This window comes from Peromyscus californicus, unplaced genomic scaffold, assembly GCF_007827085.1.
Source record: "Peromyscus californicus insignis strain IS unplaced genomic scaffold, ASM782708v3 Scaffold_6__1_contigs__length_162567912, whole genome shotgun sequence".
In the NCBI taxonomy this organism is placed as follows: domain Eukaryota; kingdom Metazoa; phylum Chordata; class Mammalia; order Rodentia; family Cricetidae; genus Peromyscus; species Peromyscus californicus.
This window is the reverse complement of record NW_026294584.1, coordinates 104,672,946-104,794,841: the sequence shown is the minus strand read 5'-3', so window position 1 is coordinate 104,794,841 and position 121,896 is coordinate 104,672,946. Positions and strand designations below refer to the sequence as shown.

The following is a 121,896-nucleotide window of genomic DNA, read 5'->3' as shown; positions in this document are numbered from 1 at the left end:
TTGGTGCCCAGCCTGGGGTGACTTGAAAGGTTGTCCATGAAGGGCTGGGCAAGGCCCATGGAGACTGCCTGGCAGCCCTGCTTCTCCCTCTGCCTCTACTGTCTGCCCTTTGCTGGCACAAGGTTTCTCTGACAAACATCCTGCAGACTCCTCCTTGCCTCCACATCACTGCACAGGGGACAAGTGTCCCAGCATAATCATTGTGTCCTGGGTACTATCAAGGCAGGGTCACACCCTGTCCATTTTCTCCTGTGGTCAGAGGCCAGCACGAAAGATGGGTGGGTGTCCAGGGTCGGGTTATGGCAAGTCTGTCAATGGGAGGCCTTGAGAGCTCAAAGCCTGGGTGCTCCAGCTCCAAGATCAAAAACTTGGGACTAGAAAGGGAATAGGAATGTTGAGGTCAGGGCTGAACCAGGGCTGACTCAGTGAAGTAAGTGACTGGCAAAGGTCTGCATGCCTGTGGGTGGGAAACATGAGGCAGTGGGATCAACCCATAGGCAGAGCCTCATCCACCAAGAGAGTGAGGTACAGAGATGAATGTGAGCCTCTTGGAATCAGTTAATTAATTAATTAAAAATAATTTACCAGGACACAAAGATGTGTGCACATCTAGAAAGACCAGAGGTTTACAGAGCATGCTATTGTTCTTTCTTAGGAGATAGGGCGATGGCTGTGTGTGTAATTAACAATGTTTTCTAATGTTCTAAACTGGCCTCACCTATTTTATTTATTTATTTTGAGATAAGAGTCTCACATATCCCAGGCTGTCCCCAAACTCAACTCTGTATCCAGGGGTGACCTTGAATTCTTGATCCCCCTGCTTCCCAAGTACTGAGATCACAGGCCTGCACTACCACACCCAGTGTATTTAATGCTTTGGGATCAAGCCCAGACCTCCTACATGCTAGGCAGGCCTCTACCAACTGAGCTCTCCTCCAGCCCCAGCAATGGGCAATGGGGGTGGGGGGTGGCCCCTGACAACCTGAGGTCATGAGGCAGGCAGCCTCTTCTCCCCTGTGTATCTGGGCCCTTGGCTCCTGTTAACCAAGGCCAGCTTTGTTCGGATCCTAGACAGTTTGAGCCTCCTTGAACAGCAAAGTCCTTCTGCCTTCTAAGAGAGGCCAGCAGAGAAGCAGGGTCTGGGACTAGTAGATCCCTGAGAGAGGATCAGGCAGGTCTTTCTGCACCTACCAGACACCTATAGAGACCACCTTGCTGTGCATCACAGTCATGGTCAGGCACTTGCTGAAGACAGCACAGAGTAAAACCAGGGGAGGCTGCCCTTGAGTATGGAGACCAGTGGGAAGGCAGGTAATAGGAGGAAACTATAGTGGGGTCAGGAGTGCCCAAGGTGGACTCTGGTTCTCTGCCTTTCCCCTCTTCGCTGGGTTCCCACGGCAGACCCAGGCCAGTCTGGCATCACCCTAGGTCTGGGACCATGAGGACCAAAGCAGTTCACTCTGAAGGAAGCACATTCCCACTTCACGTGAAAACCTGCCTCATTAAATTTAATGTGCTGGTTATTCCTGTTAAATAAACATCAACTAATTATGAAAAACATATTTGCTAAAGTTTGACTATGGAACGTATGAGCCAATTACATGGTTATTCAGCCTCAAAACACACTTGGTAATGAGTTGAGTTATAGACCAGCAGCAGGTAGGGGTGGCTGAGTCTGGATCCAGGGAGCTCCTTTCCTGCTTCCTGCCGAGAGTACAGGCGCCCTGAAGAATGTCTATGTCCTGGAGAGTCAGGGTCTGGGCATACTGGGATCATATGTCAATCAGACTCCTTCAGCATGAGCCACAAACCCTGACCTCCAGCCAACTTAAACAAAAACTCTCATCGGCTTGAGTGATTGAGATGTTAAGAAGGAAGCCTCAGGCATGGCTGGATCTAGGGGCTGAACCCCAGTTACTGGGAACTGGTCCCCTCTGACTCAGCTGTCTTTCTGTGTTGCCATTATTCTTGGACCCCATGAGGTGCCCCAGTGAGTCTCACTTTATCTATAAACCTATAAAGTTTCTCTCCCCTGGACTTGCAGTTTGGGATTAAAGATCATTTTTTAAGACCACCTTACAGCTATATAGCTGACGTCAGGAAACTCTCAAGAGTTTCATAAACATGCAAGAGTAGGCATGGGTGCAGCTTAGGGGAGCACCTGCCTCACACATAGCGTATGAGGCTCTAGGTTCCACCCCCTGTTCTGAGAAGTTGAGGAAAAGATCAAGTCATGATGTCTTACTGAGGAAATGCAAAATAAAACCACCAAAAAGTCCTATATACCAGCCAGGGCAGCCCCACAGGGGCTCCTGTTGCTATTGCTGGGGGTAAGTGGTGTGGAGGGCTTTGGAAAACGGCTTGATGGTTTGTTGTTGTTTTGTTTGTTTGTTTGTTTGTGGAGGAGTTGTTTTATTTTTGCTTTTGTGTGTGTGTGTGTGTGTGTGTGTGTGTGTAGGTATTTTGCCTGCATGTATGTCTGTGCACCACATGTGTGCAGTGCCCACAGAGATCAGATGAGGGCATAGGGTCACCTGGGACTGGAGCTACAGAAGATTGTGAGCCACCATGTAGATGCTGGGAACTGAACCGCAGTCCTCTAGAAGAACAGCCAGTGCTCTTAACCAGCCGGTGGTTTCTTAAGGAGCTGGAATGCTGTGTTTGACTCCTGGGTTGACACTCAAGAGAATGACCTTTTTGTCCTTTCTGCCCATACAGGATGTATTCATGGAAGCCAAGGACTTAGGGCAGCCCCACTCTACTTATGTTCCTAGGAAGTCACACTGAACAGTGAGCAGCTAGAATACCCAGTCCTGCTGCACAGAACCACTACTGTTTGCTTTCTTTCTAGATAGTGTTCATATATGCATGCATGTACATGCATGTAGATTCCCACATAGGCCAAAGGTGTTGGATCCCTCTGGAGCTGGAGTTATGGGAAGTTATAAGCCACCTGGCATGGATGCTGGGACCAAATTTCGGTCCTCTGGAAGAGTAGCATGTGATCTTAACAACTGAACCATCTCTCCCATGCATTTGCTTGCTTTTCTTCTCCCCAACAGGACCACAAACCTGGGCTGGCCCAGCACACATCTCATCAATCTGGGTTAGTTCTGGGCCCAGCCAGCTGGGTCATCAGTCACTCAGGCTGCAGTGCAGGTATGTCCAGGCTGTTCCTCAGAAGCAAGACTTCCCTGTGTGCACCTGACTGCCACCAGCATCCATTCCCTTGCAGCTGTCTTTTTGCTGATGTTGGGCCCAGCTCCTGGAGACCACCAGCTGTCCCATGGCCCTCAGTTTTATAAGGCTGTCCCTTACCTTGCATGGCATATGTGCGGAGCATCCCTGCCCTTTTACCCTGTCTATCCATTAGAAGCTAGTCACATACCTAAGAAGAGGCAAAGATGTGACATAGTACTGATGGTCACAGATGCAAGAGTGCAGAACTCATGCAGACATGCACACAGAGGGGTGGTGGGGACAACAGAACTACCTGGAAAAGTCTCCTGGACACCTTCATTTCCCTTGTCATCTGTTCCCACCCTAGATACGGAGCAAGTGAACGGTGCCATGATGACATAGAATGGTGTGGTACTGTGTGTTTAAGCCTGTGCACTTTATGTAAATGAAAGGGAGGAGGGGAAAGTGGAGAGGAGGAGGGGGAGAGGAAATGGGGGAAAGGAAGGGAGGTCTCCATCTCCAGGCACTCCTGAGGAATGATCACTCAACTTTTTGGTAAGAGGAAAGACGGAAAAAACACACATCGAAGTTTCTGAGCAGCAGATTGTATCTGCTCAGGACTGAAGATGTTCCAGGCTGGCTATGTGAGCCCAGGCTGCCCAGAGTTTTCACCTGCCGTCCTGAGTGCGGCTTGAAGACAGACTTCTCATTGTGTTTCACTTTATGTACTACTTGAGTAAAAAGAAAAGAGCACCTATTTTAACCGTTAAAGCATTGGTTGTTTTAACCAAAGGTGACTGCATGGAAGTCCTGGGTTCTGGAGATGTCACCATGCTGCCTCACACAACAGTGCAGTTGAGAGGTACATGCACAGTTTTTATTTCCTGAATGGTGGCAGCAATGAAGGTGTGATTCTCTTGCATCAGAACCGTGTGAGAAAGACATTCTGAGAAGACTTGGGAATAATGGTAAGGTAAAGCCAAAATTGGATCCAGCCATGCCTGAAGCTCAATGTCCTTGGGCCATTCCAAGTGAGTCTGCAGTTATCTATGGGAACAAGTAAAGCCAGGTTTCCACAAGGATGGATGTCTGCCAGCCCAACCTGTTAGATATTGCCCATTGCTGATATCTGGTGTCTATTCTGGCTAGCTATTAAATATTTGGAATGTCATTTTAGAGTTTGGTCGAGTCAGAAGATGTTGCTACTCAGGAAGGGTTTTCCAGGGCATGGAGTGTGGGTCCATGGAGTGTGTGCTGGACTTGGAGCTCTTCTGGACCAGAGCCCTGACACCTGGTGTAGCTGGTGCCTAAGAAGGGCAGGCTGAGGAGCTGCATATGAGTCAATGACTCTGGTGCCCTCACACATTCCCTGTGGATCTTAGCCCATGCTGGGGAATGCCAGGGCCCATGACAGATGCCTCTGCTTTTGAGCTAGTGCTGGTACAAGCCAAAAAGCACAAGGTGCTGGTATTCAGTCCAGGCCTTTCTGGCCCAAGCAGAGGCCTGGGGAGTCTGAAGCCACAGCTAAGTTCAGCAATTTGACCTCATGGGAGGAAATCCTTCCAGAATGGAGTGCCTTCAGAGCACAGCACATGGTGTCAGGGAAATCCTGAAAGGAGACAGAGCAGGGACAGAGCAATGATTCGGGATAGAGCCAGCTGCAGAGAGAAGGGACCTCTCTCCCACAGCCTGCTCTGTCACTGGTTCTTGGGGTTTGGTGCCTGGCTGTCCCGTGCAGCTTGCTCTCTGTCCTGGAGCATGCCACTCTGCTTCATGATGGTTCATACACAGTCCTCTCCCTTCTCCCTGTTGGTCACAAAGCCTGAGAGTCTTTAACTTTTACCCTGGTCTTCAGACACCCATTGCCCGTGAGCCTCCAAAAGACCCTGAGGTGTCTGCCTATGCTTCTGCTTGCAGATCAGTGCTATTTCCGAGGGAAACCATGACTTCCCTGGGCCATTCCTGGAGTGGGAGCTTCCTTGGAGAGGAGATGCACGGAGAACAGGAAGTGACAGGACTACCTGGAGAAGCCGCCCTGGACACCTTCCTTTCCTTTGTCATCTCTGCTCCCACCCTAGATGCGAAGCAAATGAACAGTGACAGGAGCCACAGCTGAGTGGCATAGGTGTAGGCCCCAGATCCGGGATCTGAGGACTGAGGCACTCTGAGTCCCTACAGTAGCTTCTGAGGGTGGACCCTGGAGACCCTGTGGCAGCCCTGTCCAAGAGGCAACACTTACACCAAGCTGGGAAAGGGTCAAAGCAACAACCAAGGAATTTTCTAAAACTTATTTTGAAATCATAACAATTGTAGGCTTAAAGGAAGTTGGAAAGAGCAGAAGGACTCTTGTTCAGGTCACTTAGTATGACACCACCGTGAGCCGAGGACATTGGTCTTGGTGTCACGTTCTTTGTCATTTTGTCATGTGGACTCATGTCACCATCACAACATCAAGTTATACAACCACTCCCTCAACTTGGAAATTGTAGCTCACTCATATAACCCCAGGGCTCAGAGGACTGAGGCAGGAGGATTGCTGCAAGTTTGAGGCCAGCCTAGGCTACACAGTGAGTACTAGGCTCGCCAATGCTACATGGTAAGACCCTGTTTCAGAGGGGACAGGAGGGGAGAGGAGGAAGGAAGAGTAGAGAACTTTGTCTTGGCTTGAAGTTCTGAAGGTCCGTGATCAAGGGTCATCTGGTGATGGCCTCTTGCTGTAGAGTCCTGTTGCTCGGACACCATGTCGAGAGAGACAGGAAGCATGCATGTGTGTGCATCTTCTGGCTCTGTCTCCCTTTTCTTTTAAAGCCACCAGGATTCAAAGGAGCTCTACAATTGACATCCTCAACAGACCCTGGCCCTCAACACCACAGGAGAGTTTCTACTCCTTAAAATTCCACAGGGGGATTAAACTTGAATACACAAACCTCAGGGGCTCTACTTTAACCAGAGCATCTTGGTAACCTCCAGTTTGTCCCTCCATCTCTGTAATTTTGTCATCCCCAAAATATTATACAAATGGAAGCATGCCATTTGTTTTCTGTAACTACTAATAATATGGCTATCTGCCATTTTAATTTTTGCTTTGCTTCCAGTTTGTTGTTTTTGTTTCCTTTTTCCTGTTTAGTATTTACTTTTGGCTTCTCTGCCTTGTTTTTAGTATATGTACAGGTTTCTGTGGCTAGTATTATATCATTTATTGGAACATCAGGCATGTCTAAATTTAGATACTCTACAGATGTCTATTGCATTTACCTATTCTTCTTTCATCCAAGATTCATTCGTTTATCATTTTCTTTCTGCTATATCATGATTTTCTTTAGCCACAAGGAGTATGCATATATATGAACTGAATAGTCTGCTGGTGAACACCTCTTATCTCCATTTATGTCCCTGAAGGATAGTTTCATTGGGTATAAAAAAAATCATGATTACCCTGTTTTTCTCTCAGCCTTTAATAATGTTCTGCATCTTTCTGGACACCATAATTTCTAATGAAAAATCTGTGTTATTTGAATTGCTTTCCACCCTAGTGAAAGTGGTATTTCTCTGTAGCTGCTTTCAATATTTTTTTTTTAAGTTTTTGCAAGTGTGATGTATCTTAGTGTGGATTTCTTTAGGTTATGCTATTTGGGGTTCATTCAGCTTCTTGAATCGTTAAGGCTACTGCTTTTGCCAGAGTTTAGAATTTCCAGTCATTATTCCTTTGGATATTTTCCCAGCTTCCCCACTTTTTCCTCTCCTGGCACTTGGATGACATGAATGTTACATGTTGTTTTATCCCAGGAGGCTTGAGCTGTTCCCTCCCCATATAAACTATTTTCCCTCTGCTTTTTAGACTAGATAGTTTCTACTGGTCTGTCTTCAGGCTCAGTAGATTGTTCCTCTGTCCCCTTGCTTTTGTTTTTGTCTTTATATGATATAGTTATTTCCTTAGTGAGACTCCATATTTTCCTTGTTCCATTCATGGTCCTAATTGCTCACTGAGGCACCTTTTATGATGGCTGCTTTAAAGCCACCAGCTCGTGCCAATGCTGACGTCATCCCTGATGATGACACCTTTCATACAATTTGAGATGGTCCTTGCTGTGACAGGTGATTTTTAAAAATCTTTTCACTGAAATAGAATTATATCATGTCTCCCTCCCTTTCCTCCCTCCAGCCCCTCCCAGCAACTCTCCTTGAGCCCTCTCAGTGTCTCCCTCCGACTTTCAAGTTGACCTTCTTTCTCTTTATTATTGTTACATACAGACAGACATGTGTATGTAAGTGTATGCACAAATATATATAAACAGAACCTACTGAGTTTATTTTTGTTGTTTGTATGTATATGGTTTCAAGGCTGACCTCTATGCACTAGACAACCAGTAGAGGGGCTCATCCCTGGGAGAAGCCAAGTCTCCTTCTTCTAGCAGTCATTAGTTGCCTGTAGTTCTTTGTCTATGGGTCAGACCCCTTTCCATGTTAACACATCCATAGACATCACCATTGTTCCAGAAACCTCCTTTCAAATGGTTGGTCAGGGTAGTCAAAGTAACTCCCAAAGTTGCCTCTTGGTTCTTCGTTTTGTTTTGTTTGTTTGTTTTTATCAGCCCTTAAACATTTGGGGTTTGTCAGGTTGAGACTCTGAATCCTGTTTCCTTCTTCTGTATCATAGCTGTCCTCTTTGGGCCAGTACCTGTGGGCAGAGTGGCACTGCCCATCACTATCAAGAGGGGAGAAAAGAAGTCTAGCCTCTATACTTCTGCCTAGCTATTTATACCACAGTGGGAAAAAAACAATCTCCAGCAAAGCTAGGAGGCTCATGCCTTGCTTCTCTGATACTTGGCGAAGGGCTCCCAAGTCTTAGTGGAGGTTTCTGGGGTGGCTAGAGAGGTTTCCATCCTTGAGGACATCATCAGAGCCACTGACTTGGAGGGAGTACCAAAGCCCCCTGGACACAGGAGATCCTGCATGCCTGCCTTCCAGTTCTTTGAGCAGCAACACCCCAGTGATCCCAGGCCCTGGGGAGCTGCTGTCACCTGCATCTATCTGTCAGATGTGGGGAGGGCAGAACAGGTGGACAGGCTGGGAGAGTGCTTGGGGCCAAGCAAGCCCTCTGTCTGCAGTACCACCTCCTAGCCTAGGTGCTTCTCCTCCTCCTCTTCCTCCTCCTCCTCCTCCTCCTCCTCCTCCTCCTCCTTCTAGAGGATGGACAAGAGCCAAGACCAAGGATGGAGGCTGTGAACACTTTCCACTGACATCCTCCTGTCCCTGACCCAGAACAACTGCCCGCATTTGCATTGACTTTCTTGTCCAGGGAGCAGAGTGGGTTTCCCAGAGTGCAAGGGACTGCACCAGCCTGTCTGCTCATCAGGCTTCCCAGGGCCTGAGGCTGGGGAGCTCCAGAAGACCATGCACAGGCTGGGGACAACTGGATGTACAAAGCTCTGCCAGGAACAGTAGAGGGGTGTTGTTAGAGCCTGACGTGGGGTCATGGTCTCCTTTTGGGGGCACAGAAATCACACATGGGTTGGGAGGGCATTCGGTGAGCCAGAGGGGTAAGCAGGCCAGCAGGTGGATATATGTATGAGTCCTCTGTGCTGGGGTGTACAAGTGCATGTTTTTAAATATGTTTCTATGTACACAAGTGTTTCACATGTATGTGCATGTCTCTGTGAGCTCATATTTGTACATGGCTGCATATGTGGGTGCAAGCAATACATGTGCACATGAAGAGTATATATATATATGCATATGTATGTGAGCGAATGTGTGTATGTATGTGAGTACTTGTGTGTGTACATTTGTATGTATGCCTGAATGTAAGTACATGTATGTATGCATTTATGTATGCCTAAGCATGAGTGCCATGTATTTGCCTGTGAGTACATGTGTGTATGTATGTCTGAGTGTATGCATATATACCTATACATATTTATTGCCTGTGTGATGTGTGTACATGTGCATGCCTGTGTGTGTGTGTGTGTGTATGTATGTATGTGTATTTATGACATACATGTATGTGTGGAGGGTTCTGAACAGGAGGATCTCCAGCAACTCTACTTTGGCCCTCCTTGGATCATAGGTAGAAAGCTAGCAGCAGACAGTGGGGTGGAAGCCGGAGACAGGAAGGGCCCACATCCTCCAGCCAGGAGGTGGCAGCAGGGAGAGGGGGAAATGGGCAGAGAGGCACTGGTGTGGGGACAGGGGCAGACTGGAATGGCCTCGGCTTTAACCTGGGCCTGGGAGAAGTGGGCTCTCCCTATGCTGTCCTCCTGACCTCTTACCCCTAACATGGGGCTGTCTGTAGGAAGGAAGAACCAATTGAGTCATTTCTGTAGGAGGGCCTGTCACGTGAAGAAGTGGCCTTGAAATTGTTGGGGACTAGAGCATGTGAAGGGGCTTTGCTCCTGGGAGCCCTCCTCTCCAGTTCCTGCCCTCTGTTCTGCATCAGGCAGAGAAGTGACCCCCGAGGGGAAACCCAGAGGGAGAAGCCCTGGCAGCCACAGTCAGAGCAGCTGCGCTGACTCACTTCCCCTCCCTGAAATGTGGTCAGGAGCAGTAAAGCTGCAGACCCAGGTTCAATCCCAGCTTTTCTGTGGTCATGGCCTCTTCCACTTCTGCTTCTCGGGGACTCGGTAAGGTCCCACAAAAATGAGCTGAGACATCAACTGAGGGGCAGTGCAATTGACAGGCTGAGGGATCTGAGGAAGCCATCCAGAGAGGGGCTGGATGGTCATCTATCCCCCTCCCATATATGGGGAGGTAGCCACCTTTTTGTTGATGCTCGGGGTTCTTCATATATTCTGGATACATATCCACTGTCATTTTTGTATGGTACTGTAAGAGATTTTTGAAATCCTGGCTTGTGCCTGTATTGCTTCCTTTAGAACCTTCAATGAACAGAAAATATTAATGCTAATATAGCCAAATCTAGCCACACTTTCTTTCTTTGTTTTTAGACTCCTGTTTAAGAAAGCTTTCTTGGTGGGAGCTGCCCAACTTGGGTGCTGGGATCTGAACTCAGACCTCATGATTGAACAGCCACCCTTCTTAACACTCAGTCTTCTCTCTCCGGCCCCCACCAGCACATCCCAAACCCTGCCCCTCACAGCCTTCTCTATCACCTCACCAGGTGACTGTTACATGACATTTGACATGAGATAGGGACTCCTGAAGGTACCAACAGGGTGACACAGTTGAGGCACTGACTTCCAAAGCTCTTGCTGTTCATTAGTAAGTAGACAGATGCTGCAGAGCAGTGATGGGAAAAACACATGGGAGACAAAGGATTTGAGAGCAGCCCGAGTTAGTTTCTGGAAGAATTCTCAGCGTTGGGAAATGCAGAGGGATAGAGGGACTGGTCAATGACACTAGAGTTTACAATTGGACAACTTACAGGGATGTGTTGTACTTTGGGGAGACAGGTACAGGTGGGATTCCAAGGTAACCCTGAGCTGAGTTCTGACCACACCCAGCCCCAGCTTTCTCAGAGAAGCTGGACATGAGGACCTACCTCAAAGCAGAAGCCAGTGTTTTCTTGGACATTGCTGATCCCAAAAGGGGAAGAGCCTTGAGTGCCTGCCAAGTGGTACTTCGGAAGACAGGTCTGCAAAGGAGACCAGGCAAGTGTGGGCAGAGGCAGCCAGCCTCTGGAGCCAAGGAGCAGAGGCAACTCAGGGAACAGCTGGATGAGCACATCCTCGGACTGGCAGTGGCCTTCACATTGTTACCTCCCCAAAGTGTTGCAAGTAGACTACTGAGTCTGTGTAAGGCTGTGGAGTGGACAGCACAGCCAAACACGTGACACAGCCATGTCAGCTCCTTACCAGGTGTGCAACTGGGAAGCCCACAGTTTGAGCTGTACTTCTGGGCTAGGCTCCAGGTTCCGCCACCAACCAGCTAGGGAGCTTGGGCAGGTCATATGGCCTATGCAGTCTCAGTCTACCCCATCCGTACAGCACAGCAGAGATTTGTACAGGACGCCAAGTGTAACTGAGAGAAGAGCCTCACCTCCATTCCCGGGCATGGAGAGCCAGCTCCTACCCTCAGCCTGGCAAAATCAAAGCACAACCTTTTTCACTGTTGCTGACACTTCTCCACCATGCGGAGGGGTGGGACTTCACTGGGAAAAACCAGTTTGCAGAATCTGCTGAAGCTAAATACACACCTACCACGGCCCTGCACTCCAAGGTCTAGAGTGGGGAATCCTAGTGCATCAGCGGGGAGGGGGGGGACGGGGGGGGGGACACTTAACTATCCAGAGTGGTTCACACCACACAGTGAGAGAAAAGACTGTCCAAGAGCCCCTGCACTCCTCTCAGAGAAGATAGTGGGACCCCATTTCTATAGCATTCCCAAATAAGCCACACAAAAGAATATGTCATCCGGGGAGACAAAATATAAATGGTCACACCCAGAGAAAAAAACAGGCAAGGATGAGCACAGGGAAAGAGGGTGATGGCTGCCTGGGAGGAATAAGTAGGGACAATGGTCCTTACCGGGTGAACTGCACTGGGTCCCCCAGGCTGTACCCAGCCAGCACTCGCCCCTCCCATGACCACCTTTTGTGGTTGCTCTGTTCCGTTCTGCGCGCGGCTGCCTGCCTCGCTTTGGTCTGGCTACCTTGCACCAGGTTCTCTTTGCGCCCCAGACCGGGCGCACCCAGCTCTGCAGGCCAGTCCCGTGCCCACGGTCCGCCTGGCACTGTCTCTATCCTGCTGGGGTGGTCTTAACACGCCCCGCTGCAGGACAGCGTACCGGACGGGTCAGCCGTCCCTGAGTTTGGGCATTTCGGCACGCGCCACCGCCTGGGGCCTGCGAGGTGCAGTGCCCGTCCCACCTTAGAGATTGGGAGCGCAGGCCAAGATGAGCAATAAGACCAGGGCAAGTGCTTCCTCCAGCCTCAGTTTACCCTTCTGTGGACGAAAGCTCGGCTTCCAGCCCGTGCTCCTTATACAGTGCACCGACTCCTGGGACCACCCCGACCACCTCACCCACCCCTACACCAGCCCAGAGTTTTAAGGCTGAGGTGGCATCGCCCTTTGAAGGCAAGCGGTGGGGCCCGGCGCGCGCGTTCTCGGCGCGGGGCCGAGCGCCCCCTGCAGGCCATCGCGGGTCCCGCCCCGCCTCCCGGCCCCGCCCCCCGGCTTCGGCCGGCGCATGCGCGCGGCACAGCGCTCCGCGGGGCGGCGAGAGCGAGGCCGGTCCGCAGCCGCGCGGCGCTCAGCGCCCCATTCATGCTGGGCAGCGGCGACGCAGCCACGCAGCGGAGCGGAGCCCGGGCGCGGCGGCCTCGGCCTGGGCGGCCTGCGCGGCGTGGGCGGCCCCGCGGAGGGGCAAGCGGCAGGGCGCGGCGATGGCCGGCGGCGGGGCGCGCCCGGGGTTGTCGGGTGAGTCGGGGCGCAACTTTCCCCGCGGGCGGCGGGAGGCTCATCGCGGCCCGGGGTCCCGAGTGGCCGGGGGGGCGCTGGCGGTGGCCAGGGGGTGTGCGCGGGGACTGCGGCGCGCGTGTCCGCGATTGGCGTGTCCTGCGGCTCCGGCCGGGCGCCCGCGTGTGTCCGGGCGCGGTCTCTGCGAAAGGCTGCTGCGTCCCGGCGGGTCGCAGCGCGTCCGGGGGCCCTGCGATCCGGGCGGCGCAATGTCTGTGGTCGCAGTAGCGGCCCCCTCCTCCAGGCAGAAGAGAAAGTTTGCAGTGGCCCCGCGGGGAGGGCCCTGCGGGCACCCATGTTGGCCCGTGTCGCGCCGGGTCGGACCGGGCCGCGGGCGGGGACGTGGGCCGCAGGCGAGCGCCGCGCTGGGCAGGCCCGGGCAGGGCCGCGGGATTTGGGGAGGTCCCGTGCTGCTCCTTGGGCCGGCCTCGGGCCATGGGGGTGGAAGTTGCAAGGCTTCGTGGGGACCCCCGCCCCCTCCGGCCCCAGCGCGCGAGGGAGCTCCGCGGCTAGCCCCGGCCCGCAGGCCCTCCACCCGGCGGCTGCAAGGGGCGGTGCGGTGCCACCGGAGAGGCCGCCGGCTCGGGCCTCCTCGGCCTCCCCCTGCGCAGGGCCTCCACGGGGTCATTCCTTCCCTGGAGGCTTCCCCCCTTGCTTCCTGGACGGTCCCAGGCCTGGGGTGCGGCGAGGACCGTGGCGGTGGTGGGCTTACTCTGGCTGCTGCGGGGAAGGGCGAGCGTAGACTCCAGGGAGGCCCCTCTGCCTGCAGAGACCCCAGGTGCAGCCCTGGAAGGGGATGAGAAGGCTTCTGAGGGGTTACTTGGTGCCAGGAGCTGTCTCAGGCTCATCTGTGGGGTGCTGGGGCCACGCCCCTTGAAAGAAAGGGGTGTGTTGGGGGGGATGGGAAGGAACTGAGCCTCTGCCCCTCAGCCAGGCTCCTACCTCCGGCCCTCTGTCCCCTGGTGTTGCCTACCCCCTCCAGCAGGTGCTGCCGGTCTTCAGTCCTGTGGGGGTGGTGCTATCCTGTGTGTCTCCAGCCCTCCGGGAGCACCCCTAATTTTCTCAAGTCCCTTGCTTTTGGGGGGTGAGCAGGAGGGTGGGGAGTTGCTGCATTAGACTGGCCAAGAGTCTGCTGGGTCTGGGAAGCACTCAGCCAGTGCCCTAGGCAGAGGCGCAAAGCAGGGATTCTGCTTCAGGGCTAAGCTGTCAGGCAGTGGGGAGGTGGCAGCTTGGAGCCCACCAAAGGTGTCTTCAGACACAGAGGACAGCATGGGTGCACGCTGGGGGTCTGTATACAAGGTTGGCTGAGATATGTGTTCTTGGGTTTGGGGCCAGACAAGATGTCGTGGACAAAGCCACATCCCACGGAGCATCTGGCCAGGAGTATGGGACCCTAGGGAAGGCCAGAAGCTGGCACCTTTCTGGAGAGCAGGACTCCAAGGCCCCCAGGTAGAGAGTAGGCCACTGGAGACCATCTCCTGTGACCTCCCACAGGGTGGGGCAGGGTGACAAGGCAATCCTCTGGCTGCTGAGGGGGAACCACTAGGTGAGATGACAAGACCAGCCTGTCCACACCCATTAGGCTCCAGAGCAACAGGACACAGGGAGCGAGCTTTCCCCCTGTGAGGGCTCTGAGGTCTTTGTTTCTGAGAAAGAACCATGGTGTCATCCAGGGTTAGGAGACGGCAGGGTACCGGCTCTATGCGCTCCACTGGAGGCCTGTTCCAGAGTGGCCCCTGGCTGAGGACCCCACCTACGAGCCTGGCCTGTCTCTCTGGGTCCCTACTGCACACACCCAGCATCACCATGGTCCTCCTGTTCAGCTTCTCACTTGTCCATGTTTGGGAGTGCTGGCCATTCGTGCTGCCCCATCTGCATTTCTAGCAGGGGTGTTCTCCATGCCATCCTCCTAGAATACCTCCACCCCACCAGTATCCACTGGACCTGGTTCTTCTAGAGCAGGTGGAAAGGCCCCTCTGGGAGCTTCTGTAGGCTGGCCAGGAAGCTCACAGAACCCAGAGCCGTCTGTTCCCCTCCCCCAGCCTGGCCCAGCACCCAGTATCAGACCCTCCTTTTCACACACACAATGTTTTCTGAGTAGAACCTGGCTGCTTTCCTGCCTGGGGTCTCTACAGGAACTCTGGCTTTAGTCCCTTTCTATCAGGGCTGGCTGTGTGACCTTGGATCTGTCTGAGCCCTGAGTCTCGTCTCTCCAAACTAGAGAAAGTAGCCCAGGCATCCTTACTAGTCTTTGTACGTAGTAGGTGTGGGCTTGGGATCCCCTCCTTTCTGGCCGGCAGCCCTGTGCCCCCCAGGCCAATCCCTTCCCAGCAGCTTCTGTTAGGAGGCGGGGGAGTGGGCCCAGGGCCAGGCTGGAGTTTGGATGGTGGCTTCTTCAGCCAGGGCCCTCCTGTTTAATATAAAAAGTAGAGCCCGTAATTGCATTAAGACGTGTATAATTATCCCGGAGGAGGGGAGAACCCAGCCCCTGGTAATTGCAGGCCTGCTTTGAACTGATAAACGGTGAGTGATTCATGTTTTCTTTGGAGTTCACATGGACTCAGTGCTCAGCCCAGGCCCGTTTTGTCTGCAAGCAACCTGCTCTCTAGTCTGCTTTGGTTTTGGGGGTAGGTGGTGTTCTCCCCTCTGGCTGCCTGTGGAGACCCCTGGTGGCTGCTCTTCTTGGGGCACAAGGCGGCTGACAGCCTGCCGGGAGGTTTCCTGCAAAAGTGTACCACCCTGCATCTGCTCTGGGATTTAAGTCAACACTTGCTACCCTGAGCCTCAGTTTCCCCATCTGGATTCATGTTGAGGACAGCTTTGTCCAGGCCTGACTGGCCACTCCTAGTACCTTGACTCACTTGTTCATTCAGTCACAAGTGTTTGCTGAATCGGCTTGGGCCCAGTGGCTCTGGAGAGAAAGTGTGACCTATTTGCACCCAGCTTATGTCCTTTGGGGAGAACATTTGAGCAATAAGTGGCCAGAGCCACTAAACAGGCCTGTGCCACAGATGAAGGCAGACAACTGAATGCTAGCAGCTACTGCCCGCATGAGCAGGTCAGAAGAGGCATCTCAGGCTTACCTGAGCAGCTGTGGGGGCAGGCAGAACAAACAAGGTGCCTTGTGCGCTACAGTAAGACATGGGAGATGAAGGGCTCAGCACCTGTAACTTGCTCCCTGCCTCTGGCTAGCTCCACACCTAGACTTGGAGAGGGTGCCATCTCTAAGTCTCAGTGTCCCCAGCTATGAATGGGGCTGTGGGTGAGGGCAGTGTGTGGGAGTATAGAGAAGCTGTGTGTACTGGCTGACTGCCCACTCGCCACACTAAACATTTCCATGGTCAGACATCAGCCAAGGAGTGGGATAAGAGGACCCCCACCCCAAGCCCACAGGGCAGGCTCTGTGACCCTGCTGTCCTCAAGAGTATGGCACCCGTCAATCAGGAAATGGACTTCAAGCTGTTTCAGCCACCAGGACAGAAATGTCACTATCCCTTTGGTGGCTAGGGAAACTGAGGAAAAGGGATTGTCTCCATTGGGGCCATTACATTTGACCAACACTACTCAATCCTGGAAGGTGGCACTTTCCAGGAGCAGTGGGTACACAGCTGGATTTGAGGTGGCTTGCCAGGGTTTGGGAGGCAGTGCAGGTCCAAAAAGTGGCCCAGACTGCCTCATGGGGTCCTGGCTGTGGGTAGACAATGGTGGAGGGGCCAGGAGTGGGCAGAGGACACTGTTGAGGGCTGGGATTTAGGGAGCCCTCCCTCTCTCTGGAAGTCGTCTTTGCTTAGAGTGCGGTATGAGACAGGAGTCCTGGAAGGGGCCACTGTGGGCAGTGCCCTCTGCCTGGGGGGTGGCATTTCTAGTGGGAGGTACTGCTTCTAGATCCTTCTCAGAGTACCGACCTTGAAGTTGGTAACATGCTGGGCCAAGGTCAACCAGGGAGGAATGCCAGAGTCAAGATCCCATAGAAAGTTGGGCGCACTAGTCTAACCCAAGCTCGGGACTACTGCCATGGGACTGTAGAGCTGTGGGGGAGGGGCTCTTTCTGGTGGTCCTTGTGGGTATGGATGCTGTGCTGGGGGTTGTTTCAGAGTCTCAGGGGAGCAGTCCACACATCAGAGAGTGTCTAATAGTGTGGGGCATGGCTGCTCTGAGCCAAATGGTACTGGGAATCACCAAGGCAGCTGACACTGTGTGGAGGAGGGTGTGTGTACTACAGCCTATCTCTGCTCAGCTTTGGTAGGGGGACATTGATGCAGGGAACATGTCACTCACTGAGACTGAGGATCCTGAGAGATCTTGATCCTTGGGGCATGGGCAGGCTCTGGGTCAGGGTCATGTGGACCCCAGACCCTTGAAAGATGTCCTGTGTTCCTGGACCCATTCTTATCTTGTCAGGAGTGGCAGGGCACAGGCTGTAGTGGAGCGCCCTGCTGCCAGACCGCTATCCTGTTTTGCTGCTGCTAGCTACAGTGTGTTCCCTGTGACACTTGGCTCACCCTTGCTGCCTGCATGCCTCAGGACACGGAAGTGCCTTCTTTGCTCTCTTCTGTCTGGGTAGTGGTAGAGGGTCTTTTTGGAGGTATCTACATAGCTTACGCGCGCGCGCACACACACACACACACACACACACACACACACACACACACACACACGGAGAACTCATAGAATGAGGAGGCCATGCGTGAATGCCCTGTGCGTAAGTGGGCAACACCACACTCACACCCTCTCTTGCCTGTTTTTTCCAGGGCCAAGAAACCCAGTCCCATGATGCTCACCCCTACAGGACCTGAATACCTTGACTTGAGGCCCCAGCCCACCATGCCACTGCCAACCCTGAGCCCTCGGACACTGCTGTTGCTGCTGCTGCTGCTGCTGAGGGGTGTGTGGATGGCCATCAGCTCACCCCCAGCTGGTGTGGGTCCACAACCCGCCTTCCGCACCTTTGTGGCCAATGACTGGGGCCTCACCCACCTGGTGGTTCACGAGCAGACGGGAGAGGTATATGTTGGCGCAGTGAACCGCATCTACAAGCTGTCGGGGAACCTGACCCTGCTTCGGGCCCATGTGACGGGCCCTGTAGAAGACAACGAGAAATGCTATCCGCCCCCCAGTGTACAGTCATGCCCGCATGGCCTGGGCAGCACAGACAACGTCAACAAGCTTCTGCTGCTGGACTATGCTGCCAACCGCCTGTTGGCCTGTGGCAGTGCCTCACAGGGCATCTGCCAGTTCCTGAGGTTGGACGATCTCTTCAAGCTGGGCGAGCCACACCACCGCAAGGAGCACTACCTGTCCAGTGTCCGAGAAGCCAGCAGCATGGCAGGAGTACTCATTGCCGGACCACCTGGCCAGGGCCAGGCCAAGCTCTTTGTAGGCACGCCCATCGATGGCAAATCGGAGTACTTCCCCACGTTGTCCAGTCGCCGGCTCATGGCTAACGAGGAAGATGCTGACATGTTTGGCTTTGTGTACCAGGACGAGTTTGTGTCATCTCAGCTCAAGATCCCATCAGACACGTTGTCCAAGTTCCCAGCCTTTGACATCTACTATGTGTACAGTTTCCGCAGCGAGCAGTTCGTATACTACCTCACCCTGCAGCTGGACACGCAGCTTACCTCGCCTGATGCCGCTGGTGAGCACTTCTTCACCTCCAAGATTGTGCGGTTGTGTGTGAATGACCCCAAGTTCTACTCTTACGTGGAATTCCCCATTGGCTGTGAGCAGGCTGGAGTCGAGTACCGCCTGGTGCAGGATGCCTACCTGAGCCGGCCAGGCAAGGCCCTGGCCAAGCAGCTGGGCCTTGCTGAGGATGAGGACGTGTTGTTCACCGTGTTCGCACAGGGCCAGAAGAACCGTGTGAAGCCACCCAAGGAGTCAGCGCTGTGCCTGTTCACACTGCGGGCCATCAAGGAGAAAATCAAAGAGCGCATCCAGTCATGCTACCGTGGCGAGGGCAAGCTCTCGCTGCCTTGGCTGCTCAACAAGGAGCTGGGCTGCATCAACTCGGTGAGTGGGGTAGGGGAGTATGGGTAGGGGCTCCTGCCACCCTTCCTGGGGTCACATCTTATCTATACCTTGGTGTCCCTGCTCTATGCTGGGCATGTTTTCTGCTTTCTCGCCAGCCTGGTCCCCAGCCCTGTGAGGCAAGACCTGAACCCAGCATACCAGCCTCAAAGTCTGCTCCTAGCCATGACATCACCGTGTGCCTTAGGAAGTGGGTGATAGCACCTGTCCACACAGCTCCAAAGCCCTCAGGGACATTGGATGGTGATGACCATTTTTAGATTGCTCCCCTTTTACAGATGAGGTTATGGAGACCAAGAGGTAGATTGACTTACCCAGGGTCATACAGCCAGTACAAGGACTCCAGATACTGCTTCTATGGAGCTTATCTCCCCCATATCCTCCTGGCAAGCTGCCTGCTTCCTGGAACCCCACGATGCCCAATGCTGGGTGCTGAATGCACCCTGGGATATACTCCGAGAGAGGCCCTGACATAGGGGCCGCCCAGCTACCCTGTGCTAGATGCTCTACAGCCACTGTTCTCTGCTCCCAAAGCCAGCTATTCCTCCAGCATGTTTCCCATCTCAGACTGGAGCCACAGGCTACTCCTTGGAGTAGAGTGGAGCAATGAGAGTCCCTGCCTCCTCCAGGGGTGCCATAGACGTGGCTGGGCTCTGAATGCCGCAGGAGATGAAGCCACCGTCTTTCTCTTGGCTTCTCAGGAAAGGCATTGTGTTCCCACATGTACTCTGGACGCCCTGCTCCTGGTCTCAGACCTGCTCATTACTCCTGACCATTTCCTAGGGATTCCCAGCCTGGCTGGCCTCCCTCTGCATCCATATCAGTGGCCTCTACCCCAACAAACCTCAGACCCCAGAGAAGAGCCAGCTGTCCTCTTCCTTCTCCCCAAACTCCTGTCCTGTCTACCCCCCTCCCCCGCGTGCCTCCACTCACCCGTCTCCGGAACCTGGAGGTATTGATTGCTTCCTGCCGGCACAGCAGGTCCCTCTCCGTGCCTTCTGGGTGTGCCCACTCCCTCCTGCCGTTTACATCGTCTTTGTCTACATGCAAGGTGCACGTGTAAGATTTGCAGCAGGAATACTTCTATTGGCTGTCCCCCAATTCTAGGCCATTACTTCCTTTGTCCATCATTCCTATTACTGGAGTGGCTGGCCTGGTTCCATGTTGGGACCCTACAGCTCACCCACCCTTCCTTCACACATCACATTCACTAGACCTGGGCTGCTTCACAGGCCCTGTTTCTCCCCCAGAATTTTACAGGCCTTGTTTAGGTCTGGGTAGCTATATGGCACCCCCCCTCTCCCTCCCTGGGCCTTTCTTCCCCAACCTCGTCCCCTGCTGTACTCAAGGTGAAGGTCTAAATGTTTACCTTGCCACTTCTTACAGCCCCTGCAGATCGATGACGACTTCTGTGGGCAGGACTTCAACCAGCCACTGGGGGGCACGGTCACCATCGAGGGCACACCCCTTTTTGTGGACAAGGATGATGGCCTGACTGCTGTAGCTGCCTATGACTACCAGGGCCGCACCGTGGTTTTTGCTGGCACTCGCAGTGGCCGCATCCGCAAGGTCAGGCCTGTGTGGGCTTGGAGGGGCCACCCCTGGGTAGTGGGTTTGTGTGTGTGTACAGGTCCCATCCAAGGGACAGAAGCCAGATTTTCTCTGACAGGGAGACTGGGTGGGTGCATGCCTCTGTGCCAGGCCCAGTGACCTTGAAGGGCTCAGATCTCGCGAGTGCCTCTGAAGGGCCTCCTTCTTTCTGGGCTTCCCATGGGAAGTTTTCCTCTGTCCTGTTGTGTATCTGGGGGCCCAAGGGGTTCGTGATAGGGCTTGTGATTGGCTTTGTTCTGCTGAACAAGACTTTCAGGGTCATTGTACAGAAGCCAGGGTCCTAGAGGACGGCTTGGGTGTCTAGAGGCTGGAGGGGAAGCTTGTGTAGATGTTGGGCAGAGCAGGACTGTGCAGGCCCCCTCCCCATTGGGCCCTCCTTTCAGCCCTGGGAGATCTGGTGTCTGCTGAAGCAGCACTCTGTGTCAGCCAGCTCCATTCCCACCCACCATGCAGCAAAGCAATGCCAAGGCCAAGGGCAGGGCAAGGGGAGTGCCCCGCCCCCATCACACCATAGCCTGGTGCCCAGGGAGCGGGTGACTTGAGTGATGGGGGCCCAGTTCAGGCCTTGGGGTGAGGCTGGGTCTGTGTACTGGCTTGTTTGATTTCTAGACTTTCTTCCTCTCCAGGACTGGTTGGACAAGGAGGGCTTCCAGAGGCTGTGGGTCTGCCTGTCACTGGGTGGGCAGTGGGCGGGGTCCACCTGGGTGGAAGAAGGCTCTAGTAACACTGAAAGGTGGAGTTGCCTGGGTACCGAGAGGACCATCAAGCAGGACCAGGAGATGAAATAACAGCTGAGAGCTCTTGCTGACACAGCCCCCCTCCCTCTGGCCCGCCTGCTCGCGTGCCCGTGGGTGAGCCTGGGCCCAGGGCCAGCAAGGCCTGGCTGCTCTCAGCCCCTTAGCCTTGCGTGTGGAAACCACGTCCCAGCCTTGCCTGTTCTGTGATCTCTGGGAAGTCCTCATTCTCAGTGTCACTATCCTGGGGTGCTGCTGGTGGTCTTGAGGCCTTGGGACCTGAGCTGGTAATTGAGGGGCCTCTGGGGTAAGCAAGGAATCCCATGGATTCTTTACTATAGAGTCCCAGCCCCTGGCCATGGAGGTAGGTGGTTGACCGGCTCAGACTAGGCCCCTGCTGCCCTGAGCCCCGTCCTGTTGGTTGTGACTCCTAGGTGGTGTAGGTGTGTCCTGGAGCTCCTTTTCTGTAACCTAAGAGTGTCTCAGGAGGCACATGGGACTGGGAGCCACTGAGAGAGGTGGGTGGATGTGTGTTGAGAAGGGTCGTGGAAGCTGGGTGCGGTAAACCTAGAGACCCTCATGCCTACCTCCCAGCTGGAGATGGGCTTCTGTGGTTGGGAGTGTCCCTTTTGATGTCCTGTGGACTGAGGGGGTGGCAGACAGGCCCAAGTGAGCTGGGAGAACAGGTCCCTCCAGTCCTGTCTCCTCATTGCCTCCTGGGCCCCAGGGCCCCTTGGGTTACTGACTTTGACTTGTGAGCTCAGAGCATACCTGTCCCCCTGAGTCTTGGTTGGCAGTGTTCCCACAGAGAGGAAACTGAGTCCTGGAGTATGGAACCTTGGAGGCTGTCCATGAGCAGAGGCTGCATTGTGAGCTCTATCTGTGGCAGAGGTTGAATTCCCAGCCCTACCCCATTCCTCTCCCCTGCCTCCCCTTTCCCCCATGCCCAAGAGGGCAGGTGGGTGGGCAGGGAGGAGTGGAGGCCCCTCTGCTACCTAGACCAGGTTACCCCCTTGAGATTATGTTTGGACAGCCACTAGACAGTCCAGGCGAGGAGCTGGTTCTTTACCCCCAGCCAGTGTCCTCATCAGGCCAAGGGCCTCTGTTCCTGCCCACCAGAGCCTTGCCTGTGACTTAGGCTCCTGGCATCCCTGGGTGCAGATGGCTAAGTGCAGCTCTTGAGTGGATGGGGCCTTTCTAGGGTGTATGGGATCAGCTGCAGGAGGGGGTGTGCAAACGACATTTCTTTTAGATGTCTGTGGTTGAACTGGGTCCATGCTGTGCCACTCAGGACATGGGTATCATTATGTCATGGGACCCTGCTGTCCGACCCTTTTCACCCAGTCCACCTATCCCAGTCGTGGGATTTCATGAAATAGTTCAACAGGTGTTCTTGTCTTAGCAATCATCTTTTGTTGCCAGTGTTGTGCAAATGAGGCGTTTCTGAAGTTTTGTCAGCTCTCCTCTGCCTGTGTGAGCCTTTCTAAGCCCTCTTCTACTCCAGAGCCTAACAAGCTCCCTCCTGTGAGCATGCGCTGAGTACTCAGGTGACTGACTCACCCAAAGCCTCCCAACCATCCCAGCATCTGTTTCACAGATTGGGAAACTGAGGTACAAAGCGGTCATGTCACATGAGTCCAGGGCCCTCGCTCCCTCCCTCCCCTCTTCAATGGGTCCTTGGAGGATGACTGGAACCCAGCAGGGCTCTGAGACAGACTCTGCCTCAGTGACTCTGAGGAGCCCCTTCTCCTGCTGTCCTTTTCTCAGTCACTGGTCCCCAGGACTGCATCCAGGGCTGCTTTGGTGGCCTTTGAGATTAGGGTGGCCTCCATGCAGTACCTTTAGGTTGTCCCTGGGGGTAGGGTGGAGTCCCCTCTACCTGTCGTGGCTTGGAAATGCCTGTAGCTCCCACTGCTGGTCCTGGGGCTGGTCCACCTCCAGGCAACAAGACTCTCACAGGCTGTACCTCCCCAGATCATGGCCCTGACAGATGGCAACTTTCTGTGCTCCCCTGTTCAAGCCAGTGCTAGCCCTCCTACATCTGGGCTTTGGAGTAGCCTCCTGAGCCCTCGTTTTTTGTCCATGCTCCTCCCACCCCTGAGGCTTCTGGGCCTGGCTCTGCTGACTGACGACTGTGGACTGTGCGCAGGGGTGCCCATGGCCCCACCTCTTCCCCACTCTCAGCACTGTGTGTTGGAGCCTGGACCCTAGGGACCCCAGGCCATTGCCTGACCTAGGGCAGGCAGGCTGGGCTGGCCCCTCCCATCTTTCCCAGGCCTGGGACTTCCAGGGCTTTAAAAAGCATCTAGGGAGCTCCAGAGACTTGGCTGGCCCTAGGCCAGGCCCTGCCAAACGTGTTGTTGTGTAAAATTGTAGCGATTAATTTAAGACCTGCCAACTTCAGCTGCTCAAGGCTGGCTGGGGTGCCCCTACCTCCCCCTTCTTCCCCAGAGCCCTGCCTGCCAACATGACCCTCCCCCCAATAGAGGCCATCTCTCAGAAATGTCCCTCCCAGCATCCTCCTGGGCCCCAGAAACCCAGCCCTGTGAATAGCTCCCCCTAGAGCCTCCAAAGAGCCTTTTCTGGCCAGAGTTCCCAGTTGCAGCCCTTGTTTGGTCCTGCAGGATGACCCAGGTACCTCTGCAAAGATGGGCTCTGGACTCCTGCCAAGTACTTGCTCCAGGCTACTGCAGAGATGGGAAGGAAGGGGTACCCCAGGCCAGTCACCCTGTCCGTTTATACTTCAGAACCAAGGGACTGTACACTCTGAGGTCCAGCCAGGTCCTCTGGTAAGCGTACCAGGTATTGCCCCTTCTGCCAGGGTACCCCCACCCCCCAAGAGAATCTGGATGTCTGTATTTTTTCATGTGAGAGTTTGTTCAATGTTGGTAATTAACCCACGTTTTTCAGAAAGTTCTGTGAGCCACCTAGTGTACCTTTGGACCACTGGTTTGTGGCCAGAGACCCACGCTGTGGAATTATACAGCTGAGGAAAGGCATCACAGGCCAGTGGGGGTACCAAAGCTGAAGGAAAGGCCTGAGGGAGAACTCATCTTCTTGGGCCAGTTTAGGACCCAGCCATTGAGGAGGTCTACCCCCCCCCCCTTTCCTTTCCTGGACTTGGATGAGCCTAAGCCTCCCTGTGAGCTGTCCATAGGCTTGGAGAGGGTGGAAGACAGGACTGGGGTGTGGGTAAGAGCAGGGCTGGTAGTATTCATTACAATCCAAGACCACCATACCCTCTTGCCTTCTTGCTGCTGTGAGCCTCTGGAACAGAGGTGTGGCTAAGGTACCCAGTGCCCTGGCAGACCCATGCTCACAGGCCTTGAAGGCCTCACCCTTCAGCCTGTGCTGCCCATCTGTGCAGGCATAGACGTCTGGCTCTTCCAAGGGTGATAATCAGTGTCTTTGAGGATGTTCTGAGAGGTGGGCACAGCTCTGCTCAGCACAGCTGAAGCCTGGAGCAGAAGTGAAACCTCCAGCCGCTTGCTGTGCACTTCAAGTGTGCCCGTGGCCTTCTTCATTTACAGCTGTTTCTGCTGCTAGCGGAGTCTGTGCTGCTGCAGCCTGGCTGCCTGGGGACAAACAGCCCCGCCTGCCACCACAGGCCCTTGACCTTGGATGCCTCCAGCTTGCCCTCTTTGCCTCTGCACCCAGCCCTGCTAGAGACCCTGTGTCCTCAGGGGCACCCATAATGGTGCCCACAGCGAAGGCTCACTGGGGGACACATCACCTTCCCCAGATCCCCTCCCAGGCTCTGCCCATTCCGGGGATGCCCTGGCTGACCTCTTGCGGCTGTCGTGCTGGGAATGGGCTGAGTCATGTGCATTTCCTTTGTGTCCTTTGCTCAGCTGCTGTGTGTGAGGCCAAGCTGTGGCCTGCTCTGGATCCATGAGCTACATAGTGTGTGGACCACATGCAGGTCGAGCATGCAACATTGGCATGCAGTGTTTCATGCAACACTGCTCCAAGGACCCAGCCTTTGGCGGACAGCTTCTGTGTTGGGAGGAGCTGCTAGGCTCCCTTGATCTTTTCTTCCAACCTCTGATGTCTTGTTCTGAGCACTAGGTGGGAGACCCATGGCTCTGCTTGGCAGGAACTGTTTCTGCTTTCTCCCTCAGCTGGTTGTGAGTAGGGAATGGAGGGGCTCAGGCTGCCTGCCTTCTGTGGAGTAGATTTACCCCTGTGGAATCCATGGCGCTGAGCAGACATGTGTGTCCCCTGGGAGCACTACACCCTCTTGCTAGCTCTTAAGGAGACGTGCAACCAGGGGCTGAGTCAAGACAGACTCGATCAGTGCTAGCTAGCTCCTAGCCCCAGGTGGTAGCACCTGAGCTCCTAGTGGCCAACAGGTCACCCAGATGCACACGGAAGTCACCCTTAGATCAACCAGCTGACATTGTGCCCTGCTCTGAGTACTCCCCCGGGCAGCCCTTCTCCTGGTAGCAGTCAGGGTTCATGGCAGGGGAGGCCAGAATAGCCCCAGCCCAGGTCTTTCCTAGGAAAAGTGTTTCATGAGTAGAGAGCAGTGGGATCGAGCTCAAAGTCTTCCGGCAATCTCCAGTAAGATGCTCTCTCCTATAGAACTGTGAGCCCCTGAATTCTCACAGTCCTAAGAAGTGAGTCTTGGCTAGAGTGACCCACTGTGTGGAAGAGGTCAGTGCAGGAGCAGGCTGCAAGTAGTCCTCACAGCCATGGCTGTTCTCTGCTGGAGCTCTAGCCTCCATGCCCCCTACTTTTATGTGTGGTGGAGGTAGAGGCTTGAGAGATGTGACTCCTGGAACCCCCACCTACAATTACAGCTAGTAGGCACCTTCAAACCATGTTTTGTCATCCAGTTATGGGCAACAGAAGTGTCAGCTACACTTACACTCTCAGACTGCCTGGCCTTCGAGAGTGGTGGGAATCCAGGAAGGGGCTGGAGGAAAGGCCTTGATGGGAATGGAGGCTGCCTTATGTAGCCCCTCCTGTGACAACCTCCCATGGCAGACAGGCTTGGCCGTTGTGTCTGCAGAAGCTAATATGCTCACGGGCTGCTGCCCCTGGTCTGTTCTCTCCCTGTCCTAGAGAGAGAGATCGGCTCACCCAGTATACCAAAACAAGCAGGGAGGTCAGGGCTGGGTAGTTTGTGGGGTCAGCCCAGGCAGCTATCTTGGGGTGAGCAGAGCAAGGGACCTCTCCTCTCTTGGGTTAGGCAAAACTGGGCAGCCCCCTGCCTCCGGGCAGCTAGGGCGCGTGCCGGCCTTGGCATACAGCCTGGATGGCCCAGACATCCTCTTCAGCAACCCCGCCTGCCCTCAGTCTGGATAATGGCCCTATTGTTGGCTCTGGACTGGACGGACAGCTGACCTGGCCAGGCTGTCAGCTGCCTGCCCACCCGCCTGCAGCAGTTGGCCAGGGTCTTAGAGGTGATTGGAGCCCAGCAGACAGGCTGGCCAGCCTGGGACTCTGGCCTTCCCCACTAGTGGCAGCCTCCTCTCCAGTCTGACAAGGCTCTCTGGCCTCCCCTGAGGTGTCCTGGGAGCCATGGGTAGGGTCCTCCCTGGCCTGCTGGATCGTGGTTGGTGCTCTGTCCATTGGGGACATCAGAGTCTGACCTGGCTTCTCTCCTTAGTCAGCTCAGATTCCAGGTCCACCCCCAACAGAGAGGACAGAGACCTCAGGCTTGAGAGGCACAGGCACGGGGTGGGGGAAGCCTGTGCTACCATGCTGGGGTGAATAGATGCTGGAGCAGCTTGGGACTATGTCCAATTAGGCTAGGTTGGCTCCACCACAGCCTCTGGGGACAATGGGCAGTTGAGGACAGTTATGGAAGATTCTAGTGTCTGGAGAAAAATGTGAGTAGCAAGAAAGCAACAGCTGGAGGTGGTAAGGATGCCTGGGATGCCCCAGCCTATGCCTTCCCATGCTCTGCCAGCTGCCCAGTTGGTTTTCAAGGGGCTGCTGGACCAGCTGTCTCAAGGTGGGTGGCCGTGCAGTGGACAGCTGAGGCATCGGCGCGTGGGCTCTGCTGGCCCTGTGCACACTCCACCTTCTGAAGCTCTTGCTTTTGCCCTCCTGGGATGCCCTCCTGGCTGACTCCCCAGGACTTGAGGGTAGACTATGTCCCCAGTTGCAGTTGGAGGTCTAAGGCTTGGTTCCTCTCACAGGTTCTGTGTGAGTCTCAGTTTACCTCCTCTCTGTGTGGTCTGATGAAGCTGGATATACCGTAGTGACTGCAGCATAGTGGGGTACAGCATGACCTGGGGATCGTCATTCCAGTCAGATGTTCCCCTAATGTTTGCACACACGGGCCTCATTGTACATGTGTAAATGTGCACACGGGGACTCCATCAATGCATATATACGTACACAGGGACCCCCATTATATAGGTGTGTGTGTATATATATATATATATATATATATATATATATATATATATATATATATATATATATATATATATATATATATATATATATATATGGGAGCCCCTCACATTTATGTATATATAGGGACCCCATTACACATGCATACACATGGGGGCTCCATCACACACATGTATAGACAGGATCCCCATTACACACATGTATACCGGGGATTCCATCATCTGCAGATGCATATGGGGACTTCATCAAATGTGTATATACAGGAACTTCATCATATGTGTGTATATGGGAGTCCCACTATATGTGTACACAAAGGTCCTATCAAACACATATACACAGGGACCTCATCATAGATGTGTGCACATGGACCACATCCTACATGTACACCATTTTTCCATCACACATATACACCCTTAAGGATTCTGTTATATATAGATCCAGGGACTACATATACATGTACACAGGGACCTTTCACATACATATCCATTGAGACCCCATCACATGTGTGTACACAGGCCTTTTACACATGTATACAGGGCTCCCCTCCATGTGCTCACATAGGGATCCATCTTATACAAAGGGACATCACACATACTTATATTCAGAGACTAGAATGTGCCTGTGCACACAAATACCCCATTATACCTGTGTATACAGAGGTCACACATGTGTACACAGGGTCCCTATCACATGTATACACTGAGACCCTCTTCACACATATGCACAATGAGGCCCTATCACACATGTGCACACAGGAATCCCATCATCACATGTGGCCATAACCCTTGTCCCATGTGTGTACACAGGGACCCCATCAACTGGTATGTACACAAGGACCTGTCATAGATACACCCATTGCACATATGATCACAGGGACACCATATGTGTACATATAGGAACCTGTTCTGTGTGTATACACAGGGACCCCATAATGTGTATGCAAAGGGACCCCATCATCCACATGTGCACAGAGACTCCATTATGCATGTACTTAGGGAACTATATCACACACTAAACACACAGACCCCATCATACACATGTTCTCACAGGACCTTGTATTTTCTTTTCTGATTCTGATAAAATACCCTGACAAAAAAAACAAGGGAGAGTTTGTTTTAGCTCACTGTCCTGGAGGGCTAGAGTCCATCATAGCAGAGGAGGAAGGATATGGCTGTGGGCAGGCACATGGGGCCAGACTATAACCTCAAGGCCACCCCAGTAATGCACTTCTTTTATTAAGACACCCACCTCCAACGGGTCTTATAACCTCCCCACACAGTGCCACCAGCTGGGAATTAAACACATGCGCCTTTGGGGGACATTTCATATTCCAAACATAAGCCCCATTATCACACATGCACTCAGGGACACTGTAGCACATGCATATATAGGGCCCCATCACACTGGTATGCACAGAGGTCCTGTCACAACCATAACCTCCCTGATGCCTCCACTTCCTCTAGCCTAGGAATGGTTTCCATACTCTTCCAGTGGTCTCTCCCCAGATTAGCCTCTACTGGGGCCCTATCCCTGGGAGCTGGTTGTGGATGTGGCCCATTACTGGGCAGGTGGATGGACAGCTGGACTAACATGCCCCCAACTGCAGCTGTCTGTGGAGACCACCTGTTCCTGTCAATTAAGCCAGCAGGCTGGGGGCAGGGCCTCCTGAGCCTGGGTGGCCTGCAGTCCTTGCCTTACTGACTGCTCAGAAGGCCTGCCCTTCCCTGCATGCCTGGAGCTGGTGTGTCTACCCAGGCTGGGAAGAGTGGTGGCAGGTGGTGGCAGGCAGGATAGGGCTGGGGTCATGTCCCCAGCCTCACCTTGCCAATGGTGGTCAGGGTGGCAGGAGGAAACTCCCTGGGTCCCTGTCCAGATCACCCTACATGCTGGGTTCAGAGCTGTCAACTGGGAGTGAAGAGGATGGGATCTTCCTGGGATGTTGAGGTGGTTGAAGCCCAGAGTGTGGGAGAAGTAGAGTCCTGGTCTTAGAGGCTTGGAGGACATTGGTCTGGAGCTCTCAGTCCCCTGCATACTGGACAGGCTGTTTCCTGGTACCCGTCTCAGGTTAGCCTTCCTGTCTCTGTCAGGGTGGTGGTGCTGGTGTTTCCCATTTCATGGATAGAGAAACTGTGGTGGAGAGCTTCAGCACCCCACATGGGTCCTTTCAGCCGAAAGACATCCAAGCCAAGTTTGGGCCTACGCAGTGTGAGTCCAGCCTTGTCCGTGACTGCTGTGCTCCCCACTCAGTGTAGCAGTGTGAGCAGCCCTGGCACAGTCATCAAGGGCCTGGCCCCTCCCCTGCTCTGACATAGCTGGGCAGTATAGGTTTAGGGTAGGGTTAGTGTCCTTGCCAGCTCCAGGGGCGCTGGGCTGCCGTGGCCCCTTACCACCTTAGCTAGCGGCTCTTGTTTGTCCGTCCATCCAGAGGCCTAGGAAGAAAGTTTGGGCAACTATAGGCCCGGCCCCAGCAGGCCTCCTAGGATCTCCTCCCTTACCCTGCTCTTCCAGGCCTGGTTTGACTTAAGCCTGTCTTGGTGGAGAGGCAGCTGAGCGGATGTGGGGGGTGGCCCAGGCTCTCAGGAATGTGACCCTCCCCCTCTCTCTCAGCCAGCAGCCTCTTGGCCCAGAGACACAAGGCCCCACCCTGGCTGGCCCCTCGCCCAGCTCCTGACAGAGCTGGCCTCCACAGGGTGCTGCTTTTGCCTGACCCTGCTGCCCCCAGGTCTGCCCTGTCCCCTCACTGTGGGGTACAGAGAAGACCAAGCTCACTCCAGCCCCCTACCCTGAGGTAGAAAAGGATAGACATGGGTGTTAGGCATCCTTCGCTGCACAGTGGGCAGAAGCAAGCTGCAGGTCCTGTGCCCAGGAGACTGTGCCTAGGCCCAGCTGAGCTGGGCAGACGCGCCCCATGAGTCCCATCCTGAAAGCCCCCATGGGTCTCTCTGTTAATTAAATACATTTGTTTGGTGAAAGCAACTAAAAATACTTGCAGCACCAAGGCTGCAGGAGAGGAGCCGGCTAATTAGCGCCTGGCTTGCTTGGGATCTGAACTATATTTCCATGCCGATGAGACACCCTTCTCCCTAACACCTTCTTGCTGGGGTGTTCCTCACCCCAAGACACCCCCTAAGACACCCAGGGACAGCCTTGGCCTCCCTATGTGTGAGCCCCTGGTCTTGTTCCTCAGCTACAGTGATCACCAGGTCTCTGTGTGCCCCTTCACCTCAAACCTGCTTTCCTTCACAGGCCTCAGTTGACCCATGAAAGAATCCAGAGTCCCTGCAACTTGGTGGTAGGCACTATAGCCCATGTGTACCCTACCACTGAGTTTTGGTGTCTGGACTGGTAGAGGAACCAAGACACACCCACCTGCCCTGTGTGTCTTGTCCTATCTCCCTGTCCTTGGGCTGAGCTGGATCAGGGACAGTGAGCTGGATCTGCCTTGGCTCCGTCTGAAACAACCCTGGTTCTTGCAGGGCTTTGGTGGGAATGTGCTTGTTAGCAGGTGAGGTGGGTCTAGAATAGAGTATTATTGGCCTGCCTCACTGAGCACTCTTGCTACAACAGATTCTGGTGGACCTCACAAACCCCAGCGGCAGGCCAGCCTTGGCTTATGAGAGTGTGGTGGCTCAGGAGGGCAGCCCTATCCTGCGTGACCTCGTCCTCAGCCCCAACCGCCAGTACCTCTACGCTATGACGGAAAAGCAGGTGGGTGCCGCTGGCTGCTCAGCCATGGACTATCAGGGTGGCTGGGATGGGATCCCCAGCCAGAGAACCCCATCATAAGGAAACTGAGGAATAGCTTGCCTGGAGTCATGAGGCTGCTTCTCCCCCTGGAGGTGCTCTATTGGCTATAAAACCTGACATGTCACTCAACAGACAGATGAGCAGTGGACCTGTTCTAGGAGGTGTGTATATAAGGGCTTTGTGCCATCCATGTAGCCTCAGACTCCCTAGGACCTGCCTAGGGGGGCCTTCTTCTCTCCCTGTGATCTCGAACCATGGACGTTGGCTTGAGTAACAGCCCTGTCCAAGCACAGGTCACTGGAGCTGGGATGCTGGGCTGGGCTACCTGGCCCAGGCTCTGACTGTCTAGAGTGGGTTGTGGCTAAGTTCTTTGTGGGGCTATGGCCAGCCTGGCCTGCCTAGTTTTTTAAGGCTGTGTTCTTATGTGTGCAGCCTTACCAGATTGGTGCCTGTTCCAATCCTTCCGTGCAAACTGGTGTCCCTTTGACAGATGGAAAGGCAGAAGTTGGAGGGGAGCAGGCAGGATACTAGGCTTTCTAACCAGCTCTTGCTTTTCTCTGCCTTGAGTCCTGAGAGCTGGGGAGACCCAGAGTCTGCCTGCCCCTCCAAGTACCAGTGGGGCTGGCCCATTTTCTTTCATTGACGAGTCTCTTTATCCCTCAGAAGCCACGGCTGAAGGCCTCAGCTGGCTACCTGTCTTGGAACTCTTGTTCCTGTTGGGTCCACTTGGCTGAGGCAGGGTGACCCAGCCTGGATTTTGAGTACACTGAGCTCCTACAGGACGTGGACTACAGGGGCAGGCTGGGAGCCTGGGATGGTCCTAGATAGGCCTCACACTGTGATTCCCTCCCCAGGTGACGCGGGTACCTGTGGAAAGCTGTGTGCAGTATACTTCCTGTGAGCTGTGCCTGGGGTCTCGGGACCCCCACTGTGGCTGGTGTGTCCTGCACAGTGTGTGAGTCTGGAAGGTCTGGCTTGAAGGGGTGGGTGACGTTTGGCCTGGTGGCCCCTGGAAGTCTGCTGTGTATATCTCAGATAGTCATAGCTGCCCAGGGACTCCCTGAGGTCTCATTTGACCCCACTGACCAGTGATGGGAATGTTATAAGGTGGGGGCAGAGGAAGCCATGTCCGTAACTCAGGGACCCCTCTCTGGTGGCCCTGGAGACTCTAGACCCCTATGGGCCCAACCTGAGCACATTCTACCCACAGCTGCTCCAGGCAGGATGCCTGTGAGCGGGCAGATGAGCCCCAGCGGTTCGCCTCTGACCTGCTGCAGTGTGTGCAGTTGACTGTCCAGCCACGCAATGTGTCAGTCACCATGTCCCAGGTGCCGGTGAGTATGGCTGCTGGAGGTGGCCGGGAAGGAGCAGGGGGTGGGGCAAGTAGGGCAGGCAACCACTCACCCAGGCCTTCTGCCACGGGACAGCTTGTGCTGCAGGCTTGGAATGTGCCTGACCTCTCAGCTGGTGTCAACTGCTCCTTTGAGGACTTCACAGAAACTGAGAGCATCCTGGAAGATGGCCGCATCCACTGCCGTTCACCCTCTGCCCGGGAAGTGGCACCCATCACGCAGGGCCAGGGTGAGTGGGTACCCTTCCTGCTCTGCAGTAGCAGACACAGGAGAATCGAAAGCAGGTGGTGTGTGCGGCTGGACAGAGCTTCAGGAGAGGTCAGAGTGGAGGTGGGGACATTTGCTCTGTGTGTGATGAAAGCCTAGTGGGGGTGTGAACACAGCACCTTTCTGCCTGCTGTGGTCCATTTAGTTGCTCAACACTTGGCAAGTAGTCCAGTGAGTCCCCTTAGCCTCGCCTTCATGAGGAAGCTGTATTCTGACTCCTTACTGGCCAGCTGAGGAAGGGGCATCCACCGCCTAGGTCCTAGGCTAGAGGTCTAATGGGCTGGCTTCCATCTGGGCTCTCTGAGTGCCAGGCTGTGGTCTGTGGCCCTGGTGCCTTAGCCTTTGTATTCTGCAGGGGACCAGCGGGTGGTGAAGCTCTACCTCAAGTCCAAGGAGACGGGGAAGAAGTTCGCATCTGTGGACTTTGTCTTCTATAACTGCAGTGTTCACCAGTCGTGAGTGTCCCTAGGTCATGCCCGTCCTACAGCTCCGTCCAGGTAGTCTTGCTGCAGACACTTTGCAGGCCTGCCTTCCTGCGGCCGACATCCAGTCAAGCAGGCAGGATAAGAGGCCCCTATAAAAGCAGCCTGCCAGTTGAAGAGCTGGCTGGGCAACGCCCTGAGGACAGCATGGAGGGAAGCTGTGGCTCTGGGGAGCTGTTTTAGAAACTGGGTGGAAGAGTGAGATGTGACCTATGAAAAGCCTCACTGCCCACCAGAGTGGGGCCAGGACCTCTGAGGGAGACAATGATCTGGGCCATTGTGGAACCCAGACATGGCACCTCAGTGCCAACTCTGGACCTGGCTATAGCTGCTACACAGTAGGACAGCCAGGCATTGGCTTCTGCCTAGTTCCTGGGGCTTCTGCCTGTTAGATGGGGGTCAGCTCTGTTTGCTGCTTCCCACCTTGGCTGTGAGCACCTGGCTTCAGCTAAGGGAGCTGGGGGCAAACTGTAATTCATTCACTAGCCAAGGCACTGGTCAAGAGAGGGCCCTTAGGCCAAGGCAAGGGTGGGCATTTCAGAGAGAACTTTAACAGGTTTGGCCTGGGAGATGGGGTTGGCTGGCTTTTCAGTCATGCTTTTGTTTGCTGGTAGACTCCCAGGGCCTTCTCTTGTCCAGGCAAGGTAGGTTATCTTCAGAGCAGGAGACTATTGTATTCAGGGGCCCTTGGGGTTGTCTTCAGGAGCAAGGTGACCAGAACTGATAGGGCAGTCCTGGAGGGCAGGGAAAAGGTGTGTTCTAGAGGCCATGAGACTGTCTTTATACACCCCAGGATTAGGAGATGCGGAATGAGCAGCGCCTGCCCGGGTAGAGCTGATTTGGCTAGGACAGGCAGAGGTGAACTGAGGCTTTGAGTAGTTGAAGAACCATTTGCTGCCTGCACCAGCCTGAGCCCATTGAAGTGGACGGCAGCACTTCTAGTGTACTTCCAAGCACATTCTGTTCACATTCAGTCATAATGGCCAGTGGTCACTGCAGTGCCCAGGGCTGGGATGAAGAGGACGAGAGCTAGAGGAGGCAAGACCATTTTCAGCAAGACCTGTGCAGCAGGCAGAGGGTCTGGTTGTCTTCTCAGCCAGGAGCAGCCATTGCAAAGGGCCAGAGGTGGCACTCCAAGGAGAAGCAGCACAGTGGGTCCCCATGGTGGAAATACAAGCTGCTCCCCCCTAACTGTCGCATTTTCCCCCGCAGCTGCCTGGCATGTGTCAACGGCTCCTTCCCCTGCCACTGGTGCAAATACCGGCACGTTTGCACCAACAATGCGGCCGACTGTGCCTTTCTGGAAGGCCGTGTCAATGTGTCTGAGGTAAGGCTGAATAAGTGGCCTTAAAACTTCAGAAGAACCAGTAACCATCAGGGTGTGGCTGGTTAGAATGCCAGTTGTACACTATGAAGTGTGACCAAAGTGGGGGCATCTTCCTTAATGTCATAGCCTGAGGCCAGACTGGGAACATTTGCTGGTGTCCTTTGTAATCCTTGGGAGACAGAGGCTGGAGACCCCTATGGAAGCCTGGGCCGGGGCAGCCTGACCAGCAGGTCTCATGACAGTCCTCTTCCAGGCACAGCAGAGCTGTGGGGCTTTCTGAAGCTCCACATGGTAATTGCTGCTGAGTCTGACTGTCTGAGTGGCAGGCCACTCCTCCTGGAATCTATGACACCCTGGGTATGCAGGCCTGCATGGATGGGAGACTGGGACAGGATCCTAGGGTCCATGTTGGTGTGGAGACAGGACTTGAAGCAGGACCCATTCATCTCACTGCGAATACTGTCCTGGGGGTGGGAAGGAAGAGGCCATGAATTCTCCCACTTGGGTCTATGGGGGCTGCAGTCTGGCTGGACTTGTCTAGAAACCTTAGCAGAAGGTCATATGTGTGAGTGGGCCCCATGAGCCTGCCTTCCTCTGTCCCTCCTCCCTATACCTCCCCATCACCCCCTTGCTTGCTGGCCTAGCATCTACTAGGACAAGGTAGTAGTAGAAGGCAAGATCCTGGACCAAATGGTGATGAGCGCTGTGACAGTGGGTCAGAGCCAGGGATACAGTGGTGGGATGGGTAGAAACCGGGGAACTGGATCACAGTATCCAGGATAGGCATCAGGAGCCAAACCAGGGGCCTTGGGAGCTGGCCAGGGTTGGCCTAAGGCCACTTCCAGAGGCCTATGCAGTGCCCTAGAGAAAGCAAAGTGTTAGTAGAAGGCCGGGGAGACCTTTGGTGGTGGCTCCTGAGGCTAAGGTGTCCCAGGTTTCTTCTCTGGTCTCCCTCTGATCCCGCCCTGACTAGCCCATCACCTCCAGGAGGAAACTGTCCTCCTGGTAGTGGCAGCCCACTCAGGCCTTCAGCAAAGCCATGGTGTGCTGAGTGGGATGGGAAGCACAGAGCCCTGGTTTGTCTGCACAGGGCTGGGGTCAGAGAGGGCTCTTTGGGGAACTAGATGATCCCCTGGGTGCTTGCTCTTCGTTAGTTGCAGCTTTGTGTGGCTTGTCAGGAGTGTTGTGCAGCCACAGACTTAGCAAATGAAACTTTGGAAAACCTGGAATGCACAGGGCCAAGCAACAGACCCCATCTCCCTGCCTCTGGCTCTGGGGGACCTCGTGCAGGCTCCCATAATCCTATGGCTTTCCAACTCAAGGTGCTTTATTGTACCCAGATACTGGCTTGGAGATGGAGACTGACCTGTAAGCACTCGCCCTCCCTGCTGCCCTCCCTGCACTCAGTTCTTGCTGAGCAGGTAGTGAATGGGATGGTAGGCCCTAGAAGGAACCTCACGGAGACCGGTCAGCAGAGCTTGTGCTGACAGTCCCAAGGACCTGGGATGTCCTCTTAGGACCTTTCTGTAGGGGTGGAGAAGTGCAACTGGCCTTCCACAAGAAACCCATCATGTGACCTCCCCAGTGGCCTGGTAGGCCTCACTCTTGGCTTCTCTCCTTTGCCAGGCCCTGGGATGATCTCTGAGTTCCCAACAGGGAAGTAGACTTGTCTGCATGAGGGAGAGGGCTGTGAGTCAGATGTCTAGGAACCTGACCTGAGTCCTCAAACATCCCCTTCTCTTGGCTCCTTCGGGTTGATCCTGGTGTGAAGGTGGAATCGGGAGCCCTTAGACAGGGACCCTGGCTCCACTCCACAGGTACCTGCCAGTCTCTCCTTGGACTGCTGAGAAACAAGGAATTGGTTAGACCTTTCAGGGCTGCTGGTTCCTGGCCCTGAACCAGTAGATCCTAAGGGATCTATGCTGTATCAGCAGGGCCTGAGATGCAAGAGGCTGGTGGGGTTAATTCAGCTAGACTCTGTGCCCCAGAGGGCCCCACTTAGCCTGGCCTGTGAGTCCTGGAATTCATAATTAGAAGATACGCTGCTGGGCTTAGAATACTGAAGTCTAGGTGAAGTAGAAGTTACACCAGGGAAGCCTAGGCAGGGCTTCTATCCAGAGTGTGGCCAGCAGGTTGATAGCAGGGAAGATGATATTGGGGTAATGGGGGAGGCAGGAGGATCTGGCCAGGCTCCTGGGAGCCGTGTCTGCCCTCTGACTGCTGTACTCACACAAGGGTATTTCAGGGGGCAGTGGGCAATGCTGGACTCTGAACCTGGTGTGTTCTAGTAGGTAAGCCCAGCTCAGCATGGCTGTTGGGGGCTCCAGGACAGGCTGAGCCAAAGTTAGTGCTGTTCTCTCAGCCGGGTCCCATCACAGCCTGAGTCTTGGGCTACAGTAACTGGGTGCTCCTCAGATGGCAGGGGAAGCAGTCGTGTGGATGTGGCCCTGCATACCGGTGTCTTCACCAGGGCTGCCACCTGAGTTGGGGCTAGTGCCCAGTGGATACAGGGACATCCCACAGGCTTGCCTACTGAGCCCTTTCAGATCTGCTGGGGTCAAACCATGAGAGGCTGGGTCAGAGCTCAGGCCCTTCTGGGCCCTGCAGAGCAGATTCTGGGCCTATATCCACCTTGGGAGCCAAGGCAGCCCCCAGGGATCAGGCCTGTTTTCAGCATCCCTATTTAAAGCTGCTCCACAGGCTCCCCCGGGGCACCTCCTCCTGAGGCTGCTGCCAGCCATGCTGCAAGCAAGCCAGGCGTTGCATCAGTTACTGTTGCTGAAACCTGGCCCTGGGGGGCTTGGCTGTTTTTCTACAGGGCCCAGGCTATTTTTGCATGCTCCAGGCCCCCAGCTGAGAGCCTGCTACCCCAGTGCTCTGTTCTTGGCTCCTGCTATAGGTCTCTACAGCTGTGGGCCAGATGGGGGGTACCTGTGGCTCCGGAATGGTGGGGTCCTAGGTTATGGCCAGGGTGAGTAAGTTGGCCTCTGTGCAGCTACAACCTGGTGGGAACAGGACCTGAAGACTGCTGCCCCTGTGGTGCCCAGATACAAAGTGACACAAGGAGCCTGGGCTCTGTGAGCTACCACAGCCTGGGACACAGTGGAACTTGCACTTCTTGCTGGCCACCAGACCCAGCTCAGCCAGAGCTTTGCTATCCCCAGGACTGCCCACAGATCCTGCCTTCTACCCACATCTATGTGCCAGTGGGTGTGGTGAAGCCCATCACCCTGGCCGCACGGAACCTGCCACAGCCACAGTCAGGTCAGCGAGGGTACGAGTGCCTTTTCCACATCCCAGGCAACCCAGCCCGAGTCACTGCGCTGCGCTTCAACAGCTCCAGCCTGCAATGCCAGAACTCCTCGGTGAGGGAACAGCAGGCGGGGCGGGGGGGGGGGTGGGGGGTGCAAGGTGGGGTGCTCCATGCTCTGGAGTGGGCCATTGCCCACCCAGTCCCAGACCTGATTTGTTAGTGCAAAAAGGCCAAGATGGCTGATGTGACCAGGTGTGCCTTAGGAAGGCCAGAGGGCTCTGCTGACTCCCTGGCCACCACCGAGCCCTTGGGTAATTATGGGTGGTGTAGGTGAGTGGGCTGGTGGTGGGTCTGAGTTCCTGAGTGAAACAGCCAGGTACGACGACCACAGCCTGTATCCTTCGACCACCAGGTAACTGCCCACACCATAGCCATCTGAACATCAGCAGGTGGCCTTGCTGGGTAGGTCAGGGAAAACCTTTGGTGGAAAACTCATACGTCACAGTGACATTCCCAAAGTTGTCACTGAGCTCAGCCAATCTGGTGTTGAGACTTCTCTAGAGCAGAGTTCTTTATAGGACAAGCCCTTTCCAGATGTGCATGGGCGGGGGAGGGGGGGGGGATAAGCTCAGGTTTCCGGCTTTCCTCTGGCTCATTCATTGGTTACCAGTAGCCTCATTTCCCCCTCTGCCCAGGAAGCAGTCAGGAGGGTGGTTGATTTTTGTGGAACAGGCTTATGATCAGATTGGCAGGGCATATGGACACAGGACTATTGGTGAGGCTTTAGTTGTCCCCACCCCCTGGTTCCAGCAGCCCTTGGCTGACAGGTCTGTCTAACAGGGCAGAGTTGGGGTCAGAATCGGCCGCCAGGATAGCATGGGCTGCAGGTGAGTGGAAGGACAACTCTACCCAACAGGGAGGCTTCACCTCCCATTTCCATCCTGTTGGTCACCGCCTATCCTTCTCTTATTGGCTCCTCACAAAGCCTGTACACACACACACACACACACACACACACACACACACACACACACACACTCTCTCTCTCTCTCTCTCTCTCTCCTCTGACTCTTATCACCCCTCTTTTCTAGATTCTGCTTCCTGTGTCTCTCCACCCTCATCTCTGTTGTCCCCGTCTCTACAGACCCCCATTTATCTTCCCTTCAGCAGTGTTTAAAGGGAAGAGAGAGTATCAGGGAATTTGATAGGATCCAATTAAATTCCTTCAGATAAAATAATGATGAATTGCTGAGCCGCCCCTTAGAGACGTCAAGCTGCCTGCCTCGGCCCAAACACAAGACCGAGTTGAGGTCATCAGCTGCAGAAAGTGGGAGGCAGCTAAGCCTAGGCCCAGCCCTTGAGGCTGTTATCCTAAGTGCAGGCCAGCCTAGGTGGAGGTGGGAGCAGCCCTCATTCCTCAGGACAGTGGTCTTTTGATCTGTGCTTAGGCTGTGGGGTCACAAGTGCCTCACACCTCAGAAGTCCTGGCCTGCTTAACAGACAAAGACTGATGTTCACAGAGCTTTCCTGATGCTATTGGACCCAGCTAGCCCTGCTTTCCCAGGGCTTGACTACGGCTCTGAGCCAAGGCTGCCCTGGTATTGGAAGGAGTGTCTGAGGCAGCATTGGAGGATAACACTGGAGGCTGGTGATGGTTGTGGTTTCTTCATGGCTACAGGAGATAGAACTTGGCCGGAGGGAGCAGGGCCATGGAGCCAGAAGAGAAGCCCTGTGTGGAGAGATAGGCAGAAGAGCTGTATGTGTTCTAATCCAGCTTGCATGTAGGCAAGCCCATTCAGTAGTCAATTTCAGAGATGGTGAGGGGCCCCCATAGGTGTCCTTGACCCTCTATGTGGTATGGGGGTGACAGCCCAGCATCCCAAACATGACCTCTGTGCCTGCTTCCAACAGTACTCCTATGAGGGGAATGATGTCAGCGACCTGCCTGTGAACCTATCAGTTGTGTGGAATGGCAACTTTGTCATTGACAACCCCCAGAACATCCAGGGTGAGTAGCAGGGCTGGCGCCTGGGTGGATGAATGGTGTATGGGTCTGTACTGACCAGCCTTCCTGTCACAGCCCACCTCTACAAGTGCCCAGCCTTGCGCCAGAGTTGCGGCCTCTGCCTCAAGGCAGACCCGCGCTTTGAGTGTGGCTGGTGTGTAGCTGAACGGCGCTGTTCCCTACGGCACCACTGCCCAGCTGACTCACCAGCCTCCTGGATGCATGCCCACCATGGCAGCACAGACCGCTGCACAGACCCCAAGATTCTCAAGGTAGGAGGAGCTGGAGACCCAGTCCAGTGCCTGCCTGGTCCACTCTTGTAAGCCCACCCACCACCTCCTCACCTGGCACGGTAGACCTTGCTGTGTCCGTCCCAGCCTCTGCCTTCCTGCAGCTGTCCCCAGAGACTGGCCCTCGGCAGGGAGGGACAAGACTCACCATCACTGGCGAGAATCTGGGCCTGCGGTTCGAGGATGTGCGGCTAGGAGTACACGTGGGCAAGGTGCTGTGCAGCCCTGTGGAGAGCGAGTACATCAGCGCAGAGCAGTAAGGCAGCCTGGAGTGGGCGGTGAGGGCCTGGGTGGCCTGGGGAGCGGTGCTGCAGTGCTGAGTCCCATCATGCCCACAGGATTGTCTGTGAGATCGGAGATGCCAGCACGTTGCGGGCCCATGATGCCCTGGTGGAGGTGTGTGTGCGGGACTGCTCCCATCACTACCGAGCCCTGTCCCCGAAGCGCTTCACCTTCGTGGTAAGCCCCACCCCACTGCCCTCTACTACTTGTTACCTCCAGAAAGTGGCTAGGGGTCCTGCAGAAGTAGGCCTGGATTCATGTCTGATATAGGCCGCTGCTCCTGTTGCCCAGACCTAGGCTGAGCCCAGCCACACGGGAGTGCTTCCTCTTGCCCCCTGGACTGTGTGACTCTCTGGGGACACGGGGTAAGAGATCCAGATGCTAGGGTGTGCACGCAAGAGGGAATTCCCTCTAACAAGTCATCTTCCTGCAGACACCAACCTTCTACCGTGTGAGCCCCTCCCGCGGGCCTCTGTCCGGAGGCACCTGGATTGGCATCGAAGGAAGCCATCTGAATGCAGGCAGTGATGTGGCTGTGTCCATTGGTGGCCGGCCCTGCTCCTTCTCCTGGTACGGGCTGAGAGGAGTCAGGGGCCACAGGCTTTCCCTCCTGGCTCTGCTGTCCCCTCCTGTTGCCTGGGCAACGGGTATGGAAAACCTGGTGGGGTGATCACTATGGAAACCTGGAGGCAGAAAAGGTTGCCATGGAGATAGGGGGCCAGCCTCCAGAGTGGGAAGGGGTGTGGTCTGGCCTCAGTGGGTACTACCTATTGCCTCCACCCTAGGCCCTCCTAAGGAGAAGGGAGACATCTCTTGCAAGCAAAATAAAAAGTAAATTTTTTAAAAGTTTAATAGAGAAAACAGCTATCTTAACAAAAGCCTTGAGGCTTGAAGTGGATAATTTTAGATTAAAGATGATAATGGAACGGCCCTTTAAATATTTTCCCCTGGTAATTATCCGTTATCAGGCTAATCATTGGTGTTTGCAGCCTGGCGGCTGTGAGGCCTCCAGGCTGAGGTAATACAGCCAAGGGACAGGGCCTCAGAGCAGGTCCTGCCTTGCTGACTGCTGATGAAGGTGACCTGTGACCCCATTCCCCAGGCCAACTTAGCGTTGTATGTGTGCAGTAGGGAAAGGGGGTTGTTGATTGAAGGCAATGAATCCATTGGTGGTGGGACTCCGCTCAGAGGGCTGAGGAAGGCAGCGCTGCTAAGGGGTACAGGTCAGGTGTGTAGTTCAGTGTCTCTGGCCTCTCGAGCAATAGCCTGTCATCTGAAAAGTGTGTTCATCTCGAGCCTGGTGGACTAGGATGGCTGCCTGGTGCTTTGAGAAGACAGAGGCTTGGCCAGGGTCTCCTGAACAGCTAGCAGGAGGCAGGATCCGCTCTACCCATCTGCATTACAGACTGTGTCCTTAGGAGAGTAGGGTGGAGTTCATGCCCGAGGGAGGTTGCAGAGCCAAGTGTAGGGAGGACAGAGGGGCCAGCCAGGGGCCAGGGTAGGACCAGACACTGGTGGCCACTCAAGGGCCACAGCCGTCAGCCCAGTAACCACCCGAGGGAGGCCCATGCCTTTCCTGGGAGCCAGTGCTCAACTACTGTGGAGAACTGCTGGTGTGTTGACATGCTGCCTCACCGTGCCCTCACCCATCTTGACCCCATCCCAGGAGGAATTCTCGAGAGATCCGCTGCCTGACACCCCCCGGGCAGTCCCCTGGCAGCGCCCCTATTGTTATCAACATCAACCGTGCCCAGCTCTCCAACCCCGAAGTGAAGTACAACTACACTGAGGACCCCACTATCCTGAGGATTGACCCCGAGTGGAGCATCAACAGGTGGGAGAGCTGCTGTGGAGCCGGGAGCCCAACCCTGTTCACCATTCCCCACCGTAGGCCAGGGAGTACCTCTCCAGGGTGTTCCATGGCTGTTTGCTCTGGCCGCTTCCTAAGTCAGTGGTTAATCCTGGCCAGAAGTGCTCTGGCTGGGCTTTGAGCCGCTTGCTCGCACAGGGAGAGGCTGTGTGGGTCTCTCTTGCACTTCTAGGCCTAGGGCATTGTCTGACTCCTCACTCCTTCCTGTAGTGGTGGGACCCTCCTAACAGTCACAGGCACCAATCTGGCCACCGTCCGTGAACCTCGAATCCGGGCCAAGTATGGAGGTGTTGAGAGGGAGAATGTGAGTGAATGCCCTGTGCCTCTGATCCCCTACCTCACTCTGACCTGACCTGCCCTCCCCTTCTGGCCATATGGGTATTGCCTGGGCCGGTACTGCTGCTGCTAACACCCTGCTTCTGCCTCCCCATGCTTACCTGTCTGTTCTGAGGCCTTGAAGACGAAGTGGTCAGCTAGGGCTGAGCCTTGGGCTCTGGCCTGTCTGGCCCTCAGCCTTCAGAGAATGGACATTTTAAACATTTGATGCCTAGAGCATCCTTATAGGGAGCCATTATTCCCAGGGTGGGGCTGTCATTGGGTAGCTGGCCCACAATGGGAGGGCTGGCCTGAGGTCCTGGTGCCTGTGTCCCAGAGCTGCATGGTGTACAATGACACCACCATGGTGTGCCGGGCGCCGTCTATACACAACCCAACGCGCAGCCCACCAGAACTGGGAGAGCAGCCAGATGAGCTTGGTTTCATCATGGACAATGTACGCACGCTGCTGGTACTCAACAGCTCCTCATTCGTCTACTACCCGGATCCTGTACTGGAGCCGCTCAGCCCTACTGGGCTCTTGGAGCTGAAGCCCAGCTCCCCACTCATCCTCAAGGTGGGTCTCAGCCACTGTGTCTCCTGCTGCAGAGACCGAGCTGGGATAGGCATCTGGGGCCAGGGGAGAGGCCCCAGGACTGTCTTCACCTCACCCTGTTCCCTGCAGGGACGGAATCTCCTGCCTCCTGCTCCTGGCAATTCCCGGCTCAACTACACGGTGCTCATCGGCTCCACACCCTGTATCCTCACTGTGTCTGAGACACAGCTGCTGTGTGAAGCACCCAATCTCACAGGGCAGCACAAAGTCACGGTGTGTTCCCCATCCTGCCTTTATGCAGAGAGCCAAGAAATCCCTGTCACAGCCTAGCTATGGTCTCCTGGAACCACCCTCCTGACCTACTGACCCTGCCCCCCCCCCCAAAGCAGTCCTACCTCTGAGCAAATACCCAAGGAACTGAGCTCGAATGAAGGCCCCATTCGGTCCTCACCATCGTCACCACTATGAGCCCCTCATTATTGCTCCACTGCTGATGCTTGTGTGCTAGCTACCTGGGTATTAGCCCGTGCCCCCGCATCTTGCACCTGTTAGCCACTTGGGCCACCTGCTGGAGAGCTGTTACCCACAGGCGGGTGCCACCAGTGGCTTAAGGGCCACTGGACAGAGGTCTCAAGCTCTTGAGGGGCCAATACCCTCTGAGCATGTCTATCCCATCTGGCAGGTGCGGGCCGGCGGTTTCGAGTTCTCACCTGGGATGCTGCAGGTGTACTCGGATAGCCTACTTACGCTGCCGGCCATCGTGGGTATCGGTGGGGGTGGTGGCCTCTTGCTGCTGGTCATCGTGGCCGTGCTCATTGCCTACAAACGCAAGTCCCGGGATGCTGACCGTACCCTCAAGCGGCTGCAGCTCCAGATGGACAACCTGGAGTCACGTGTGGCCCTTGAGTGCAAGGAAGGTCAGCAGGGAGAAGGGTGGGACCAGAGCTGGGGGGTGGAGGGTGTTGCTGAGGCAGTCACCACCACTGAGCCCATCTTGTCCTGCTAACTAGCTCTGACTCAGTTGCAGGAAGGTGGCAGAGGGTGAGGTAGTGGTGTTGAGAGAATTTTGTCCTAAATTAGGGAGACTGAGGCACAGAAAAGCACATTGGTTGGTTTCTTTAAGCTCAGGACCATCGATCCTGGCCAGACAGCAGGCAGGCTGGGACAGGGAAGGGGGAGGGGAGCCTCAGGCATGATGCCCTTATCCCACATTGCCCCTGACCCCACATCTGGCCACAGCCTTTGCAGAGCTACAGACAGACATCCATGAGCTGACCAGCGACCTGGATGGTGCCGGCATCCCATTCCTCGACTACCGCACGTATGCCATGCGAGTGCTGTTCCCTGGGATTGAGGACCATCCTGTGCTGAAGGAGATGGAGGTAGGACCACCCGCTCAGAGGCCCCTGGGGGCTGGTGGGCATCCATGGGCACTAGGACTGGTACGGCCTTCCAGAGAAAGGTTAGGGCTTAGCGAAGGAGGGAGTACAGACTCAGACCCAAATTGGATGCAGCACAGGGTTAGGACTCTGAGCTCTGAGGCAGGGGCCTGATTTCTGGGGCAGGTGGCTTGCCCTGGGTGACAAGGTCTTAGGCATGGAACAGTGCCCCAGGCCTCATCCAAGCTAACTGCCCATTAGCCTAGGACTCTTGTTCCTTTCCCTGTGCCTAGGCTGTGTGGGGCTTTCTGCCATTCACCAGCCTAGGTCACTTGGAGGATGTAGGTGCTGAGCTTCACCGTGCAGTGAGGGCAACCTAGCCTGCCTGTGTGCTCCAGGCCCAGGTAGCCTCCAAATCAGAGAAGGCCTTTCCCCGCCTTAGTTGTTGGGGCCATGTGCCCCTGTGTTCTGAGCAGGCCTGTGTGCTCCCAGGTGCAGGCCAATGTGGAGAAGTCGCTGACCCTGTTCGGACAGCTGCTGACCAAGAAGCACTTCCTGTTGACCTTCATCCGTACACTGGAGGCCCAGCGTAGCTTTTCCATGCGTGACCGTGGGAATGTGGCCTCACTCATCATGACGGCCCTGCAGGGTGAGATGGAGTATGCCACGGGCGTGCTTAAGCAGTTGCTTTCTGACCTCATCGAAAAGAACCTGGAAAGCAAGAATCACCCCAAGCTGCTGTTGCGGAGGTACAATGAGGGAAGTCTGGCCTGTAGGTCGGGTCACTATGGGAGTTGTGGGGACCTGTACCTGCTGAATGGTAGAAGTGACTCCACCCTCTCATCTGCTGCTATTCCCGTAGGACTGAATCAGTGGCCGAGAAGATGCTGACCAACTGGTTCACCTTCCTTTTGTATAAGTTCCTCAAGGTAGGTGGCTCCATGTAGGGCCAGCTAAGCCTCAGGGGTCCAGTGTATGGAGGGCAGGGGTGAGTGGGGTGGAATGTCCAAGGAGGTACAAGGCCAGAGCCCAGGTGTGAGTGTCCCAGCCCAGCAACCCAGACCCCTTGCTTCTTTTCCTGTGCTGACCCTTGCCACTAGTAGGGTAGGCATTCACACTCTGAAGTTAGTGCCCGGGCTGGAGTTTGGATATAAGCTTGGGTCTCCGCTTGATGCCTGGAGCTAGCTGCTAGGCCCAGGACGGGGATTGAACCTGACACTGACCCTCAAGAGCTCTGTGTACAGTCCATGGTAGGGTGTGAGTCCACACTGGGCTTTTAGGTGGGCTGGTTGGTTGAACTGGTTGCCTGCACTTAAGAGACCAGATAATCACACAGTCCCTTGCCAATTTCTGGCTTCCCTTAACGTCATGGCCAATGGGATACATGCCACAAGTGGTGACAGTGGGTCCCCCAGGTAGCATAACCTATGCATATCAACCCTGGCCAGTGCTCTATGGATACAGTATCCAGCAGTGCAGCTGGGCAGAGATGGGGCTGGTGCTGTCTCTACCTCTGGACTGCTCTCCCCTAGTAGGCTGCTGCTGAGCTCTGACTGGCTGGCCCAGAAGTGGTGGCACGTGAGTCTGCTCAGAGCAGATCCCTCCCTGGTGGGATGCCTTTGCTTGATGAGAGGAGAGCCAGTAGGTAGGAGGTGGCAATAAGAGATAGCAGTGGTTGTGAGGAGCGTGTCAGGAGGGCTGGAGGACCAGAGATAGAGGAAAGTGACCTGGAGGCCCAGGAACAGCTGGGGAGAAGGGAGTCTGTGCACAGCAGCCCCCATGATAGCTAATGGGCATATCTCCTATGAAACTGCTGCCCTGTGGACAGTTATTTACATGCTCATTAAAGCAGGCTCTGTGAACCAGAAGAAGCAAGGCAGAGCAAAGGCTCAGGCCTTCCAGCAGCTGTGCCCATGCTGGGTCTTGACACGTGCTGACCCCGTTTGATCCTCATTCTCCACACCCAGGAGCGGGTGCAGTTCACCACACTGGGTCTCAGATCCTGAGCCAGCTCTGGAGTGTCTACTGCTACAGTGTGGGGAGGCCGGCTGCCTCTGGAAGCCGGTGGAGCTGGCCCTGCAGCTGTCACTGTGGGGCAGAGGGAGCAGAGCCTCTCAGACGTCTGGGACAGCCTCGTGGAGGGACATTGGCGTCTCAGGGCACTCAGGGATGTGAGAATGATGGGGTTGGAGGGCAAGACAGCTGAGGGGTAGCAAGAAAAGGGAAGCTGAGCTTAAGGGAAACGGCCGGCCTCCCTGCCCCAGGTCCACTCTTAGGCCCTGGCCAGGGAGCTTGGGGTCCTCTCAGCTCTGGTTTTTGTGTTGCCTTTTTGCTGTGCAGTGGAAACTGACCTAGACCTGTTCCATCCCTGCCTGTGGCCACTGAGCCACACATAGGCCTCTTCACAGGCTTTTGCCCTAAAGTGCTGAGAGAGGATGCACTTGAGTGCCTCCCTTCCCTGAGCTGGCCACCAGACCCTCCTCCTGCCCCAGAGTTCTCCATCTCTGGAGTTTAAGGCTTGAGCCACATACTACATACATAGCTTTCCAGAGCGGTTGCTTTCAGTCATGAGACAAGTTCCTCCACCCTTTCATGGCTCAACAGCTGGTCTCTTTTTAACATGCCACAGACTTAAAAATGGTTTTATTGGATTAAAATATACATAATGCAAAAATTCACTACCTTTTAAACTGTTTTTAAATTACACTTGTATTTCCTTATTGTGTGGGTGTATACTGCAGTGCACGTGGGAGGTCAGAGGACATCTTGCAGGAGTTGGTTCTCTCCTTCCGCCGTGTGGGTCTCAGGGATTGGACTACCGCGGTTGTCAGGGTTGGCAGCAGGTCCTTACTCACTGAGTCATCTCAACAACCCTCTTCTTATTATGTGAGACAAGGCCTCCCTGAATAGCCCAGGCTGGCCTCAAACTCACGCCCTTTGTTCCTCAGCCTCCTGAGCGTCTAGTGTACAGGTATCTGGAGTTAATCCATCTGTAGAGCCTAGTTCCTGCCGCCGCCGCCGTCTGCACCGTTTGTCTTGTGAAACTGAAATCTGTCTTCAGGAACCGCTTGTCCCTCTCCCCACCCTCCACGCTGCCACCTTTGTCGTTTCTGCTCTGAATGGGGCTGCAGACCTGAGTCTGGACAGGCGTGTGTGGTCTCTATGACCCTGCACGGCCACTGCTTTCCTTCAGGCCAGTTGCTTTGGTTAGCTACAGTCCACAGTGTGCAGTGGGAAACGGTTACACAAGTGCAGCTGTGTTGTCGTAAGCCACTCTGAGAAGCATGACCGGTGCCTTCCTAGAAGTGGAACTTCCGCCTCTGGCTGCATAACCGTACCGCACACACAGATGAGTTTGTACTGGGGAGGATGGAAGGGGAAGCAGAATGCATGGGGTTTGGTCGAAGGCTTCATGGGTTTGCACATGGCAGGGTCTGAGCCCACCCCCACAGATACTGGTGACTAGAATGTGAGTGAGGTAGGTGTTCTTCCTACCCGTCACTGCTCTGTCAGTGGCACCTGTGAGGTAGAGGGGCAGGGCCCCAGCTCTGGTGGTCACAGCCATCAATATTCAGTGCATGCCATCCCAGGCAGGTTTCTGAATTGAAGCAAATGTCTGCAGGTAGAGGAGCAGGTTTTGTTAGATTTTTGTTCTGAGTTCTGGCCGCAGTGTCACTCTGGTCTGCGGTTCTGGCTTAAGTGAACCCCCTGCCTCAGCCTCCCAAGCTACGGGCGGCCACGCCCATCCTGAGTGCTTTTCACCCTAAGTCCTGGTGCTGCTGCACCTTGCTCCTCAGGCTTGCTTCTCTGTCACACCATGTGTTTTGCTTCATACCTCACTCCCTCCAGTCCGCTCTCCAGCTAGAGTTAGGCCCACGTCATCAGGTAGGCCGGCACACAGTGTGACCACTGCTTTGTCAGTACCACTGTCCTCTGTCATATCAGCAGAGGTGTTGGGGAATCTGAATTCTTCCCCAACACAGTCAGCTTCTGGTGTAGCTGTCTGCTGCGGTGGGCTTCCAGAGTGACCGGAGGTGACCAGGCATATTCATTTGCAACATCAGATGTGCTGACTCTAAGAATCTTTCCTGGCCTGGGTGCCGCTGACTCCATCACTATAGGTGAGTGCATGTGGATGGACATGCTTCGGCTGGCATTTATTTAACAAGTTCAATCTCTTGCTTGATCAGCCACTTTCATCTTTGAAGCAACATTTGTGTGTTTTCTAGGGTTATCTTCTTTAGTATATGTAGGTTTGTCGTTGTGTTGTTGGTGTTGGTGTTGTTTTAAATGCCAGCATTCCATCATGTGCAGCTCTGTGATAGAGATGACGTGTGGCATGAGGTAGGGATCTGCCTTGACTTTCCTTGCAGATGGGGAAAGCTGCTGCTCTGCCTCATTTACTGAGCTGTGCTCTTCCTCTCTTGCCTCTCTGTATGAAAGGGCCATTCTCTGCCCCTCCGCAGGGTTGAGAGGAATCAGAGGCCCTACCTTCTCCCTGTCATGGGACTGGGAAATGAGGCCCAGAGAGAGGAAGGCCTTGGGCTTAGGACAGCTTCTTTCTGGGCCCGCCTCCTTCCTGGGTCTCATCTCTGATTGCTCTTTCACAGTCTTGGCAGGCCTGGTGAAAGTGATGGTCTGGGCTGGCAGGGGGACTTCTGGGTCTGAGGAGCTGCCTGCCTGAGTTGGAGCTTTCTCTGAGAAGCCCTGGCTTTTCCCGGGCAAATGCATTAGGGTTGGGTGGGTCTGCGTTCAAACTTTGGGCACCTTGCCTGCCTCCTCTGCTCCTTTTACTGTGCTTAGGAACCTCAGGGCAGACATCTAATCTGGGGAAACGTTATGAGGTAGTGTTTGCCGAAAGAGGCAGCTTTGATGGCTCCGAGTCCCAACCTGCTCCCCCTCCCTCCTCCTCCCTGGCTGACTTAATGAAGCCAAGTTTGCAAATGAAACATAATTTCAAAGACAGGAGTGTTGTCGGAAGGTCTCCGATGATCTATGCTCCTGGCCGTTCCTTAGCAGCTGTCTCTTTAATTACCTCAGATGCTAACAAGGGTCTAGAGCATCTGGGTCCAAGAGCAGAGTCGCTGTGGGCTTGCCAAGGACCCACCTGGGCCAGCCTCATGCCTGGGCATTCTCAGCCACTGGCCACTGTGAAGAGTGACACCAGCGGTCAGGGGTGGGCTTTCAGAGCCATGGGGCCAGCCTGAGCTCCAGCCAGCTGCTTCCTTCACCTTGCTGAGTAATGCGAGCCTTTGCTGTGATCACTTTTCCTTCACTCAGCTCACAGCAGTGGCTGCCTCCCCCACACTGTGCTGTGGCTCAATCCAGGACCTGGGAGGACCTAAGGGGGATAAAGGGATAGGGCAAAAGCCCCACACCTGCAGTGAGGGGTGACAGGTAGCAGCTGGAGGTAGGGACTGTGTAGGTCCTCACCAAGTGCACAGAGCCCCCCCATCCGCCCCCATTTCTTCTTCGCACCAGATTGTGGGTTCCTTTGCCCTTTGGTGGTGAGGAGCCTCAGAAGTCAGCATGTTTATGCTGATGCTCATGATGAAAGCATGGTCTTAGCGATGCTGGGCTTGTGGCTAGGTGGGTCCCTAGACACCCATCAGATCATGATCACACCTGGTGTGCGGTGAGCTCAGGCAGGGGTCCACCCAGGAGACTGCAGGCCCGAATCCACCTGCCTTCTTCCTTGCAAGATTATGTTGTCCATGTGTACCTGCCCTTAACTTGTACCACTGTATTTATCAAGGATTTCCGTATCTACAGTCACAAGGACACTAGGGTTGTTGCTCACTAGATTTCCTCGCCCGATGCTGACTCCAGAGACAGGCTTGCCTCCTCAGAGGAGATGAAACTGTTGGAAGCAACTAGATCACCCTTAAAGGGCTGACTAGGTCCTGACCTAACCTCACACCCTGCTGTCTACACAGGAGTGTGCTGGGGAGCCGCTCTTCATGCTGTACTGTGCCATCAAGCAACAGATGGAGAAGGGCCCCATTGACGCCATCACAGGGGAGGCCCGCTACTCTCTGAGTGAGGACAAGCTCATTCGGCAGCAGATTGACTACAAGACCCTGGTGAGCCCCCAGTCCTGTGACACTGAATTGGGTGAGCAGGACTGTCAGAAGCAAGGGGTGGGGCTAATGCTACCATACCACCCTCCTCACACACAGACCCTGAACTGTGTGAACCCCGAGAATGAGAATGCGCCTGAGGTTCCTGTGAAGGGGCTGAACTGCGACACCGTGACACAGGTCAAGGAGAAGCTACTGGATGCTGTGTACAAGGGTGTGCCTTACTCACAGCGGCCCAAGGCTGGGGACATGGACCTGGGTGAGTGGCGGGCAAGTGTTCCTGTGTGTTCTGGTCAGGCCAGTCCCCTAGTGCCAGCTGTCCTGATGGTAGGGGGTGCCTGCCATCCAACAGAAAGGCTGCAAGGGAGGTGACAGTATGAGCTAGGGTCTGCAGGCCAGGGTAAAGTGATGCAGGGAAAGATGCAGGCCATGAATTTGATAGTGAAGTCGGGGCTGAGGGGATGGGCCTTTGCATTGGGGGAAGTTGAAAGAGGTGGGGCACAGTGCTGGGGTCCAGTGGCAGATGGGGCTGGAAGGCTGGAACCTATAAAACAGGATCTACCTCAGGCTCATCCAGGCAGCAGATAAAGGGCTAGCCTATGACTGTACCACCTCTAAGCCAATGAATGGAGCTATCAGTGGATGGAGGGGCCTCAGCTCTACCCCAGGCTCTTCCCCAAGTGCAGAGCAAGCCCTTGCCTGCCTTCATGTCTTCCCCCACTCCTTTGATCTGTGTGCCAGTAGAATGAGGAGCTTGGGAAGAAGGGAAGAACGAGGGAGGCCCGCCTCTAATCCCCCCTTCCTATAGAGTGGCGCCAGGGCCGCATGGCACGCATCATCCTTCAGGACGAGGACGTTACCACCAAAATTGACAACGACTGGAAGAGGCTGAACACTCTGGCTCACTATCAGGTGACCCTACCATCCAGGAACCAGGCCACCCAACGATGGTCACTGTGTGGGCTTTCCTCCCCCTAAACTGGAGCATGCCCAGCCAGGTGTGGACTGTGCCGTGCCCAAGGGATTATCTGCCCTGATCCGTCCTGATGGAGACTCAGAGTGGTGGCATGACTCCCCCCAGGGCCAGAGCCAGGGGTGTCTTTAAGTGCCCCATGTTGGGCAGGACATCTTGGCATCCTGGGAACTCATATCCTTGACATCTGCCCACAGGTGACAGATGGCTCGTCGGTGGCACTAGTACCCAAGCAGACATCTGCCTACAACATCTCCAACTCCTCCACCTTCACTAAGTCCCTCAGCAGATACGGTGAGGTGCCGGCAGGGTTGCAGCCAGGTAGTGGGTGGGCAGTGGACCTGGGCTGATGCCCTTCTTCCTGTGCTCTGCCATCGTGTGTTGAATGACAGGACTAAAGGGGCATGGCTGTAGCCTGTCACTGGGCTCTTGGCCTTCCCTTCAATTCGGAAGCAGTGTCTCTCCCCATAACCTGTAACCAAGCAACCTCATGCTGCTCATATGGCCACAGTGGTCATTCCCAACATACCTAGAAGGAGCCTTAGTGCCCCAGATTCTGAGGGAAAACTGGCTGGGTGGGGCAGGATCTGGCCACGGGTCGGGGAATGGCCCTGCCAGCTGACAGGCTGTTCCTGCAGAGAGCATGCTGCGTACAGCCAGCAGCCCCGACAGCCTACGCTCACGGACACCCATGATCACGCCAGACCTGGAAAGTGGCACAAAGCTGTGGCACCTGGTAAAGAACCACGACCACCTGGACCAACGCGAGGGCGACCGTGGCAGCAAGATGGTCTCTGAGATCTACCTGACAAGGCTGCTGGCCACCAAGGTAGGTGTATGGGGGTAGGCCCAAAACACAAGGCCAGATTGAGAGCTCCTGCAGACCTGTTGAGGTCACCTAAGAGGTTGGTGCCCTGGACAGCTCTGAAGCTCAGCACCTCATCCACAGGGAACACTGCAGAAGTTCGTGGATGACCTGTTTGAGACCATCTTCAGCACAGCACACCGTGGCTCTGCCCTGCCTCTGGCCATCAAGTACATGTTTGACTTCTTGGACGAGCAGGCCGACAAGCACCAGATCCACGACTCTGATGTGCGCCATACCTGGAAGAGCAATTGGTGCGGCTGGTGGTGGGCAGGCACCACAAGGGTGGGACTGCCAGGGGCAAGGCAGAGTGGGCCAGGCCCTACAGTGGCAGGATCTCCCTGGGCCTTCCCAGTTTCCAGCCCTGGGTCCTGTCACAACACTACTACTCTGGCCTATAGAGTAGTATAGAGCTCCTTGGGTGAGGGACTGCCGTGTAAAAAACAGCTTAGTAGGCCAGAGCCAGTTGATAGCATGGAGGAAGTGGTATTCATATTACAAGCCTGTGCTCAGTGATGTATAGTGCTGGCGTCTGGGCAGAGATGGCTCTAAAAGGCCACTCTGAGGTCACATGGCAATAAGTATGGAGCTCTGTACTGCAGCTGAAAGTTGAGTACCGCTGGTGAGAATTGAGGCCACCCCAGACCCCAGTGGGTTCATTTCAGTGCTTCCCATGACGACTGATGTGCTCAGCTCTGACCTTCCTTTTCCCAGCATAGACTACCTTTACTTGTGAACCAGCCTTAGCTGCCTGCAGCCTAGCCGTGAGCTTCTCCTGTGTGCAGCCCTGACCCAGCAACAGGCCCTGCCCCGTGTGTGGTCTTCCCACCCCATAGTAACGCACAAGTTTAGAGGAAGGCCACTTGGACTGAAGACTGGTCAGTTGGCTTTCCTCCCTGGCAAGGTTGGACCCTGTGTGTCACCAGCCCCTTCCTTCCCCTCTAGGACCCCACTCTGCATTCCCACCAGGGCATACCCCTCGTGCCCACCCCTCGTTAGCTCCTTACTCCCTGGAGTTGTGCTCTGACCTCCAAGTCCAGTCGGTCATCAGCTTCCCCAGTCTCCCGTCCCTCAGCCTGGTGTGCTGGATGGCCCTGGCCTCAGCACAAAGCCTGTGCCCCTTCTCTCCGCTCGCCCCTTCTCTCCACTCACCCCTTCTCTCCGCTCGCCCCTTCTCTCCGCTCTCACCATTCCCCTTGGCATTTATCTGTTGCCTCCCTCCAGGTCTGAAGCCCCAGACCCATCTGTGCTGCCTGTTGGGGCCCAGCAAGGGAGGGACTGCTGTAGGTCAGCACTGGCCAGGATCACTGCTGTATGGAATCTTCTACATTTACTCTAGAGCAGCTGCCTCAGCCATGTAGAGTTACCAGTCTTGGCACACGCCTATGGTCACCAACACCCTCAGTCTTCAGTTTCATTTAGTTTCTGTTTGAACAGCATGTGTGATAATTGGGTGCTTGGCCAAGGCTGTCTGAGGCGTTGGAGGGCATAGAGAGTGGGTGTTAAGTCATACGTCCTCGGACTGGGGCTGAGCACAGAAGCAGGGATATAAGCCAGTGTGCAGACGTCAGGAATGGCCCCTATACATAAGCTGGACATGTGGAATAATGCTCTGGGAGGTACCAGGTTGTGGACAGCATGTCCTGTCTGGCCTGTAGGGTGTGAGGTCTGCCCCACTTGCGCATATGGACATCCACTCATTCTCTGGAGGAGAGCGTCAAGCCTGTGGGATGGTTGGCCACACTTCTAGCTGCTGTACAGAATGAAAGTGGGGTATAGAAGAGGCCCTTCTAAGCAGTCTTGGGCCTGTTTGTCCACAGCCTGCCCCTGCGCTTCTGGGTGAATGTGATCAAGAACCCACAGTTTGTGTTTGACATCCACAAGAACAGCATCACGGATGCCTGCCTCTCGGTGGTGGCGCAGACCTTCATGGACTCCTGCTCTACATCGGAGCACAAGCTGGGCAAAGACTCCCCCTCCAACAAGTTGCTCTACGCTAAGGACATCCCCAACTACAAGAGCTGGGTCGAAAGGTGGGTGGCCGGCAGGAGACACAGGTTGGTGGGTGGATAGGCCCTGTAACCCCACTCATGCTGACCATGCCACATACTGTCAGGTACTATGCTGACATTGCCAAGATGCCTGCCATCAGTGACCAAGACATGAGCGCCTACCTAGCAGAGCAGTCCCGGCTGCATCTTAGCCAGTTCAACAGCATGAGTGCTCTGCATGAGATCTACTCCTACATCGCCAAGTACAAGGATGAGGTGTGCTCCCTCACCCCCCACCCCGGACCCCCCGCCCCACCCCCACCCCACCTGCATCTCAGAGCTGGCCCAATACTTGCTCTTGCAGCTGACCACCCAGATATTTCTGGGACAATAAGGAAAGCAGAGATTCTGGGCATACAGAATGGTTTCTGGGGCAGGGTGGCTAGCTGTGGGCCTGTAACAGTTCATTGGGTTAGATGATATCTCTGGGACTAGGCACAAGCTGTCAGCGTCTTCTGACTTGGAGTGGAACTGCCAGGAAGCTCCTTGTCCTTTGCCAAGGAACAGGTCCCTGGCTCATCTCTGGGGTGACTTGTCTCTACTCTGGGCTAGAGCATATGGGTGCAAATAGCCAGGGACTGGGCATGTATGGGCAGTGCCAAGGCACTGAGGCAAAGTGGCCTGTCTGGCTAAGATCCCTAGAGTCCACATGGCTGAGCTAGGGCCTACCTGGGGACAGACAGGAGATGTACACAGGCCAGAGTTACCTGGGTGTAGAGGCTTTGAACTTGGCTATGTCCCTGAGACAGATGGATTGTTAGAGGTCTAGAAGCAGGGAGGTTGTGTCTGCTGGCTGGGCTAAGCCAATGAGGCAGATAGCCTGGCAGCCTGTCAGGAGGTGGGAAGCCACGGACAGGTCTAAGGCCATGGACCTGTGGGCTCAGAAGGTCTCTGGGCACCAAACCAACCATGGAAGGGCTCACAGGCTGTAGTGATTGAGGGCATAGGATGGGACACTGAGCCTGGGCTCCCACACAGACTGAGGTATGGGGAGCCAGATGACAGTAGGTAGAGGTGTGATCCTCAAGACAACCTAAGAGCATAAGAAATGCAGCAACAGGAGAGGTCACAGCAGATGGCAGGGAGTCAAGTGCTGCTATAGAATGCACACACAGACCCCAGAAGAGTGGGGTGGGAGAGGTCAGAGCCAGGGGCCAGGGCCTGGTGGTATAGGGGATGATGGTAGAAGTGATGATCTTGGGGGCTCACCCTGGAGTGCTGTAGGGCTCTGGATCAGAACTGTTTTCACAGTTAGGAACTGGTAGAGTCACGTTTTGACTGCTCCCCAATCCCCCACTAGGCATGGCAATGTCACTTGTAGTGCCCATGCAGGCTTCCCTGCGAACTTTCAGCCCATGTCTGTGGGTAGCCAGCTCTAACCCTGACTCTCTCCCACCTTGGGCCCCCTGCACCCCTTGCAGATTCTGGTAGCGCTGGAAAAAGATGAGCAGGCACGAAGGCAGCGGCTTCGGAGCAAGCTGGAGCAGGTGGTGGACACAATGGCCCTGAGCAGCTGAGCCCTGGAAGTGACCACCCAGCAGGAGGCAGAGCAGGAGGGCAGCAAGAGGGACCCAGGAGACAGCCCTTGGCTCACCTGTACGGAGTGCCAGGTGTGGGGGCTGCAGTTGGGTCCTGGCCCTCGCCTTCCTCTCCCTGCCATGCAGGGCCGATTTTTATCGCTGTGGATGTGAGGGTTCCTGCTGAGCCACCTCTGTACCTAGGGCTTGCTGCCCTGGGGCAAGGACTGCAAAGCATGGCTGGTCCTGCCCAGGGATATTTGCTGCTTGGCAAGAGCTGCTGGTGGCCTTCCTGGGAGAGAGGTGGCCTCTGAGGGGCCGAGATAGAAGGCCAGGCCCTCCAGAGGGAGGGCACCAGGACAAGGAGCTGGACCAGTTTGCAGTTCCTGGCTTCTCCAGCTGCTACCAGCAGGCAGAGTCTGAGGGAGAGGTGAGATACCCAGGGCTGGGCAAAATGAGCCACAGCCTGGGACTGTCCTACCAGCCTCTACTCCAGCACCCCATGCTTGCCACCACCCTCAGATTCACCGCGTGCTCTGCGCGGCCAAGGCTGGAGTGCCACATCCTTCTGCTGGGGAGAGGCTCTACCCCCCTCCTATGGAGGGGCTGCAGACCCCACTCCCGAGTGACATGCGGACAGCGGCTAGGCGAACCCCTCTCTGTCCTCAGGGCTGTGCCTCTGGGAGCCTCCGGGCTTGGGGCTCCAGTCAGAGTGCATGTTCCCATTATTTATTCCCCACCTCCTGTTCCTGGCTCAGCCCACCATCCCACCACCCTCTGTCCTCCCTGCCCGACACTCCCCCATGGCTTCCAGTCTGGCATCTCAGCAGTGTCCTGGGCCCCCAACAGTGGGACATCTGGGTACTGCTTTTTAAGGGAACAAGAAATCCTGCTGCATTCTGCCCTGGGGGGTAGGGGCAAGGCACCTGCTGGCCGTGGACAGTGACCCAAGGGACCGGAGGTCAGCTGTGTCCACCTTTGCCCACAACGAGCAACAGAACACATTTTTAATGGACCCTGTACATATATATATATATGTATGTGTATATATATATATGTGGCCCCGGCCCCAGTGGGGTGCTGTACAGTTACTTGAGGGAGGAGACACAGGAAGGCAATTCAGGAGGAACCCAGGTGGAAGAAAGCAAAGCCAAGGGTCCTGGAGCTGCCATCTGATGTGGCCTCTGCTCCCCACAGACGGAAGAAGCCGCTGCCCAAGCTACCGGGTGCCCCAACTTCGGGTACAGAGGCTGTGGACCTGCATGACTGTGCTAGCGTTTAGTCTGAGTTGATCTTTTCGAACTGCAAGTGTTGAATACTAGAGGTGGTTAGACCCTTTTTTTATGTTTTTTAAATTAATTAGTCATTGGGAAAGCAAGCGAGCAGCCTATCCCCTTTTCAAGTTCACTTTTTCGATGGTACTAAAGATTATAATGGATTTTAAGGGACAGCTAACTGTGGCCAGGCCCAGCCTCAGTGCTGGGGAAAGCGTACCCCACGTCCATGGGCTACTAGCCTTGTGGTCCCTCACATTCCAAGCTGGGGAGCCAGATGGGACAGGGCAGAGGTCAGATTGGAGCTGCGCCTTTAGGTTGCTCTGGGGCAGGTACAAGGACTCAGGGAGCTCCTCCGTGGTTGTCAAGGGGCCTGGGCACCCTAAGCCCTGAGCTCTGGTCAGGTGTCTGTGTGGCTCACTCTTTGGGCTGATACTGGGCTCAGCCAAGTCTAGCCAGCCTGGATATAGCCGTTTCTCAGCCCCTGTTGCCTGGGGTTTTACCCATGGATATACCCCTCTCTTCCTTCCGATGCCTCCGGGCTGTGCCTGGGTGGGAGCCTCAGTTTCCCCTAAAGTCTTCCCTGGATGTGGGCTTCAGATAGAAGCCCCCAGTTCTTCCAGCTCTGCCTGGACCACGCACAGCTTCTAGGCTCAATGCCTTCACTATCCAGCCCCACCACCCTGCCCAAGGCCCCCAGCTCCCTTAGAATGGGTCAACCTCACTCTACCCTACCAGGCCACCTCACCCATGTGGGTGTCATAGGTGGGTGGCGAGGTAGCCTGGAGCAGCCTCCCTAGGGCATCTGTTCGCAAGCACTTTAGCGTATCTGTTTACATGCGAGCTGCCCTAGCTGGTCTCACCAGGCATCCTCTCGGCACAGCCATCAGGGCCAGGCCCCACCTCCCTGCCACTCCTGGACTGGGCTCTGACATCTGCTTGTCCTTGGTGTTCAAGAGCCATCCCAGCTCCGGCACCCTGCAAAGGGCTCCACTCCAGCTTAGATACAGCTTGGGTTTGGGGCCCCCTGTGCACTGAGTGGTAGCTGCTCAAGGCCACCCTCTACAGTCCTAGGCCCAAGGAGGTGGCCAAGCACTATTCCAGCCAGCCTGGCCCTAACACTCTTGGTACTGCCGGCCTGCCGTAGGCTCTGTCTCCCAAAGCCCTAACCTCCTGCCTGGTTTTCCCCTTTGAACCCAGACTCAGGAGTACCTGGGCTGTTAAAAGTTGAGCCTGGGTGCCTGGCCTCCACATGCCTTGGGCTGGCCCTGTTCTCTCCAGCTGCCCCACCCTCTTATGGTTGGACAGCTAAACAGGGCAGCAGGGATAAGGGCCTTGATGTGTCCCCAAGAGGCACAGCATTGAGTCCCAGGCACAGGCCAGTAACCTCTGTTGGTACAGAGGGGCCCGAACCGCCACCCCCCCCCTTCTCCAGTTCCCCCAGTTTGGATCTGGTGGCTCACATCGGTGCTACACAAGCTAGAGTAGATATATTTAGAGAGAGAAAGATATTTTTAAGGTGAAGCCCGTGATTAGCTGTCCTTTAATGCCGCAGAACACTCCCTTTACACCACCCCCCCAAAAAAAAAACAAAAACGGTCATTTGGATGGTCTGAGTAGACCAGGCCTCGGCCATTGCTTCTCTGGAAGCGGCAGAGCCGATATGCTCCGCCATCAGATGTGTAAATATACGGCTATTTCCTATTTTACGGTTCTTCAGATTTAGTACTTGTAAATAAACACACATTAAGGAGAGATTAAACATTTTTGCTAAAGCTCGTGGCTCTGGGTCTTATTCTAGTGGGGTAAGGATCCAAGAGGTAGCCATAGAAATAGGGAGCGTATCACATCCCCAGGGCAGTACCTCATAGATGGCAGCAGGCACCCTGAACCTCTGCCCTCCAGACTAGGGGCTTGGTGTGAACACGAAGGGTCAGTGCACCCAAAAACCTAATAGACGCATGTATCACATCAGCTTCATCTCTGGCTGAAAACACTAACAGCATACCCTCTCATCTGAACTCAGGCAAGGTCAAAGAGGGAACCTCATGGTAGCCTGTGTGACAGGACCGTGCACAATCCTCATTGGGAACATACCCATCTATAAGGCTGGACCCCTGAGGCCCTGTTAACCTAAAAGCAGATTCCATCCCCAGGGTTCAGGGCAACCCAGAAGTGCAGGTATGGCCTTGCACTAAGGAGCCTAGTGTGGGACAACCCGTGTGCACACTCATTCAGTTTCATGGAGTGAAGGGTTCTTTCAGTCTCTGCTGTCGCATGGCTTGGCTCAGGGGCCCAGTCTTGCCCTTCTTACCTGGGCAGAGTGTTGTGTGGAGTTGGGTGCAGAAGCACTGAAGGAGGCAACTCCCAATGCCTGTGGTGATGCACCACCTCCATGGGAGCATCTTAGTGCCTAGGGCCCGTGTCTGATGATTGTGCTGTGTTGTTAACCACCTGCACAAGGCCAGGGAGCAGAGGTTCCAGGCCACACTGGTTCCCATGGGCTCTGAAGCACCCTGCCTGCCTCTCTCTCATTTTGGTCTTTTCTGGACTCTGATGGCATTCCATAAATCACAATCAGTGCTCCTCCAGTCTCAGCTGGTCTGTCCTGACAGCCGGCTCGGTTTAAAAAAAAAAAAAAAAAAAAAAAAAAGCAACGTAATCACCATGAAATTGCATGGGAAACAGATTTAGCAAATGTGGTCCCGTTTGGGGTGTGACATGGCCCGTTTCTGTCTCTTGAGCCTTTCCGACTTTGTGGCACAATCAGCCCTGCCTCAATTACCCTCGTTAGGCTGCCAAGGGCTCTGGCTCTGCCACCCAGGAGTGAGGCAACCTCTCAAAGCAGCAATCAGTGCCCCTGCACGGGGTGATCAAGCATGATTAGGGCAAGCAGGGTCTGATTACCACACAGCGCATAGAAGGCAGGGCTGTGGTGGCTCTGAGCAGGGCAACCAAAGGGTCTGGGTGGCAGAGTTCAAGGCCAGTCCTCAACTCGGTGGATCAAGAGGGTATTTTGCTGTATCTCTGGGCCCCAGAGCAGCCATGGTTCCTGCAGAGAACAAAGCAGTGAGCTGGAATGATAACCAGGCCAGAGGTATGAGGAAGATGTCTGCTGATAGACTTGGGTACATGGAGGAAGTCTAGCTGAGGCTCAGACGGCCATATCAGGATCCAAACCATCCAGGGGCAGGAGATGGCCTCTGGGGAAAGAATGGAGTCCCAGAGGAGGGAAGGACCATTTATAAAGGCAGGAGTGACCTAGGTACCAGGGTCAATGTGAAGACCTAGGAGAAGCCTGTATGAGACAGAAGCCAAGACAGGCTACCTGCAGAGGAATGGGGATGCCAGCCCCTGGGAAGCTGGAAACTGACCTGGTTTACTCTTGGTGGCTAAAGCACTGGCCATTGGAGGCTGATGGGAGGTGCCTGCAGTAGCACAGCTCTACCCACTGGGGGTGCTGTGTGGCAGACGTCTCTGGCAGGTCCATCCATGAGATGACAGGCCACACCTGGCTGGGTGTCTAGGTCTCCTGGAGTGAGGTTCTCAGAGACAATAGCTTCTTCAGGCTATGCTGGGCCCAAGATACAATACAGGGCAGATCTGGCCATGACCCAGCCCCTGGGGATGGTTGTTTCTTCAGTGTGGTCCTGGTAGCAATCAGCCAATGTTAGCTAATTTTAGAGGAGGCCAGGGACAACGGTGAGATACCTGCTCCAAGAGACCCTGGGCACCTAGGTGGGGCCTGTATTCATTCTTTGCCTGCCCTGGCTCCTGAAGCCCTTATCTGTGGTGAGGCTTTGCAAGGAAAGTGCCCAGGAGTTCCCGAACACTGGCAAGGCAGAGGGAAGCTTCCACACAGGAGCAGGTACCTACAGCTATCACCTGCCCCTGGGAGACTTGCCTGATGTTGTTCACAGACAGAGTCTGCTGGGAATCAAGCCTTCTGGCCACGCTGACTGTATCCAGTTCATAATCCACCCTCAATAAACACCCAGGCATGTCCCTTAAAGATGCCCTTCTGTTTGTAATATGTGGGGTAGGTGAGAGAGCTGGTTGACTTTTACAAAGGTCAAAGAGTGCCTGACCTCATTCCTGGTTGGATCTAGGTGATTCTATGGGGTCAGAAGTACCCCATCTTTCTCTTCCACATCTTCCCAAATCAGGCCTCTGGTGTCTGCTGCATAATAGGGAAGTGGTCCCTTTGGTCAGCAGGTGTCTAGGTGGGGATTTTATTAGCCACCCTTAGGGCATCTGTACCTGTTTGAACCAATTAATCTGGCCTCAAGGAGGAGGTGCTCTGGTGGGCTGGACATAGGCACATGCCCAAGAGAATGGTCAATGCACTTGAGCCTGAATTTTGCTAATCATTCAGAGCTGTGCCCATGCACAGGTCCTGGCCTGCACAATCCTAAGCCTGACTTCTCTGGCATTGTGACATAACCTCCTGGAGAGAAAAGGGGAGGTTCCTAAGACTCCTGAAGCTGTAAGATCTCTGAGGCCCCTTCCTAAGACCAAGTAAGCAGTGACACTTTCTGAGGAAGAGATTTTCCAGATTGCCTGAAAGTTTGGCAGGGAGTTCCAGGGATGCAAATTCTGAGGGTGGTCACCCACGCTAGGTCAGGCCTTTCTGTGGGTCAGCTGACACCAAGTCACCTGTGCTCTTGCAAGTAACACTGATAAACTTGTCGGCTCAGTAAATGAGACGTGGGTGGGATTGTTTCTTTGGTCAGTCATTGGTGCCCAATTGAGACGATCAGTTCTCTTACGTGGGTTCTTGTCCCACCTTGCCTCCAAGAATGGGGCGAGCAGACAGGGGAGGAAGTGAGGGCGCTTAGAGAAGATTCACATAATAGAAAAGTGGGAACCCTGGGGCCCTCAGTGGCAGCAGGGTCTCAACCAAGAGAGGCTGTAGGCATTGTAATGTCCTTACAGGCTTGCCTGGAGATTGTCGGCAAGCTTGCAGCTCCAGAGGGCTTCTGGTGCCCTCAGGCATGGAAGCCTCTGACAGGACTATCTCTTCTGAATCTTGAAGGTATTCTTCCTTCTCCACAGAGGACCCAGAAACTGGGCCAGAGCCAGGAGCTGGGCTCTGGAACCTTCTTGTCTTCTTTCTTCAAACATGCTGCAAGAAGACTCTGTCCAGAGCTTGGTAGTTCTCTTATATTGGGCCAGGTGAACTCTAGCTGAATGTGCATGCATGCAAATAAGATATAAAATGGGGCCAATCAGGGAAGAGCTATCAAACCCAAAAGAGGAAAGAGAAAGCCCACCGAAACCTGAGGGATGCCCTCTCCCCTCTCCCCGTCTCTTCATGTTTCAAAGGAATCTGGAAAGGTGGGAATCTGCCTGCAGCTTTTCACAGTTGGTGCACTGCCAGTGCTTTGGCTTGTTCAAGGATGTTGGGGACTTGGAATCAGATCAAAAGCCCAGAACTGTTCAGTCTTCTCTGGGGACTGCCCAGCACAGCCTGCTGCATTCCAGGGTTCTTGTGTGGGTTTGTACCAGCCAGGGTCTGTGTGTGTGCACATGTGTGCATGCGTCCGTGCATGCGTGCGTGCGTGTGTGTGTGTGTGTGTGTTTCATTCCCCTGCTACCCGAGCAGCTGAGAGCTAAGAAGGTACCTGACAGTCAGATGGTAGCAGAGGAGTCTCTTGTTTGTCCCTGGACTGCTCCAATCAAGCGTGGCTCCTGGCTGTCCAACATAGCCCACCTGGCTCCTCACCATGGGGCTCTCCATTCAGGAGGGACTCCTATCTCCAGTACTATCTGTAGTCAAGAGATGTTTGTTCACATCTTTGGATGAAACTGGGCTCTCCTTGTCCATGAATCCTGGTTTCAGGGTCAGTTCTGAAGCTTGGGTCTAGCTGCCATCCTTCGTCAGAGCTGCCCCCCGTCAGTCAAGCTCTCTTTCCTACGGTTTCTGTAACCCTGTGCTTCTCTTTCCAGATCCCCTCATTTTTGTTGGGCTGCCTGCTGTGGGTCTAGGTCATATCTGCATGATAGAGAACTCCACACCCAGTGCCAGGCCCACACAAACTGAAGCCCAGAAGTCCAGGTGGGGCCCTAGGAGGCTCCAATGAAGAACTGAGACATTCCTCCTACTTTTTGCTTGTTGGCCAGGACTGAAAGACCACCAGAGGAAGGACACTCTGGTGGTTCAAATAGGAATGACCCCCATAGACTCATGTGTTTGAATGCTTGGTCCATAGGGAATGACATTATTAGGAGATGTGACCTTGTTGGAGCAGGTGTGGTCTTGTTGGAGGAAGTATGTCACTGTGGGGGTGGGCTTTGAGGTCTCATATGCTCAAGCTATGCCCAGTGTGGGACACAGTTCACTTCCTGTTGCCTGCCGATCAAGATGTAGAATTCTCAGCTCCTTCTCCAGCACCATGTCTGCCTGAATGCTGCCATACCCCCTGCCATGATGATACTTTAATAAAACTCTGAAACTGTAGGCTAGCCCTGGTTAAATATTTTCCTTTATAAGAGTTGCCATGATCATGGTGTATCTTCACCACAATAGAAACCCTAACTAAGATAGACACATAGTTCTAGTTCAAGAACGGGCCATACATAGCTGGCAAGATGGGCTCATCTGGTGAAGTCATTTATTACCTAACCCAATGACCTGAGTTCCATCCCTGGAATCCACATGTGTCCACCCCAACCTGCTCATAAAGAAAGAAGAAAGGAAGAGAAAAGAAAAGAGACAAGAGAAAAAGGAAGGAAGGAAGGAAGGAAGGAAGGAAGGAAGGAAGGAAGGAAGGAAGGAAGGAAGGACAACCAATGTATCCCACTTCTCTAATAAATAGCTTAGATGCACTCATGGCCACTGATGTGGTGGGGAGAGTAGCCAAGCCTGGTGAGAACACACGGGTATCTTTTATTGCCCTTTGGCACTGGCCTCTGTCACACAGTAAAATGGATGGACTTGAGCCCCACCCAAGGTTAGGGTGAGAGTGGGGGAAAAGCTTATGAAAAAGTCCAACAGGCTGACTTCCTGTTTGAAGCGTCCTGGTGACGGGTGCGAGGGGAGAGTTCCTAACCCTTTGTGCTGCCTTGAGTGCCATGGGCAGAGTTCATGGAGCGAGCTCCAGGGGGAGGGGCAGAAGTCAGGCCAGAGAGACGACGGCCAGGAAAGGGGGCTGCCAGGGGCCACGCAACAAGTGACTGGCAGGGAGGGCCATTCGGAGCTGAGGGCAGAAGAAAGTGATGACTCCACAGTGTAGAGAGTGGAGCCGAAGAAGCCCTGAGTGAGTCATGGCCTGGGTGACTGTGTATTGTTGACATGGGCATGGCTATGCAAAGGACGCCAAAGCTCAGACCCATGGGGTATCAGCAAAGCCATTACCCGTGTGGGCCAGGCCCCAGGGGAATGCAAAGCTTTCCTCAACAGCCCGAGTAGGAGTGTTTATGAATAATTATCAGTGTATGCAGACTAGCAACTGCAGCTTCCTTCTCCAGGATGTCTACAGCCTGAGACTGCTCCCTACAGACACCTAGAGAGACTAGCAAAACCCCACCTCTCCTGCTCTACCTAATAAAGATGATAAGGTAGCAGGATCCCACTTGATCTCAGTTTTACCGTACATGTGTCTGTGTGTCTGTCCTCTCTTCACTCCCTCACTGCTCCTAGTTGGGGTTCCAGGACCCAGGCTGCAAGAGACATGGCACCCAGGAGAATAGTCTATGCTCACATCACTCACGGTGACGTGCAGTGCTCAGCCTGCCCAGCTGTACAAGGTGACATTTCCTCTGGAGCTGACAAGGGACCTGAGCTTTCTTTCCTAGTGTCAGGAGACCCACATGCTTTGTCATGACCTTAAGCCATCTGGGGGAAGAAGAAGAGGAAGGGAGCACCCATTCCCCTTGGGAAACTGATCCGGAACCAACACATTTTCAAAACAGAAATCATTAAAGGGGCTTCTTTAGTAGCATGGGATTGAGGCACTTTTAAATCTGATGTTTGACCCTGCCTCCCTGTGGGGCAATATCAGAGAAGTCACAGTCAATTAGGAAGCCACATTGGTAAACCCACCTGAGCAGGGTGTGTACACATTTAGCCCCAGATGCCACAGGCTGAGGGCAGTGGAGGGGTACAGACCCAGGGGTCCCAATCTTCCCTCCTCTGAGGGCTGCCTACATGTCTGGCAGACCCGTGACATCTGGCAGATCAGAACTTGCTCCATGATGTGGGGCTTGCCAGGGTCACCCACAGAGCCAGTTTTCTTTCCTGAAAGAGAGGTGACAGGTTTGGTTTGGTTTGCTTTGTAACAAGGGGCAGAGTTTGTGAAGAAAGAGTTTGGGTTCCAGACATGAAGCTGACTCTAAGGTTTGGGACCCAAGACATGAGGCATCTCCAGTGTGCCATGTAATGACCAGCACCCATCTGCTTCTCAACCTCAGTCACCTCAGCCTGAGAAGCCTAATGGCGCTGCTGAAGCTGGTCTGCAGAGTGTGGCTGTCCCTCCTGAGAGGCAAATGGCCCTCTATCTGCAGTCAGACCCGGCACCTGGGCCTAAATGTCTAAATGTCTGCTCAGAGCTGATATGGCCAACCTAGAGACTTCAGCATGCTCAGACACACAGACATGCAGGCACACACACACACACACACACACACACACACACACACACATCACATCACATCACATCACATCACATCACATCACACAACACCTGAGACTGTCCCCTCAGGCCTCTGCCCACAAGTCAGGGGCCACTGAGACTCACTTGTGGACATCAACACAAAGGGTAAAGCCATGGCTATATCCCATGGTGGGCTAATCCTGGATTAGGAAGCTGCCAGCACAGAACCACTTGGCTCCAGCATGCTCTCAGCATGCTGCTAAAGGCCCATTAGATCTTGCAGGCAGAGGCTCTCAAAGCTCGGGTGGGTGGTCGTGACTTTAGAGTTCCTGCCAACTTCCAAGCTCCCATTTCCCACAGTCACTGGCTCACAGCATCTCCCATGGTGGGGAGTGGGCATTCCCCTCACTCAATGCAGGATCTTTACCGACCCACTGGGATTGGGGGGTGGCTGAGGACTGGCAAAATTCTCCAGTCCTCGGCCTTGTCCCTGGCTTCTAGAAAGGACATCAGGTTTAGTTACTCCGAAAAGCCATGGTTCTTCTTTCTCCCTCCAGGTACATCAATGTTACCTTCTTGGTGGCCACTGTATTCCAAATAGCCACATCATACAGCAGTCTTCTCCCATCACAGCACGTTGCTGGTGTTTTATCTTGCTGGCATGTGGGGACAGGGACTGGTCTGTCTCCATTCCAGATGTCTTCTGCTCTTAGGGTGGTATCTGGTACACAGTAGGCGATCAGTACATGCTTGTTGAGTGGATGGATGATGAATTACCACAAGCTAGTTTTTGCACACATGCAGTCTATACATCTTGGTGGACAGTGTCCCATTTGTGACTGGGCAAATGCACCAAACTATTGCCCATCTCCCTTAAGCTTGGCCTTTCCGATGGGGCCCAGGGTTTGCAGGACCCTACTATGATGGACTGTCGTATTGGTCAGTGTTTTTGTCACTGTGACCAGATATCTGAGGGAAACTACTTAAACGTTATTTTGGTTACAGTCCTGGAGATTTTGATCCAGTTGTTCCTGCTGTGGGGCTGGGATGGAGCTGAGCATCATGGAGGGAGAGCAGAGCAGAGCACAACTTCTCACCTCATGTTGGCCAAGAAGCAAAGATAGAGAGAACGAAGAGGCAGGGCACAAAGTATCCCCTGCATAGGTGTGACCCTAGCAACCAACCTCTTCCATCAGGGCCCCACCTCTCAATTCTGTCACTTGTCAACCCTACCATGGTGTTAAGGAGTTCATCAGTGGAGTCATCCAAGAGGTCAGAGCCAGCTCAACTCTGCTGCAATGGAGAGCCGGCCACCACTTAGTGGTGTGTGTGTGTGTGTGTGTGTGTGTGTGTGTGTGTGTGTGTGTGTGTGTGGTATTCCCAATCCAAACCCTTCTTCCATTCCAAAACAGAACTTCAGTGCTTTGAAGAAATTGTACACCTTTCACAAGGCTGCCTTCTCCCATGGGATACCAGCTGCCAACTCTGCCCTGCTGGCAGCTCTGGGTACAGCTCTGGGACTCCATGTGGTCCTCCCATGGGCTTCAGGGGGTTGTTTCCCAAGCTGTATAAATGGCCAGCTGCAGAAGGGCTTCTCCCTGTCTTTTTACCCCACCTTGTCTTGTACTGCTCCTCTCATGGATGCTCCGAGTCCCTCATTCCCACCTCTGGTCACGTGGACTTGACCACTGAGGTGTGGCAGAGATGCTGCCTCAATCTGTCTTGGATCACTAGGAGGCTCTAACCTGATAGAGGACGTGAGACCTTGCAAAGAGAGATCTACCACCCCGGCCGCCCAAGATGGGCTGTGACCAGCTGTCCCTAAACACACACGGGAGAACCGGAGAGCCAAAAAGCCAGTCGGGGACCCTGTGAGAGCTGTGAACATCCATCCAGACTTGCAGGAAGCTTGCTGAGCATTGAGTCATTTGATGGGTGTCTGACTACAGGAAGTGAGGATTTGGGGCTTCTTGGGTTTATTTCTTCTTTTTGCTTGAATTCACTTTTATCCGGACAGTGTTTTTGGTTTTTTTGTTGTTGTTGTTGGTTTTTTTGTTTGTTGGTTGGTTTGTTTGTTTGTTTTGCTAACCCTGCAGCGCCTGTCAAACAGCCCCGGCTGACAGTGCAGAGGGTGAGGCCTCCTGAGGGAGAGGAGTGCCACCATGCTGCCCCACTTATGGGAATCAGCCCCTGAGTGGTCTCCAGGAATCACACACCCTGGAATTGTAAGCTTCAGGGGCCCTACAGAGCTAGGCATCTCTAGTATCCCTTCCAAGCTACAATGAAGGGGCGGGTCTTCGTTCCTTTCCTTCCTCCCTTCCTTCCTTTCCTTCCTTCCCTTTTCTTCCTTCCTTCCTTTCCTTCCTTCCCTTTCCTTCCTTTCCTTCCTTCCTTCCTTCCTTCCTTCCTTCTTTGCTTTCCTTCCTTCCTTCCTTCCCTCCCTCCCTCCCTCCCTCCCTCCCTCCCTTCCTTCCTTTCCTTCCTCCCTCCCTCCCTCCCTCCCTCCCTCCCTCCCTCCCTCCTGCCCCTCCTCTTCCTATTTATTTATTTCCTTCCTTGGCTTGTGTTTAGAAGTTTGTCCCACAGTAGCTAAAGTCTCTCTTTCCAGGCCAGCATGAGGTTAGTCTTCCGGGGCTGAATGTTCCCCAGGATCCCAGATGCTCCTAGCCCTGGCTTTCAAGCCGTGACACTTGGGAAGACAGCCTGAAGACAGCCTGCAGGCCTCCAGCCTGCCGGGGCTTGTGCATCAGGTGCTGGGATGAACACCTTTGCTCTGTGGATTACTTTTGGACTAGTGAGGCCTGGAGTGCCTGGATTCTTCTTCCTGTGACGCTGCCGATCCCAACTCTCTCCGGTATAGCTTGCCAGCTCTCTGCCTACGCGCCACCTGTGCAGCCAGGCCACTATGACCTGCACAGAGTCAGCTCACTGAGACCCTCAGGCCTTCAGAAACTGTTCGCTAGGATGCAGCTGAGCAAGGATGCCCCACTCTGGGGGCCCCTGGTTCCTCTCAGTAGTTATGTGGCATGACGTTGCCTATGGTCCTGGAAGTGGCTTTTCCTGTCTTGTTCCAGTTTTCCTGGCCTCCTTGGAGAGCTGTGAGTGCCTGTCACTTCGAAGGGCCTCTGTGGCTTACATTCAGATCCCCTTTGACTTCCGGGTCTGGGTGCCTGCTGGGCCCTGGAGTGAAACTGAGACATTGGCCAGCAGGATAGGATGCCTCCCATGAGCAATCGATGGCCATCCTCTGTAGGTGAGCAGTCAGTGCAAGGTCAGGGAGCAGGGATCTGTGACCACACCCAGATAGAAAACAGTGAGCCCCCATATGTCCCCAGGGCACCAGAATGGGTCCCTGTCTGTTGGCTGGATCCTCCCTACCCAAGGTGACCTGGTACCTGTAGCTTGCTTTTCCTGCCTGCAAAGGCTCGAGAACCCAGCATACCATCCCAAACTGCCACTTCCTCCCATCTGCACCTCAGACATTCCCTCCATTTGCACCCTACCTACATAGGGTTCCAGAAATATCCCAGCAGGCAAAAATGAATGTCCCACTACCAGGCTCTGCTCTGAAATACACCATCTTTGCACATAGTACCTGTGGGCCTCTGTTCCCCTCCCCTCCTCTCTCCCCAACCTGCCCAGTGTGTGCTGAGCCCCCAGGGGCCCACATCGACCCATTGTTTGGCCCAGTCATACATGCATATCTTAATGCTTGAAGATTCCTCCTGCTTCACTGGGGCTGGGTGTGCCCATACTGCAAGGCTAAAATGATGTCATCAGCTGTGTCTTGCTTTGGCACACCCAGTGATTAACTAACGGTGGATGAGTCCTTGTAGCCATCTTCTCGGAGGCCATGTGCCTGTCGATCTCCCAGGCCCACTTCTGTTACGCGGCCTTTGGGAGCGTCCAAGCCATGTACTTACTCGGTTCCCTTGTGCCATCTTTGGTATGTGACCCCTCAGGAGGTCAGTATACATTACATGTGATGGCATTGCTCAGCTGTGTTGGCCAAACACAGCCAGAGTCAGCCAGCTGCCGAGGTCAGAGCTTCCAGTGGCCAGGAGGGTGAGCTCTGATTTAGGTGGTACAGAGCTTGCAGAAGGGAGCTATGGGGACACCCCAGCCCCCCAGAGGTCTACAGGTGTCGAGTTATGTCACAGGCTGACTACAGAGCTGGGCTGCCATCCCTACTGACATGTCCAGCTCAGTCTTATTCTATCTGAGCTCTCCCGGGGCCACTGTGGCTACTGCCACCATTCTTGATTGTCCATGTCACCAGCTTTCCTTGAAGTCTAGCTCCTCACTCTGCTGCACTTGGTGCCTAGGACACTGGCACACCTGTTGCTGTTGTCAGGCAATCCCCACAGGAGCCACTCTGGCATCCTTAGTACACAGCAACTGCCTTCCCCAGGAAAGGTCTCCATGAGGAAGCTCCAGTGCCTGCTGGGGTCTAGCCTTGAAAGTCACCTGCGTCATTGCACAGGTTAGCCCCACTTAACCTGGGAAGACCATCTGGACCCATTTTGATGGCAGAAACTCAAGCCTAAGCATGCGCTGCCGCCGCAGAGGACTGCCCTTCTGGGGTCTCTGCTCCCAGAAAGTGTGTTCACACACAGGAGGGCCGGAAGAACAGTCAGGATTGTGTTGTTCTCCTAACTGTTGAGTTGGAAGTGGGATCAAATTATCTCCAGTACTGTACATTTTCCCCTGAGGAGCATGAGCATCTGTTGTTTTACGTAAAAATGATAAGCGGCGCTGGTTTCTGTGCAGAAAGGTCATGAGGCGCGAGCCACGACAAAACCCAGTATCAGAGCTTTATTAGGAGGGGAAGCACATGCAGAGAGAAAGAGGCGGGGCGGGAGAGAACAGAGAGGGGGAGGAGTCTGTGTCCGAATTTTTAAGGATTCCTGTGAACATGTGCGGGTGGGCTTACAGAGCTACGCCACGATTGTGCTGATTGCGTGACTCCAGTGACTACGCCGTGCGCACGTAATCACCAGCGCACACTGATGATATAAGACCCCTTGCTTAGCTGCCGAACTGCGCATGTGTGGTTATGCAGCTGGAGTGGCGGCAGAACCCTAACAGTATCAAGACTGGCTAGACAGCTCAGCAGGTAAAGGAGCTTGCTGCCAAGCTTGATGACCTCAGTCTAATCACTGGCCCTAGGTGAAGTAAGGAGAGAACAGGCTTTTGCAAGTTGTCCTCTGACCTATATACATTCGTGTATACACACAATAGATAAAAAAAAAATACACAATTAAAAAAATAAAGCTTTAGGGGCTAGACAGATGGCTCAGTGGTTAGCAGCACTGGCTGCTCTTTCAAAGGACTAGGATTTGATTCCCAGCACCCACATGGTGGCTCACAACTGTCTGTAACTCCAATCCCAAGGTGTCTGTTTGCCCTCTTCTGACCTCTGAGGGCACTACATACACATGGTACAAAGACACAAGTCAGCAAGCACCTGTGCACATAAAATAAAATGAGAGGCAGAGAGAGAGAGAGAGAGAGAGAGAGAGAGAGAGAGAGAGAGAGAGAGAGAGAGAGAACATTAAAATTTCCAGACAAAAGGCATTTGTGTCAGTTCCATTTAGTTTTGTTATGTGTGTGTGTGGGGAGTGGGGTGGCATTATATCATTTATATTGTGTGCAGGTGTGTGGTGGGCACCCAAGTCAAGGCACTTGTGGAGGTCAGCGGACAGCTAATAGCATGTGGGTACTGGGGACAGAACTCAGGTTGTCAGGCTTAATGGCAAGCCCCGTACCCGGGTCATCCGTACCCGGGTCATCCGTACCCGAGTCACCCGTACCCGAGTCACCCGTACCCAGGTCACCCGTACCCGGGTCACCCGTACCCAAGTCACCCGTACCCAGGTCACCCGTACCCGGGTCATCCGTACCCGAGGCATCCGTACCCGGGTCATCCGTACCCGAGGCATCCCAATGGCCCTGCAGCCAGCTTTATTGCTCCAGCACCAGAGAATAGTGTCCGTACTCAGCTTTCAACCCTTACTTTTTACCACAGTAAAATATATGTTATTTAAACATTCAGCATGTGTGGCTGTCACCCCTATAACAAAAATCTGTCCTGGGATGGCATGTAGCTCAGTAGTAGGGCATTTGTCTAACAAGCATGTGGCCCTGGGTCCCAACCCCATCACTGCCACAACAAACAGAAACTCCTGTCTTGCCCCATATACCCATTTCACCCAAGGCAGCCTTTTTATTTTTATTTTATTTCAGTTTTTTGTTTGTTTGTTGTTTGAGAAAGGGTCTATCTCACTCTATAGAGCATATTGGCCTCAGACTCACTGCAATCCTCCTGTCTCAGCTTCCAAAAGGTTGGGGTTGTAGGTGTAAGCCTCCACACCCAACTTTAGCCCTTTTACCTGTGCGAAAGTTGCGTGTCTCAGGCAACTCTGTTCATCTATTTTGGCTTTATGGTTGCAGAGGTGTGAGTCCACTGTGAAAGGGAAGCAGGGCAGCCAGCAGTGGGCATGTTGGCCAGGGCAAGAAGCCGAGAGCAAGCTCACATCCTCGGTGGCAAGCGCAAAGTGGAGAGAGTAAACAGGAAGTAGGGAGAGGCTGTGTATTCTCAAACCCCACCCCAGTGACATATTTCCTCCAGCAAGGCCACACCTCCTAAACCTCCCTAAACAATGCTACCCACTGGGGACCAAGTGCTCAAGTATCTGAGCCTCTGGGGGCATTTCTCATTCACACCACACCTGCTTTCCTTACACTGCTTCCCCTTTGGATTGGCCCCACCTGGAGGACTGGCTTTGCTTTACTGTTACTCAAACACAAGTTTAACTTGTTCTTGTCCACATCCTTCCTGGAGGCTGTCTGTCTTAGGTGACTGTGCTATGGTCTTGGGTCTTTCTCAGCATCCTAAGGAGCATGATAACCTCAGTCTTATGTTCTGGCCTCAGGGCCTGGGATCTTCATGCCTCTACTGCTGTGGGATGTCTTTCTGTATGCTGTGAATATGTGTGTCTCCCATTGGATAATAAAGAAGCTGCTCTGGCCTGTGGCAGGTTAGGTCATAGCCAGGCAGGAAATCCAAGAGAGAGAGACAGGAAGTAGAAAGGAGAGGTGGGGGAGATGCCAGGCTGCCGCCAAAGGAGCAACAAGATGCCAGCAGACCAGTAATGCCACCGCCACATGGTAACATATATACTAATAGGAATGGGTTAAGTTGTAAGAGCTAGCTAATATAAGCTGAAGCCATAGGCCATACAGTTTGTAATTAATATAAGCCTCTGAGTGATTGTTTTATAAGCGGCTGTGGGACAGCAGGTGGGAGAGATTTGTCCCAACCGCAGGGCGGGGTGGGACCAGAGAAACTTTTGGCTACATTCTATTCCTGGATGGCACCTATGTGGGCCAGGCACATTTCCTAGGAGGCTCCTTCATGAGTGTGCATGGTGGTTGGGGGCAGCATTTGTGAGGCCTTGAGTGCCTCAAAGTATTTTAACTTACATTTACATTTTAGGATATTTACTTTTCATTGATGAGGTTGTTCTCCAGATTGGCCTCAGACTCACTATAATCCTCCTGCCTTAGTCTCAGCCTTTCCGTATCAGTTACTTTTTTCCTTGCTGCAACCAAATATGTGACGAGAAGCAATTTAAGGGAAAAGGGGGTTGTTTTTGCTCACAGTCTAAGAGCACAGTTCATCATGGTTGGGAAGACATGGTCACAGGAGCCTGAGGCTACTCACTCACCTCTGGATGGATAAGGAAATAGAGACAGGCTGATGAATAAGGTGTGGATAGAATCCTCAAGGCTCACCCCCAAACAACACCCCCTCCTCCAGTCAGGGCCCGGCCTCCTAAAGGTTTCACACCTCCTCAAACAGTACTACCTGCAAGGAACATGTGTAGCTCCCACCGGATAATGCTACGCATTATGTTCTGACCTGTGGCAAGTCAGGTTATAGCCAGGCAGGAAATCCAAGAGAGCGTGGAGCCTAGCACATGCAGCCTAATACATTTCCACAGCACTAGGTTATACCCAGCAGCAACAAATTATACCGCAAGCTGTTCTAAGCACTCCATATATGAGCTATTTACATCTCATGTAAGTTATTGGACTCCTCCCAGGGGCCTGCCCTGAGAAGATCCTTCTCAGAGTCCTGGGGAAGACGCTATGTCCGGTAGGGGTTATCTGAGGGAAAAGAATCTATGTACACCAGGCTCTTTTGTCCGTTTACTATTTCTGTAAGACAAAACTTTATCTATACAGCTTCAGTTCCGTCCTGACATTCAGTTCCTCTCTGTCCTTTCTTTTTCTGTCCTCTCTTAGCCCTCATAATAACTAAGCTCCTATGCTTTCAATCTCATCTTTGTCCTGTTCCTTCATCCTCCATCTTTCCTTCCTCTTCTCCTCTCCTGATCTGATTCAAATCCACCTACAGTCCACAGAACTTTTCCTCACTCCTTACTCCTCAGCCCAAGCCAGTCTGCCTTACCATCTACAGAAACTCTGCCTTGTTCTCCTCTCTCCGATCATGCGACTCTGCCCGGACCAGGAATTCTTTTTTTTTTTTTTTTTTTTTTTGGTTTTTCGAGACAGGGTTTCTCTGTGTAGCTTTGCGCCTTTCCTGGAACTCACTTGGTAGCCCAGGCTGGCCTCGAACTCACAGAGATCTGCCTGGCTCTGCCTCCCGAGTGCTGGGATTAAAGGCATGTGCCACCACCGCCCGACCCAGACAAGGAATTCTGCTCCAGTCTTTACTGCACCTGGTTGTGCTAAAAATCTTTTGTTCTAAGAAGTAGCTCTAGGGCTGTGAGAGGAGGGGGAGATCTGAGTTTGATTTGCAAAGAAGCAAACCTATGCACCAAGGAGCCAGGCACTTGGCCTAAGAGCCAGGCTGTCTCCGAAAGGATGTTTTACCTTAGTTCAGGGGCTTTAGGAAGTGCCTTAGCGGGTGGTCTGACCAGCTATTCTGCTGTCCCTTGTCCTTGGATGCTTTTGACTGGATCTGGACCTATCTCTGGATGTACCTAAAGGAGATATTTGCAAAAGGCAGATACCCAATACAAATGGTAAAGAGGGAGCAGGGAGCCTGAAGGCAGGAAGCCTTGTCTACATGACCTTATCCAAGTACTTTGAGTGTATATGTCCATACACACTGTTCTTGGGGAAATTATGAGCACAAGAAATTCATAGCAAGAAGCAGCTGAGTATTAAAAGCTGAATAATACCAAATATTCCCTGATAAATGGCTTCCCTCTAGAAAAGATTCCTTGACCTTTCTAGGAATAGCTTTATTATATACAGCTGAAACTCTACACTACATTCTTGTGGCTTGCAGCAGTAAGTAAATGCATATGACGGTATTATAAGTGGTCTTGAGGTGATTTGAAACGTAAAGGAGGTTTGCCTGGGCTGTATATAAATATGGCACTATTGACTATAAGGGATTTAAGCATTTGAGGGTCTTGGTGTGAACAATATGCAGGGGACAGTTTGGCTGGGTATATAATTCTAGCTGGGACTGTGCATTTCCTCAGTATTTGGCACCATTGCTTCATTGTCTTCTTCCTCAAGTCATATACTACGGTGCCCTAGTCTCATTTCTATGCCTGTGCTAACACACCCTGATAAGAAGCAGCTGAGAGGAAGACAGTCTTCTCGTCGTCTCCCCTCATAGCCTTCGGGAGCAAGCCAGCAGGCAGTTTCCCTTGCACAAAGACAGCTATGGTGTGCTATGCTTATCTGTGTCTGTGTTTCCCGTGTGCTGCTCTGGTCATATGGTCGTGGAAGCCACAGGGATGTGCTCCTCTAGAAGGGACTCCCTGCCTGGGGCTGCTGGCTCCCTAGTGAGGTTTGTCTCACGTCTTTGTCTTTTTTTTCTTTTTTTCAAAGTTTGGACTCACCACACAACACAGACTGTCCTCTAGCTTGCAGAAATTCTCCTGCCTCGGCCTCTCCAGTGTTGAGTAATGAGATTACAGGCATGAGCTACCATGCTTGATTTGCATCAGATTCGAAGACAGGGTCATGGTCGGTCTGGAAAGCCCTGTCAGGAACCAAGGCAGAGTCCCTTCTCCTTCACACAGCCCTCCTCTCTAGATTCTGGGCTCCAGAGCTCCTGTCTAGCCTCTTTAGGGACAAGGGCTTCCTTCCCAAGTGTTCCTTCCCATCCCTGTCACAGGAGCTCCCCACCCCCCAGCCAGCTCCTTCCAGCCCAGTCCTGCTTGTCCCTCCTGCCATCCCATCCTGAGGCAGCTGCAGCCATCACTCTCTAGGGGACACCTGCAGCCGTCTCCTTCTGAATGTTGATTGTTGCCGTCAGTGCTGACCAGGGACATCTTTCTAGCAGGCACAGCTCCGCCTGCTCTGTCCTTTGGCCAGCCGTGTGGTCTTTCCTAGCAAGCATGGATTAGAAGTCACCTCGATTCTCTTGCAGAACCTTAAGTATTCTTTAGTTTTTGTTCCCTGTGCCCTTTAACCTTTGCCCCAGATACCCAGGGCTTTTGCTTTCTTTCTTCCTTTTAGTGTCACTCAGAGCTCTCAGTTACAAAGACCTGCCCTGACTACTTAATTGAGAAACTTTAAAAAGACTTTTGTGTGTGTGTGTGTGTGTATGTGTGTGCGCGCGCGCGCTTTCCCTCGGTGTACCACATGTGTGCCTGATGCTTGTGGAGGCCAGAAGAGGGTGTCAGATGCCTGGAGTTACAGGTGGTTGTGAGCCAGCTGCTTGGTGAGTGACGAGGACAGAACCCAGGTCCACTGCAAGAGCAGCCAGTGCTCTTAACTGCCGAGCCATCTCTCCAGCCCCACCTACTTGATTTAAAATCACAGCTCTCATGCTCTGGAGAGTTCCATCTCTCAGTTCTGGTCCATCTCCACTTGTCCTCACCATCTTCCTTGTGCTGTGATAGCTCATGTATTTGGCTCCTCCCACTGGTGGCTGACACACCAATGAGTGAGTGACTTGGGAACAAGTGAAGGATCATGGGGTGCTGGCCGGGATGGGCCCAAGGCCGTTACAAGAGCCCTGAATGAGGAAGAAGTGGGGTTGCTCCAGCCAAGCCGGCCTCCTGATGCAGTTCCGAGTTCCCTCCTGTGGCCATAGCATTCCAGGGCCTAGGAGTCTCCCACTCCCTCACGCTCACCTCTTCTTCCAACGCAGACACCATCTATCCCCACAACAGATGGAACCTGATGGTCCAATGGGGTCATGTGACTTTGTCAGGGTCCCATAGCAGAGGATGGTCTGATACCCTGGACAGAAGAATTCATGTGGACTCTGAGCCCAGCACCCACTGACCTATATATTTCCTCATTCCAACCTTGAGCATATGCTGAGTTCTCTGGCCTCTCTTTCTGAAGGTTGTTGCTTAGCAACAGTTGCTAGGCAAATTTGCAACGAGTGAAGAGTCAAGGCTCTCTCATAGAGCCCCTCAGGAATGCCAAGGTATATCAGGCTATGGTGACCTGTGTTTGACAGGGCCCAGAGATTCCTGCCTAAGGCATGCTGTGAGTGTGGAATGCAGCATACCTGTCAGGCTCGCCCTGTGGCCAGCGTGGTGAATGGCAGCCACAGGGGATTCCCCTGATGGTATGCCTAAATCTTTCTTCCAAAGTCCCTAGAGAACATAATCGCCAGGGTCTGATCAGGGTGCTTCCTCCTTGCCACCAAGACAATGGGACATTTGGTACTGGCCCTCCAAGGAGCCAAATTTTGTCAACAACCCACGGGCTGTTGGGGAACTGGGAAGCCAGGCTTGGCTAAAAGCATAGCCCAGCTGGCAGACCTAGAGCCAGTCTATGGAACCCAGGAGGAGCCAGCTCATAGTGATGGACTCTTAGTCCTGTGGACACCACCAGGTCTTCAGAGGTGATGTCACTGAGTGAATGGTTACATACTATAAGCTATGATGGTTAATGTTGACCATCACCTTGTCAGTCTTTAGGATCTAAGAGATGAACCTCTGGGCATGTTTGTGAAGGGAGTTTCTAGTTTGAATTAATTGATGTGGGATGACCCTCCCTAAATGCAGGCAGCACCATCTCACAGGCAGAGGTTCGGGGCTCATGAGGAAGGAGAAAGCTGGCTGAGCGCCAGCATGCCTCTCTCTCTGCTTCCTGACTGCAGATGCAACGTGACCAGTCGCCTCACTCCTCCTGTGACTTCCAGCCACCGATGGGCTGTCCCCGTGACTGTGAGCCAAAATAAGTTCTTCTTTCCTTAGGTTGCTCTTGTCAGATGTTTGATCACAGCAAGGAGAAAAAAAATGATTAATAGATCAGCACGGAAAACAGACATGGGTCGGAGCAGGATGGGGACAGTGGTGGTGCTGAGGGTGGCTGCTGGACTGAGCAGGAGGATGACGGGACCAGAGGGAATGGTCACCACCCTGACTTGGGTCTATGACACTGTGGATGGATGCAAGATGGAGTGAGGTTCTTTGGACTTCTGGTGCTGCTCTGTGCCCTCAGGCCAGCCATGCTCCTACTGGGTACATGGGTTTCTATCAGAGAGTCCTTTGCAGCCTCAACAGCTATGGCCTTCAGCCACAAGAAGGTGTTGGGTATCACTTGTGGGGCCTGTGCCAGGACTGGATCCCTCAGAGAAATGCTGACCACAGGGGTAAATGCTCAAGAACTTTCCTTGTGCCTTGTGGCTCACACTGGACTTTACCGTCCTGTTTACCAAAAAAGGAAGCTGAGGCCAAGAACAGTTGAGCAACTTGCCCAAGGTCACACAGCCAGGAAGCAACAGAGGAGCCAAGACTTGGACCCAGTGGCCTGCCTCTCAGCCCTTCCCTGTAGGCTACACTGGGCCTCTGCCCACAAAATATCTGTGACCTCTGGTCTCATGACCCATGGCTGTGTTTCATGCTCAGCTGAGTCCCAGGGTCCCCTCTCCCACACCCCAGCTGAGTGGAGACCTCTGCTGAAGAATCCAGATGGTTCCCAAGCTTCCCAGTGGGGGCTATGAGAACCCTGTATTGGAGACTCCTATGCTTTATTCTATTTTAATAAGACTGTTGCTAAAAATTAGGAAGATACATGCTCCTTGTACAGCAAAGAGAGGCACAGAATAAATGTGGAGATACACCTGGTCACCTTCCTGGGAACCAGGCTGGGGCTGATGCAGCTCTCTCCTGCCTCTTTCTATGTGTGTGGGCATGAGTGCTTTCCCTGATGTGCTCTGTCACATACACCCCCTCACCCACTTACACTCATACATTCCCCCATATACACCCTCACACACCCACACATACATCTCCACATACACACCCCCACACATATCCCCACATATACATACTCTCATACATATACATCTCCATACTCACACACACACCATATACACACCTTCTCCATATAAGCCCTCCATCCACATCCACACACTCACACCTCTACATATACCCCTACAAACACACATCCATATATACCTCCATTACACCCTCACACACATATGAATTTCTACATAGATACCCCCATACATACCCTCTGTGCTGGATGGTTTTATGTCAATTTGACACAAACTAAAGTCATTTGAGAGAGGGAACCTCAGTTAAGAAAATGCCTCCATAAGATCAGGCTGCAGGCAATCAATCCTGTAGGACATTTTCTTAATCAGTGATTGATAGAGGAGGTCCCAGCCAATTGTGTGTGGTGCCATCCCTGGGCTGGTGGTCCTGGGTTCTATAAGAAAGCAGGCTGAAGAAGCCACGAGGAGCCAGCCAGTAAGCAACACCCCTCCATGGACTCTGCATCAGCTCCTGTCTCCAGGTTCCTGGCTGTTTTGAATTTCTGTCCTGACTTCCCTCAATGGTGAACAGCGATATGAAAGTGTAAGCCAAATAAACCCTTTCCTCCTCAACTTGCTTTTTAATCATGGTGTTTCATCACAGCAACAGTAGCCCTAACTAAAACACCCCACATACACATACTCACATACGTATCCTACATATACATCTCTCTATACACACACCCATACACACACCTTCTCTGTATATACCATCCATACACATCCTCACACTCACACTTTTACATACACTTCCCTGCACACACCACACACACCCCTCCTCCAGACACACCTCCACATACACACCCCATTATGCATACCTCCCCTATATACCCATGCACACACCTCCACGTACATACCCATGCACACACCTCCACATACAAACCCACAAACACACTTCTACATACACAGCCCACACCAACTTCTTCTCCTAAAAATAACCAAAAAACATAAAACAAAAAGAAAAGAAAGAGAAATGGGCCACACTACACCCATTAGAAAGAGGTCACACCCTGTGATTAGCCACTGTGCCGCTGTGATAATGTCTGACAGAACATCTGAAGAGAGGAAAGGTTTACTTTGGCTCACAGTTGCAGGGCTTTCAGTCCATTGTGTCAGGGAAGGCAGGGAGGGGCGGCTGCTTGTGGATGATGGAAGAGGGTGTGGCAGAGGCTGTCCACACGAAGAACCGGGAAACAGAGAGGACAGGATCAGGGTGGCAGCTAGGACCACCAAAGACCCACCCAAGACCCACCCCTATGACTCACTTCCTCCACCTCCTAAAGACTCTTCCACCTCCCCCAAGCAGCTCCTCCAGTTGGGGAACAAATGTTCAGCATATGAGCTTCTGGGAGACACTTCAGACTTGAACCACGACTACTCCGCAAACGCTATTACGCAACTTGCCTGAAAGCCATGTTCTGGCCGTGTCCTCACATCACAGCAGATGGCTGGCTTCATCTGGGTCTGGTTGTATTGTCCTTCTTTGGCAGTATGAAGCTGGAGGTGGATTAGGTCCCCCTTTCTTTCTATTTTTTTTTTCCCCAAATACTTTGAAAGCAGAGCTCAGAGCTGTTTCATTTAGAGTAGATTTTGCTCGAAGGCTTTGAAGGAAGACCTCCAAGGAAGTCAGAGCCTGCACATGGGTAGGTAGGGGTCCTCTGGGACTCCTGATACCTTCTGCAGTGTCAGAGGCACTCCAGTCTCCTGTCCATGGTGGCCTCTGAACTACAGGAGGAGAGGCTGGGCCTTGAGTCAAGGACAGCTCCTGTGTGTGCACTGGGGTCTGTATGGTGATCTTGGGGTCCCATGAATCATATGCCAGGCAGGACCAGAGGATGACAGTCCTAGAGAAGCTCCCTGAGCACTCCTTAAAGCTGCAGGCACTGTCTACCTGGGCTGGATCATCCAGTGCCACCATCCACCTTCACCGTCCCTTGATCCTCCCATTGTGAAAAGCAGCCATGGGTGGATCCAGTGAGGGGAATCATGGAGGGCCCTGCAGAGACAGAAGTTAAGAACTCAGCAAGACCTAGGTACGGACGTTGTCATCTCTGACATGGATTTAGAAAGAAGAGATTCAAGAATTAAGAAAGGGGAGAGTGTTTGCATGTAGAAATGGGAAAAGATAGGAAGGTGGAGTTCAAGATGAAGCGATAAAAGGGATGTGACCTACGGCTGCCCAGTGGAAGGCTGCAAGGCAGCAAGGATTAAGGATGAGCCTGCTTAAGGAGATGAAACAGGAGACTGAAAATGAGGACTGAGGGGCTGAGACGCTAGGAGTAAAAACGAGTTTGCAAACTGGAAAGAAAACACAAGAATAGCAGGTTCCGCTGCCCCCTCCTTCTGAAGAGCATGGAGGCAGCCCAGCCTGATTCAGGTTAAGCTGCCAAGGGAAGGAAAGCAGACCAGTGGTCAACTGCAGCAAGACTACAAGAGAGATCGATGGGGTACCAATCAATAAGACAACGCAGAGGCAATGAGCCAGAAAGCCACAGGGCTGAATTCTTCCTTCCTGTGAAGCGGGAAAACTTCCTGAAATAATCAGACCTTTCTGGGCAGCTGGACCCTATGACCTGCATCCTGTACCACAATGGGCTCCTAGAACTGGCTGGCCGTGAGTCTGCTGATGGGCCAGTGTCCACTGCCCAGCATGGCTGCAAGCAACTTGAATTCCCGTGGACCTTAGTGACCTCCACTCGGGTGAAGTCAGGTCCTTCACTACACCCAAGCAAAGAATTCTGGGATAAGCCCGAGTGAAGTGAGTTAGTGAGTTTGTTAAGCAGGGAGAAAAGAAGAGGAGAGAACACACTTCAGACTGCAGAGCAGTGTTCAGAGGGGCACACAGGAAAAGCACAGTCCGCACCCATGCAAGGCTGTAAGGCACACTTAGTGTCTTTAAAATGGTTTCATTTGATCCTGGGGTTTTCTCAGTCACTTGCTCAAAGGATGTGATTTACAAGAAAGCTTTAAAGATTAACCAAGTTTAAAACTAAGCATAGAAATACGCACTGGTTCGCTTATTCCTCCTTCCCTAAAGGGTGAAATTATCACAGGGCTATATGCTTTGCTTTAGACTTAGGGATGAAAGAATGCTCAGGGTCAAACTCCAGGTGACAAACTTTCTGTCCCCAAGGAACTGGAACTTGTTTTTGAGTTGATTGAGTTGTCTCCAGGGAAAGCAGGTATTATCTCTATAGGCAATTTGATTTTATTGGTTATGTGGAAGTATCTTGAAGCCCAGTCAGCAGGAAGGCTACCCGGGTCCCAGGGCAAGGGGCTTCCTGCCTTCCTCAGGACCCTTAATTTTCTACAGTTCCGTTTTAGGTTAGGATTAGGATGGGCCCAGCAGGTGGTGGCTAGAAGCTGCCTCTCTCCTGTGCAGTTCAATGCGGGGCAAGGGCAGGAGAGTCTTTGTCCTGACCTGGACAATGACAGGCAGGGGGTGCAGGGCTCGACCCAGGGGGTCAGCTCATCCCAGCTACTGGGCTCAAACCTCCTCAAATGGAAAGTGTACAGAGAGCATCCTTTTCCAGGCCAACTCCCCACCCCCACGCTGTCTCCCTGCCTCCCTGCTCCTGAAAGATGCATAGCTTCTGAAAATTTCATCAAAACACTGGCCTCTGGTCACAGGCATGAGGAGCCCAGGGGTCCAAGTATCCTGCTGTTGATCAGGCCCAGACACTGACCAGGATGTTGCAGGCATGGGGTGGGGTGGGAAGCTGGGGATGCTCCTAGAGTGCATGCTGCGGGGAGGGGCAGAAAATGTGCAGCACCAGCTTCCTGGGTGGAAGGGCAATGCAGATGGCAGTGTGGGTACTGGATGCAGTGGGCACAGGGGATGGGTTTCAGGGTTCCAGGCCTGTGACTGCCACGGCTAAATCACAGGTTCACTCCCCACCCCGAAGCTTCCGGTTATTTAAGAGCCAAATTATGCACTTAGATGGCTTTAGGATAGGTGGTATGTGGGGGACACACCTGTGTCCCCACAGTGAGGACAGAGATGCCATTCCCTTGTCTGGTCTGTTTTAAAGACCGTTAGTTAGTCTTGAGTATGCCTGCAGTGGGCAGGGAGTATGGCTTTAGGTCTCACCAACAAAAAGAGCCGGTCCAATCTGATGGGGAAAATCATTCAGAGAAGCACAAAGAGGTCGCCTTCTTTGGGCAGGTTGTTCTGTGACCAGAGCACAGGATCTTGTAAACATATATGTGGATGTGTGTGCATATATGCGTGCAAAGTGAGTGTTTATGTGTGTGAGCATGCAGATATCTGTGTGTGCATGTGAGTATGTATGTGTTGGCGTGTGTGTGTGTGTGTGTGTGTGTGTGTGTGTGTGTGTGTGTGTGTGTGTGTGTGTGTGTAGAAGGGAGTGTAGTGTAAGCACAGTGTCCTGTGCTCTCTGGGTTGCTCAGTCACCTTCTCCCACAAGTCTGGAGGGAGGGATACCCGGGGAAAGACTGAGGACAGGACAGTTGACCAGGGCAGGTGCAGAGAGGCAGAGCCAGGGCGTGGTCAAGGACTAGTCTTGGGAAGTTGAAGGCTGGGGCTGGTCGCTGCAGAACACGTTGAGGCCTTGAAGACCAAAGGCAGGGAATAGCACAGCTTTGTGCAGAGGTGGGCCGTGAAGGTGGGATGATCAAGAGCTGGAGTGTGTATCAGCTTCCTCCAAACACAATGGTCCAAGCACTCCTTTGAAAGACTAGCAAACTGGACAGATGCTGTGGGCTGAGCAGGGCTGGGATGTGTTGTACTGTGCTGGACCTTCCACAGCTCGGGACCAGGCTTGCTGTGTTGCAGAGGCTGTGTGTGAGGAAAGGCCAGGGACCTTGTGGGTGCAGGTGAGGGAGGGCTCCCCAGAAGGACATGAGGACACAGGACACACAGATGGGGCTAATGGCGTCTAACTGGCCACTCCCGATGCCCAGCCACCCGATTTCAAAAGTGGCTGTTGCTCCTGGAGGGCACAGTGGGTTAGGAGGGGATGGCTGTAGACAGAGGGGTGGTACTTGGAGCTATCAGAGGAACTCAGGTAGGTTCAGGAGTTACTCTGACTGGGGTTTGAAGGGCAAATAGGCATTTGCCATGTGGTCAGTAGGGTGGATTACGGCTGAGGCCAAGGGCAGCCAGCCGCACCAAGGAAGTAGAGGCTCCCGTGGGCGCTCTTGAGCCAGCAGCACCACGCAGGCTGCTCTTGCCCAAACAGCCCAGGGATTAAACTGACTTTGTTGGGATTACAGTTGCCAATCAAGTTCAAATACATTTTTAAGAGCTTAATTTGCGGCCCTAGGTTTCAAATAAAATCATCAAGTCCAGTCGATTAAACTCATTAAGGCGGGCAGCCTGGCTGGCGTTTATGCCGCCATCAGATTCGGAGAATTAATTAGTGGCTGTTATCCTTTGTCGGGATTAGTGGTGCTGGCCTCAAGGCCCAGGGTGTCTGTAGAAGGCAAGCTGTAATCTCTTTAGTGGGCCTCCACAGATCGGTGGCTGTGAGGCAGGAAGACCATGTGATGTCCTGATTCTAGGGATGGGAGCAAGGCTTTGGGAGCGTGGATGTGTGCAGACTCCACCAGCAGGTTGGGCTGACTTGAGGGCAATGAGGTCACAGGCCCTGCACCCCAGTCCTGACCTTCTCCAGTGCCCCACACAAGGGGAGGGAGTCCGTGTGCTCCTTCCCCTCTTAGATTGCATGGCACCTCCCCAGTAGGTGGGGTCCAGGGCTCCAGTTTCTAGGGTGGTATACTTGCTGTCGTGTGCCTCTGGTGCCACTGGACTGGCTCTTGTTCCCCATAATTCTCACCATGGTGCCAAGAGCAACTGTTGAACACTGGAAATCAAGTCACAGCACAGCGTCCACACTGAAGCAGTGTGAGGAGGCACATTTGCTTTCTAGCAGAGAGCGGATGGAGGAGAGACCAGAGGCCCTGCCACTCATATGCAGAAGAGCACATGAGACAGGAAATTCGAGCTCTGTCTACAATTTGTCCCTAGTTCTCCTGTCCAAAGGAGTCCCCTTCTTGCTGGTTCATTCCCAGGCACTTACCTTCTTTCAGCCCTTCATGCATGCCAAATGCATTCTGCCTCAGGGCCTTTGCATGTGCTGATTCCTCTGGTCCCAGGTGCCAGGCTCTTTCTATTCCTGAAGGTCTCAGTGCCAATATTATGTCTTCAGAGAGGCTGTTTTCCTCCATCCAAGAATGTTCTAGAAAAGGACCATAGAATAGAAAGATCACATAAGCCATGAAGGAAATTAAAAAACTTACAACAGCCTCATTAATGAGAAATTAAATTTAGTTAATATTCTAGTTTCCTTTCTGTCATGATAAAACACGCTGACCAAAAGCAACTTGAAGAGGAAAGGGTTTGGCTTACACTTTCAGGTCACAATCTGTCCGTAACTAAAGGAAGTCAGGGCAGGAATTCAAGGCAGAAACCTAGAGGCAGGAACCATGGAGGAGCAGTGCTTGCTGGCTTGTTTTTTGGCTCATACGTAGCTAGTTTTCTTATACAGCCCAGGACCACCTGCCTAGGAATAGTGCTGCCCACAGTGGCCGGGCCCACCCACATCATTAATGAAGATAGTCCGTTTCAGACACAGTGACAGACCAGTCTGATAAAGACAGTTACTCAGCTGATATGCTTTCTCAGGTGATAGCAATATGATAGTTAATGCTAATTGGGACAGTTAATGTTTACCTGTATGTTAAGTATTTAGTTATATTTATCTTAATTCACTTTAACCCAACATAACAAAAATATTCACCATTCCATAGGTAACCAGTGTAAAAATATACCAACAAATGATTCTCACACTCTTCTGTTGTGCTAAGTCTCTGAAATCTGATGCATTTTATACTTTTGGCCTGTGTCAATTCCAAAGCTAAATTTTTATCAGAAGCACTTGATCTGCATTTAGATTTGATGGAGTTTACGTTGAAAGAGATTTACATACCCAAGTAGTTCTAAAATATCTGAACTGATTTGAGCTTCCATTTTTTAATTTAAATTACTTAAAATGCAATAAAGTATAAAAGCCCCAGGTCCTCATCTCACGGGAACCCAGCGTTTACAATCAGCCAGGGGAGAGCAACCCATCTTGCAGAAGATTCTGTGGGGCTCTGGAACATTCCCGGAGTTTTCTAGGCAGCCCTTGCTGCTGTCTGCACAGAACTCCTGCATCTGCTCACTGTCCCGCTCCTCTTGCTTCCTCTGGACCAGTGGCTCCTCCAGGGTGGAACCCACAGGGAGGGACTCTGGCAGCAGAATGGAGGACAGGGTGCGGCTGAGGGTAAGGGGCTGATGTGAGCGCTGATAGCAGAGCTTCCTTCCTTAAGGCTGTGGTGAGAAGGCTGCACCTGCAGTGTTTGCTTAGCTTGGTCCCCACCGGCATGGGGTGTGGGGTGTGGATTAAATGGAACTGGCTTGGGGAGAGGAAGCATTATGGCTCCCAGATCAGAGCAGAGAAATATGTGGCCTCACTGGGACTGGGGCCTCCGGATGGCCATGGCATTCTCCCTGTCCTTGCTCTGATACCTCTGCTCTGATTCTAGTCCCAGCAGCCCATTCATGCTGTGACTGCCCTGGGCTAGCCTTCTTCAGCCCTCTGGTACCTTCTCTCCAGTTGTCACACATGACGGTACCTTGTTTGTCCATCACAGACTGACTGAGGAAAATCTGCTGACTGACCAGGCTGGGGCACAGCTACCCATGGACCCAGGGAGGAAGAGAGCCCCAAGAAATGCTACTGCCTGGAAATGAGTGGAGATGAAAAACCAGCAGCCACCATGTATGCCAGGCAAGGGAAGACCATGGGTCCCAGGGGAAGTACTCTGCAGGTGTCCCTGCACCCTGAAGCTAGGACACTTTCCTGTGGGGTAGGGTATAGGGACTTGGCCCAGTGGGAAGAGGCTGTCTTGCTCTCTGACTGTGAGTCACTAGAACACATATTGTGGCTGCAGAGGCTGGGAAATGGGCAGGGATGCCCTACTTGTTCCCAGGTATAGTAGTTTGAATGTAATTGGCCCCCATAATCTATAGAGTGGCACTATTAGGAGGTGTGGTCTTGTTGGAGGAAGTGTGTCACTGTGGAGGTGGGCTTTGAGTCTCATATATGCTCAAGCCATGACCAGTGAGTCAGTCTTGTGGGCTGCAAGAATATATTATAGAGATTCAGCTGTGTATTAAAGCTATACTTTGACCGACCAAGGGTCCAAGGGTCCGTCAAATTTATCACAGAACATTTGGTGTTATACAGTCTTAATATTCAGCTGCACCTTGCTATGAATTTCTTGTGGGCCCGTATATTACTAGACCATTTGGCAAACAGTTCAGCTTCTCAGACCTGCTGAACCTCTAGGTAACTACCCCCCCACACACTCCCCCCCCCCCACCCCCGCACTGAGCCTAGGAGACAAGCAGGCTGTAGTTGGATACCTTTGCTTCTTGTGCAAATGAAGCTCAGACCATCCCCTTCCTTCAGGCCTAGAGGCTTGACAGAGAGATTAACTGAGGACAATAGGGCTTTTTGTATAACCAGGTGCAGTAAGGACTGGAGTGGAATTCCAGAGGCAGACACAGAACCTTGTGGCCAGAGAGAGAAGAGGAAGACAGAGATTCTGTAGAGGGTAAGGCAGATCTTGAGGAGAGTTTTCTGAGAGCCAGGAGTAAGGAGCCAGGAAGGCAAGATGGAGGATGAAGGGACAGAGGATGAAGATGAGGTCAAAAGCACAGGAGCTTACTAAAACTATGAAGACAGGAAAAGTGGGCACAGAGAGGAGCTGAATGTGAGGATGGAGCTGAAACTGTATAGACAGAGTTTTGTCATAAAGGAATAAAGTAAATGGGCAAAAGAGTGTAGTGTATGTAGATTCCTTTCCCTCAGATACCCGATGCCTGATGTCTTCCCTAGGACTCTGGGAGGAATTTTCTCAGGGCTGGAACTTGGGAAAATTCCGTTACCTTTAAGTCAGTCCACTTACAATTGCCTGCAAGATGTAGGACTCTCAGCTACTTCTCCAGCACCACATCTGCCTGCATGCCGCCATGTCCCACCATGATGATAATGGCCTGAACCTCTGAACTGTAAGTGCCACCCCACAGCAATAGAAACTCTAACTAAGACATCGGGGAAGGGATGAGACAGACATACAAGATATGCCTCTTGAACGGAAGCATGGGAACCTGATTGGGATGGACGAGACTAAGAGGAGGGAGATCAAGATGCGGGGAGGGTGTCTCAGCCATAGTCCTGAGTCTAGCCTGAGGTTGGTGGCCCTGGGACACCTTAGATCCATGCTGGTCAGTGGTGGTGTCCTGGGCTCTGTGCTATGTGTCTTCAGTATGGTGTCCAGATGGAGCTTTGAGCCTGGGTGGGATCTAGCTTCCAGCTTGTGTGAACCAGTACTAAATAGCATCCTACTTCTCAGGCAACAGAGGAACTATGGGATGGTGATTGTGGGATCTCTGGGTGCTGGGTCTGGGCTGTGTGCTCAACTAAGTGAAGCTCCCGTATAGGCATGGCCCACCTGATCTCTGTAAGGCCAGCTTGGGGTCTTTTGTGAGCTTCTGCTCTGCCCAATGCCTCTGTAGGAACATCTGTGCTGGGTGGTGTGGGCAAGGGCTTTAAGGGCCCCTTTTCTCCCTTCCTTCCTTCCTTCCTTCCTTCCTTCCTTCCTTCCTTCCTTCCTTCCTTCCTTTTAGGAGTCTCTCTCTGGGGTTCTTTCCTCTTGATTGATCAGCAGCTTCTCTGGTGGACTTGACCTGGAAATTCTCTCTCTCTGTTTCCTTAGCAACTGACAGGTAGCCGCTGCCCTCCATCAGCTGCTTTCTGATCCAAAACTCCTCTGTGCCCTATGGCAGCTTCAGGCCCTGTCTATCTGTTGGTCCTATAGGTGGTTCTGATGTGGCTTCTCAGAATAGAGTCCAGATAGGGGTGTGTGGACCTACGTAGAGGGTTTAGGTCCTGGGACCCAGGCTGGGCTGAGCTGTATTGGAGTGGGGTGGGGTTAGAGTGTCACCATCCAAAGTGGTCTGTCTGTTGTGGTCCAGGACCAGGAACAGTCCCACTGTGTGTTCATTGATGTCACATCAGTGAGAGAGAGACCAGGGTGGCCTTGCCTTCAGCTGACCCCATGGCTCTCATGTCCTGCACTGAAGCCCAGCAGATCTGAGCCAGCCAGCTGTATTCCCCAGATGGGCCCTGTGTCCACTGTAGAGGAATAAGTCTGGCCTTGCTTCCTATGGAGGGATGAAAAATGAGCCCTGCCAGGAGGTGAGTATGGAGCCAGTGTGCCCTGAGAGTCCTGAAGAGGTGGGTCATGGGTATCCCAGTGGCTCTGATAGCCTGAGCATTGCAGGAGGCACTATTGAGAAAGGGCATGGGAGGCCAGGGTTTCCCAGGGCTCGGGGTGCTAGAGCCCCAGGCATATGGGGCTCCATCCATTTGAACACTAAGAATACAGGGGTACACCTAAGATGCCCCCACTCATTCACTGAAGGATGTGCTGTCCTAGCTACAGAGCGCTTCCAATCCGTCCTGCTCTCCCTAGGTATGTATATTGATGCAACAACCTGGCCACATACCTATCCAGACCCTGAAGGATAGCCTGGGGGTCTTGTGGCCACCTGCAGCTGGGTTGCCCTCTGCCCTATTCAGCCACAGGCCTTGGGGCCACAAGCTATGTGTCTCCTCTCTACTCCATCCCAGGTACCTACCTGCCAGGCACAGTGAGTGCCTGCACAGGGTGGTGTTTAGTTGCCTTTAACCTGAGTTGACAGCTCACATCCTCTAAGATGTATGGTGCTGAGTTCCTTCATGTGACCCCTTCCTGACACCAAAACAACACAGTCCTGTGGTAGGCGTGGCCTGCACAGGGTGGAGCTTCTCTGCTATCTCCCAGAGTCTACTGTGGGTAGTAGCTTCTGGGTGGCCCTCTGCTTACTGATGAGGCCTGAAGGCAGTCTGCTTTGGGAAAGGCAGCAGAGTGGAGGCAGAGCCCTTGACATAGTCCCACACCTTACCTGAGTGGGAGCTGGGACATTTCTCACCTGTTGGCTAGAAATGGGACCCTGGGATGCCCAGTGTGTGTGACAAGTTGAAGACAGGCACTCTTACTCAGGCTGGTGGTAACTGGCAAGACTCTGGTGGGGACTCAGTGATCAGACCCTGAACCCAGCAAGGCCACACCTCGGGATTAGTCACATGGCAGTGACTTTCTGACACTAGAGTGGATGCCTATAAAGGACCAATTATGCCCCAGGACGTTGTTTACAAGCTTAGCTCTAAAGTACATGTGCTATGTAACTGCGTTGAGAGTATTGTCTCAATTGAAGATGTACAGAAATGGAGAGCTCCAGAGCAAGAGTACCAGGGCACCCTATAGGTGAGGGGCAGCTAAATGCCTCCATGTCTCATTTTTTTCCAGATGTGTGTCCTTGATGAAACTGTCCTTCCTCATGCCAAGTGGCCAGTCTTGAACTGGCCATGAGGTGGGGATGCAGCGTGGGGGGCGGGGGGGGGGGGCAGAGCATCCCAAGAAATGACATGTTTTGAGACAGGATTTCTCTGTGTAACAACCCTGGCCATCCTGGAACTCACTTTGTAGACCAAGTCTAGCCTCAAAGTCACAAAGATCCACCTGCCTCTGCCTCTCGAGTACTGGGATTAAAGGTGTGCACCCTTTAAGCTCACTTCTGGCCACCTACTTCTTTGCCCTCTCCTGTCCTGGGTGCTGAGGGGTGAGCCACACAGGCACCACTACCTTCTTGAAGCATGCTGAGTGCCTGGTACCACATCAAAGATACCGACTCCAGGAAACCAGCACATGACATGGTGCTGGGGTAGTTTGAACCAGGGACTCAGGGATGCTAGGCTGGCAGGCAGCTGGACCTCACTTAGGGCCTGGATCTTCAAGCCTGCCTCCCAGCTCTCTCTCATCTACACTTGCTCCTTCCATGGCCCCACCTCAGCACCTTTGTAGACTCTTTTCCTATGGCCTGGGTCTCTGCCCTGGCCTGAAAATCCCATCATCTGCTGCTGGGGGACACAGCAGAACAGGGCCTGTGATAACTTCCACTGGGCCGGGATTGGGGCTAGGGATGACCTAATCTAATCAGTTGCTCAGATTGGGTCCTGAATGGAGGCTCAAATCCTGCAGGTCCATGCTTTGCACCCCATTACCAGGAGGTCTGTGGCTCTGATTGGCACTGGGCACTGAATCAGAGGTGGTTGGCAGCTGAGTTGAGCCTCAAGGCCTTTGAAAACTTGGGACCAGCAACATTATTTTTTCTGTAGGTTGAGGCAGATAGAAACTCCTCCAGAATGGAGAGCAGAGATGAGGGTTCTATCCTCCATGTTTGAGTGGGACTAATGAAGCAATTCCATGGAGTTTATCTGATAATCAAAGGGGCTTATTTTGGATTAACTCACAACAAGCATAAGGGAGTTGGTCGCAGGATCCAGGAGGGGTGAGGCGCGGTCCAATACAGTTCTTTGGAGAACTCTGCCTTGATCGGCAGCACCAGCATCCAAGCATCCAAGACCACGAGGTAGCCAAGAGAGCAAGCACATAGGCATCCCAGGTCTTAAGAGGGCCCCCTTCGGCCATGCCCCCCCCGGGGGGGGGCAGGTACCTAGCAGTTACCTGCTGCCTACTATGGGCGGTGCTTCAGGGGTGAAGCACAGACAACCACCCCTACATGGGGCTTCTGTGCAATCTGAACTCGGCGATTTCTAGGATTCTTGGCAAGACTCCCAGTCCAATGTTTCACAGCTAAAAGCCCAAGTTCCACCATTAGCCTCATGAGCCATGGGCAGGGGTGACTGAGGAAGAGTTCCTTATGAGTGATATTTTATCAAAACTGCACAGAGCGTAAGGGACTGAGTTCCTGGCCAGGGCGTAGCTCATGCCAAGGCCCTGAGGCCACAATGTGTGTAGAACGAGCTGACTAGATATCTGTGACTGAAGGCTGCTTTTCTCAGAACTAAATGGAGACTCAAGCATGTGAGGCCGGCTGCCAGGGCCACATTTTCTGTAGTGACAAGGGCAGGACCCAGGCCAGCAGTTAATTAAGTAACCGTGGGCCTGCTCCCTCCAGCTAGAGGGCAGGGGAGGAGCTGAGGCTACGAAAGTCATCCTGAACCAGGGGCCCCGCCAGACACCCACAGCACCTGCCTCCCTGGGGTGAGGCCAAGGGACTCAGGTCCCCTAATTTCATGGGCTTGTGTGCCCCTAGCCCTGCCTATCCTCCTCCGGTGTGGTCACCTCCTGAACCTCCTCAACCAAAGCCACCAAGGCAGAAGGCCAGGTGAGGCCTTGATGAACTCTAGCTCTGGGTGGGGTGGAGAGCAGAGAATCCTGTTCCTGAAGGCTGAATGAAGTCTGACCTGCCATCCCTGGGAAACAGCCCAGCTGCCTAGCTGACCAGGTCTTCTGCTGCCCCTGGGCCTGAGACATCAGTGCATGTGGACGCTGTCTCCTCCTGGCCCCCCTGGCCCTCCTGGCTGGCCCAATTCTGTGGCAGAGTTGGTACTGATTGGCCCTGCTCTGCAGCGCTGGCCTGGCTGTGGAGAATTGTGAAGGGCCCAGAGAGGAAGATGGCCTAAAGCCACACTGACCCCTTCCGCCGCTATGCCCTGGGTCCCGGCATGCTTTAGTAAAATGGAGAGCTGCACAGTGGCTCAGCTGTCTGCCTCCCCATAAGCTGATTGAGTACTGGCCACATGTATCCCTAGCCCCCTTTATGCATGGCTCCTGCTGCAGAGCACTTGCTCGGACAGTCTCATATCCAGCACGTACAAGAGCAGCAAGCCACTCTTCCCAGACCCCTCCTGTGGCACCCACTTCCTTTTGTGTCTAGCATGCCTAGATAAGCCACCATGGGCACCGGAAACCTCTGTATCTCTGACATGGGACCGGATGATGTAGAAGCCAGTGCAGGTGGGTTGGGGAACCCCTCAAGTAGGGAAGCTGGAGTCTCCATCCCTGGGGCTGTCCTAACTGGCAGTGGAGAGGAATGCACTTTGTCTGTGACTGTCCATCTGGATGTTTATGGCCATCTCACCTAACTTCCTGCTCTGGCTCCCTGGCTATACGGTGGGAGACCCAGGGCAGCTTCCCATGAGGACCGAGCAGGCACAGCTGGGTGTAGCAGATGGCCTTCCAGGTGCTCAGCCACCCCATGTGGACCTTCTGGTACCCCCAGCTGCTCATCTCCTCAAGGCTGTGTCAATGCCCTCCAGCTGGTGCCTCTCCGTGCCAGCTCAGGGACAGTGTAACCTGGAAGGTCACGAATGGTACAGAATAACTTGCCTTCCCTGACCTTCAGCCTGCAGGGTGGGAGGAACACTTTTTTTCACTTGATAATGTTTTGATTTTGTTTTATACACTTCATTTTTTATTAAGAGGTCATATCTCATTGTATAACATTCCATCTATTATCTCTAAATTTTCTAATCATGGTCAAGTACACAGAGCACGGTATCATCTTTGCCATTGTTAAGTGCACAGTTTAGCAGTGTTTTCAGGTCAGCCAGCTCTGGAATTCTCCTCACTGGCCCATTGAACACCCCCTGGTCCCTCCTCGCTGGCGCCTGGTGGCCCCATCCCACTTATGACTTTAAGAGTCTGACTTCTCCCTCTGACTCACAAAAGACAAGCCCTGTGTCTTGTCTTCTGTGACTGGCATTTTTTTGTAGCATCATGTTCTCAGGACTTACCCATGTTCTAGCATGTGTAGAATTCCTTCCTCTATAAGGCTGCATAATATTCCACGGTCTGTTTTAATCCTGTTGACTTTACCCCTACTTTGGTCCATGGATACATTTAGACATCTGTTTGAAGAATATGGCAATTGCAAGCCCTGCTTTTGTGCTGTGTGCAGACATTTGTTCGAGTTTTTGCCTCCATTCATCCGGGCTTTTGCTGCAGAGGTTCTACCACCTACACTTGGGCCCCAGGGCCCCAGACCCCCAAGGCTGCCACATCCTCACCAACATACACCATCCACAGTTTTTTCCTTTTTATGGTGAGCATCCTAATGGGTGTGAGGTGAAAGTTCATTGAGGGTCTTTTTTTATGGCGTTGGGGACAGACCCCAAGGCCTCCTGAATGCTAGGCAAGTGCTCACCCACTAAGCTAGAGTCCCAGCTCTTTTTTTTTTTTTAATATTATTTGTGTGTGTGTGTGTGTGCGCGCGCGCGCGTGTGTGTGTGTGTGCATGCACATCCTCAATCACTTTCATCCCATTTTTTTGAGACTGAACCTGGAGAATCACCAGTCAATTAGACTGGCTAGCAGACAAGCCCAGACACCCCCACACCCCCCCACCCCCTCCACCCCCCCACCCCCCACCCCCGTCTCTGCTCCCCAGTTGCTGGGATTTCACACGTGTGAGATGCTGCCTGAGTTTTCGTATGGATCTGGACTCAGGTCTTCATGCCTGCATACTAAGCACTTTACTACTCAACCATCTCCCTTTAGTTTGTATTTTAACTGTGAGAGAAGGTTTCACTAAGTCACCCAGGCTAGCCTTGAACTCCCTCTGTAGCCTTGGCAGGTGATCTTAATTGCCACAATGCTGCAGTGGCAAGCCTGGCTGTGCCCACTCAGTGTGGCTTTGATTTGCATTTTCCCAGCTATCAGTGCCACCGAGCACTCTGCATGCTCTCTGTTGCTTAGCGTTTTTGTTAGAGGTGGGAGTGCATCCTGGCACCTCTGTATCCCAACATTGGAACACACCAGGCCAAGTTCCTATTCCCAAATAAAGTGTGCTGTGGCCTGGATTCAGTACCAGCATGATAGTGTGACCATGACCTGACCCACCCAGGATGGCAAGATAGACTCCAGCCTTCCTAGCCTCTGGTCCCCAGCTCCAGTGTTTCTCTCCTTCCTGTGGCCCACAAAGGACAGGGAACACAGCTTCCTGAATCCATGCTCAGCAAACTCTAGACCTCAGAGATCCCAAAAGATGTATTTAACACCAGGGCAGTGTTACAGACCTAGGATGGGGAGTCTGGGATCAAGGTCCGGGTCTACAACCCTCCCTCCATTTTTTTTTTTTAAAGATTTATTTATTTAGTACACAGCATGTATGACTGCTGGCCAGAAGAGGGCACCAGATCTCATTACAGATGGTTGGGAGCCACCATGTGGTTGCTGGGAATTGAACTCAGGACCTCTGGAAGAGCAGTCAGGGCTCTTAACCTCTGAGCCATCTCTCCAGCCCCCCCCCTCCCTCCATTCTTAAACCCCCATCCCATCTCTCACCCCTGTAGTAGGTAGCCATTCCAGCTTTGATCTGGAAGTTCCAACCCCCATTGAGACTTCGGCAACTGTCACGCCTACAAGGCGGGGCCAAGGGAGGCGCCTGGAGACCCGAGATCTGGATCGGCCAGCACTCTCTCTGTTCCGGGACCCTGGACGGTGGAGGTGGGCCAAGCAGAGCTCCAGAGAACACCGCTGGACTGCGATACACCTTCCCCAGACCCCGTGACCTACCTATCCCTTAATTTGTAAGTTACACCATTAAATAAATCTTTTAACTACGTGGAGTGGCTTAATAATTTTGCCATTACACCCCTACCCCCACCTGACCCTCAAGGTCTCTAGGACAGTCTATTTGCCATGTTGTGGGTTCTAGAGCTAAATGCCTGCCATCATCCTGGTAGGTCCCTGGTCACCTGGGTTGGCTTTGCCACTGCCCTCCCAGTGTGGCCCCATCAGCTTATCAAGCAAAGCCTTCGGGCCTCCCGCCCCACTCCATATCCAGGTTCAGGTTCATCGCTCTCTCTACAAGGGCAGCTTTGACACAAAAAAGGCAAGAGGGATGATGCCTCCTGCCCCTAACCACTCCTGTCCTCAAGGAAGTCACCAGGTCCTTTAACCAGAAAACAGCATCTCCATAGTTTCAAACCCTCAGAAGGAAGAAACTTGTGTTTCCCCTTTAAGAGGACCAGCCCAGTCTGCGGAAAGCAGGCAGTGGCAGCTTAAACCCAGGTAGTCATGGCTCAATTGTATGCAAATATATGCACCTGTTGGCAGGGAGGTGGGTAATCCACAGAAAAAGGAAGCAGCTCATCAAAGGCCCAGAATCCCAGCCTGGGCTCTGAGAATCTCAGGGGGCCAGCAGAGGAGGAAGGGGCTGGTGTGGTTCAATGATGGAGCTCTCCTGACAGGTGAACCTCTGGGTCCTGAGAGCACTGGGAGCCAGAATGGCGAGCTGCCGAGTCCTCAGCACAAGGGGGACAGAGAAGGACCAAAGGAGGAGCTGTGTAGCAGCCTTTGTTGTCTTGTGTCAGTTCACAGTGAAGGGAAAACAGTTTATACATATTTAATAAAACTCGAAAATTAATTCTACCTGCATCTTTATTAAAAATGTGACAACCTGCCTGGAGAGATGGCTCAGTCGTTAAAAGGTTGGCTGCTCTTGCAGAGGACCTGAGTTCAGTTTCCAGCCCCCACATGGTAGCTCAACAATGACCTGGACTCTGGTTATAGGGGATCTGGTGCCTCTTCTGGAATCTGTTGTTAAATGGGCACCTGAGCCATTTTGTCCTAGGTTTGGGACCGAACATCTATAGGTACCACAAACATGTGTACTTGCACACACACATGAATAAAAACAAAGTGAATCTTAGAAAAGAAATCACTATTTAAAAAAATGTAGCAACCAAGCTGGGTGTGGTAGTGTACCTCCTAGCCTTGGGAAATTTGGAGCTAGCCTGGGCTATAATAATGAGCGCCTATCTCAAATAGCAAAAAAAAAAAAAAAAGAAAAGAAAACATGAGAACTAAGGAGATGGAGCAACAAACACAAGCATATGAGTTCATCCCCAGAACCTAGCATGTGTTTGTAGTCTCAGTGCTGGGCTTGAAGAGCTCCAGACCAACGGGAGACCTAGTCTCATAAAACTAGGTAGATGGCACCTAAGAACAACACCCAAGGCTGACCTTTGACCTCTTCACATGTCCACCTGTACATAAAGGAACACACACACACACACACACACACACACACACACACACACACACAAGCGCTTGCATGCGCGCATACACACACACACACTAGCGGCAGTCAGACAGAATATTTAATGCCATGTGGGTGTTTCTCGTGACTTGCCCTTTGGACAGTGTCTATGTAGGTAGTAAAGTGTGAATGAAGCCTGCGTGAAGGGGTGTGTGTCCTCTTTTGCTGGTGCAGGATTAGATATGTATAGGGAGGCTGGGAAGTTCAAGGCTGAGGGATTGCATCTGCTTCATCCCACACTGTAGTGTGGCATAAGCAGCTCACAGCAAAATAGTGCCCTGGAGCCAGCTGTGTTAAAAGCCAGAGACCCATCCTCATGAGGGTGCAAACCCCGTCCTTAGCACTTCCCATTAGGCTCCACCCCTTACACTGTTGCCCTGGCAACTAAATCTCAACCTGAGAAGACAGAATGAGGTCATCTCAGAGTAAACTCAGTCTGGGGGCCTTGGGCAACACCACTGAGGGTGTCAGCTTGCCTCCCATCTGTCTGTTGATGGATGACACTCACTCTGTCCCCCAGCCTGCTGAGAGGGTGGAAAGAGATCTTTTTTTTTTTTTTTCTTTTAATGTGTATGAGTATTTGCCTGTCTGTATGTACTCACACCATGTGCCCTTGAGCCCAGAAGAGGGTGTTAGATCCCCTGGAACTGGACTTACAGATAGCTATAGACTGCCATATAGGTGCTGGGAATCAAACCTGGGTCCTCTACAAGAGCAGCCAGTGCTCTTAACCACTGAGCCACCTCTCCAGCCCCTGGAAAGAGATTCTTGTCATCATGGAAGTTGCAGGATAATGAGACAAACACATCATTGCTCTCCAACGATGGGGGCAAAAATAGGCGGAAAGCTGCACTGTGGAATTCCCCAACGTAAGGGCCAGTGAGGCTCCACTTCTGTGAGCAATCTCTGAGGTACTCACAAGCATACTGCCCATAGCTGGGGCAGGGATCTCATTTCTTTACTTATCTGGGGGCTTGGGTGGGCAGAGACCATTTGTGTCTGTGGAGAGGGAGTGATGCCAAGCTTTCAATGAAGTGACATCTGGTCGGGCCTTCTGCAGAAAGTGTGCATGCTGGCGGAAGCCATGTTACCTAATGATGCCCTCTACACCTTTCACCTCTGCCTTTTGAAAGTCAGGGAGATACCTGTGGGACCCTGTCCTCCTGCATAGGTTGACCCAGCTCATACCTTTGAGGAGGCCACTGTGTTCCCAAGAAATGGACCACACGGGGCAGTGGGTGGGGAGTCCTGACTGCCCTGGCCTCAGCCTTGGTTGGTGTCTTTGATCCTGGATCCTGGCTCAGTTCTCTCCCACCACCTGCCCGTGCAAACATGCATCTCATTATGTTCCACCTGGATTAGTGTTCGTTTTGCAGTGGGAAAGGGGACGCTTCCCAGAGGGGGGTTGAAATGATGAGCAGGTAAAAGCCAGCCGCCAGGTCCCAATTCATCTTTTGATTTCAGCAGGAAGCCTGCCTCGCCTCACAGGCCTCACGCGAGGCAAAGCTGGGATCTCAGTGAAAGGAGCACTTCTCAGACATCAGGAGCAGCGGGAGCCCGGCTCAAAGGAAGGCAAGCTGTGGATACTGCCACCCAGGCGGGCCTGTGTATGAGGGGGTGGGCCTCGGTTCACATGTCCAGGCCTCCCTCCTTTCTGAGAGGCTAGACTGGTGTGTGTTGGGGGAGCAGATGTTGGGCACTAATGTCTACATAGAACAATGGTTCAACAGTGGTGGTGGTGACAGTCTGTGTGAACTGCAAGAAAGGACTTGCAGATGTGGCCGGACACTAGTGACTTCCAGTTACCTCTTCTGACCTCTGGACTGAGCTGTGTAGGATATAGCCAGCCCCTGGGACTGGACTGCTGGGGTCTGGTCTGGCTTGATATAGCTTTATTTGGTTTGGGCTGGTCTAGTCTAGTCTAGGTCTAGTCTGTAATTCATTTAAGCTTGTCTGGTCTTGTCTGTTCTGGTCTAACATCTGGGCTGGTCTAAGCTAGTCTATTCTGGGATAGTCTAGCTTGATCTAAACTGGCCCATTTTGGTCTATTCTGGTGCTGTCTAAGCTAGTCTAGTCTGGCCTATGATAGTGCGGTCTAGCCTGGTCTAATCTAGTCTAATCTGGTGTAGTTGGTCTGGTCTGGACTTGTCTAAGCTAGTCTAGTCTGATTTTTGATGGTATGCTCTAGTCTGATCTAGACTGGTCTAAGCCAACCTGTTCTGTTCTGGGTTGGTTTATTCTTCTTTGGTCTGGTCTGTACTGATAAGAGTCTAGCCTGGTCTGGTCTGATCTGAGTTGGTCTGAGCTGGTTAATTCTACTGAGTTCTAGCCTTGTCTGGATTGGTCTAAGTTGATTGGGCTGGTCTAAACGGGCTGATCTATTCTATTCTGGTGTAGTCTGGTCTGAGCTGGTCTATTCTGGTACGGTCTAGTCTGGACTGGTACAAGCCACTTGGGGGTTCATTAATTATTTCCTCTGTGAGAAACTGCTGAGCAAAGGGAATCTCGGAAGAAGCAGAAATTCTGCCACCGAACAAGCTCTATCTGTCAGGACTGAGGATAGGGTGAGATGAAGATCTCAAAAGACAATGATGACACCACATGAAAGGAATGGCCTGCATGCTGGACTGAGTTCTTTCTTTCTCTGTCCAGGACTAATTTTCCCTTCTTCATTGTCACAGCAGTTGACTTTCTTAGAGAGAATTGTCTACACTCAACCTTGTGGCACAAATGGCCTGTCTCCTGTCACCAGGTACGGAGGAATGCATGTCACTTGGGCTTAGACAAGAGGAATATTCTCGGCCCTTTCATTCCTGTGGCAATGGGCTCAGGGATGGGTAGTGAGAAACTCCCAGAGAGAAGTCTCCTCAGGGGTCGGACTGGAGGGCTGGAGAGGACAACATTAGCCACCACCTGGTGGGGAGCTTGCTGAGAAAGCTGAGAACTCTCAGGAAAAAATTGGTGGTATTCCTAGTATTTGAATATCTAACTAAGCTAGGCCTGGAGGGTTTTTGTTTTGTTTTTGTTTTCAAATATATATTACAACTTCATTATAGGTTGATTTTGGATAGTTAACTTACTAAAATATCATACTTCCAGAAGTCACATTGATTCTATCAAAGATAATTTAATCACTTTATGTTCCAACTGTTAAATTTCATTTATTTTTCTTGTCTTATGGCACTGGCTTGAATTTCCAAGGCAATTTGAAACAATAATGTCAGTAACATCAGACATCCGTGACTCACTTCTGAGTACAGTAGAAACACTTCCAGTGGGTTACTTTAAGAATGATTTGCTTGTCATTTAAAATAGGTAACTTTTCTCACATTCTGGAAACTTCTTATTTCTTTTTCAGTTTGTCAACAGTTTTATTAGGAATGGATATTTTATTTCATAAATACCCTTCACACATCTGTCAAGATCAGGAGCTGGCAGATCCAGGGACATAACCTAGGTGGCCTGTTTCTGTGCTCTGTGACAGCATCCTTCTACTTAAAGAGGGTTGCTACAATCCGCAACAAAGGTTGCATATGGCTCATAAAGCCTGACATATTTATCTCTCAGATGTTTGCAGAACAGATGTTCTAACCCTTGGTCTAGAGTGGATCTCAGACTATGAACCATCATTGTGATGCTCTTACTATCACTACTGAGCCATCCTTGAATTCCTGGGAAAAAAACTAAAATCCCAGCAGACTGTAATCACCGGTTCACCCTCAGCACAACTCCTGAGCAAACTTGTGCTCCTGGCAAAGCAGGAACACTGCATGGTATGTGTGCAAGTGTGTGCCCATCTGTGTGCATGTGGTGTGTGTGTGTGTGTGTGTGTGTGTGTGTGTGTGTGTGTGTGTGTGTGTATTTTGCTGTTGGATACATGGTGATTATTTTCAAATCTCATTGACATTAGTATCACTGCTCTCACTGGCTTCTTGGGAAGCAGGGGCTGTGTCCAACACAGAGCTGGTGCACGTTTGGCAAGCTGAGCTGTGGATGAACCTCCTTTTCATGAGACAGCTCTTGTGGCAAACCCTCATGGCATACGCCCTCATGTCTGGGCTGGACAGTTGTCAGACGTCTTGCTGTAAGGGGTCAAGAGACAGCGTCAGAACCTGAGAACAGGGGCTGGAGAGATGATGGGTCAGTGGCTAAGAAAACTTGCTCCTCCTGTAGAGGACCCCCGTTCCGTTTCCAGCACCCACACGGTGGCTCAAAATCATTGATCACTCCAGTTCCAAGTGATCCGACGCCCTCTTCTGGCCTCCGTGGGCACTGCATGTGCATGGTGCACATGTGTACAAGCAGGCACTACTCATAAACATAAAACAAAATAAAATTTTAAAGCCTGAGATAAACGGCAGGATGTATACATTCAGAGATGAATGTAAGCGGGTACAGCTGAGCATTAGAGACTGTGACCAACCTCTGTCCTGCATGCCTCTCTCAGACCAGGATTCCCTTCTGTAATTTGAAGTTGACGGCATTGTTGAGATATGACCACCCTCTGTTCCTTTGAATTCAACAAAATGTCCAATGCAAATGTGTCCTCTGTGGCTTGTTATTTTTTAGTTGGGTCAGCTCAAATGTTGGCAGAGATCTCCCAAATTTCTGGAGCCAGTATGTCTCCCACACCTTGCAGAGGGGACTCTGTGCAAGGCACACCTTCAGCATGTGACCGGGCAGCTTGCAGCTCTGCCTTCCCTCGGCCGGCCGCAGAGGCCTTCTCCCAAGCATCATGATCACATCCTAGCCCTGGCATGCAGACACAGCGCCTCACCCCTGCACTCCCTCCTTCACCCCTGTAGACAGAGCAGCATCAGGTGGGTTCAGTGTCCCTCCCGCGGTGGCGGACTCCTCACTCCCAGCTTTCCTTTGCTCTCTGGCGGACCTGTTGCTGGCCTCGCTGGCCTGTGCAGGCTCACACATCTGCAACGATTGCTGCTGAAAGTTTGAGACAAATATTTCCAAGACACAGGCTGTTTGCCCTGGGTAAACTGTGAGTCAGTTCATATAAAGACAATTTTACAAGTGGGATACGTTAGGAAACACCAGGCAGGTCATTTTCTACCTCTCTCCTGGCTGCCTAGGCTATTAGCTTCTCTGTGCTTGCAGGCTGTTGGATTTTGAGGTCTATTGGAGTTGTGGGGGATGGGAATGGGATGGGGCAGATTAAAATGCCACCAAGTTGGGAGCTTTTTGAGAGTCAGCTTTTTTTTTTTTTTTTTTTTTTGAAGTGCCACTCCACCCACCGAGGGCTGCCAGCCTTTGGTTAATTTTCAGAGTTCTGAAATGTTGATTCTGACAATCTTTGCCAGGGTGCTCTGTGCTTCTGTGAAGGAGAGAATTTTTGGAGATCCTGACTCAGCTACATTTTAGAACAGGCTTTGCCTCTTATTTTTATGTAGTAGTTATCTGGGGCTTTTCTGCACAGGGCTGAGTCTGCCAGCTGGGAGGAGAAGGAGGGAGGTGGTGTGGTTCTGGGGTTGGACACCCCCGCCCCCACCCCCCCACCCCCCCCACCCCCCCACCCCTCCACCCCGCCAAACACATTTTTCTTTAGACTTGGAGTCAGGGCAGAAACCAGCCATGCAGAGAGTGAGATAATTCAGGAGTGGGGTGCTCCATGCTACATTTTCTGCTCCAGCTTCATGGAGTGCGGCTGGGCTCTGAAGAGCCCCCTCCAGCTGGGACCTGCTTGTATGCTGGTTTACAGAGTCTGTGGCTTGATAATTAACTGGCTCAGTTGTCTGTCCCTGCTCTGGAGACCTCCCAGTGCCAGCTCCCACTTCCCTCTCTCCTCCTCACGTCCTGCGCAGCTGGGTGGCAGAATAATGACTTTATTAAGCACATCCTGCTCCTGGTTCTCCAAGGACATCGGTCCATTAGGAAGACTAATCTGCCAACAGCACCACACTGCTGGTCCAGCATGTGGAGACCAGGGAGGGGGCCCCGAAAAGATAGGACAGCCTAGCCTCTAGCTGCCATCCTGTAGGGTGGTCCAGGCCTCCTGCATGGAGTGAGGTGTGTAGGCGCCGACTCTGTCACTCACCTCGTCCCACATTTGAGGTGGGGCTCTGCCTCTGAGCCTGGAGGGTCTGGCCTGGACAGTGGGAAGATCTGGACAAGGGCTTGTGCCTAGGGACTTGCTTCTGAGCTACCCATTGGGTGAAGACAAGGGAGAGGTAGAGTTGGGAGGGGGCATGTTGAGAAATGGGTGCAGGGCAGAGCCTGGAGGAAAAGTCTCAAAAGACTTGGGTCAGGAGGAGGTTACTCCTTTGTGAGGGGCTTCACTGTTCACTGTCTACGTAGGGTAGATGATAGTGTGAACTGTCTGTGCCTGGCCTTGCGGCTCAGGGTTGATTCCACACCATTGTCATTGTGGGACTCCTCTGGCTCTGAAGAAGACATGGGCTTCATGCTAGCAACAGTCCCTGGATGAGTGGTAGGATGGCTGGTCTGGCCAGTGTGGAGCCAGGCCAGTCAGGCCTCTCCTTCCCTTTATTGCCTTCATTCTTGGGCAGGTCACCCATCCTTGATGTCCACAGGCAGCAAGCTGCTCCAACCCAGGGAAGAAGGGGTCCTTAGTACCCTGTCTGACTCCAAGTTCCATGCTGGATCTTGCCTAGCACTGCTGTAGTCATATGACTCAAACACGCAGGCCAGACGTATTGGAGGGAAGCGTGGACAGGGATGGGAGAGGTCTTTGACACCAAGTGACGTGAAAGCGTGCTGAGTCAGGGTGCTGAGTCAGGGTGCTAAGGAGTTATGCCCAGGGTTGTGTTCCCAGGGTGCTATGTCAAGGTGCTGTCTACAGGATGCAATCCTTAGGATGATGTCCTCAGAGTGCTGTCCTCAGGGACACTGTCTTCAGTGTGATATCCCCAGGGTACTGCCCTCAGGGTGTCATCTCCAAGTGCCTCATCTCTGTCCCATCCCATGCCCTCTTCAACAAAGCTGTCATCGTAAGCTTGGGGTTTTTCATGCTTATGCAGACCTTTATTCTTTTACTACAGCTGTTTTTTGTGGCCAAGGAAGGTAGTGCTATTTCACATGCTTTAAAATCCCTTGGGCGATGGGGTGTCATTCGCAAAATTCTGCAACCTGCTTATTTTTGTTGCTCAATATGACTTTTAGATTTGTCTATGATTTGTCCATTTAATGTGCTACATAGTCTTTCATTGGATAAATAGACAGTTGTTGAGTTTTTCATTGAATAAATAGACAATTTGTGTCCCTTGTCTCGCTGAGCTGAGCAGTTAGGTCTCTTCTCATTTTTCTCCATAAAAGCTGTTGGTGGTTATGGGCATTCTTGACATGTGTGGGGTTAGGAATGAAGTCTCTGAGTCATGGGGTAGAGAAATCCTCCACTTATGTACATACCTGCAGTATAAGAACCATCCAGTGTTCTAAGTGGCAGACAACTGCTCCGTGGAAGATAGGCACTCAGTAAGTGTGCATCACGGAAGGCTGGAGCGGGAGAATCACAGGTTCAAGGCCAGCTTGGACTGTACAGTGTGACCCTGCCTCAAAACAAACGAATTAAACAAATACACACAGACATGAACACACACACACACACACACACACACACACACACACACACACACACACACACCCCACCGCAAACACATTGCTCTAACAACACAACAACGTCAGTGAGAGCTCTGGCTGTGTCTTTAGGCTCCTTTCGGCTAGGAGTCTTTTCTCACATGACAAGACTCTGCCCTGTTCCTCCTGGGCCCCCCGCCCCCACATCTTCTGCTCATTTTTGTTGGGACCCTTAGCATTACCCTCTGACTCTTGCTCTTCCCAGATTCTCAGTAACTATCTTTGTGGGGTAAATGTGGCTCTGACAGCTTTCCCATGCGTTCATTTTGATCCTAACACTTTCAGTGCATTCAGTATTTTCCTCTATATTCTGTGATTTTTCTACCCTTGTCAATGGGTTGTTCCCACCTGAATCACAGAGATGTTTCCCATGAGCCCATGCTCTTTCTTTATTAATTCTGCAATGTGCCAGGATTTTAAGGTGCTTTATGCTTTGGATTAAGTATTTTATTTTTATTATTTTTCATGTTGTCCAGAAAGAATGGCACTAATATGTAGATTTTTCCTTTCTAGAAAGTTCCACTTTTGCCAGGCATGGTAGCTCATGCCTTTAATCTGAGCAGAGGCAGGTGGATTTCTGCAAGTTTGTGGCTAGTTTAGTCTACATAGCCAGTTCCTGGTCAGCTAAGGCTACATAGTAAGACCCTTTCTCAACAAACAGACAGACACTCCAGTTTTCTGTCACACTTGCTAAGAACTGATGTGACAGTTCCTTGCCTTTTAGACTGAGCCTGGGTCCCTCCCTGCCCTGCTCTGGCCCTTTGATGTGACTCTCTTCCTGTGTCCACACCTCACTCTTTCAATTGCTGATGTTTACAGGGACCCTAGGAGCTGTCAGGATGAGCCCCCATGTTTTCATTCAGGAGCTCGGAAACCTTCTAGCTCTTCTATTCATCCACATAAATTTTAGAATTATCTTGTCATGTTCTCTAAAATTCTCTGTTGGGATTTAGTTGAGATTAAACTAAATTTATAGATCAATTTGAGAGAATTGTCAGTTTTATTACGTCAATTCTTCTCACCCGTGAACGTGGTATATCTGCCTAATTTGTTCTGGCCTTCTTTTATGTTTTTCAACAAGGCCTTATGATTTTCTGTGCAAAGATTATGCATAACTTTACTAGATTTCGCCCTGATCCTATACATGCACTGCTGTATTTTTCTGGCATCTTTTTAGAATTAAAAATTCTGATTGCTGCCGTGGCAGAGGGACACAATCTCTCTTTGTGCTCTGATCCCCTGTCCTTCAACTCGCTCAACTCTTGAATTAATTGCACTAAGTTGTTTATAATTCTATAACTCTCAATGTCAGGTCTCATCACATGATGCGGGGAATGCGCTTGTTTCCTCTTTTCCAGTATTCATAAACTGGATTTCTTTTTCATGTCTTACTGCACAAGCCAAGACCTTTAGAACTGTGCTGAATGGGCATGGTGGGAGTAGGTATCCCTTGTGCCCCTGATAATTACTGCAATGGGATGGCCGTGAACTGGGACTTTACAGCAGGTTTTTCTCTTACATTGAACCATCCGGATTTCTCTTTGGTTCCTCATTAAGTTTCTGGCTAGATATTGGCAGCGCACACCATTTAGCAGCACACACCATTAATCCCAGCACTCTGGAGGCAGAGGCAGGTGGATGGATCTCTGAGTTCGAGGCCAGCCTGGTCTACAGAGTGAGTTCCAGGACAGCCAAGACCCTGTTTTGAAAAACAAAACAAAAAAGAGTTCTTGCTGTTATCACTAAGCCATGTTAACTGGGTGTTGCGAATCTGCTCTGACAATCCTGTGAGTGTCTATTGAGATGTGGGATCCTGGGTGACACTGAGGCGTGCTCAGTTGGCACCTCTGGTTAGTCCTAAATTGCAAGCAAGTCAATGCTGCAGAAGCTGCCCACTGTTAACCATGTCCTGGACATGTGGGCTGGCCATCATAGGCACCTTGTTGGGCTCCCACACTGGCTGTGGAGACCATGGTCCAACTTCCCACAGGTCTGTCTGTTTGGTGTCCTAGGCCGGGTATCATAGACACATTGGCTGCTGAACATGGTGGTGCAGAGAACAGCTTTCACATCCGGCATGGGCTGTCTCTGCACCCCAAGCCTCTAACCAGGAGTGGCTCCATTTTGCCCCATGTCAAGGTCAGGGCTCCTATTCTCACCCTGAAGGGCCGTTCGGACCCGAGCTCCCTCCCTTCCGAGCCCCACTTGCCTCTCTGGCTATGCCCCTTACCTCCATTTTTAAAGTCAGTTCTCTGCATTTATTTTATATTTTATTTTATTGGTTTTTCAAGATAGGGTTTCTCTCTCTCTTTTTTTTTTTTTTTTTGTTTTTGTTTTTGAAGACAGGGTTTCTCTGTATAGCTTTGCACCTTTCCTAGAACTCACTCAGGTTGGCCTCGAACTCACACAGATCCGCCTGCCTCTGCCTCCCAAGTGCTGGGATTAAAGGCGTGTGCCACCACCGCCCCGGCAAGATAGGGTTTCTCTATGTAGCTCTGGTTGTCCTGAAACTCACTCTGTAGACCAGGCTAGCCTTAAATTCAGAGATCTGCCTGCCTCTGCCTCCCAAGTGCTGGGATTAAAGGTGTACGCCACCGCCCAGGCCCAATTCTCTGCTTTTAAAGAGACATTTGTCATATTTTATCCCACTTTTGCTTGTCAGCTGCAGGGAGTGCTCGATTATGTAGGGCGTTCCTTGAGCTGGCAGATGAGTCCCAGCATCTCTGAAGGCAGGGCTTCTTTCATGTTCCCTCAGGAGGAGCCCTTGACAGGTCTTGTAGAGCAATCTAACTGGGTCTGGTCAATCAGGTTCAGATGTAACTGGAAATGGCTTGCTGAAGTTCTGATAGAATTTCCTTATCAAACCCTTGGTGTCCATCAGTGGTGGAGAACCTGTGGTGGACTGCTTCAAATATAGCTACAATTTGCCCTGTTTCAGCCTGCACACCTGTACCCAAAATATCTCAGCCGGCTCCCCTCTCCGAGCATCACGTCTTAGCTATCTATGTGATTGCAGCATCTCCCACAAAGGGCTAAGTGCTGGTCCCCTCCCCAGTCCCTGGCTCTGGGATGCTGAGACCTTTTCTGGCTGGTAGAATGTGCTGGCTTCCAGCTTCAGCTTCCAGAGGTTGATCTGTCCTCATGCCGTGAGAACCAGCCCTGGCTGGCCTGCCGTAGTATACACGTGGAAGGGACTGCTGGCTGATCCACCCCAGCCCTGTTTCCAACAGTGTTGCTAAAAATCCTTCCCTTGGGGAGATCATCTGGCCCTCCTCCTACAATCCCAAAGACAAACCAAGATGTGATTCCACCAAGGTGCACTCTGAGAAACCAAGGCGTTTATTAGGTTTACAGACAGAGCAATGAGGAGGAGTCATAGAGAAAGAGCAAGAGTGACCTTAAATACTGACTGTCTACACCCAGAAGAGATGGTGATTTCCCTGTGTGGATGGTGCCCACTCCCTTAATCCTGTCCTGAAGGGACTCTAGCCCTGCATGGCAAACATGGCTCCGGCCAGCCTTGCCTTTCTCCCCCATTCCCTCTGCCTTGCAAAAAGATTAGATTATGTTCTTAAAGCTAGCCACCAAGGTCTTCCTCCTCCTAAGGCTGACTACCAAGGTCCAGCTATCAGAAGCCCCCTTTGGCTCACCTAATTAACATTAAAATTAAACACCTTGCTGGGTAGTGGTGGCACACGCCTTTAATCCCAGCACTAGGGAGGCAGAGTCAGGCGGATCTCTTTGAGTTTGAGGCTAGCCTGGGCTACAGAGTGAGATCCGTCACAGGCTCCAAAGCTACACAGAAAAACCCTATCTTGAAAAACAAAACAAAACAACAACAACAAAAATTAAACACCTTATCCTAACACAGTGTTTCCCCATTTACCTTTATAAGCTGCCATTGGCCTGTGTGCCACATCTGTCTCCTCTCTATCCAGAGGCGGTCATTTGTCCCCTTCTCCCTCGTCCTCTATCTCCTGTTGTTGCCTCTTATTCCCTGCCTTCTCCCTCGAGGGCAAATACATCTCCTTTGTGCTGAGAACTTGGTCTTAGGGTGTCTTGAGCTGACTCTGAGGTTCTCTACATTGCCCACCTATATCCTCTAATGTCGCCCAGAGACCCCAAGGCCATGTGCAATCAAGGGCAGAATGTCATACCACTGGCTGGGAGGGATGGTTGGATACTCAGGGGGACCCACGGGCCTCCTCACCCCCTCCTTCCACGAGGGAAGGTCATGCCCAACTGTGATGGTCTTTTCTAAGTGGGCCAGCCAGATTCCTGAAGATGGAGGCAGCTGGGCTTGGAAGACAGTCCTGTACAATAGATGACCAGCTGCAGAAGAGTGAATGTGCCCAGACAAAGTCAGCCGGGAACAGTGGACCAAAAGGCCCCTTTGGGAGCTGATGCCAGAATCCTGAGCTAAATAAATGGTGGTCACACGAATCAGTGTGCTTTGGGGTCGTCTCTTACACAGTGAAAGCTGACATGAAGCTTCAGAGTTTGTCCCCAGCATCTCAGTGTCACCTGTGGACATGGCTACTCCACACTATCCTGGATCCTGTGCAGTTTCATGGCTTCCCATGTTCCTCTGCTCAGCTCCTGGATCACAGATGAGCTGGCCATCAGCAACTCCAGAGCACAGGGAATGCCACCAGCCCATGAACTTCATCCTGGACCAAGAGGATGAAGCATCTGGCCTCTTGGGTCTGGAAGAGGTGCTACCATCAGATGCAGCAGGGTCAGCTCCCTATGAACCATAAGCCAAGAGGGGGATGGGGAAGGGGGATGGGTAGTGGACAGTGACAGGTGTCCATCCTCCTGCTTCTTTTCCTGGTGCATGCCTCTCTGGCTCAGCGGGGAGGACAGGAGAGACAGGCTTGAATCTCAGGAGAAGACAAGTACCATGGTGGATGTTGGGGGTTCCAGGTTGGGCTACTGAGAAGCTGAGGAACCAGACTTTGCATATGACTGCACCTGCCCCCAGTGCATCCTTGACAGGCCCCTTGCAGACTCTCTGATGAACACACACCTGACTTCTGCCTTAAATCCCTTTGATGAATTTAATCCCACTTCTAAAGGGAAGGTCATCCTCTGCAAGCTGGCCAGGCCCATGTCAGCCTCCTCGCTTGCTGGCCAAACGTACTTCCCTGCAGGCTCCTCATGCTCCTCACCTGGAGAAGCTCATGGACCAAGCAGAAGGGCCACCTTGAGGTGGTCCCATCCCTAATCTAGTCCTGCCCTGTGCCTAGTTTGACTTGGACTTGAATGTCACTGATGTGACTTGTCCTGAGTTCTGACACCAGCCTAAGCACTTGGCAAATATGCTAGTCTCCTTTTACTGGTAGCCTCACTCTTCATAGTTTTAGTTACCTATGGTCAACTGGGGCCTGAGAATACTAAATGGAAAATTACAGAAGTAGATCGTTTATAGATTTTAAGTGAGATGAGATCATGTATCACCCTGTCCTGGTCAGGATGTGACCCACCCGTGTCCAGGGTGTGCACTACCCTCCCAATGGTCTCTCAGTATCACCTTGGAGATCAGGCTGTCTGTCCCAGTATGACAGCACTTGTCATCAAGTGACTCTTTCTGTAGTTACCAATGTCCCCAAAGAACAAGAGGAGTAGCACTGGCCATTCAGATGTGCCAAAAAGAGCCATAATGAATTTTCTTTAACTGATAAGGTGTGATTCTTTTTTTTTTTTTTTTTTTTTTGGTTTTTCGAGACAGGGTTTCTCTGTGTAGCTTTGCGCCTTTCCTGGAACTCGCTTTGGAGACCAGGCTGGCCTCGAACTCACAGAGATCCGCCTGGCTCTGCCTCCCAAGTGCTGGGATTAAAGGCGTGCGCCACCACCGCCCGGCAAGGTGTGATTCTTAATGAAGAAAAATGTCACACACCAAGGCTGCTAAGATCCAAGGACAAACAAAGCTTCCAGCCCTGGAATTCTAAGAAAGGAAAGAGAAATATGGGTCATCTCTGCTGCAGCACCGCAAACTACAAACGTTATAACCATAGTGTGAAGTGTGTAGCTAAGGTGAGAAGGCAGTAATTACAAAGGAGAGATTGCTCATGGCTGCAGACATCCACTGCAAGTTTGGGAGGGTAATCTGGGATGTATCCCCTGTGGTTTTGCGGGGCCTGCTGCATCACCCCAACATCACTCTCATGCCTTCCTCTGTGATCAGGATGGGGTGGGGAAATGGGGTGACCGCTGAAGGTCACACAGTGAGAGCAAAGCATGTGCAAGCCTTCAGCCAGGTGCTTACTTTGTGATGCCTGGTGAGGCGAGCTGCTGCGGCCACAGTGACTGAGCATCTCCCACACGATGCTCCTGTCCTGGGGCCACAAAATACAAACAATGGTGAGTACATGTCTTGCCATCTGAGAGCTGGCAGCCTAGGCAGGGAGACAGCCGATCCACCCAACACCCAGATGGGAAGAAGCTGTGTGAGCAGCAAGCAGCAGAATGCAGTGAAGCTCTCCAGAGTCCTGCGTGAGTGCAGGTGGAAACAGGAGTGGGATAGCCTGGGCAGCCTGTGGGAACTGGCACCTCAGCTGATTCGGTCAGAAGGAGGGGGTTTGGGAAGGGAGACCCTGAAGGCTGTGTGGCCGGAGCATCAGAAGGAGCCAGAGCTGGAGGAGAGGGCCAGGACATAGCACAAAAATAGTGGTGGCTGGGCTGTTTTGAAAGAATCTCTTCAGGGCTTTATCAGGTTCGGCCCCACGTACTGGGCAGTTCTCTCCCCCACCCTCCAGCCCCACTCTGTGTCTGTCCAGTGTGGGGGTCTGCTGTGGGATTTCTTTCTGTATGCTGTGAATATGTGTTGCTCTGAGTGGTTGATAAATAAAGACATTCGGCCTATGGCAAGGCAGCTTAGAGGCAGGCAGGAAATTCAAGCAGAGACAGGAAGAAGAAAGGCAGAGAAGGGAGGAGACATCATCCTGCCATCCAGGGAGCAGCATGTAATGGCACACAGGTAAAGCCATAGAACACGTGGTGACATATAAGATTAATAGAAATGGACTGAGTTTAGTTATAAGAGCTAGCTAGCAAGAAAACTGAGCCATAGGCCATGGCTATGGCCATGCAATTTGTAATTTATATAAGCCTCCGTGTGTTTATTTGGGTCTGAGCGGCTGCAGGACTGAGTGGGACACAGGAAAACCTCCAGCTTCAGGGGCCACCACTGCATCCCACAACTCTGACTTGTGCTGAAGGCTGATGCTGCTGCATCCTGAGGTCCTGGTTCCCCATGCATTTTCTGCAGTCCATCCCTGATCCAACTGTCTTTAGAGCTTGCCACACATGGACAAAGCTTTCTCCCCCTGGGGCTGAACTGTCTGCAGGTGGCTATAGGGTCTTTCCTCTCTGTGCCAGAGAATCAAGGTGGAGACAAATGTTCCCAGGCCGTGCAGTGTAACACGAATGGCTAAATGATCTTATTAATAAAAAACCTGGAGCCAGATATTGGGTGAAAGCTGAAAGATCAGAGAAACAGCCACAGCTGACCTCACCTCACCAACTCCTCAGCTGATCCTGTTTCCACGAATCCTCAGACTGAAAGCCTCTGAGTCCTCACCATTTGAACTGCTTAAAAGCCTCTAGTTCCTGGTCCTCACACCTTATATACCTTTCTGCTTCCTTCCATCACTTCCTGGGATTAAAGGCATGTGTCCTTCCCAAGCAAAGGCATGAGATCTCAAGTGCTGGGATTAAAGGTGTGTGCCACCACACCTGGCTCTGTTCCCAGTGTGGCCTTGAACTCACAGAGATCCAGATGGATCTCTGCCTCCCAGTGAGTGATAGGATTAAGGGTGTGTGCCACCACTGTCTGGCCTCTATGTCTAATCTAGTGGCTGGCGCTGTCCTCTGATCCCCTGATAAGTTTTATTTGTTAGAGCACAAATAAAATATCACCACAATACAGGATGGAAGCCACAGTCCTGACTTAGGATGTTGATTTCACAAGCTGGCAAAGCGTTGGCATGTCTGGTCTCTGCAGGAAGAACAGGGAGGCACCACATAGTGGGAACAAGTTCCTGAGGCTGAAAGGAGAAGGCAGTATGGGGTTCGGGAGAGGGCCAGGAGAGGAGACAGAGTCAGAAAGTGGGGAGGCACATGAGAACCCCAAAGAAGGCTGAGAACCCAGCAAGAAGAAGGTGACATGCTGGCCTCCCTGCCTCCAGACTCATATCAGGTTGGGAAACAGTACTTGGCTCCTGGTGCACTTCTCCGAGCTGAGGGAGAGGGAAGGCGAGTCTGCAGTCTGCAGGAGGCTGCCTCGCCCACACTATCCCTCCTCCCTGCATGAAGACTTTCTTTTTTATCAAAGATCTGTGTTTTTGTCCTAACCTTTTAAAAATGCACATACATATACATATATAATTATTGTTTAAGAAATGAATGGGCCCACAGTGTACCATTATACCATCTCGGGTTTCTCTGAGGTGACGGTGTACTTTGAGATATTTCTTGGTCTCTGTACAGCTAACTCATTCTTCTTAGTGATACAACGTGATTTCCTAACAAGTCCCTGGCAGACAGTCACATGGCTTCCGATCCTTTCTGTTCAGTCAGAGACAGGTTGTGCCTATGTCTGTGTGTGGTGTGTGTGCCTGTGACATGTGCTCAGTATTTGTCTTCTTTCTTTTCGTCTTTTTTCTTTCTGAGACAGGGTCTCATTATGTAACCCTGGCTGACCTGGAACTCACTTTGTAGACCAGGCTGTCCTCAAATGCAGATATCTACCTGCCTCTACCTTCTGAGTGCTGAAATTAAAGGCACACAACCTCTATATCCAGCAAAGATGTATTTATTCCTTCCTTCATTTGTGTGTGTGTGTGTGTGTGTGTGTGTGTGTGTGTGTCTGTGTGAGTTTATATGCACGATGTGTGTGCAGGTGCCCTCAAAGGTCAGAGGAATCAGATCCCCTGGAACTGGAGTTACAGGCAGTTGTGAGCCATTTGGTGTAGGTGGGGGGAACCGAACCCAGGACATCTGCAAGAGCTGTACATGCTCTCACCGGCCGAGCCCACTCTCTAGCCCTCCCTCTTCTCTTGTAATGAAATGGTCACTACACCATGTGTGTTTTCTGTGCATGTATTTCATGCATTCATGCTGAATGTTCATGTCTGTTGTATGTGCACATCTGTGGCATGTGTCCTGTGTATATGTATGGGGGTGTGGTGTGCAAATGCTTGATACATCTTAATTTAGTAAAAACAGGAGCCCTATCTCAGAGTGTATATGCTGCGTGTAAGCATATGCGTGCATATTATGTGTGCACGGTGTATAATATGGGAGTGTAAGCTTAGTGCCTTCCCTTCCAATGAAGCAAGAGTGTGTATATATGCATGCTGTGTGCATGTATCATATATGTGCAACTTGTGTGGCGTGTATGTCTCTTTTAGTAAATCAGGAGCCCCATCTTGGCCACGGCTCACCATGCCTGTCAGGTTTTGAGGAGCTGGCATAAGCCCCAGGGGTGACAGGCCAAAGTACCTAGTCAGTGAAGATCTCCAGAAAGTCATGGATCTCAAGATGGGTCAACTGGAGTCCCTCTGACACTTTGCCTTTGGAGATGAGTCTGCTGTCTATCAGGAGGGACCCCCAAGGCTGCTAGCAACCAGTCTCCCACTTACATTGGAGAGACCTTGTCTCTATGTACACCACAGAGCCCAGTGTCTTGTGGTCCTAGGTGCTTCAAGCCAGCTCCCTTGTGTCCTCCTGGCTGTATGACCCAAGAAGTCCCCTTTTCCCATCAACCACCATTCTGCATCTGTATGGTGCCTACCATGAACCCAGTACTAGAGTTAGTAGTCAGGGCCATGCTGGCATGTACTTCACAAGCTATGGTACCTTGTGACACTATGCCTGGGGACATGGTGAATTGACCCCAGACAGGAAACTGATGACAGACCAAAGTATGGGTGCACCAGAGCCCAACTTGATAAACCAGTGAGTTCGTAGGGGTTACTTACAGGAGCAGAAGGGACTCAAAGACAACTAGGTCACCAAATCCCAAGCATGTGTCACACCCAGGAAAGGTACCTGGAGCGCGTGGCAGAGCACACGGCACAGCATGTAGGCAGCTCAACAGGTTGGAGACTGTTTATTTCAGGTAGCTCAGGAGGTCTGAGCCTCTACCAGGCAGCTCAGCTTGTCTGAGAATGTCTCTCTGCAGTTTTTACCACTTATATAGGCCCAGGGAAGAAGAGGTCTAGTGAATCTGCTCAGTTTTAGGGACTTCCTGGGCTTCGAGTTGTTTACTTCCTGAGCTTGATCAGTTTCCCAGAAGGATGGGATGGAAGTTTATCTCAGAGGAAATTACAACAGAAAATATGAAAGGGGGAGGGGAAACCACCTGGTTACCCACAGATGACTACACAGGTTCCTGTCAGACACCCACTGAGGATATGGGGCAGAGGCTACCCTGCTGCCTGGCTGAGCAGGGTGGTGACCATGGGAATCCAGCAACTGCCCAGCTACTTCTGGCTGCCTAGGAGACAGAGAGAGAAAGCAACAGAATGGAGGCTGTGAAATCTAAGATGGGGTGGAGGAATTAGAGGACCTTGCTGCATCCTGAGGCAATCTCGTTTCCTTTGTAGCTACAGGGCTGATCCAGCTGAAAATGAGACTCAGGATTTGATCACGCAGTGCACAATGACAACGTCGATTGAATTTGCAGCCCTGACAGATGTGTTTTATAAACGCCAGGGCACTGATCAGAGAAGAGAGGGATGCTGCAGCATGTTATTGAACTTGGATGAGTCTCATATACAGCTGCTTCTTCCTGCCTGGAGCGATGAGTCTCTCCTTTCCTGAGAAGCTCGTGAGGAGTTCACAGGAGTGAGTTCCCCAGGAGAATACTGAATCTTCTGTGTCTGCTCCATCAACAGCCTGTTCCTATTTGTCTCAGCTTTGACCCAGGAGGAGATCATCCCCATGACCCACTGAGAGAGGAAGAGAAAACACACCTCCAGTTTTCAGATGCTTCTGTTTGGTACAGCAGAGCTTTCAGACCAGAAATTTGTGAAGATGGGGTCTGTTTGGTTGGTTACAGATCCAAACAGAAGTGTACCTATCTATACCTGTTCATGGATAGTGGGCTTGGACTTGCGGAGGGTGGGTGGACTTCTTAAGAGAGGCAGAGTGTCAGGGAAGACAAACTAGACTTGTCCCAGGGGCTGCAGTTTGCCAAGTCCTGGTACAAACTCCTGGAGACTCAGTTGTGGAGCCAGCAAGGAGGGCGCCCACTGGGGGCTGACACGTGCTTTAGATCTGTGACCCACACAGGGTTCTGTTTTATCTGTAGTTAGACTACGGATCTGGAATTAAGGGAAGAAGCGAGAACAAGCAAGGCAACGTATTTGCAGCCTGAGGCTTCCTCCCCTGGGTTCCAGGCACCACTGAATTAGACACTACTTCCTGCGTGGAAAAGCTTCCAACAGGGGCTGCAGCAGTGGTTTCGCTGGTAATGTGCCCCGGCTTTACAGGTCCTGAGTCAACCAAGGAAGAGATTTTTATATCGGTTGTAGGCAACAGATCTGTCAACAGGAAGTGGGTGATAGGGACCCTGAGGATCAAGTCTGGAGTGTCTCTGGGGACTTCGCTGATCTTTATCTGATGATAAAGGACAGTAGAAAATGAGAGCAACTTGAGAAGGCCAGCGTGGTGGAGAGCGCAGCTCCAGCAAGGAGGGTGGGTGGTTTTGCTGTCGGTGAAAGAACAGCAGCTGAGGGGCTGGTCGGAATCAAAGGGAACTTAAAGCAGATGGAACAAGGAAGGAAAGAACTCTGCTTGGACAACCAGGGAGTGTAGCCATGCTATCTTCCCCTGTTTATGATGTGTTTATTTGCTCATGTTTCCAGATTTCTCCTCTGTGCCCTGTTCTTAGTATATGGATGGCATTTAACATTTAACCTAATGCTAGAGAGCACCCAGGCTGCACGAAGACTGAACTGAAAGGAGGGGTCAGTGTCGACTATTGGGGAGAGGGGAGAATGTTCTCCTGTGTGCAGGAGATGGCTGCAAATAGGATGTGCCAGTGCTGCTTTTGTTTGGGAAAGCAAGGGAGCGGCTGGGTTCTGAGGGCATGATCCAAGCCCCGTTCTTTGAGGCTGGAAGATTGGGAGCTATATTTCCTGGGCTCACTGTAAGCTGTCATGTCAACATGAGTCAATGAAGTCACTTGGAAGGACAGCAGAGAGCCAGCAGCTGTGGTGGCTAGGCTCAGGGTCTGGACCCAGGTACACAGCATGAAGGCTCCGGTTCTTCCTTTGGTGGAGGGCGGGGGCTCCTGCTCCAGTACAGTGGCTGCAGTACTGTTCACGGCAGAAGCAATACCATAGCTATTCCTCCAGCCAGCACAGGCCTTGAGCAGCCTTGTCTTCTGCCCCCTCTCAGCCCTGGGTGTAGAACCTTCCTTCCTTTCCTGTTTGTTGTGCTGCTGGGGTTGGAATGTGTCCCCCAAAGCTCAAGTGTTGGAAATCCAATCCCCAAACTTAAATGTTAACGGTGTCTGGAGGTTTAGTCTCTAGGAAATGACTGGGTGTAGAGGAGGTCTTAAAGGAGGCTCCAAGGTGGCATCAGCAGAGTAAGAGAGACCTGATCTTAATGATGTTCTGTGTCCCATGTGACACTCCCATATGTCATGTTTGATGTAACTGAGGTCTTTGTCAGAAGTCACGAGATGCCAGCATCATGCTCCTGGACTTTCCAGCCTCCAGGACTCCGAGCCAAATGAGCCTCACTTCTTTATAAATTAGCCCCTCTTGGGCATTTTCTTATATCAGTAGAAAATGGTCTAAGATTTATGCTCAGGGTGTTACAGCGATTGCTACAGAATGAGACATCCTCCATATGCCCCAGGCTCCTGGATGTCTTTTTAGGTACCGTCAGCTTCCTGGCTTTTCTGAATGTAATGCTCTGCAAAACAGTTAGGGGGGGAAATGTTCCATCTTCTAAGTAGTGAAAGAGGGCATGTTGACTTCAGATAGGGCCCCGGGTCTCAGACCTTTTACAGTTGAGGCAGATAGTTCTTGCTGTAGGGCTGACCTAGGCCTGTTTCCAGAAGTCACTTGCATCTCCAGAGTGAAAGCCAGCAGTGTGCCAGGCATTCCAGGGCCCTTGGGACACTTTCCTTGGGAGTAAAAACACTGGGTGAGGGAGCAGACACAGAGGTGGGCCATTTCCTCAAAACAGGTGGCACAGTGAGGTTCTGGGACATAGGGGCATGAATAGCATCTTAAAAATAAGGACAATTTTTAATTTCAGAATAATATACTTTAGCTGCAGAAAAACTCAAAGGACTCAGGAATACACAGAGCAAAGAGTGTGCTGGCGTCATCCGCCTGTGGCAGTCAGAGAAGACAATTCCCAGTGTTTCACTTTATAATCTGCTGTGTCCGGTGAATATAAATAGATGTATTTTCTAGTTTTCAACAAAAGAGAGACTATGGTGCGCACACCGTCTTGTGATGTCCTATTTTCACTTAGGGACAGAGGATGACCATCTTTTCATATCATGCATACAATTTTATAGTACACACGCCCCCAGCTGTTGATTGTGACTGTCTGATGGGGTTGTAATTGATGCAGTCCCCATTGTTCTCTAAAACATGTATTGGTATCACACAGCTAACGTATATTTATTATAGAAATTTAAAAATGGAAATAACCACAAGACAGGAAGAATGTGCCAGTATCTCAGGGTGTCTCGTGTCTGATTTTTCTTGTGGAAACTGATTTTTTTTTTTTGCACACATTATTTCGTCACTTGTTCTTTTCACACAACAATACAGCACTTGCATTTACACGTGTGCAATGCTGTCCTGGGTGGCTGCACAGAATTCTGTTGTATGAAAACGGATAATACACACACACACACACACACACACACGCATGCACGCACGCACGCATGCACGCACGCACGCACGCACGCACGCACGCACAGGTGGCTGCCTATTAACTGACATTACAAGAAAAGGAAAAGGCAGCAATAAATGACCTTCAAGCTGAGTCTTTGTTTTTCGTGACACAGTTCCACGGGGGTGGGGTGGGGGTGGGGTCAAAAGGTGCTCAAAATGGATATGGAAGGTGAAATTGCCCTCTAACAAGCTCTGCCACTTCGGGTCGCCCGGAAGCAGAAACACCCAGATTCACCCGCTCTCTAGCCCAGGTGCAAAAACAGTAATAATGAAGAGCCAATTTCATAGGTGAAAACGGGGGCTTGTTGTTTTAATTTGCATGTACTTGAATACTAATGAGGCTGAGCGTTTTTCCCAAATGCTTTTTGATTTTTTTTCATTTCTTTCATTGAAAGTTGGGGGTTCAGAGTCCCTGTTCATTTTTCTATTTGTATGTTAATATTTTCTTGTTTCTTTAATATGTTACAGATGTTAACTCTTTACCAGGGTATTTACAGGAGTGTTGAAATTATTTCCCCACACCCATCACCTCTTTTCCACTGTGTTTTTATTTTTCATTTTCTTTATTCCATTTGTTTAACCTTGCAGAAGTTTAAGGTGACAATACAGTCAAATTTTGTGACTTTTGCTTTTGGCATCATGCCTAGGAAAACGTCCTTAACCGCTAGATTTACCTATTCTTACCTATCTATCTATCTATCTATCTATCTATCTATCTATCTATCTATCTACCTCCCTCAAATATGATATGCAAGTGTTGTTCCACTAAATGGCATCCCTAGTCCCTTAAATTATTTTTCCCCAGAACTTAATGTATTTGGGGTAGTGGACATTACCACACAAAGCCTCTCTTGTTCACTGTCCTGCTACCCAGGGGTATGGCAGGAACATGTGTTTGCCTCCCTGTGCTCAACTCTGCTCTGTGGGTGTTGGAGTTTGTCATCAGGGATACATTTAAAATATGGGAGGGTGACTGAATCCGTCTCCAGTTGGCTTCTCAATATTGCCTGTCCACTCCTGACACATCTTCCTGGTCAGTTTTGTGATATTCTTGAAATGAAACTTCCTGTGGGTTTTGGCATTCCATCATCCCATTTGGGTTGAAGCTGAATGAGCCATGTTAGAATCGAGTCTTTCTGAACAAGGATAAGGCATGTGTCTGCATTTATTCAAGCCTTCTGAGGATCTTTCTGGAAATTTTTGTAGTTAAAACAAGCATTTCCAGGTCAGAAATACACTGGGGTCAGAGAACAGGGTCCATGCAATCCCCCTTTGATTTTTTGGTGGATACTATTTCTTTATTTATGTATTCTGACAGCTTATTTTGACTATTTGACTAGTTTATTCCTGAGTTGTCATTAAGGAAGGCCGACTTGTCAGATTCCAAGCTTCACACCTATACTTGCCTGTCTCTCTGCACATATGACCATATGCCTGTGTGTGCGTACTATGCCATTAATAATATATTTACATTCTTTGTTGATTTCATTTGCCTACTTGTACTATCAAGAGTTTGAGAAGTAAATTATAGTTCGCAATTAATGTTTTTGCCAATCCCCTTCCTGTTTCAGCTTTCACTGTCAGGACTGGAGAGGTGCCTCAGCAGTCAAGAGCAGTTGCTTCCCTTGCAGAGGACCTGGTTCAGTTTCCATCCCCCCCCCCCCCCCCCCCGCCGGAGCATCTCACACCCACTTGCAACTCCAGCTCCAGGGGGCTCTGACACTATCTACTGTCCTCTATGGATATTGCACTCATGTGCACATACATGGACACAGGCACATAAACGAAAATAAATCTAAAATAAAAGTTTCACTTTCTTTTAGAATGTGATGTAATTTGGTTCTACGATCTCATGACCATTTGGGTTTCCTGCCCTATGGAAGGCTTCCTGTCATATGCTACTGAACCTGAAGTGAATACTTGTCCCATGTGCTCCTTCTGATTTTTTTTTTGTGCTGGTGTGTTTCTATCATTTATAACGTTGTATTAGAAGGATCGAGTATGAACGGTACTTAGTCTCATATTGTCTGACTCATTATGGAAAGATCCGCTCTTTAGTTAGGTGGGTATTGTATAACAGTGCGTTAGGCACTTCCTATAATTAAGGGTTCCACTCTTCAACTGTCTCCTTACTTGGGTTTCTACTTTCCCTACTTCTATGGCCATCTTCTTGCCTTTACATGTTTTAAGAAGTTATTTTATGTGTGTGGGTGCGTTCTCTGCTTGCATATCTGTGCCTGCAGAGGCCAGAAAAGGGAATTGGCCCCCTAGAACTAGAGTTATAAGTAGTTGTGAGCTGCTGTGTGGGTGCTGGGAATAGAGCCCAGGTCCTCTGCAAGAGCAGCCTGTGCTCCTAACCACTGAGCAGCCTCTCCAGTTCCACAGATCTTCTTGGCTTTTTATGGACTGCAGGGTTCTGGGAAGTTTGTGTGCTCTCTTTTCATCTCTTCAGAGTCATACTTCAGACCTCACACTTCTAGTTTCCATATCCAAGAGCAGACAGAGCAGTGTCTCGGAAGCCTCCTATTTAAGATTCCCATTAGAGTGCCTCCTGATTCAGACAAACTACACCTTTGTTCTGCTTGGGACATGTTGGCTCCCTTCTATGCCCCGCCCCCAGGCATGTGCTGGCCTCTGGTAGGGCTGGTGTAGGATCCTGAGAGATGCTTGTGTACTGAGCTGGACACCGGCCTCCTGGGAATACTTCTTATTGAAGAGCAGTGCTCCAATGCAACCAGACATTTGATGGTCCTAATGGTTATTGGGATACAAGAAGTTGCATCAAAGAGGCTCTTTTTGTTTTTATAGTGGTGTGGGCAGGATCAGAGGGGATCTCAAGGGTCCCTGAAATGCCCAGAAATCAGCAGCTGTTACTATCTTCTAGGGCTGAGAGGTCGGGGAAGGAACAGTGCTGAACCCAGGGGAGGGACAGGCTTTCATCAAGAGAATGGTGGCAGCTATAGGGTGTCTAGAGAAGGGAGTGAGGATGGGAGGGGGTTGCATGACTTTTCCTGGGGAGACATGAACAAATAAATGAGTCTTCACTGCAGACAGGACACCAGCAACCAACCGAAGGATGGATTCCAGCCAAGTCTAGGTTGGTGAGTCAGTGAGTTTATGGGGTCACTCGCAGAGTGTGAACGAGGGTTTACTTACAGGGCTGTGGGTGAACGGCTGCCTTTGAGAGCAGGGCTGACTCAAAGCAACTACATCAGTGAGATGTACATCACCCCAGCAGGCGTGACC

At 52.4% G+C, this 121,896-nt stretch overlaps 1 protein-coding gene across 1 annotated transcript; it reads left to right on the top strand.

Moving 5' to 3' along the window:
- The first annotated feature begins 12,427 nt into the window (after window positions 1-12,427).
- On the top strand, window positions 12,428-58,997 carry Plxna1 (plexin A1). Its single transcript, XM_052722104.1, has 32 exons — window positions 12,428-12,554; window positions 17,345-18,605; window positions 20,010-20,192; window positions 30,905-31,045; window positions 31,939-32,039; window positions 32,295-32,418; window positions 32,512-32,665; window positions 33,059-33,158; window positions 34,398-34,512; window positions 37,677-37,877; window positions 39,677-39,773; window positions 39,846-40,042; window positions 40,165-40,316; window positions 40,399-40,519; window positions 40,776-40,912; window positions 42,009-42,176; window positions 42,423-42,516; window positions 42,865-43,104; window positions 43,213-43,356; window positions 43,766-44,000; window positions 44,323-44,465; window positions 44,955-45,211; window positions 45,325-45,391; window positions 50,399-50,545; window positions 50,642-50,801; window positions 51,351-51,454; window positions 51,713-51,809; window positions 52,154-52,344; window positions 52,465-52,634; window positions 54,201-54,413; window positions 54,497-54,647; window positions 55,853-58,997. Exons 2-32 carry the CDS (start codon window positions 17,364-17,366, stop codon window positions 55,946-55,948), a joined length of 5,742 nt encoding a protein of 1,913 aa, XP_052578064.1. The 5' UTR covers window positions 12,428-12,554; window positions 17,345-17,363; the 3' UTR covers window positions 55,949-58,997.
- Window positions 58,998-121,896: the final 62,899 nt, after the last annotated feature.

Coding starts and splice junctions, on each gene's coding strand:
- Plxna1 (XM_052722104.1), top strand. CDS start 17,364: ATGATGCTCACCCCTACAGGACCTGAATACCTTGACTTGAGGCCCCAG. Junction 20,193..30,904: donor GCAGTGGCCGCATCCGCAAG/GTCAGGCCTGTG, acceptor TTGCTACAACAG/ATTCTGGTGGACCTCACAAA. Junction 32,040..32,294: donor TGGTGTGTCCTGCACAGTGT/GTGAGTCTGGAA, acceptor TTCTACCCACAG/CTGCTCCAGGCAGGATGCCT.